Source organism: Bos indicus, chromosome X (genome assembly GCF_029378745.1).
Source record: "Bos indicus isolate NIAB-ARS_2022 breed Sahiwal x Tharparkar chromosome X, NIAB-ARS_B.indTharparkar_mat_pri_1.0, whole genome shotgun sequence".
NCBI lineage: Eukaryota > Metazoa > Chordata > Mammalia > Artiodactyla > Bovidae > Bos > Bos indicus.
In genome coordinates, this window is record NC_091789.1 from 16,958,446 (window position 1) to 17,102,624 (window position 144,179).

At 41.5% G+C, this 144,179-nt stretch overlaps 1 protein-coding gene across 2 annotated transcripts; it reads right to left on the minus strand.

The window, feature by feature from the left end:
• Nucleotides 1-39,669: 39,669 nt before the first annotated feature.
• On the minus strand, nt 39,670-86,459 carry USP26 (ubiquitin specific peptidase 26). 2 transcript variants are annotated; one of them, XM_070783917.1, is made up of 6 exons: nt 86,398-86,459; nt 83,454-83,501; nt 81,883-81,958; nt 81,248-81,293; nt 79,777-79,837; nt 39,670-44,603 (listed from the first exon to the last, which is right to left on the minus strand). In XM_070783917.1, the coding sequence occupies exon 6, from the start codon at nt 44,337-44,339 to the stop codon at nt 41,649-41,651; it is 2,691 nt and encodes an 896-aa protein (XP_070640018.1). In that variant the 5' UTR covers nt 44,340-44,603; nt 79,777-79,837; nt 81,248-81,293; nt 81,883-81,958; nt 83,454-83,501; nt 86,398-86,459; the 3' UTR covers nt 39,670-41,648. The 2 variants fall into 2 exon arrangements, with proteins under 2 accessions (XP_070640018.1, XP_070640019.1); XM_070783918.1 differs by having other exon boundaries at nt 81,883-81,962; nt 86,398-86,456.
• Between the last annotated feature and the right edge of the window lie 57,720 nt (nt 86,460-144,179).

Consider the following 144,179-nt stretch of genomic DNA (forward strand, 5'->3'; position numbering starts at 1 on the left):
TATTCGGATCTCCTTAGTTTTTCCACAAGTGTCTCTTTTTTATTCTAGGATCCAATTCAGGATACCATATTGCATTCAGTCACTATGTCATTTTAATACATATTCCATTGATATTGCATAAAGTCAGATAATTACTCTCAAAAGGTTCTGTGCCCTAGAACAGTATAAAAAACCTGGGAGAGTCAATGTAGGGTGGAGAAAACTGATGAAAATGGAATTTAGGCCCATCATCCAAATAAGCAAAATTAGTTGGAAAAAAATTTTCTCAGATAGTGCCAAAGTGAAAGGTTAAACGTTTGGTTTCTTCCTTCTCCTCCCAGCCCAGAACTTTCTCTAGTTTTGCCTCCCCTGGGAGGTTGAGCTCTGGTTGCGTTGCAGGAAGGAAGCCAATTCTGACTCCATGTTGGAACTGTTTCTTTGATTTGCTTTTCATTGCTTTTGTTATTATAATCATACAGAATGGTTTGCCTTAGGGAATCATGCCCCTCGGCCTGACTGGTAAACTAAAGTTCCTTTGTTCAGAACCCCACCCACCTGTGGATGGCAGGAAGGAAGAAATTAACACATCCTCTGCCTGAGGCTTGCCATTCTAGGAGATATTTGCAAGATTAATAGCCCTTTTTCTTTGCTTCCTCACCTCCCCCATCTTTGATCTATACAAGAACCTGGCATCCAGACCCCAATAAGATGGTTATTTTGAGGCGCTAGCCCGCCATCTTCTCAGTCTCCTGGCTCCCCAGTTAAAGTCTTTTCCTTGTCTCAACATCTTGTCTCTCAGATTCATTGGTCTATCGTGTGGCGAGCAGAGCGAGCTTGGACTTGGTAACAGTTGCACCTCCACGTTTCAGTTTTGACTTAAGCAGTTACCTGATTCACCTTCAAATTGGGAGAAACAAAGAGTCGTGTTCATCTTTTCTGGAAATTCAGCTGTGTGACCTTGAGCAAGTCCATTTAGCCTTTCTTGGCCTCAGTCTCCCAGCTGCACAAGCTGAGGTTTGTCAGTGGTTGACGAGGGCTGGTCTGTGGATCTGTCATATCAGAATCAGCTGGAAAGTTTGTTGCAGTGCTGATTTGCAGATCCTGCCCAACTTATGAATATCTAGGCAGTTGGACCTGAGGCTCTCTATTTTCACACACACACACACACACACACACACACATACAGTTACCATGGGTGATGTGGGTACACAGCAGACTCTGGGGCGCATGGGGTTAAACAAACTGCATGCTTGCATGGGTTTGTTAGGTAGTTAGAGCAGGAAAAGGAGTCCAAAATGGTGGTGGCTAAAAGACAAAGAAAGGGAAAAGCCTGCGAAAATGGAATAAAAGAAAATCCATGGACTGGAGTGAGAATTTCAGGTAAAACAAACACGCCCCCTTCTTGGCCAGCCCGATTTGCATAAGGCAGGCTCAAGTAAGGGAGGAGACAAATATATAAGAAGAGGAAGCCAAGACAGATTGAGGCCTCTCCTTTGGGGTCTGCCCACCCTCATGCCTCAAGGGTCTACTATCCTTTGCTTGCCAAATAAAACTGAGCTGTAACAGAGCTGTAACATTGGTCAGCCATTTCAAATCTTTCCTGTCTCAAGACAGAACTGAGGAAATTACACACTCCCCTGACATATCTGGTGCCATGACTCGGATTTAACCTGGCTGAAACAACCTCAGCTCAGCCCCAGCAAGGCGGAAACCAAGCACAGCAGAAGCCCAACTTGGCGAAAGCTCATGCGGTGGAAGCTGAACACAAAGGAAATCCAGTGCAGTGGAAATGACAAGAAGCCCAGCATGCTGGAAACTGGGACAGCAAAAACAAACTCGGCAGAAAGCTCATATGGCTCAATCTCAGATTCCAGAAGACCTCCAGTTAAGGTAGGAGGTCCTCACTCCTATGGCTGGAAGGACATATGGCTAACAAAATCTTAATTCCTTTACAGTCTCTCATTTCTTATTTCCTTGAACCCTTTGTGAACAGGCGAGTGGCATACAATTGAGTGACTCCAGCAGGGGCTACTCCCCAGTGTGTCTCGAAGGCTCCACTATCTGCTGTGCCCTAGTAGCTGCTGCCCAAGTGTGTGAAGGTTCTTCTGTCCTTAACCTCCTTTGTGCCAAGGATCAGGCCAATGAAAATTGTGGGTGCAGGTCAGGCATTTAGCAGTTTTTCTGGAAAGTTATGAAAGGGGTTCCTCAGCACATTTTTCCCACTGCTTTTCCCTCCCATCCTTCAGCTCCTCTCTCCACTGTTTGATTGGTCAGGTCATCATCTTTCCATTTCTGAAAATTGTATTTGAAACCATTTACCTAAGATTGGGACTCAAACCCATATGGCAGGGACTTTGTGCTATGCTTAGTCACTCAGTCGTGTCCAACCAGGACTTGAGCATGGCCAAAGCCCATGGTGCCTGGTTTCAGGACCTAGTGAAGCTCAGGTTCTTGATGTCTCATTGCAAAAAGAATTCAGTGAGACACAGTGATAGGTAAGAGGTAGATTTGTTTGGATTCAGAGAGAAGCACAGTCCACAGAGTGTGTGCCATCACAGAGGGTGTATGTGGTGGCCATGAAATGCATGGTTAGTTTTTGCGAGCTGGGTGAATTCATATGTTAATGAGTGGGAGGATCTTTCCAACAATTGGGGAACCACCCACTTCTTGGTCTTTTGATAGTGCCTTGAAACTGTCATGGCACCTCTGGGTCTGTCATTTAGCTTGCAGATTGAGGATCAAGGCTTAGTTGAATTTGACTTGTCTGCCATCTTGGACCCACTTGATTTTAATGGGTTTGTGTTATGACCTTGGGCCATGTCATTCTTTCAAAAGTAATGCCCTGCCCCCTTCCCTCCTGTTTCATGCTCTTTTCCTGAGCCCCATCTGGACCTACAATGTTGCCTCTACAATCTTCTGGCAGGACAATCAGGAAATAGCTGACCCTTAGGAGGGAAATCCAATCCCTTCATCTTCCATGTTTCCCACAACATGTATAACAACATCTCTCAGTGAACCCGCTAGGGCAGGTGACAGGCACACAATGCCTGCCAGAAGTCCATCTGTTGGTGACATCCATTCAAGGGCAATTGGTCTTCCAGGGACAATGTTTGCCACTTTGGGAGTTAGCTCTGAAGGCTATTTGGGGCCAAACCCTTACCACCCTTCTCCTAAAGTTACAAATATATTGCCAGATCAAATCTCCATTCCACTTTTATGGAACATCTGGTCTGTTGCCTCTTATCAATTTGTTCTTAAGCCACTTACTAACTCCTACAACCAGGACCCTGCCCCCTTGTAGGCAACATCACTCCACCCAGCTTATTACTAAAATACTCTTAATGTCCCTAACAGTACCAGATAACCCACTCCTTTGTCATTACTTCTATTATGCTATGACAATGAAATGTTTACCATGCGAAACACCCTAAATTGCTCTTATGGAGGACTAAGGGAAGAAATCAGTGAGTTACATTCCTTCAGAGCAATAAGAGGATAAGGCTTATGGCTGTTTCACCAGGTTCCCAGTCTCAGGGCACAGGCTTGGATTGCTTTACATCATGGTATCTATTCCCATCTGCAGTGGACAAACTGGCAATGAGTTAAGATTTCAACCCCTTAATCCTACCCAGCGCTATTCACACTGGAGATCTTGGGGATGCCCAACTCCAGCCTGGGGTCCCAGGAGGTTGGCCTGCCTTGACCTGCTTAGGAATTTGGTCCCTGGGAGGTTGTCATGCCTCAGCTTGCCCAGGGATCCGCCAGCCCAGGGTCCCAGGAGGTTGACCTGCCTCTACCTTCCTAGGGATCTGGTCCCTGGGAGGTTGTCATGTCTCAGCTTGCTCAGGGATCCACCAGCCCAGGGTCCCAGGAGGTCAACCTGCCTTGACCTTCCTAGGGATCTGGTCTCTGGGAGGTTGTCATGCCTCAACCTCAGGGATCTGACAGTCCAGGGGTGCCAGGAGGTTGACATGCTTCAACCTGCCTAGGGATCTGGTCCTCAGGAGGTTGTCACACCTCAACCTGCTCGGGGATCCACCAGTCCAGGGGTCCCAGGAGGTCGACACACCTTGACCTGCAGAGGGACCCAATTCTTGGGAGGTTGACATGCCTTTGCCTGCCCGGGTATTCGATCTCCAGGAGGTTGTCATGCCTCAACCTGCCTGGGGATCTGCACCCTGACCCAGGGACGCCCAGCTCTCAGGTTGCAACAATACTGAGTAGAATAAGCTTCAGAAAGACTCATCCCTAAGGAAGTCCACCCATGGAAATAGAAGGAAACCTATGATTTGTGGGACTGTGCCCAGTCTTAGCAATAACTCAGGAGTCCAAGGAGAACCCCATTGCCTTTCTGGAAAGTCTAAAAGAGACCCTCCAAAAGTTTACCAATTTGGACTTAAACTCTTATGAGGGACAGGTGATTTTAAAGGGCAAACTCCTGTCCCAGGATGTATCGAAGATCAGGATAAAGTTACAACAGCTACAGCAGCAAGACCCTGCTGCCTCTTTAGATGAAATGGTCCAGATAGCCATCAATACCTTTTATAACAGAGAACAGGAGAGGGAGGCCAAGGCCCAGGAATGGGAGAGAAGGAAAGAGACAAGACATGCCCAGATGCTGGCTGCCCCTTCAGGGAAGCCCTATGGCAAACCCCGAGTTCTTGAAGGACAAGGCACAAGGCAAATGCCTAATCTGTAGACAGACAGGACACTAGGCCAAACAGTATACAAACTGTGGCAAGTCTCCTAAAATGGCTTGCTACAAATGCCATCAGTTGGGACATTGGGTGGCCCTCTGCCCTGGGGACCCAACAGCCTCAAGGTCAAGTGCCAAGCCTTCCCTCAGGATGGTTCAACAGGACTGAAGTGGTTCCCTCCAGCCAGCCTGCCTGTCACAGATAACCACCATGGGACTGAAGCCAAGGGTGAAACTGAATGTGGCAGGTAGGTCCCAGAATTTCTTGGTTGATACAGGGGCTACCTACTCTGTTCTGACCTCCTACTGTGGAGTCTTCTCCTCTCAAAACTGTACCATTTTGAGTGCTACAGGAAAAACAATTATGAAAAGATTCACCCAAGCACTTCTTTGTTGTTGGGATGGACAAATATTTTTCCACCAGTTTCTGATGGTCCCTGAGTGTCCTACTCCCTTTTTGAGGAGAGATCTTTCCCTGCCTTTGAAACCTTGCAACTATTGCAGTCCTGATAGAAGATGCTTTAAAACTTGAGGACAAACTATTTTTACCAGTCACCAAGTGAAACAACTCCTGAATGGGAGAGGCCATTTATGGATGTCTGATCAAAGGTTCCTCAGATAGTAAGTAGTGTTGATAGAAAATCCAGGCCTGACTATATCTCCTTGTGAGGTTCTTAACCCAGCTACCCTCCTGCCTACCCCCGAGGGCTCTTTCCCCTTTCACTCTTGCCTAGAAACTTTGGACCAAAAGACCAAGCCCTGAGAGGGATTGTCAGAAGATCCTCTGACCAATCTTGAGGAAATCTGGTACACTGGTGGAAGCAGCTTTGTCTTGGATGGGAAAAGAAGAGCTGGATATGCAGTAGTCATCAATTTTGAGACCATAGAGGCTAAACCTTTGCCACCAGGTACTTCGGCCCAATTGTCTGAGCTCGTAGCCCTGACTTGAGCTTTAGAGCTGGGAAAAGAAAAAAGAGTAGCCATTTACACTGACTCCAAGTATGCCTTTCTGGTGTTACATGCACATGCTGCTATTTGGAAAGGAAGAGGCTACTTGACCACCCGAGGGTCCCCAATCAAATATGATGATCAAATCCTTAGGCTCTTGGAGGCAGTCCATCTGCCCACTGAGGTTTCAGTTTCACCTTGTAAAGGACACCAAAAAGGGAGCACAGAAGTGGCATGAGGGAACCAAGCAGCCAATCAGGCAGCTAAGAGAGCAGCATTGCAGAACAATGACCTAATATGGATTGCCACCTTAGCTCCACAGACTAATTTGCCAGAAACTCCTTCATATACTGAAGGTGAGACGCTTAAAGCTTAAAGTGAGGGCTTTCAAGAAGATCATATGGGGTGGTTCCAAAAGGAGGGACTCCTTTTTCTGCCTGGGAACGCCCAATGGAAGTCGGTTAACTCTTTACATGCCATCACTCATTTAGGGGAGAAGGCCCTCCAAAGATTACTAGAAAGATCCTTGAAAGGAACGGGCCTCCAAACAACTATAGGCAAGTGGTCTCCTCTTGTCCCACTTGCCAGTTAAACAACTCCCAAGGAGCTCAAAGACCCCAGCTGGCCCAACTCATCCCATGGCGTGGGACCTACTGAGAAGAGGACTGGCAGATGGACTTCACCCAGTTGCCAGTTTCTCAAGGGTATAAATACCCACTAATCATGATAGATACATTCACAGGATGGATTGAAGGCTTTCCCACCTGAATTGAAAAGGCTGAGGAGGTAGTAAAAAAACTGCTCCATGAAATCATTCCAAGATTTGGTCTGCCAAGGTAATTACAAAGTGACAATGGGACATCATTTACTTCTAAGGTCACCCAAGGGGTCTCTAAAGCATTGGGCATTACTTATTATCTCCATTGTACCTGGAGGCCTCAGTCTTCAGGAAAAGTAGAAAGAGCCAACCAATTCTTAAAATCAGCAATAAAAAAGATAACCTAGGAGAACTCCCTGGGATGGAAGGAGGCTTTACCAATAGCTCTCCTCTGCACCTGTATTGCCCTTAAGGAACAGGTTGGTCTTAATCGTTATGAGATACTATATGGGAGACCTTTCATTTATGTCAATGATTTCTTCCTAGATCCAGAGGCTCAGATCCTCTGGTCTTATACCATGACCATTGGGCAATTCCAAAAAGATATATGCTTGTGGGGTGTTAACTAGGACCCAAAAGTTTCTAAAGAGTCACCACTATATGCTCCAGGGACTCAAGTCCTAGTTAAAGTCTGGAAATATGGGTCCCCAAAGGCTCAACTCCAGCCCACATGGAAGGGCCCCTACCCTGTAATACTTTCTACCACCCCAGGAGTCAAGGTACAAGGACATGATTCCTGGATTCACTACTCACAAGTCAAGCCATGAAAGAAAACAGAAGAGGACACTCAATACACCTGTGAGCCCATGGGAGATCTCAGATACCTATTCAGGACTACAAATGAGTGCCATTCTAATGAACACTCCCAAAATTAAGTTCCTGGGGATAAGATTTCTCAGGATAGCTCTAAAGAGCCAACACAGCTTGGAAGGGGTTGTATTCCAAATAGACAGGAGATAGATCCCCTGATCCCTGAACAAGGAGGGACTTGAGCCATCTTGAATGAGACATGTTGTTTTGGGGTAAACACCTCCAACCAAGTTAAAGAAAGTCTCACAGTCCTCAAGAAAAACATTCAGATCCTTCAGGATCTCAAAGAATGAGCTGGAGAGTTCTTGGAGTGGTTACAATCTCTCTTGGGGGATCCTTCTCCTGGAGAGGGGGAATTGGAGTTAGCTAATACCCCTACTAATCCCTGTTATTACCATATTGATGCTGCTTATGATCGCTCCATATATTATCAATTGTATAACCCATTTTGTCTCTACCCAGGTCAACAAGCTACAACATGTAGTACCAGTTCAACAAGGATATATAAAACTACACCCGACACCCGACCCCGGAAAATATCACTCACCCTTAGATGGACACTGCCATAAGTACCCTGAGGCTTGAGACTAGCAGGAGGGGGAGGCCCAATGCCCCTCGCCATCCCAGCTCAGCAGGAAGTAGCCAGAGAGACCTCGATGCCCCTACTCCCAAAGAATTGGGCCTCCCATCTCTTGAGGAGGGAATGTTAGGTAGTTAAAATAGGAAAAAGAAGTCCAAAATAGCAGTGGCTAAAAGACAAAGAAAGGGAAAAGCCCATGAAAATGGAACAAAAGAAAATCTGAGGACAGAGTGAGAACCTCAGGTGAAACAAACAGCCCTCTTGGCTAGTCCAATTTACATAGGGCAGGTTCAGGGGGAGGAGACAAACAGATAAGAGGAGGAAGCCAAGACCCTTGAGGCCTCTCTTTTTGGGTCAGCCCGCCCTCACACCTTGAAGGTGTACTATCCTTTGCTTGCCAAATAAAACTGAGCTGTAACCAAGCTGTAACACTGGTCCACCATTTCAAATCTTTGCTGTGGTGAGACAGAACTGAGGGAATTACACACTCCCCCAACATATCCAGAGGCAAAAGAGCTTTAGGAAGTGACATTTAACAGGTCAAGGAAAGGGATCAGCCTCCTTGTGGGAGCAGGTCTAGTGCTTCCTGGGACTTGCAAAGCTATCTTGTTAAAAGACAGCTCCCCACTGCCAAAGCTCCTATTGCATTCTACCTAGGCATTTGGTGGGTAATGCATATTTAACCTACATAGTCAGAGTTCTGATTCTCTACATTCTATTAAAATCGATTTGGGGGAAATTACCTAAAGACACGAAAGAACTGTACAAAAAAGAGCTTCACGACCCAGAAAATCACAATGGTGTGATCACTCACCTACAGCCAGACATCCTGGAATGCGAAGTCAAGTGGGCCTTAGGAAGCATCACTAGGAACAAAGCTAGTGGAGGTGATGGAATTCCAGTTCAGCTATTTCAAATCCTAAAAGATAATACTGTGAAAGTGCTGCACTCAATATGCCAGCACATTTGGAAAACTCAGCAGTGGCCACAGGACTGGAAAAGGTCAGTTTTCATTCCAATCCCAAAGAAAGGCAATGCCAAAAAATGCTCAAACTACCGCACAATTGCACTCATATCACACGCTAGTAATGTAATGCTCAAAATTCTCCAAGACAGGTTTCAACAATACATGAACCGTGAACTTCCAGATGTTCAAGCTGGTTTTAGAAAAGGCAGAGGAACCAGAGATCAAATTGCCAACATCCGCTGGATCATCAAAAAAGCAAGAGAGTTCCAGAAAAACATCTATTTCTGCTTTATTGACTATGCCAAAGCCTTTGACTGTGTGGATCACAATAAACTGTGGAAAATTCTGAAAGCGATGGGAATACCAGACCACCTGACCTGCCACTTGAGAAATCTGTATGCAGGTAAGGAAGCAACAGTTAGAACTGGACATGGAACAACAGACTGATTCCAAATTGGGAAAGGAGTATGTCAAGGCTGTATATTGTAACCCTGCTTATTTAACTTATATGCAGAGTACATCATGAGAAACGCTGGACTGGATGAAGCACAAGCTGGAATCAAGATTGCCGGGAGAAACATCAATAACCTCAGATATGCAGATGACACCACCCTTATGGCAGAAAGTGAAGAAGAACTAAAGAGCCTCTTGATGAAAGTGAAAGAGGACAGTGAAAAAGTTGGCTTAAAGCTCAACATTCAGAAAACTAAGATCATGGCAGCCGTTCCCATCACTTCATGGGAAATAGATGGGGAAACAGTGGAAACAGTGGCTGACTTTATTTTTTGGGGCTCCAAAATCACTGCAGATGGTGATTGCAGCCATGAAATTAAAAGACGCTTACTCCTTGGAAGGAAAGTTATGATCAACGTAGATAGCATATTCAAAAGCAGAGACATTACTTTGCCAACAAAGGTCTGTCTAGTCAAGGCTATGGTTTTTCCAGTAGTCATGTATGGATGTGAGAGTTGGACTGTGAAGAAAGCTGAGCACCGAAGAATTGATGCTTTTGAACTGTGATGTTGGAGAAGACTCTTGAGAGTCCATTGGACTGCAAGGAAATCCAACCAAGGAAATCCATCCTAAAGGAAATCAGTCCTGAATATTCATTGGAAGGACTGATGTTGAAGCTGAAATCCCAATACTTTGGCCACCTGATGCAAAGAGCTGACTCATTTGAAAAGACCCTGATGCTGGGAAAGATTGAAGGTGGGAGAAGAAGGGGATGACAGAGGATGAGATGATTGGATGGCATCACAGACTCAATGGACGTGAGTTTGAGTAAACTCCAGGAGTTGGTGATGGACAGGGAGGTCTGGCGTGCTGCAGTCCATGGGGTCGCAAAGAGTCAGACAAGACTGAGCAACTGAACTGAACTGAACTGAATCTAAAGACGGGGGCTTCCCTGGTAACTCAGACAATAAAGAACCTGCCTGCTAATGCAGGAGATGCAAGAGATGCTGGTTTGATCCCTTGGTCAGGAAGATCCTCTGGAAAAGAGAATGGCAACCCACTCCAGTATTCCTGCCTGGAGAATCCCTGGACAGAGGAGCATGGCAGGTTACAGTCCATGGGGCCTCAGAAAATCGGACATGACTAAGTGAATAACACACACACACACACACACACACAGAGCTAAAGACAAGATAGAGAAAAGTTTTACAAAAACATTGGAATTTTAGTAAATGACAACTTGTTGCTAAGTTGTGTCTGACTCTTTTGTGACCCAATAGACTGTAGCCTGCCAGGGTCCTCTGTCCATGGGCTTTCCAAGCAAGATATACTGGAGTGGGTTGTATTTCCTTCTCTAGAGGTTCTTCCAGACCTAGGGATCAAACCTATGTCTCCTGTTTGGAAGACAGATTCCTTACCACTGAGCTAACTGGCACTAAATGACAACTTAGATAGTTATATTTGAAGCTTCTGCGTTGATTACTTTTCATTCCTTATTTGGGAGTGCAGAAAAAAGAAAATGAACTCATTTTGCATGATACATGATAGCAAGTTAATCTACTTATTTCACCTGTACTCTGCCTTTTAACAAATCCTCTTATATGCATTCTGATAGCCAAACATGATAAGGATATATTAGTAAGTGGATTTTGTCTGTGATTGCTGCAAATTTCTCCATTTTAGTTCATAGAACCTCAGAGCTGAAAAAGCTCAGTGATCATATAATCAAAACAGATTATAGATCAAATAATTTTATTAAATGGGGGAACTGAAAAATTCAGAATGCAGACAAAGGGCAATGACATATTTGTTTTGACTGAACTATTAGTCAATTCACATCACAGCCTTTTGAGGCCCCGTTATTTCTATATTCTGCAGAGGAAGAAACTGAGGCTCCAATGTGCAAGGTCTACTGGTTAAGTGAAAGAGGAATTCAACCCAGGTCTGGCGCCTTAATACCCTGGTCTGGAGATGTTCATGGCAGCCTTATTTGTAATAAGAATGGATCAAAAATAGTAAACTGTACAGTAATTAAAATGGACAGACATTTTATCTTGCAGATGAGAGAATAAATTGATACAACCATTCATGAAAACAATTGACAATATGAATAGAGTGCTTCTGTAAAGTTTATACTCTTTTAACAGCAATTCATTGACTAGGATCTTATCCTAAGGTATTAATCAGAAATTTTGAAATGGCTATTTGAAGAAATACTTATTGCGATAGCATCTAAAAATTATTTTTAACTGGAAAGACATGAAAGATTCACAATTAGATAATGAATTTAATAAATCAACAGTGCTTTATGTGCTATACTGTCACACAAGCATTTTAAATGGTGCTTTAATGACATATGAAACTGTTCATAATATTTTAAGTGAAAAAAAGCATGATCAAATTATTGCATGCATATTGTGATCCCAGTTTTTTGAAAGAAAAGTATGTGGATATGTTTAAAAAAGGCAAGACTGAAAGGAAATAAACCCAAATATTTAATTGTCTTAAAAATGAAAAATAAAGCATTAAAATGGTTCTTTCTGCATGGTGAAATTATAGCTCATTCTTTATTGTCTCCTTTGTGCCTTTCTGAATTTTGAATTCTCTTTAGTGAGGAACAAGCCACTTTTATAAGCAGAAAGAATACAATGCTATTATTTAAAGAAAAAAATCAGATGACAAAAATAAATACCATAGAGAACACTATGATGCATTGAGTACAAATATAGAAAACTGTGTACACAGTAGAGTGAATTAAAATATATACATAAATAATTATAACTGCAAATAAAGGACTGTACAAACATACTGTGTGCATGTGTTAGTCGCTCAGTCGTATCCAACTATTTTGCAACTGCATGGACTATAGCCCACCAGTCTCCTCAGTCCATGGAATTCTCCAGGCAAGAATACTGGAGTGGGTTGCCTTTCCCTTCTCCATTGGATTTTACTACCCAGGGATGGAACCCAGGTCTCCTGCATTGCAGGAAGATTCTTTACCGTCTGAGCCACCGGGGAAACCTACAGGAACATACTACAAAATACTACAAGTTTAGGGGTTTAGATGGCAAAAATAAAGTGAATTTCTTCTATCCCTTTTTATTTTCTACAATCTCATTAATTAACATGATTTTTAAAATAATGTTTTAAAACTCTTCCACTCCACCCCCAAAGTCCCGTGACTATGTAGGTGTTATGTAGGTAAGAGCACACGAGCTGTATAAACACATGCTGTCAAATCTCAACTCTGAAATTATGAGCCGTGTGTGTCCCTAGGCCATTAGCTTAACTTCTCTGTGAAATAACATAGCACCTAGCTCTTCAGATTACCAGGAATGTGAAAGAAGATGATGGATACTAACTGCTTATCATAGAGACTATCAGAGTCACTAAAAGGGTTTTCGGGCCATTGGAGAAGGTAACGTGATGAGTTTCTGGTTTTCACTAGTGTGTCTTCAGTTTCATTGTTGGTCTCACTTCACCAGGCCTCAGAAAGGTGGAGGTAAAGTTGATCGGTCTAGACCCTGTGTGCAGCATGAGGAAAATACTCAACAGTGTGAATGAGAGCAGCCTGAAGGAAATGTGTTTTTCCCCATCCTTCTGATGATCTGATCCACACTGGAGGTCTCTGTAGTTGGTATCTCTCCTGCCAGGGAATTCTCACTTTGGCTCAACCTCAGTTATTATACTTGAACTCCAAGTTGTGTTTGTTTATTATCAATGTCTGCCCCTCTTCTGTGTAAACATGCCTTTAAGGAATACTGAGGGCTACGCAGGCAGGTTGTGGAGTGGCACACACACAGACACACAACAGGGACGCACGCCAGTATCTTCCTGTCAGTCCTCTCTGCTCCTGTAGATCCATCATTAAATTCAGTCCTTCAGATCAATTTCACAGTTTCCTGAACTGGAGTATTTATTCTGACACTCAATCACATGTCAATGTCATTAATTTGGTAGGGACTTCCTCTAATCTTCCCTTGTGGTTCAGCTGATAAAGAATCTGCCTATAATGTGGGAGACCTGGGTTTGATCCCTGGGTTGGGAAGATCCCCTGGAGAAGGAAACAGCAACCCACTCCAGTACTCTTGCCTGGAGAATTCCATGGACAGAGGAGCCGGACAGGCTGCAGTCCATAGAATCGCAGAGTCCGACACGACTGTGTGACTAACTTTCACTTTCCTTTACTTTCCTCTAATCAAATACCTTGGAAGAAGGTCTAGGGTAAAGTGAAATTTGAAGACAAAAGATAATTTCTAAATTAGTGACACTTGGCCCTGGGGGCTCAGATGGTTAAGAATCTGCCTATGATGTGGGAGACTTGGGTTCGATCCCTGGATTAGGAAGATCCACTGGAGGAGGGCATGGCAACCAACTCCAGTATTCTTGCCTGGACAATTCCCCATGAACAGAGGAGCCCGGCGGACTACAGTCCAGGGGTCGCAAAGAGTCGGACACGACTGAGGACTGAGCGAGTGAGAAGGCTGAGTGTAGCCTAAGTACAGAGTCAAAGGTAGGGAGGTGAGGCATTCAAGGAGACTGCCCAGCTCAGTGGTGGTGCAGAGCAGCGGACCTTGGCATTCATTACCTTCACTTGTAAAAGGGCCCAGAGGACCAGGCCTTCTCTACCTTCTGAAACATTTATCTCATTTTTAAAATCAGCAGAAACTAGTGGTTCAGGGCATGGGGCCTGGGTAAGACACATAGATTCCCAGTCAGAATTCACATCTTAACCTGTAAATATTACTTGAGATGATGATATCTTCTACCAACAGGGCATGTAATGAATACTACATGAGATGCTACAGAGAGTGAGTGACACAGAACTTGGCACCAAAATAAAATAAAGTAAAGCCCTCAATAAATGAGAACAAGAGATCACTCATATTCCTAAAGACTTCCCCAGTCTCAAATTTCCTTGCTCTCATGGAAACAAAGACACAAACTTCTCCTTGATCTGTGGCAGTTAACCGTGTATAGAAATACAAGAGCAGCAATCCCCTCCTTGATGTGTCCCAGGCTTTCTCAGGCCAGGGTTACCTTAACTCACAAAACTGTCAGAGTGAGGCCAAGGGCAGACACCAAATGCTTGGGTAGCTTCCTCCCACCTCTGGCCGACACTCCCTCATCACTGGCGTCCAGCGGATATGGACAATGCAAGCTGTATCTGAATGGGACAAAATTCATTACTGGACTCTCACTATAAGCTCTGCAAGCTCAAGAAGGTGTTCTGAAATGGAGTCAGGTTAATAGCAATACCCCAAATGTCACCAGCCATCTGCTCACCTAACCCTTCGGTCCCTTACAAAATTCCCCCTCAGAACAACATTTCAGAGACTTTCTGGGGAGAGGGGCACACATTATGGGGATGCCATGCTAATGGACGGCCCACTCCTTAACATTGATTGGGTAATAAATAATAAGGAGATAAGTCCCAGCTGCTCTGAAAGACCAGGGGATGCTCTGCTTGGGGCCTCTAGACTAAATAGCTGGAATGGAGTTGCTGACACCTGCAACTCCAAATCATCAGGAAATCCTAGGAAGTGACCCATGCCCACCCACCCAGCAGGCACAGCTGCAGCCAAGACAGAATGGCACAGTCTTGCTCTCCTGTCCCGTGGGGAAAGAGTTTCCTGACCACAGTGATAAAGCTATTTGATGAATGTTGAAACCATGGCAAGCTGTACAGAGGACATACAGTTTTAGTTAACAGGAAATTTTACACAAGCAGTAGAAAGAGTATTAAATTTTAGGAACAAACAACGCCAAAAACAACCTCTTACTAACTTACCTCTTTGGATTCTGTACCCTTACTATGACTTTATAAGACCAGGTAGTGTGGTGTAATGATAAACACTCCAGACTCTAGGGACCAGAGTTTGACTGCAGGCTTGACCAGGGGTTAACTTTGCACCCCTTTCTTCCAGTCCATGCTCTCCTGACTTCTGGGCTGGTCATCTACAGGGCTCTGGGAGTCTGCCATTCCTCTTGCAGGGGTAGAAGATGTCCCTTCCACCCCCACAACGCCCAAATACTTATTTGTGGCCTTCAAGAAGTGGCCAAAGGGACCACTTCTAATAGGAAGCTATTAGATTGCCTACTAACTTTTTTACCTTCATAAAGGAGATAATTTCAATCCTGACCTGGAAAGTCCACACCTTGCCACCAAATCTTTCAATGCATTAGGTTCTATAACTCAGAGCTCTGCCTTGAAACATTGGATAATGTACTTGGCAGACCACAAGCTTTTTTATCATGTTTATAGCCATTGTGAATAATAAAAATCTACAAGTGGGAGCTTACAACAACAACATATCACAGGGAAAACATAAGCATTTTATAAAATCCAAAAAAAAAAAAAAAAAGCACAGAAAACCGCTTCACAGGCACAGAAACAAGGAGAGCTCAGGAAAAATCAACAATAAGTCTTCAAAATAGTGTTCTCTGTAATAAAAAAGCATTAATGAGATTTAGCAGGCTATCATTCAGTCTTGTGGACTAGTCCCAAATTCCAAATTTGATAGGAAAAATGTTGAGATTGGTTCAACGAGGGAAAGCTGACAATCAAACAAGGTAGCTATGTCCAGGGACTTAGTGACACAGAAAACGAAGGTTGCAGGAAGTTATCACAAAAATGTCCTGCTGGGGAGACCAATCAGCCTGAGACACTGCCTTGCACTGTGTGGGATACAAATACAGTATATACATACTCTGATATCTCCCCATACTTAAGATTGCAAGATTGTTTGCATAAGCACAAGTGCACACCTTATAAGCAATGAAAACAACCCCATGCTCAAACCAAGTCCAAAGTCTGGGACCCCAGGTCATGGGACTTCTTTGGGTTGAAGTCGTCATGGAGAAGTTCATGACTTCTGCAGAGCTGCTGTGATTCTTTGAGATTCAGAAATCTACAGACTTAAGGTTAACCTTAAACACCACCAAGGCAAAATACGACATACAAATTAAAGAATCAAGGTAAAACAATTATACAGAAGCTGTAGATGGTACTTCCCATTTCCTGTAGTAGAAATGTGCTTCCCCTTGAGTTCTGTAATCTACAAACATCTGGGGTAACCACTCATCTGCAATCACGCGAGATTTCATTTTTACCTCTAACTCCAGGTTCCCACAGAGAAGGCGATGGCACCCCACTCCAGTACTCTTGCCTGGAAAATCCCATGGATGGAGGAGCCTGGTAGCCTGCAGTCCATTGGGTCACGAAGAGTCAGACACAACTGAGCGACTTCACTTTGACTTTTCACTTTCATCCATTGGAGAAGGAAATGGCAATCCACTCCAGTGTTCTTGCCTGGAGAATCCCAAGGATGGGGAAGTCTGGAGGGCTGCCGTCTATGGGGTCACACAGAGTCGGACACAACTGAAGTGACTTAGCAGCAGCAGTAGCAGCCATGTTCCCAAAGCCATCTATTCTGGGTCCTAGGGGAGAAAAGCACAATCTGGTTCCTGCCTAAAAGCCTGCTTCCTGGTTAAAACTGTATTCTACATCCTTGCAGCTTGGCACCCTGAGTGCACAACCTATAGTCCCCAAGCTGATACTAGAACAGAGTCTACAATGGGCCTTTTCATCATCCTGTAAGGCTGCTGTGTTTGACTGATGGGAGAGACTGAGAAAAATCAGTGAATCCTATGGGCTTCAGTCCACTTCTAGTCTTCGGTCAAGTTGATTAAAGCACTATAGGTTTCATCAACATTTGAAGTTGAATAAGAAGCAGCTAGTTGACAAGAAGTGAACACAAATATGAAGAAAGAAGTAACAGAAGCTCAGAAATACAACCCAAATCCAAACTATTCCATGGCCTGCCTGGTAGCAGTCAGTAATTTCCAACTGTGATATTGGAGTTAGCACAGTGGATTGAGAAGACCAAACCCAAATCGAAAGGCTTCAAAGGTGATTATTCAAATTGCCATTACAGGTCACATACATGTGTATAGATCACATAAAAGAAAAGCAATTAGATTACCTCCACATCAATCATGCTACGGTTGACTAAGGGCTTCAGTGATGTTTGAATTAGTTCATAAGCCAATAAAATGCACAAATACAACAAATCCTTCTAGTAATCTCACCCATGAGTTTAACCCAAAGTCATCTCATCAGCCAACTCAGGGCTCAAGGTAAAATTGAAGTAGTTCATGAGTTGATAAGAGTGCATGGAAATAAACAAATAAATCAGAATCATGGGGGATCTCACTTATAATTTCTTTTTAACTACTGACACGAGCAAAACTCAATGTTCAAAAAACTAAGATCATGACATCTGGTCCCATCACTTCATGGCAAATGGGGAAACAATGGAAATAGTGACAGACTTTATTTTCTTGGGCTCCAAACTCACTACAGCCATGAAATTAAAAGACGCTTTCTCCTTGGAAGAAAAGGTATGACAAATCTAGACAGCATATTAAAAAGAAGAGATATTACTTTACTGACAAAGGTCTGCATAGTCAAAGCTATGGTTTTTCCAGTAGTCATGTACATATCTGAGAGTTGGACCATAAAGAAAGCTGAGTGCCAAAGAACTGATGTTTTTGAACTGTGGTGTTGGAGAAGACTCTTGAGAGTCCCTTGGACAGCAAGATTAAACCAGTCAATCCTAAAGAAAATCAATCCTGAATATTCATTGGAAGGACTGATGCTGAAGCTGAAGCTCCAATACTTTGGCCACCTGATCAAAGAGCCGATGCTGGGAAAGATTGAGGGCAGGAGGAGAAGGGGATGACAGAGGATGAGATGGTTGGATGGCATCACTGACTTGATGGATGTGAGTTTGAGCAAGCTCCAGGAGTTGGTGATGGAGAGGGAAGCCTGGCGTGCTGCAGTCCTTGGGGTCACAAAGAGTTGGACACAACTGAGCAACTGAACCGACTGATGAGCACCTTGAATTGGCTTAGGAATGTAGAGATATCCGGGTTTTCCCCACTGGTACCCCAACTGCACAGGTGGTCCTACAAAGAAAATTGCCTCCTCTAAGAGGAGTCATCAAAGCAGAAAACCAACACACAACACTGTAACAGTCACGCTGCCCATTTTAGATGTTCATGCATTTAAGAGGCAAAAGAGCTCCCATGGCTGCTACTTGACCTTCTTACCATGATAGTGTTTGTTCATGGATCAGAAAGTTAGGATAAATTTTAATGCTTCATATGCAGTCATATTTTTTGTTTCTATTATGTTTTAGACTATATCAATGAACAATAGAGTACAACAGATATGAAAAAGATTTGGAGGAACTTCAAACTCCCTCCAGGTAAGTGATTCTATATGTGCTTTGGGTCTTGAATTTTGTGACAGCCAGATATTTGTGAAAAGAACTTGAACCCAGAAAACTCTACAAATATAAACAACTGCATATATTGTATAAAATTCCAGAATAAAAGCCCAAGGTCTAGAGATTTCTATATCCTTCAATACCATAAATTCTAGGAACTATGTGTAATGTCCTCATCCTTGCCAAAAAAAAGAGAGAAAGAACTAAAACACAAAAAATAAGTGACTATTTTTAAAACTCTTTCAATAAGGTTGTATGCATGTTGTCCAAATTCTTTGCATGGATTAAATATTGTATACCAACTTTCCAAATTTTGCATTCCATGTTCCTGCAAACTCTCACCACAGAGAAGAAGAAAATCTTCCTAGTTGCTGATAAAAAGTAAAGCCCTTGGTCTAAATCAAAGTGACCAACATAAATTTTTTCACATATAAATTGAGATCATCAAAAACATATATGCACAATTTAAGAAATGTGGGCTTCCCTGGTGGCGCTAGTGGTAAAGAACCTGCCTACCAATGGAGAAGATGTGGGTTCAATACCTGAGCCAGGAAGATCTCCTGGAGGAGGGCATGGCAGCCCACTAAAGTATTCTTGCCTGGAGACCCCCATGGACAGAGGTGTCTGGTGGGCTATGGTCCATAGGGTCACACAGAGTTGGACATGACTGAAGTGACTTAGCACACACACACACGTCTTTGAACAGTTTATGCCTTACATTTCATATTCCCTCTCACAAAATGATTCTTTACTTAGACTAGATCGTAAAAACTTAAGCTGAGGACTTCCCTGGTGGCCCAGGGTTAAAACTCTCCCCTTCCAATGCAAGGGATGTGGGTTTGATCCCTGGTCAGGGAACTAAGATCCCACATGCCATGTGGTGGAGCCAAAAAACGAAAGACAACTTCAGTCAAGTTAAAAAAAAGAAATAAAGAAAATGAACTATTGTATAGCTCCTGTTCAAGATTTTAAACCTTTTTTAATTTGGAGGTTTTTTGATACTTTTAAATATTCAGTTCAGTTCAGTTCAGTCGCTCAGTCATGTCCGACTCTTTGCGACCCTGTGAAGTGCAGCACGCCAGTCCTCCCTGTCCATCACCAACTCTCGGAGTTCACTCAAACTCACGTCCATCCAGTCGGTGATACCATCCAGCCATCTCATCCTTTGTTGTCCTCTTCTCCTCCTTCTCCCAATCCCTCCCAGCATGAGGGTCTTTTCCAATGAGTCAACTCTTCGCATGAGGTGGCCAAAGTATTGGAGTTTCAGCTTTAACATCAGTCCTTCCAATGAACACCCAGGAATGATCTCCTTTAGGATGGACTGGTTGGATTTCCTTGCAGTCCAAGGGACTCTCAAGAGTCTTCTCCAACATCACAGTTCAAAAGCATCAATTCTTCAGCACTCAGCTTTCTTCACAGTCCAACTCGCACATCCATACATGACCACTGGAAAAACCATAGCCTTGACTAGACGGACCTTTGTTGGCAAAGTAATGTCTCTGCTTTTGAATATGCTATCTAGGTTGGTCATAACCTTCCTTCCAAGGAGTAAACATCTTTTAATTTCATGGCTGCAATCACCATCTGCAGTGATTTTGGAGCCCCCCAAAATAAAGTCTGACACTGTTTCCACTGTTTCCCCATCTATTTCCCATGAAGTGATGGGACCAGATGCCATGATCTTAGTTTTCTGAATGTTGAGCTTTAAGCCAACTTTTTCACTCTCCTCTTTCACTTTCATCAAGAGGCTTTTTAGTTCCTCTTCACTTTCTGCCATAAGGGTGGTGTCATCTGCATATCTAAGGTTATTGATATTTCTCCCGGCAATCTTGATTCCAGCTTGTGCTTCATCCAGCCCAGCATTTCTCATGATGTAATCTGCGTATGAGTTAAATAAGCAGGGTGACAATATACAGCCTTGACGTACTCCTTTTCCTATTTGGAACCAGTCTGTAGTTCCATGTCCAGTTCTAACTGTTGCTTCCTGACCTGCATACAGGTTTCTCAAGAGGCAGGTCAGGTGGTCTGGTATTCCCATCTCTTTCAGAACTTTCCACAGTTTATTGTGATCCACACAGTCAAAGGCTTTGGCATAGGCAATAAAGCAGAAATAGATGTTTTCTGGAACTCTCTTGCTTTTTCCATGATCCAGCGGATGTTGGCAATTTGATATCTGGTTCCTCTGCCTTTTCTAAAACCAACTTGAACATCTGGAAGTTCACGGTTCACATATTGTTGAAGCCTGGCTTGGAGATTTTTGAGCATTACTTTACTAGCGTGTGGTATGAGTGCAATTGTGTGGTAGTTTGAGCATTCTCTGGCATTGCCTTTCTTTGGGATTGGAATGAAAACTTCAATATAGCCAAATTGATGTCCAAATATACTAATATGATTTAATAATGTTTAATAAAGTCATCAGAGAAGGCAATGGCACCCCACTCCAGTACTCTTGCCTGGAAAATCCCATGGATGGAGGAGCCTGGTAGGCTGCAGTCCATGGGGTTGCTAAGAGTCAGACACGACTGAGTGACCTCACTTTCACTTTTCACTTTCATGCATTGGAGGAGGAAATGGCAACCCACTCCAGTGTTCTTGCCTGGAGAATCCCAGGGATGGCAGGGCCTGGTGGGCTGCTGTCTCTGGGGTCACACAGAGTCGGACATGACTGAAGCAACTTAGCAGCAGCAGCAGCAATAAAGTCATGTTATCCCAAAATGAAGAAAGCTGAAAGTAAAAGTCTCCCAGAAATGACTATAGTTTTTATGTTGCTGTATTATTTCCAGATTATTCTCTATACATTTACCGGCTTTTTATTAAAATAGAATCAGACTATGCTAGCTGTTCTACAACTTCCTGTCTTCATTTGATATTTTGTAAACATTTTTCAGGAACTTTAGATGCAGATTTGTCCCAAACTTAACTGCAAAGTACTTTTCCATTTTCTGGCCATACTGAAAGTTATTTAGAAAGGGTGGCTGAATGCAGCTAGAGGCTGAGAAGTGCCAATGTCTACTCTTCATAATCCAACAAGTTTGTTATTTCAGAAGCTAAGTCATTTATGATGTTGAAGGCAATCAAAGCATTTTTGAAATATCTTTTGAAATATCTTTCAAATATCCACTCTTTGAAAATATCTTCAAACTCTCTCCAGTCCCTGGCCACCACCTTCTCTTTCCTGCCTTTCAGATATTTTTGCAACCTTAATTATTATGTTCCTATCATCTACTCCTCCACTCCCCTTTTTTCGATAAATCTCAATTATTCTCTTACTCTAAAGTGCTTTTACTGTACATGCCAAACACTCTGGATTGAATGGGACATGGCCAATTTATTCTAAAAGAGCATCAGAATTGCTTTTTTAAAATTTCTTCTCCTTCTAAACTGTTAGGAGGGAGGATGTTTCTTAACCCTAGTGCTTCTATATACATCATCCTGGTTTCCCCCATCTCTCCAGAAAGAGAGGTTGGAAAATACTTAAATGTATTGATGGTTGCAAAAAAGCCACCAAGTGCACACTTTTAACACAATTAGACCCAGTACTCCATTTACCTTATCTATTCAAAGCAATCCGACTTTTTTTTTTTTTTGGCTGCTTGGCATGTGGGATCCTAGTTCTCTGACCAGGGATAGAACCTGCACCCCCTGGAGTGAGAGCTTAGCTTCTTAACCACTGGACCACCAGGGAAGCTCTGACAGATATTTCACAATAGACGCCTGAGCCAGCCAAGGGCCTCTAAAACATGCTGCTCCACCCACAGATCAAACTGATTCTTGTTGCAATGATTTGGCTATCGATTCAAGATTTTAATTACCTGAATTCTGTACCTAGGACAGGTCCCTTCATGTTTCTATTATGGATGCAATATCTATCTGCCTGGCTTCAGATTTGAGTTTGTGGTTGAGGCAGTGCCAATGGGCTTACTCTCCTCTCTACACATGGAACAGATGGGCTTCAGTGCCTCATCTCAGGTACCAACACTAAGCCTTCAAACCCCAACCTAGAGCAGTGTGGACCTGAAAGACTGGCATTCTCTCAAGGACAACTAGTATGCCATTTACTATGTATAAAAACTATTCTAGTCCCATCTGATAATCCATTCAGTCTCTGCTTTGAAGAGTCGACAATTGAATGAAATCAAACTGTAAAGTGTATTACAGCTCTAATCATAATACAGATAAGAATGCATTTAGGATTTTCTCTATTGTCATAGATATATCTATGCAATCCTTGTCACGGTCATTAATAATGGTCAAAAGACATTATTAAGCTCCTCTCTTGACTGGACTTTTCTAGTTTTATCAATTATCTCTGAGAAAGGTAGTGACTATTCCTCATACTCCTAGAGAGGAAAGATCCGCAGGTGGTTTTGTTTTCAGTGAATACACGCCCTTTTCTTTTCTTCACTTGCTTCAATAAAGTGGTACTGCCAATGAAATAACGTTTGTGAACAGCTTGCAAAGCCATAGACAGCCAATCCCTGGTAACCCAGGCGGCCACCTAATCAGCTTTCAACTGGAAAGTTGGAGTAAGACAAACTAATACAATTATGTAAAGTTTAAAAATAAAATAAAATTAAAAAAATAAATAAATTGGACCTGGGTAAGAGCTCCAGTAGCCAGGTTATTAGATGAAAAATAGGGGAGAGCTGTAAAACATGGAGAAGATCTCAATACATCTGTTGTTAAGGCACTTGGATCTAAGTTTGGCATGTACACGTCTTGAGCAAATATCAGATACACAAAGGGGAACAATTTTCTGGGAGAGAAAATGAGAGAAAAAAAGGAAGAAATAGGTTCCAGTGCCACTCTCTGGGATAAGATCCTCTGCCTGCATTTTGGCAATAAACCATGTTTGTCACTAGCTGGTATGTTAAGATCTATTTCCTCTTAGAATAGAGCTGAAAATATTGCAAAGAAACATTTGTGTCAATCTAGCTCATCACACTTGCTTGACACAGGAAGAAACAAGTCCCAAGGGGTCAAGTGGCTTGGCAAAGGAACCACTTGTGGGCTAGTCAGTATCAGATCTGGATCTGAGTACAGTTCAGTCTCTTGACATCTAATTCAGTGCACTTTCTCTTAAAATTCACCTCTCAAAATATCATATGGCTCATAATCTATAGTATCATTTGAAAGTGAAAGTGAAAGTGACTCAGTTGTGTCCGACTGTGACCCCATGGACTATACAGTCCATGGAATTCTCCAGGCCAGAATATTGGAGTGGGTAGCCGTTCCCTTCTCCAGGGGATCTTCCCAACCCAGGGATCAAACCCAGGTCTCCCGTGTTGCAGGTGGATTCTTTACCAGCTGAGCTACCAGGGAATCCCAGTATCATTAGAAAAAAATTTCAGTTCAAAGATTTTTTTCTTTTGAGACTCTACTAGCAGCAAATCTTGTACCTCTTGAAACTAACTAGTCTAACTACATTTAACTGAGGCCAAATCACCAGAGAATTCATCTTTGCATATGCATATTATATTTACAATGGAAATAGATTTCCGTCTTCCTTTCCTTGTTCCAGTTTAATGTTTCAGTTTGGCTATACTTATCGATAAGTAGCCAGGTAGCAGGAGGCACTGGACTGATAGCATAAGCCATGCACGACAAGCAGTCTGGAGCCATGGCAACCTAAGTCTTGTGGATACAGCATGTAATGGTACCAAGCAAAAAGAGGCTCTGAATAAAACTCTATTTCCCATTCATGATCACCTTGGCAGCCACAGCAGACAGAAGCTGTCCTTTCTTACTTAGGTCACCAAATCACTTCAAGGCTGTTCTGTTCTAGAGACTTCTCTGGAAGAGAATGTGATGAAGTATCAGCATAAGTAGCTCAACACAAAGGAAAACGGAGCTACTCCAAAACATAACCATCATAAGCACGCATGTGGGCAGTCTCTATGTGTAAAGGAATTCAAGATTCATTTAATAATCCAAATCACAGAAGCCATGATAGACCTTAACTGAAGTGTGAACAACATGGCATCAGGTGAACTTATCTGAGTGCAGAAGCCCCAGGTAAACAATGTTGTGGAAATAGAAATTCTCTGTTGAACAGCAGTAAGAGTATAATCACTCGCCCTTGCTGCCCTCATTTTTAACTCTCATACCTGCAGTCCCAGGGACCTCTGTACACACAGGAAAATGGAATTATTTCCCACTGGGGGAGCTGCCTCCCCCCTTCCCAAGGGCTGTGTAGGCTGGCCATTTTGAATGCGGGGTGTTTGTATGTCAGCAAGTACCTGTATTCATTTCAGCTTCCTGAAGCATTTATGAACATAGGTTAGTCATATTTCAGCCACAATATGGGAGATAAGACAGCCAGGAGATCTCATAGGTAGGTTGTGAGGAATAAATAATGAAAAAGCACTTTGCAAAATATGAAGTATGATCCTAATGCTCAATAGCATAAGACACTTTACTTGACCATTAGCCTACTTCATCACCAGCTGCCTGGAAGGAAGGCAAATGCCAGGCTTCATCAGCACAGCCTCCAGTTATGGATTGGGTCATAGAGAACAAAGTAACTTAGATGGGAGCTGTTTCATCTCAAATGAAACCGGGTCATTAAATTTTTCCAGAAGATGCCCAGTTCTTGGGATCTTATGACCCCCATTAACTATTCAAAAATAAACTTTGTAATAAGGTAAAAGCTGATTTAATCTGTTCATTTCATCTGGAAAAACACCACTAACAATGTATTGATTTTTTTTCTTCATAAAGAAGGCAACTTATTACCAGATACTCGAGCCTAAGATGGTCTAATAAAGTGGCAGAACACAGAGGTAGAATTGTATTAAATAAGGGCCCCATCAGTTCAGTTCAGTTCAGTTCAGTTGCTCAGTCATGTCCGACTCTTTGCAACCCCATGAATCGCAGCACACCAGACCTCCCTGTCCATCACCAACTCCCAGAGTCCACTCAGACTCATGTCCATCGAGTCAGTGATGCCATCTAGCCATCTCATCCTCTGTCGTCCCCTTCTCCTCCTGCCCCCAATCCCTCCCAGCATCAGAGTCTTTTCCAATGAGTCAACTCTCCGCATGAGGTGGCCAAAGTACTGGAGTTTCAGCTTTAGCATCAGTCCTTCCAAAGAAATCCCAGGGCTGATCTCCTTCAGAATGGACTGGTTGGATCTCCTTGCAGTCCATGGGACACTCGAGAGTCTTCTCCAACACCACAGTTCAAAAGCATCAGTTCTTTGGCGCTCAGCCTTCTTCACAGTCCAACTCTCACATCCATACATGACCACAGGAAAAACCATAGCCTTGACTAGACGAACCTTTGTTGGCAAAGTAATGTCTCTGCTTTTGAATATGCTATCTAGGTTGGTCATAACTTTCCTTCCAAGGAGTAAGTGTCTTTTATTTTTATTTTTTTTTGGGCATTTGAACAGTTCTTGAAAAGTCTGTACAGAAGGGCAATTCATTTTTGTTTCTAGGACTGGCTGGGAGCCTAGAAGAACTGCTTTCATACCCATTCACCTCTGGAATTTTTTTTTTATAACCTTGCAATATCTTTTTACTTGAAAAGTAAATTGCTTCTACCTTGAAAGCAAGTGATTTAAAGGAGATGAAGTTAAAAGATCCCCTCAGTACTGCAAATTCTAGAAAATGACAATCCAGACATGGTATTATTTAGCATGTGTCTTTTAATTTCATGGCTGCAGTCACCATCTGCAGTGATTTTGGAGCCCCCAAAAATAAAGTCTGACACTGTTTCCACTGTTTCCCCATCTATCTGCCATGAAGTGATGGGACCAGATGCCTTGATCTTCGTTTTCTGAATGTTGAGCTTTAAGCCAACTTTTTCACTCTCCTCTTTCACCTTCATCAAGAGGCTTTTTAGTTCCTCTTCACTTTCTGCCATAAGGGTGGTGTCATCTGCATATCTGAGGTTATTGATATTTCTCCTGGCAATCTTGATTCCAGCTTGTGCTTCTTCCAGCCCAGCGTTTCTCATGATGTACTCTGCATAGAAGTTAAATAAGCAGGGTGACAATATACATACCAGCAATTTATTTTCTAATGCTGGAGCCCAGGACCTAACACCATTTTGAGACACTGATATGTAACAGATGATTGAGACTAAACTATGCAGATGAGGCTGACACCATAGAAAAACTGAATAAACACAAATGACACAGGTCTGGAATTTCTGAAAAACAACCAAACCTTGCAAAGCTGATGGTACAATGTGAATAAGATAAGCAATCTCTCCTTAGCTAATTTATAACCAAGATGAGATGACAAATATGTATGATGTAAAGAAAGGACAAGGAAATGGAGAAGGAAAATGAAGGAGAAGGAAATGATAACCCACTCCAGTATTCTTGCCTGGAGAATCCCATGGATGGAGAAGCCTGCTAGGCTACAGTCCATGGGGTCGCAAAGAGTCGGACACGACTGACTTCATTTACTTACCTACTTACTTAAAGAAGGGACAAAGCTTTCTATAAAATATTAGAGGAAGGACTTTACACCATTCTTTCTGTACCTCCACTTACCCTACGCCTAAAAGGAAGGAAAATCTCTCTGTTTTAGGCAGCTACTCACTATAAATTGCATCTTTAATAGAAGTCATTCATAAAGGTTTCTGTTCCTTCTTTTATAAAGCAAGGTCCTGTACATATGCACCCATGTTCAAGTGAAATATTATGATGTCTGGAATTTTCTTCAAAATAATCCCATGGTGATAGGAAGGGAGAAGGGGCAGAGATCAAACTTGATTGACCATCAGTTGATAATTATGGATCGATGATGGGAACACAAAGTTTCTCTGCACTACTTTTCAACTTTTCAAATGTTCAATGTTTGAACATTTCCATAAGTTTATAAATCACCATCTACCTTGGAGAGCAAGCTCAAACACTGGTCATCATTAACAGTAAGTATTTTCTCATAATAACTTTCCTCTGGAGAGTGGGAAACCAAATCAACACTGCATTGGAAGTGGACTCAGAGAATAGGGGTCAGAGGCTCTGGAGATGTGGCTTACCAAACTCATCAGCATCTGGCCAGGACTGCAGATACCAGCATCTAAGGATATTTGATTCCTGACAGGGGACTTCAGACCAAGGATCCCACAAAAGATTATGAATAAAAGCACTGAGTGGCTCTGTGATGATCTCTATAAAGACTCATAACTCCAGTCACAAATGTGAAACAAAGTCATCACGTGTAAGTAATGCCATACAACCGAGGATGGTATTATAGGAAAGCAAGGTATGTTCCATGGAATCAATTTGGACCACAGCTGTTTCTAGAAGAAACAAAGTAAAAGCGTCTGCTGGCTTTAACTTATTCTCTGTACTGACTCTGAATCTTGTTAATATCAGGGGACCAATAAACATGAGTGGATTGGCGCCGATTTCTACCCTGAAAATCCAATCCCTTTCATCTTTTTTAAAAAACTTTTTATTTTGTATTGGGGTATAGCTGATTAACAAACAATGTTGTGAGAGTTTTGGGTGTGCAGCAAAGGGATTCAGTCATACATATACATGTACCCATTCTCTTCTTTTTCTCTACTGTAGAGGTTGAAAAGCTAAACACACACACTTGCCTGGACTTGAACTTACTGGTAGCCATATGCAAAACGTATTGTCTGGAGGCTGCAATAACTGGATGAAAAGGAGCCACCAGGCCAACGTGTTAAGGAAGGCAAAGCTGGACGACCCTCAACAATGCCTGCTAGAAACAAGTGTATTACACTACTGTTCAGTTGGGGTTTTGGTTTCATGCAGCCAAATACACTCTTATCTGCTTCAGGAAGAGAACCAATGTCTCCCTAAGCAAATGAGAACCCAAAAGAGATATGTGTGCTCCTAAATGTTTAACAACCAACTTTCTGAAAGACAAAAAGAAAAGGCCTAATTTGTAAAGTTTGCCGGTTTTTATGGTGTGAAAATTCCCACCATGGCCAAGTTCAAGGTACCAATGGATATCAGTGGTGAAGCTGGGAAGGAATGTGCATACACATTTGGCAGCAATACAAACTGGGTCCAACACGCCACTGATTGGGACCTATCTAGAATTCCCAGGAAGCCAGACTCAAACAAATTGCTTAGAAACTGCCTCTAACCCCATAGAGAAATGGTATTGAGGTGCAAGAGATGACATGGAGAAGATGGATGGGAAGGAGGAGGAAAATGGAAAGAGCATGGGTTATTTTAGAATTAGTAAATACTTACCAACCTGGAAAACATTACTTTAATGCCTAGATTTCCTTGGGAGGCAAGAGCTTTAGAACAGAGATCTCCAACCCCCGGGCCATGTATTGGTACTAGGCCATACGGCAGGAGAGGTGAGCAGTGGGTGAGTGAGGGAAGGTTCATCTGTATTTACAGCTGTTCCTCATCACTCCCATTATCACCTGAGCTCCACCTCCTGTCACAGCAGTGGTGGCATAATAAATATAATGAACTCAAATCATCCTGAAGCCATCCCCCTCTCCCAGTCTGTGGAAAAATTGTCTTCCATGAAACTGGTCCCTGGTGCCAAAAAGGTTGGGGACCACTGCTTTAGAATTCTAAGATATCAACAACTTGGGAAGGAAAGGTTTTGTGCTATTTGGTTATCTCACCTGACTCAGATTTGGTTTTGTAACCATTAGGCAAACCTAAAGTGCAGGTTGCTGCTGCTGCTGCTAAGTCACCTCAGTTATGTCTGACTCTGTGTGACCCCAGAGACGGCAGCCTACCAGGCTCCTCCATCCATGGGATTCTCCAGGCAAGAGTACTGGATTGGGGTGCCATTGCAGGTACCTCTGTGTTTACTAATTTAACCCTTAAGCCTATACATGGTATTTTCACACAAGATATTTCTTTTCATCCCCACAATCATTCATAGATAAAGAAATTAATTTTTGTGCTTTTTACAGATTAGGAAACTGAGGCACGGTTCAGCTTAGTCACTCAGTTGTGTCCGACTCTTTGCAACCCCCTGGACTGCAGCACGCCAGGCCTCCCTGTCCATCACCAACTCCTGGAGTTTACTCAAACTCATGTCCATCAAGTTGGTGATGCCATCCAACCACCTCATCCTTGGTCTTCCCCTTCTCCTCCTTCAATCTTTCCCAGCATCAGGATCTTTTCAAATGAGTCAGCTCTTCCCATGAGGTGGCCAAAGTACTGGAATTTCAGCTTCAGCATCAGTCCTTCCAATGAATATTCAGGACTGACTTCCTTTAGGATGGACTGGTTGGATCTCCTTGCAGTCCAAGGGACTCTCAAGAGTCTTCTCCAGCACCACAGTTCAAACTTCTCCAACAGGCACAGTCATTAATGTATTCAAGGTAAGGCAGCTTCACAGTTTACACCTTATGAAAGTAAACATTTGTGATAACACTTCTGACTACAACCCCAGCCAGTGTGGGGCAGAGTTGCAGACACAGGGAAGGTTTCTTTTAGTGCCATTGGATTCCAACTTACAAAGAGAGTGCTTAGTATGGTGGCTTATAATGAATACAAACACAGTAGCTTGTTTTCCTTCTTTACAGAAATTGTGCCTCTAACACAAGAACAAAACCCACAGAGACTGTGCATAAAAGGTATTATCAATTTTAACATTTATTCCTCAGACTGCATAGTTTTCAGTTTTAGTAACAGTTCAGATCGTTGGCACTTCAGTTGCATTTATAGATAATTGCTCATAAAATGAAAAGGGTAAAAAGAAAATCAGAAGCTTCTAGAAGAGGAAACTGAAAATCCTATAGAGAAGATAATTATTGCAATAATAGATATAATTATTGCTAAAGGATAGTTTCTGCTCAGCAAAGCTTTCATTTACTACTTGTACTTCTCTTTGCTGAACTCCAACTTCTCCCTCAGAATTGTGAATGTGATCGCAGATGGGAAAAAAAATACAGCCATTAGAACAAAATCCAAATATGGCTAAATGAAATATGCCTTATACCTACCAGATTTAGGAGTGATTTCAGAATCCAGTTCTTGTCTCTTCATCACAAGACCCCAAATGCCACCAGTGAGAGGGGAGTATTGCTTCAGTAAATAAAGATTCACCTTGACAGTACAATTACTATCAAGTGTTGGGGAGACCAGCCTACTGAGAAAAGGAAAGTTTTAACGGGCTCTAAAGAAAGGTTATGAGAGGGAGAGAGAAGCAAGAGTAAGAGGTGAGTAGAATGTAAAGCGATGGGGAAAGGCAGTCTTGGGGGAATACTGAATGGAGGTTGCTAATATTAATAAATGCAGAGGATTCAGAGACTGAACGTGGTGAAAGCTGACATAAAGGTGGGCTATGAAAGATGGAAGGAATTTATCCAAAGCAAAGTGGTCTAAGGTAACAGTACCCGTGAACTAAGCTGCTGCATCCAGAGAGGCTGAGGGTTTGCATGTTTGATGTAGCAAAGTGGAAAACTATCTCCCTCAAAATCAGACAGAGGCTTGTGCGAATTGGGGACAATCCTATGGACAGTTCGTTGCCACCCTCGGCCCTCTGGGTAGACCCTGATAAAAGGACACTCATCATGCACAAGAATGTACACTCTGTACTAGAGGACACTGCTGAGTCCCACAATGCCCGAGACCCTGTAGCAGGTATAGAAAATAATTGCTGCATCAGGCCAGCTTCTGGGACTTGTATTACCACCTAGTCTTTCATAATGCAAATCAGTCAACGTTCTCTGCACCAGAACAACTGGAAGCAAAGTGGACTGGTGTGTTAGTGTAAAACCTCCCAAAGTCTTCCTTGCTTCAGTAGACACTTAAAGCCACAAGTTTGCAGATGAGTTACTCCAATTGCCTTTCTGGGGGTATCCAGGACTGTAGAACGAATGTATGACTTGTTTTACAATTTTTAAGTGAAGCAAGGGTTCTGTGGGGTACAAAAAGGAAGGATCAAGGATTTTAGGCAAGATTCCAAACGGACATAATTACTTTCAAGTATTTAGGAAATATGTTGCTGAAAACATAAAGCATTAAGCCCTGAACATTGAGCTATGTTTCAAGGGTCAGAAAACTGAGGCTCAGAAATTTACTACCTCAACAGTCACACAGGATTCTAATCCAAATAAATCAGAGGCCTGATGGCCCTGAAGTGGAGAATCTATGCCAGTTATCAATGTGTTGTATCTTAGCTCCAAAGTCCCAGGTCCATACCGCTATGCGATAGTGGACAGAATTCACTTAACATCCCTAGTTTACAATGAGCACGATGCTGGGCTTTGCCAGTAGAGGGCGTCGGAGGGACATTGCAAGAGAAAAGGAGTTAGTTCGCGGCTGCTTCCGGCAGCTGTCAGGAATGTGGTGTACCGTGGGTCAGCGGTCAGCGGTGTAGACGCGAGGATGTTTAGGGGAGAGGCATGTGGATCTGTGACCCCGAATGGACACGGGATGTGAAGATAGCAGGTGGACAGAAAGATGCCGTGGTGGCAGTGATGGAGGCTGTGCGTGGGCAGGACAACACAGACTTGCCCTCAGGAAGGCTGACCCGGCTACAGCTACTGCTGAGTGTGTAACCTGCTGAGGGCAAAGATCCATGCTGAGCCCCGGATATGGCACCATTCCTTGGCAGGACAAGCCACCTGCCTGTGGGCATATGGATTACCCTGGACCTCTTCTCCCACTGTTGTTTTAATTGCTAAGTCGTGTCTGACTCTTTGTGACCTCATGGACTGTAACCCACCAGGCTACTCTGTCAATGGGATTCTCCAAGCAAGAATACTGGAGTGGGTGGCCATTTCCTCCTCCAGGGGATTTTCCCAACCCAGGGATTGAATGAGCGTCTCCTGCATTGGCAGGTAGATTCTTTACCACAGAACCACCTGGAAAACCCTTTTTTTCCTATAGAGGGAATAAATATTTGTCCACACTGAAGTAGACATATATTCTGGAAATGGGTTTGTCATCCTGCCAGCACCACCATCCCTGGATTCACAGAAAGTCTTATCTGACATATGGCAATCCAACCTTGCATCTCATCAGGGAACTCATCTCCCAGCAAGGAAGTGCAGCCATGACCTTGTATCCATGGAAATAACTGGTCTTATGACACCCTCCATTACCCCACAAGCACCTGGCATGATTGAGAGGTGAAATGGCTTACTGAAGACTCACAGTGTCAACTGGGAGAAAACACCTTGCTAGGATGCGATTCAACCTCCCAGGATGCAGTTTATGTTTGAAATCACAGATTGTCCTGTGTCTGCCATACCCAGAACACATAAGTCCAGGAATTAAGGAGTGGGAGAGGCAGTGGGAACAGCCCCTGTTACTATTACACCCAGTACCACACTTCCCGCATTTTTGTTTTCCATGCTAGGAATTTTGAGCTCTACTGTCTTGGAGATATTAGTTCCCAAGGAAAGGATGCTTCCTCCTGGGGCCACACAAATGGCTTCAGGGAACTGGAGGTGGGAAGTGCCAACTGACCATTTTGATCTTGTGTCACTGAACAAACTGGTGTAAAGAGAGGTTCATCTACTAACTGGGGTGGTTGATCTTCATTACAAAGGAGAAATCAGTTTGCTGCTACATCATGAAGGAAAGGACGACTGTGTCAAATAATAAAAAAACACCTGACTGAGGTCAGAAGAGATGGAGGTAAGGAGGAGGCTACTGCAATAGGAACAGGAGATATGCAAGTACCTCAAAGGGCAGGCAGAAAGTGTTTTTCTTTTATAGGAAAAAGGAACTCTGGCTAGAAAAAAATGATGTGGGGGAGTAGGATGAGCCTGTGGCATAATCAGGCAGTTAATCAAGGAATATCTTTCTTGCTGGTCAGCCGATTCTCAGGAGGGGTTGTTAAGGAGGGGCCGTTCCACATTCTGAGGCTGAAAGCAAGTCAAAGTTCAGGGATCTGTGTGGAGGAGATAAGCTTGACTAATGTCTGGTCAAGCCAAACTAGCCAATATTATGTCCAGATTGGCTAATGGAAATAAATGTGCATGTGTGTGTGTGTGTGTGTGTGTGTGCACGCCCATGCATGTGCGTGCGTGCTAAGTTGCTTCAGTGGTGTCCGACTCTGTGTGACCCTATGGACTGTAGCCTGCCAGGCTTCTCTGTCCATGGGATTCTTCAGGCATGAATACTGGAGTGGGTTGCCATGGCCTCTTCTAGGGCATCTTCCTGACCCAAGGATAGAACCCACATCTGTTACATATGCATTTGCAGGTGGGTTCTTTACCACTAGCGCCACCTGGGAAGCCCATGGAAACAAATCAAATCAGATCAGATCAGTCGCTCAGTCGTGTCCGACTCTTTGGGACCCCATGAATCGCAGTACGCCAGGCCTCCCTGTCCATCACCAACTCCCGGAGTTCACTCAGACTCATGTCCATTGAGTCAGTGATGCCATCCAGCCATCTCATCCTCTGTCGTCCCCTTCTCCTCTTGCCCCCAATCCCTCCCAGCATCAGAGTCTTTTCCAATGAGTCAACTCTTCGCATGAGGTGGCCAAAGTACTGGAGTTTCAGCTTCAGCATCATTCCTTCCAAAGAAATCCCAGGGCTGATCTCCTTCAGAATGGACTGGTTGGATCTCCTTGCAGTCCAAGGGACTCTCAAGAGTCTTCTCCAACACCACACTTCAAAAGCATCAATTCTTCGGTGCTCAGCCTTCTTCACAGTCCAACTCTCACATCCATACATGACCACAGGAAAAATCATAGCCTTGACTAGACGGACCTTTGTTGGCAAAGTAATGTCTCTGCTTTTGAATATGCTATCTAGGTTGGTCGTAACTGTCCTTCCAAGGAGTAAGCGTCTTTTAATTTCATGGCTGCAGTCACCATCTGCAGTGATTTTGGAACCCCCCAAAATAAAGTCTGACACTGTTTCCACTGTTTCCCCATCTATTTCCCATGAAGTGATGGGACCAGATGCCATGATCTTCGTTTTCTGAATGTTGAGCTTTAAGCCAACTTTTTCACTCTCCACTTTCATCTTCATCAAGAGGATTTTTAGTTCCTCTTCACTTTCTGCCATAAGGGTGGTGTCATCTGCATATCTAGTTCAGTTGAATTGATGAGACAGAGAACGGGCATTGGGAGGGTCTGTGTCTGGCCTTGTCATAGGTAAAGAAGGGGGCCAGCCCAGGTCTTACCTACATCCTATGGGAATAGACATTCTTTACAATAAGCCATTTCCTGGAACACAAAAGGTTTGGGGGGGGTTTCTTTCTCTTTTTTTCTAGCTTTATTGAAATATAATTGACATATACATAAACATTGAATAAGTTTATAAAGTGTACAACATTTGGATTTGGTACACCTATATATTGCAAAATGATGACACCACAGCTTTAGCCAACTCCTCTATCCTGTCACATAATTACCAATTCTTTTTTTTTAAGATTTATTTATTTATTTGGCTGTGGTGGGTCTCCATTGGTACATGCAGGCTTTCTCTAGTTTCAGTGAACAGGGGCTACTCTTCATTGTGGTGCACAGGCTTCTCATTGCAGTTACTTCTCTTGTTGCAGAGCACAGGCTCTAGGTACATGGGCTTTAGTACTTGCAGTGAATGGGCTCAGTAGTTTCGGCTCCTGAGCTTTGTTACTCCAAGGCATGTGGGATCTTCGCAGACCAGGGATCTAACCAGTGTCTCCCGTGTTGCAAGGTGGATTCTTAACCACTAAACCACTGAGGAAGCCCCTACCATTTCTTTTTTATGGTGAGAACATTTAAGATCTGCTCTCAGCACCTTTCAAGTCGATACAGTATTATGCTAACACAGTTCTATCGGCATTATTAGCTATAATCACCATGTTGTATGTTAAATCCCAGAACTCATTGTTCTTAAAACTGGAAGTGTATATACTTGGTGGGACCATTGTATGATGTGTGGCATGTTATAAGGAATGGAGTATTAACCGCTGAACCACCAGGGAAGTCCCTGTAAAATCTTTTGATACAGTCTCAATATGGCCATGGATGTCACCTTCATTTCTTTATGTTTTGTTTCAGTCGAGTGCCATTTTGCAAGGTGTGTGTATGGGAGTCACTTACTTCCCTCCTCCCCATTACTGTGTTATCTTTAGCATAAGGAAGAGTCTCTCTGGATACAAGAGACCATTAATCAGCTTACCCAGCTGTTTAGTGGTCACATAGCTCGGGTAAGGCTCTGGTCGCTGCTCTTCATGACCCGCCTCATCCTTAGGGAGCAGAGTTTTAGACCCTTTTCTAGGGCCGCTGTGTGTCGTCATATAAGAATGAGGCAATCCATATGCTATGCCATTGCTACGCCCATTTCTTCCCTTGAGATGCCCCTTTCTCCACATAATTGAATTCTGTGCAACGTTCAAGGCTCAGCTCAACTGCCATGTATGTCTTTAAATTTTCTCTAATCAGCCCAGACAATAGGAATCCAGCTTCTCTGAAATTCTTTCCCTCTCAAAGTCTAGTTGTTCTTTTTTGTGCTGTGGGTTTTATCAATTACATGTTCGTATATACATCCCAGACTCAAAGGATTATGAGTTGACTGAGTTGGTTGATTAGTCTGCTCTAGATTGATATCACTGGGAATGAATGAAGAGGAAGAGACAGAGGATTGGTTGAATATGTGGTGGTTGAGGGAGAAGGTTGATGCTACTACTTCAAGGTTGGTAGGCTCACTGACAGAAATAAATCAAGTCCTCTCTTCTGAGGTAGATTATCTACCTTTTGTTGGCTGGTATAGAAGAAGTACTCAGTTAATCCTCGTTGAGGTTAACTGAATTCACTTCAGTTGGCACCTTTTCTGTATCCTTTGGTATTTGTTCAAAGTCTCAGTGTGGTGCTCTCCATGCCATTCTTCTATGTTTGGGCTTGTCCTTGACAGATATTGCAAGGAATGGGATCCATACAAGTCTGTCATGCCGTGGTCCCCATTCTCTATCTGTATCCTCTGTGGATAAACTGTGTTCACATTCACACCCTGTCCTGCAGCACCTCTCCATACCCCAGCTTCCTCTCTCCCCCTGCTATCCCTGTGTTCATTTCTGCCCTAGGCTAAAATTTGGGAGAGAAAGGTATCTGGCCTCATGAACAGTGGAGTATTGCATCCACTGTTCCAATAGCAATAGAAACATCCCCAAATGATGCCTTCCTAATGGGGGATTTCAAGCAGCATCAGAGTGGAAGCCTAAAGGAAGGGCATTTTTTGAAGGGCATTTTTTAAAGGGCAAGATAGTAAATATTTCAGGCTTTACAGTCCATTTCACAACTACTGCACTGGGCTGCTCTAGTTAGAAATATGTAAATGAATCATCAGGACTTGTATCCCAATAATGTTTTATTTACAAAAATAGATAGCAAGCCATGTTTAGCCCACAGACTATGGTCTACTGAACTCTGGTCTATAGTCTTACTTTATGACATTCCACTCTTCCTGAAATCTAACACAAAATCAGTGGCCATTTCATCTATCTATCCATCTACTTATCTATCAACCCATCTATCCATCTATCTTGCATTTCTATGACAGGAAATTTTGTGATGTGCAAGGAAAATTGCAAGGAAGAAGCAAGGAAGTATGCCTTTCTACTGAGAATCCTGGTTGTGAATGTTCTAAGTGCTACCATGGCAGAGATGCCTTCCAGAAGCTTCAGTGGTTGGTGACCTCTAGACGTAGAATTAGAACAGGGAAATAGGAGTAGCTGTCAGATTCCATTCTTGGAAACTGCTCATTTTATGCAGTAAATTTTATGCTGCAAAAGCAATTTAACAATTATGGGTACCAAAAGGGAAATGTGGTGGGGGGAGGGGAGGGATAAATCAGGACCTTGGGATGAACATACACACACTACTACCTAGAAGATAGATAAACCAACAGGGACCTATTGTATAGCACAGGGTACTATACTCCATATTCTGTGGTAACTCACATGAGAGAAGAATCGAAAAAGGATGAACATATATAAGTGCATCACTTTGCTGTACATGTGAAACTAAAGTGAAAGTGTTAGTCGCTCAGAAGGAGGGCTAATGCCACTGGCCAGCAACTCAGCCCTGCAGAGGGACAGAGGCTGCTGGAGAAGCAGGAGGCCTGCAGTGTGTGGCCTTGTGGGCATCAGGCCTGTGGAATCCAAACCTGGGAAAAGCACATGATCAAAGGGAGTCAGGGCACATGGTGTCCAGGTGGGGACAGCAGCTAGTCATCTCCAGGGTGGGCCAGGCCAGAACTGGGAAGTCTCAAGGGCCTTACATTCTGGTTCCATGGCTGGGTTTGTGAACCTCCTAGATTCTCACATCACAGCTCACAGTGCCAACCCCCCTCGACAACTGGAAATGGCAAGAGAACCCCTTTCACTTGCTGTGTACCTCATGCACCCTCTACTGAGAAAGCTCAACCTGTGTTTACTGTAAAGGAGAAAGGCCTAAAGGAATTCTGCCCGCTGTCACAGATCATGTACTGAAGGGTGAATGGGGCCGAGGCAGTGCGTTGTTAACCGGCACTGCCCGTCTTCGGTTATTCAGCTTCCCTTTGTACCCCTACGTACATTTGAACTTTTTACAGCAGCAGAATGATCCCATGTTTCTACCTAAGAGACACATCAATCCTTTTGTGTGTTCACCATTCCCCCCAGATTAGATGACTCAGTCCCAAGTCACTGCATCCATCATGGGATCTGTTAATTATCCCTCCAATTCAGTCAGGCAGTCATTGAATATTCTGTTGTTACCTTCAAAAACTAAGCTGTAAAATTAACTTCCAATAACTTGTATATAAAATTAAAAATAGGAAGCAGGACAGAGAAAAAGACAATGGTTGAGTATGTACAAACAGACACACTCATATGATAGACATAGAGAAAATACGCAAAGCTACTATAGACCTTGTTTCTGTAACTGGTCTCAAGATTTTTGCTTAATTACTGATTACAGTTTTACTTCATCCTTGGTTAAAACATCAGATGCTTTGGGTTCTTCACCTGGTGGTGGTACTAAAATGATCTCCCAGGGGTCCGTGTCCTGAATCACTCTACTCTTTGTTGCTGTGTTTCCCATTACCTTCTACTATTGTGTGGTGGCAAGAGTAAGGGTCCCCCAAAGATGTCCACACCCTAACGCTTAGAAGCTGTGACAATACTGTTAGGAGACAAATGGGAATTAAGGGTGCTAATCAGCTGACCTTCAGGTAGGGAGATTATCTTGAATTATCTTGGCTTAGTCTCACCATGGTTCTTAAAAGTGGCAAAGGAATGCAGGCGAACCAGAGATGGCAGTGTGAGGACTCAGTACAGCATTGTGGGGTGTGAAGGTGGAGGAATGAAGCCATGAGCCAAGAAATGTGGGTAGCCTCCAGGAGCTGAGAAAGAAAGACTGTCGTCCCCTTAGAGGATCTGGAAAGACTGTAGACCTGCCAACATCTTGATTTTAGCCCAGTGATGACTCTTCGACTCCTGACTGCCAGAATTCTAAGACAATAAATTTGTGTTGCTTTAAGCCATTTAATTTTGTAGTAATTAAAAAAATTTTTAATTTATTTTTAGCTGTGCTGGGTCTTCGTTGCTACACTTTTCTCTAGTTGTGGGGAGCAGGAGCTACTCTTCTGTTGTTGTGGATCATGGGTTCTAGAACACAGGCTCAATAATCGTGGCACACAGGCTTAGTTGCTCCACAGCACGTGGGATCTTCCCGGACCAGGGATCAAACTCAAGTCCCTTGCTGGCAAGCAGATTCCTTACCACTGCACTACCAGGGAAGCCTTGTGGTTAATTTTTTAAAGAACCAGTAGAAAACTCATACAGAGTGTCAACGAAAGGTTTTATATCCACAGATTACCCAGAAACCTGATCTGCAAAATAGAGAACCAATTAAAATCCATAATAAGTAGTCACTGAGTCACTTAAGAATTTTTAACTTTTATTTGAAATAACAATGTAATAGGTAAACAGTATACAGCCACTCATTGTGCACCAAGAATTTTTTCTCACAGAACAGTGATGGATTCCACCCAAACTATCTGTCCCAGAGGACAGAGCCTTCCTCTCATGGATACCAGAACCTTCTTCGCCTTTTCATTTGCCCTGCATTTGGAAGTGCAACAAGCTGAAGAGCAGCATATGCAGAATGTATAACACTCTATACTCCATACCAAAAAAATTTAATCTCTTAAAACTACTAGCATGGCAAGAGCAATACAATATTGTAAAGTAAAAAAAATAAATAAACTTAAAAGTCATTCAAAATATAAATAAATAAATATAAATATAAAAATATAAAATAAAAATATAAATAAAATATGAAATAAAAATATAAATAAAATATAAAATAAAAATAAATAAATAAAAATAAAATAAACTTAAAAGTCATTCAAAAGGAAAAAAAATAATAAAAGGGAAGACAATAAAGAAATGGAAAGTAAATGTAGCAGATTAAGCTTTAAAAAAAAAAAACTAGCATCTTCATTCTCCTTTAAAAAGGAAATGACTTTCCCTCACTCTTTCCAAAACTCTTGCTTTGATGCCAACGAAAATAGGTTCAGATTTAACTATTCTATTAGAAGCAAAAAATCTGAAATTGGAAAACAGAGTGTCACTCTCTTCCTCTAAATCTAATTCCAAACTCCAGCTGCTGAGGTGCTACACAAGTTGAACAAATCTCATTATTGTGTCTTCAACACCTTCCACAGAGATAATTCAACCTAGGAAACATTCCCCCGCCAAACTCAGCAATCTTTAGCTTCCATTCAGACCTCTTTTTAGACACACTGTGTTCTGAACAAACTTATTTTCCCAAACTTTAGAATCTGGTTTTTCTCTCAGAGGGCAGTTTTAAACTTTCTCACACCAATGAATTCTCATCCACTTCTTTTAAGGACCTCCAGAATGAACAGCATCAACATGCCCTTGGATTAATATAGCCATAGTAGAACCATATCCCATCCATAAGGGGGACTCACCCATGCTGGAAAAGGTGGGACTGAAAAGTTCAATCCTTTTATATGATGTAAGAAAGTCTCTTAGTACAAATCATTTGTTAATAGCAAAGGTACAAGGCATTACAAATTCACTGCCTCAAAGACAGCAAGAAGCTAAGTTACAGAGATGGCATGAACTTAATATCAGAATTACTAAATCCCTGAATTACATGGCACTTCAACAGAATATGACCACCTCAGGATCCACAAGGCTTTTACCCAGAAGCAGATCATATCCAGGCACAGGTTTTTTGACACTGTATCAAATCAGTAACAAGACTTTGAAATCCTACAAGTACACTTTAAAGCATGTATGGTTTACTCATTGAAGGAATAAGGCCACCATACTATAAGGTTTAAGTAAGTAAAAGAAATCTGGAATTAAGTCTTATAAAGTTGAGTGAAGCTTCGTCAAGCCTTCAGGTAAAGTTCTGGTCATCAATATTCCTTTTAGGCAGTGCAAGTGTCCCTCTGAAGAAAATGGCATGGCGCTCTTAGATAACCACGAACACTTTGCCAGCAGACAAACAGGAAAACGTGTTGAATTTCTTGAGGGCAAATCAACTTCTCCGTTCTCAGGGTTTAAGCTTGATGGTATACAGCCCTTTTGGCATTAAGGAAAAGTTAAGCAAACAATCTGTAGACTTGATATGGTGTTCAGTCTCATCTATGTACGCCCAAAAGGATGCATAAACGACGGGCTTCATTTAGTGTTTATTGTCAGGACCCTAGCAACTATTGTTTTATTGCCAGGACTTCAGCAACTAGTTTTTTCATTTGTTTTGCTAGAACTTCAGAAACTGCTTTTTCCCATCAAACTGCTGAATCTGATCAGCAGAAGAGTAATTTTGTGTCTTTTGATGTTAATATTAATACACTTACAAAGGAAAGGTATGAATGAATATAAGAAAAAATGTGATCAAACTCCTTTACAAAATATAAACAATTCAAATATACAACAGGAAAATACACCAAGATACTCTACACACTATGGAAATGATTCTCCAACTTTCTGGAAGCTCGCCATCAAACTGCTGCCTCTCTCCTCAGTTTCAGAATTAGTGGGTCCATGGTGCAATCAAGAAACTGCATTTCTCACAAGTCCTTCCATGTTTCTTATAGTACTGGCTTGAGGACCACACTCAAAATTCACTGCATTAGTAGAATATGGAACGCACAGTTCTAGTCTAGTAGGGGAGATGAATGTTTATCACAGGACTGTGGGTTAAGGTGTCTCGATCAGGGTTAGAACAAAGATTTATTTTCAAGTCAGTGTTTCTGCTTAAACTTTGGTCCTGGATGCTAGTTGCTCCTTTGTGCTTGGCTAGAGTTGAAAGTTTTCCTTCCATGGAGAAAGTGATAGCCAGAGAGGCAGTCAAGCAGATTTGTGAAATTTAAGTCTGTCTTTATTCCTGCTCTTGAGAGGTCTTCCCTGCCTCTGTGCTTGAAGGTGGGGAGCTCTCCCTTTCCAACAGCTCTTCAAAGATCTCATTATGCATGTAAAAGAAAACATACCCAGAGGAAAGTCTAGCTTTTTGCATTGTGGCCTCTTCGATATTTGACACCTGCAAATCATTGTAAGTGAACCACTCTTGCCTTACAAAGTCATAGGCATCACAGATATAATGGCCTGAATTTAGGCTCTTCCCAAGATGGCTGAGAACACCAATGAGCCGGTAGGCCTGACGGTCTTCCATCTCAGCTTCTCCTTTTGGTTCATTGGATGCAGCTTCTGTCTTCTCTGTACGTAAAGAGCCCTTTTTTCCAGGCTTTTTATTGCGACCCGATGCACCTGGGGACTTCACCTTGGTTCCCCGGACGCCTGATTCCTTTGGTCTTTTGAGTTTCTCTGTGCACTTTTTCTTTTGAGTCTTTGTCTTTGGAATGCTTTGAAGCAGTGCCAGCCAAAGGGCTTGTTCATAGGTTTTCATCCTTTCTTTATCTGGGGTCTGTTCAGCCACTGAGGAAACTTCTGAAATGTTGGCGTTTTCATCTTTATCTTCGGTGGTCTTAGCCACAGCATCAAAATCTGCAAACATACTCATTCTCTCGTCGTCCTTTAGTTTTGGATTTTCAAACACTCTCTGACATACATCTGGGTCGCTGACGGTTATCTCTCTCAGAGAAAATGAGCCGTCTTCCATATTCATCATTAAGGCCACTGCTAACAGCTCTCTTGCAACGATTATTCCATCTTGTGAGTTTGCCAATGCAGAGTCTAGTATCTCTAGTACAGAGCATTTTCCGAGGTCTTTTTGTTTCTCTTCTTCTCTTGAATCTTCATGATGAACATGATCTTTTTGTGGTTCGGGCTCTTCGTCTGGTACAATGTGTGAAGGCAAAGAATTCATGAATTCCAAGGCCATCTTTGCTGACGGTGTCAACTTACTGATAGCTTCAGAATTTATGTTTCGAAAGATTTTTAAAACTTTGAGATTCATAAGATGTGCTTTCTTGTTTAAAGGAAATGGTGGTCTGGTATTTTCATTGCAATAGGAAGATATCTTTAAATTTTTGGAAATAATGACTTCTTGGTCATCCTTCTTTAAGGACCGAAACTGAATAAAGTTATAGCGCTTCAGATGAACAATAAGGACCCTAGGTAGCCTACTGAATGTATACTTTATATGAGATTTCTTGTGTTTACACTGCTCACATGTATACTCTAGATTTTCTGTTCCAAAGAAAAGATCAAGACTAGATTGAATAGAAAAGGGAAGTGCTTGCTGTCCTTGGGGAGGATTGATGGAGAGGTAATTATTCACTTCTGTCTTAAGAACAGTGTGCCCACAGCCTTTACAAGTAATAGAGCACAGCAACTCAAACTCGAAATTAGTGATGACAGGACAAAGGAGTGCTTGCTTGGCTGCACTGCCAGCAAAAAATGGTTGAGGTGACCTTTCTTCCTTAGATTCAATTTTAGTCTTCCCAAGTGTGTTTAATTTTTCCATGTTTTCTTTCATCTGACTTAAATAATGACCCAAAAACTCATGGGCATCATTCTGCCTGTTGTTAGCGAATATCTCTGCAACTGCTGAAATGGTTTTTTTAATATTCACAAGTAACCTCTTCTTAATATTAATGTTATAAATGTCTTTCAAGACAAACATCTGTGCCAAGCACATGCTAAGTGCATCAGGGGGAATTTTACACCATGGGTAACTCCGATTGAGTAAATCATCACCAAATGATGGAATCAAAAATAAAGACTGTAGAACTGCATTCATGTAACAGGTGTTTCCCAAATTGGGGAAGCCTTGCCATAGTTTCTCCGGGTAGTAGTCAAGAGTCAGCTTGAGTCTGTCCCAATATGGGTCATCCTTATCATACGCTGCTTCTGACAGAAATGTGAAATATATATTCTCAGACAGTTTTGGGACAAGATTAGTGCCATGTAGGTAAGGACTGATCTTAAATAAAAAATCTAAATCTAATTTACTCTGTTTTAACCCTTTTATCCTCAATTCCTTCTTCTCACTGTGGCTTACAATTCTTAATAGGTGTCTCTTGGATTTCCTCTTTTTCACGGAGCTACTCTCATTTTGGAAATCCCATGAGAGCTTCTTATTCCTCTTCCCATACTCATCTTCTAATAACTGTTCATAGGTAGATGTTAGTGATTCTGATGCAGATGAAGGTGTCCCGTTTTTTTCTTCTTTCTCAGAAGATTGACTATTTGACTTCTTACCCACTTTTTGAAATGAAGTTTCATCAACGATCTTCTGTACTGTTGTGCTGGCAGAGGCACTGCTATCCACATCAGGTCTTATGGATGGTGGAAGATGATTTTGACAGACTCCATCCAGGAATGCCTTCAATGTTTTGACATCTTTAGAGGATATTTTTTCCATAAAAAAGAAGCTGTTGTTTTGGAAAGTTAAATGCAGGTGATTCACTTTTTCTCCATAGGATCTAACGATCACGTTTTTAATATTATTATGTAGTTCAAAAGTTCTGCTTTCTCCATTACAGAAATGGATCACCAGTTTAGTTTTCTTCTTTTTTCCCGATAGTTCAACGATTGCTTCCTTCGACTTAGACGTCCCATTCTTCTTGTTCCATAATTGGACAAAACCATGTGCTGCTACAGGATCCATGGTTTCTTTACAAATAAAATACACCTATCTTGAATTATTGACAATCTTAAAGTTCCAGTATGTTGGCAAGTTCACCTCTGGAGACAACACCAAAGAAATAGTTCTTTAGTTCTCTATATAGAATGATCCTGTTTCAAGTGCTAGTTTTATCCTAGAGCCTCTTTGGGCTCTGGATAATCCAGCTTTCTAGTGATAAAACCAGTATGCTTCAAGAGCTATCCACAGTTGCATGAGGGCAGAGTCTTGATTTCCAAAGCAAGGCCTCTATGGAAAAAAAAATCAAGAAAAATTATTTAAGTTATCAGAGAAATGCTCGGATAGAATTCAAACCTCACTCTCTCACGCTAAATCTCTTTTCCACTGCAATACTAGATTCTATCCTGATTAATTTCCACACTTCAACTGAAATCATTAAACACTTGGAAGACTTTCAGTACATAGCTGAAGGGCATAATGAATAGTGTCTCAAATGTATGTATATAATATGCTAATCCCCCTGTCACAGAATGACCCCACAGGCCAAGCACAATAAGTGAATAAGAAAGTGAGAGGCCCTATGCAACCCTCAACCCAATAACAGACGGACAGTTGAATCTACTTCCTTCCAAATCCTGTTATGTTCTTTTCTTTCATGTAGCACCAGAGTAAGTCCATACATTCTACCCCGTGTAGGGTGGGGGCCTAACTACCACTGCTTAAAGCAGGTATCAAAGAATTGGCTAACTTCAGCTCTGGCCACAGGGTCCATATAACCTTCGCTAGCTCCCTGTACTCAAAACCAGCCAGGAAGGATTGGATGTACTTAATTACTCAAAATTTTAAATTTCTGAATAACTGTAGTGAACCAATCTGAATTAATGAATAGCTCAGCACTTAGCACTACAAATGTTTTTTATCAGAAAGCATATGTCCAAGAATTGATTGGAAACTATGTTTTCTCCCTACATAGTTAATATTATTCCTGAATCTTGTCTATGTTATTAACTTGCTCAACAAACCCTATCTTTATGAATAATAGTAAATGAAACTTCTGCTTGATTCCTATCCAAATTATCAAAAACTCAAAGTTGGTGAAGCAAACATTAATGAGATTTTTGTTTTATCAAGTATTTTATCTATCAACCTATGTTTAGTAAAGTAGGGATTGCACTCATCCATATAAAAAAGTGCATATGAATCCAAGTGAGAATGATTATGTTTATCATGATGGAAATGGGGCCATAAAAACTTTGAAGCACAACTGCAAATTCAACTGCTTGGATTATTTATAGTTCACTGTCCTACTATTGGTGCTAAGTAGGAGTTTAAACTATTCCTCTCCACAAAAAGTCTTAATTGCTCCTATTTCAACCACTTGAGAGGAACTACAACCCCAGAACTGTTAGGGGAAGCACACTGATTGAAACTGCCCACCCTGGCCAGGCACCATAGTAACCATTTGCATGAGTTGTTTTATGACAGGAGGTCCTGGTAAGGAACACGGAACTAATAAGCCACCACCAACCAGAAGAGGTCGAAAGGAGACACCGCCTGACCGTCCACTTCCCAGAATCCCTCTCGCTAGCATCCATCTTGGCTGAGCCATGCGTGCACCACCAGGAAAGACTCTGAATTAGAATGATTGGCCAAAGACCACCCGGAAACTAATCCTATCACCATAAAACCCGACATTGCAAGCCACGCGGCAGAGCAGTTCTCCTGGGTTCCCTTACCCTACTGCTCTCCACCCAGGTGCCCTTTCCCAATAAAATCTCTTGCTTTGTCAGCACGTGTCTCCTCTGTCAATTCTTTTCCGAGTGTTAGACAAGAGCCCGCTCTTGGGGCCCTGTAAGGGGGCCTCCCCCTTCCTACAACAGAACCACTTCTAGTTTGCATTTTAAAATGCTGTGATCCCAGTTAATCTGTATTTATCAAAAATGGTTATCCATTCTTTGAAATGATAGCCAAGATAATCTAGACTCCCACGGCATTTCCACTCTCTGCTTTCAGAAACAGTGTAGAGACATGTTTCCAAAACGATGGCTCTACTTGTCATACCTTCTTCCCAGTTCAACTTAAAGGAGACTTCTTTGAGCCCACCGAGTACTGGAAGTGAAGATTAAGGACTGTGTTGCTGATACACAGTTTAATGGTCACTGCTCACTTCCTAGCACATCTTTAGCTTAAATCTCCTTTCTTGATTCTGCCTCATCACTCAAAGGCTTTTAGGGTTTCCTTTGATTGGTAGGTTTGGGGGAAGATTTTAAACTAAAATGTATCAGTTCTTTTTTTTTTTTTTTTTTTTTTTTTCAATTTAAAAAATCACATTTATTTACTATAAGACATTTAAATCAGTATGATAAAGATGGCTTGTTTTTATGTTAACAGTCAACTCAATTTTCAAAAGAGAACCAAAAAATTGCCAATTGACAAAGCACTGTTACTTTTCCAAATAGGTTTAAATTTTATCTCATTTCTTACCTTATCTTTTATTTTATTAGATATATTTTCTATTAGATAGTTTGTATTCTTATATTATATTTTTTTTTCTGCCAAGCATTATTTAATTAAACCCATTCAACAACCCATAAAGTATAATTATCTCTATTTTACAGATAAGAAAATTAAGGCACAAGAGAGATTTGTAGGTTCTTGGCAAGAGCCTGCTGGTGCATCCTCCCAAGCCAGAAGGTGAGGATTGAGAAATGTATTCAGACCAAAATGTGCACTTGCGAATTTTGTCTGTGATCATTACTTTGTCATAAAGTATAAATGGTGCAATCTGGTACTCAAAGGGGCAGCTGAGATTGTCATATTTCATAGAAGGAAGGTAAAACCTAGCAATTCAGAATCATGGAATGATGCATGGAATGGTTCATTAAGATAGTGTAACTTTATTTTTTTAAGTAGGAAAGCTGAGGCTCAAAAAACTTACATAACTTCTTGAGGTCATAGGGCTATTTTTAAATAACAAATTTGGTTTCAGGGAGATGGGATTATAATATAAGAATACACAGGTAAAGAACACAACACAGGCCCTCACATGGTTCACAGCCTTTACTGTTCTTACACCGCAGCTGCATCTTTAACTCACATGCAGCTCCAACACTGGAGTCATCAGAGAAGGACTGGAAAATGACTGTGTTTCTTAAACTGTTCTTTACCTGTCATTTAATCCTTGTAACGGCCAAGTGAGTCTGACAGGTTAGGTCATTGGTAGGAATACTGTAATAACACTTGTATTCATTCAAATCCAAAATAAGTCCAAAGGTCTGAGCTATACCACATCAGGAGAAGTATATGGAAAAGAACCTACAAAATGTATCAGTTCTTTAAAACTCATCTGGAGAGAACTTTGTGACTATTCTATACAGCCTAAAGTAAACGTATGATACTCTTCCTCCTTTGCCAGACCCTCACCAAATTCAAAACATATGGATGACAGCTACATTTAAAACTTATGAAAGTCAAGGTGCTTTTCTCTCCTTTTTGTCCACAAACTCAGTACACTGTTTGATTAATCACCTACTAGTGCAACACACTGGGCTAGCTGCTGATCTCAAAGTATAGCCAGAAACTCATAAAGTTGCACTACTCCTATCATATTTGGAGACATGGCCTACAGTGTCAAGAACTTGATCCTAAGGTAGAAATACTCCAGGTAGAAATGTCTGCTTTGTTGTTATTCTACTGATTTACTTTACACTCATCTTCTTGGTCACTGAGTATTTGCTAAGCACCTGCCTTATGCTGATTATGAGCTCTTGAGTGTCTGCTTCATGCCAAGTATTGTGGTCAGTGTTCTCAGGGACAAAAGTATGTGAGCACTCACTGTCACTAAACATCTTAGACTCCAAACATCACTGCGTAAACATCACAGTTAAAGGGGCCTTGCTTCCAGTGGGAGAATCTGGGAAAATATCCTTTCACTGCCATTTTCTTGAGCTTAACACATACCACAGGTGGGAGCTGTATTTTGTAAAAGAGAAGATCACCTGGACTGAGATTTCTCAAGCCCTATCCACAACTCTGCAAAATGATGAGGCTTAACCTAAAGTTTTGCAGAGCAAATAGAAATTGGTCCTTGGGAAGAATGCCTGCAAACTTGAGAACCTGGAAACCCAGGTTATCCATTCTATAGTAAGATAATGTAATGAGGACTTGTGAGGCTTTTAGAGTATTTCCCCTCTGTATCCCTTATCCCCACCATTCATGCTGTCATTATTTCAAGAATTTGAAGTGAGAGAGCAAAGGCAAACCTTGCATATGGGGAGAAATCCTGCCCGGTTACTCAAGCAAGCCTTACTGGGTAGAGATGATGCTGAACCCATGAGGTGCTATGCCAGGCACTGAACGCACTAAGTTAGAAAAGATGGGACCGGATATTAGCAGAGATTTCCAGTAATTCCTAGGTATCTCCACAAAGCGCAAACAAGAGCTGGAAAAACCCAACAACTTCAACTCACACTTATTTTAAACTAAACATAGCTTAGTGTCCTAAGATAAGCCAAATACACTATCGGGGCCATTCAGATAACTGAAAAATGATCATCTTTTTCCTTTGAGGACTCTATGCTATAAGACTATGATTCTAGGTAGAATATACTTAATAAGCACATTGAATTTCCCAAGACAGTGCAAAATAAAAGGTTTTTCCCCACCAATTAGGTGACACGTTTTAATCTGGGCTTAGAAACTATGGTCACCATACAAAAAACATGGTTATGAATATGTTGGTATTGGCAAATGGGAAGAGGGGATTTTCAAAACCCAATAGGCATTCATTATTCATTCATTCCTGAAACAAATTTGTATGGCACACTAGCAAGCATTGTATTAAGCACTAGCTATAGAAGAATGAAAAAAAAACCCAAGATTTCATAAAACTTTCATTCTAGTAGAGGGATAATAATATACAAACATAAAATATATAGAATACCAGATGGTGGTAACTGTCAAAGAAAATATAAAGTTAAGAGGACAGGGTGTGCCCCAGGCTTGATGGGGATGTACTTGCTGCCTTCCCTAGAGTGGCCCGAGAAGGCTGGACTGATAAGGATGACATCACATAGCAAGGCCTTGAAGGAAGTGAGGAAGCAAACACTTAGATGCAGGGTGCTCCAGGCAGGAGGAAGAATAAGTAACAAGGCCCTCAGGTGTGCTTAACATGTTATAAACAGAAAGCAGATCAGCATGGCTGGAGATCAGTGAAGAAACTTCAAGACAGAAGAGAAAGAAGGTACGAACGTTTTGTAAACAAGTAAACCAAGAGAGTGAGTGGACTGGTAAACGTGCTGAGCAGCACAAAGGGGCCACTTCAGGCTAGTGGTCATGAATTTACAGCGAAACCAATGGGCGTGTTTGAGTTTTTCTGCAGCTATACCTAGCTGCCCGGCTGCCATGGTGCAGATGTGTAATAGAGCTATGAATATAATTTTGCTCAAGATTTTGCCATTAATAACCAAGTAAGAAGGAAATGACCAACCTAGACAGCATATTAAAAAGCAGAGACATTACTTTGCCAACAAAGGTCCATCTAGTCAAAGCTATGGTTTTTCCAGTAGTCATGTATGGATGTGAGAGTTGGACTATAAAGAAAGATGAGCACTGAAGAATTGATGCTTTTGAACTGTGATGTTGGAGAAGACTCTTGAGAGTCCCTTGGACAGCAAAGAGATCCAACCAGTCTATCCTAAAGGAAATCGGTCCTGAATATTCATTGGAAGGACTGATGCTGAAGCTGAAACTCCAATATTTTGGCCACCTAATGTGAAGAACTGACTCATATGAAAAGATCCTGATGCTGGGAAACACTGAAGGCGGGAGAAGGGGACGACAGAGGATGAGATGGTTGGATGGCATCACTGACTCAATGGACATGAGTTTGAGTAAACTCCAGGAGTTGGTGATGGACAGGGAGGCCTGGCGTGCCATGGGGTCACAGTCAGACACGACTGAGCAACTGAACTGAAGAAGGAAAAGTCAGGTGTCAGAAGGAAGTGATTATAAATATGGACTAGAAAGGGTGAAATGGGAGTGGAGAACAGAAACATGGAGACATAGCCTAAATCTCATGAGATATTGGGGACGGGGCTGGGGGTGGGGTAGAAGCATCAGGGGACCAGGAGTTCAGCTCCCATTTCTGTAGCTGTACTTCTGCCCCGTGCTTCTGAGCAGCTGTCAACTGCCTGTAGACTTCCTTCTCAAATGCTACTGCCTTCTTCCTTTCGGTTCTTTCACTCTTTCTCCCTTGGCCCCAAAGCTGGAAGTAACTAATGGGGATGGGGGTGGAGAGATGAAAGTTAGGAGTATGTGGACAGGGTTAGAGGCAGGCAGGATCAGATGCGGGAGGGGGAAGGGAAAACCATCCCCTCTCTTTTTTCAACTTCCCAAGTCTGGGTTAAAGGTCAACACATCAAGAGGCACACTGCCTCTAGGGCATTAGCAATTAAATCCTGTCATTATGTTTGGCCCCAGCTTCAGTGCACATGGCTTTTCAAAATGATTGGATCAGGGCAAACTGCTTCTTTCTCTGGTTTAAAGGTGCATTTCTGCACTCAGCAAATGTCCAAGTCATTGTATAGCAGAGAAATGCCATTATTTTGCCTCTTGACATACACTGCACATAAATCTCTCCATAGGAGGCCGGGACCAAAATGAGAAGAAATCTCCACTAGCAAATTGTTCCCATGAACTACTCAAGCTTTGAACCTTTTCTCAGAGACAGGTTTGGCAGAGCTTTTTTGTTGTTGTTTTTCATTCTTTTAAAATGATTATGTTAGTGCTATTAATAAGACATAGTTGATTAGGAAAACAGAATGTAGATTATTTTCCAGAAATTAAATACGATTTCATTAAGAAAGTGCTCTTTCATGAGAAAGTGCACTTGTTACATTGAAACCAGAATATTTGTTGGTACCTAGTCGAATATGGACATCAACTATGTACAAGATGTGAAGATGAAGCAATAAAGCACTCCCGACCTCAGACAAGTTGTAAGACAAATATACTGGAAAATGGCAGCTCAAGGAAAATGTATCAAGTAAAATTCAGTTAGTGTTGGGGCTTCCTTGGTGGCTCACAAGGTAAAGAATCTGCCTGGAACGTGGGAGACTTAGGTTTGATTTCTGGGTCAGAAAGATCCCCTGGAGGAGGGCATGGCACCCCACTCCAATATTCTTGCCTGGAGAATCCTCATGGGCAGAGAAGCCTGGTGAGCTACAGTCCACGGGGTCGCAAAGAGTCGGACATGATTGAAGTGACTAACACACACACACTTTCGGCTATTGTTACGTAAGAGTTCATGGGTTTTCTGCCATTTCAACTTCTTATGGCATTTCTTCTCTGTCTGAAGTTTGTGCATAATCTCCCTATTTTCGTCTTAGTTCTACTCTTCCTTTTAAGATTGAGTCCAAGTCTCAGTTCATTCAGAATGAGTGCTAGGGCTGAGTTTTCATGCCTCAGAAACTCAGAGCATTCACTTTTTTAAGACTGTCATTTAGCCATGCTACCTTGCATGGCTGCTTCTCATGAACTGACCACAAAGTTAAGGAGTGCCAGAGAATGACGAGTGGGCGTACTCATCATTCTGTACTCGTCAACTGTACTCCAATTTATTTTCAGTCAGCATGGAGTGAAACTGTCTTTCCCAAGGGAAATCATAAAGCTGGACAAGTAGGAGTCCTTTAAGGATTGGGATCAAAGAACTCTAACTTTCCTTAAGAAAACAGTGTCCAAAGTTTTAAGATGAGGGCCAGCAGGACAGGAAGGGGGTAAAATTAAATGGGCTGGAACTGTTACTGGAACATCAAGCTATCACATGAAGAGACCAGGTTAAATGAGACGGGAGACTGAACAAGTGAAAACTACCGTCTATAGAATTTCAAAGGCACACACACTTAAATGAAGCAATTCTATTATGGTTTTGTCCTCAAGATATAATTGCAAAACTGTTAATCTTTGAAACAATCAGTATATTTAACTTAAATAACTTTTAAATGACCTATAAAATGAGAGTTTCCCTCTTCTTGCAGTATTGGCAAAGATGCAAAATCAGTAAATAAAAAAAAAAACACATTATATAAGAATTGCTACACTTATGTAGAATATCAATTAGTTATCAAATATAAATTAAAGTAAGGAAAGTCATTAATAAGGAGCACTGTGGCATTTCCCCTACTCCCACATGGAAGTCAAGTGTGGCATAGGAACTAAGATTGGGGAATCACTTCCAAAAGAGATGTGTGGCTGCATCTCACACTCTGGTTGCACACTTATTAAGCAGCTAAAATGTTTAATTCCAAACTCATGTGCTAGAATGTGAGAGACTTGGGAACACTTGACATGTTTACTCTGGAGATGGAAGGGCAAAGAAACCAGTGACTGCTCAAGCTGAAAAGTCAGGATACAGAATGAAGTGACCCCGATCATAGGGCAAGAGGGGGCCACAGTGAAAGCAAGCTCCACTTGCTCTATTTGGACATGAAACTGTAGAAGATTTGATGGACTACGTGGCAGATAAGTGGACTACAACCTCATGAGGAAAATCATCCCAAACTGCCAGAAAAAGGTGATCCTCCAGGTAAGAGGCCCTTGGGAACACTGCAGAAAAGTAGGAAGTGAGATGAGAAATCACAGATTAGCTGGGTGCCCTGGTTCTTTCCTGTGTACAGCAAATAGCAAAGTCCCATCCCCAAAAAGCTTTGAGGAAATACTTTTAGGATAATTAGTGGAGTGGATTCTGCTGACGTGGATCAAGCAGGATGTTTTTGGTCTCACATAACACAAGAGGGAGCTACAGCATTTTCCTTTCTAAGGTAAGAAAGTGAAATTGTTAGACACTCAGTCGTGTCTGACTCTGTGACCCCAAGGACTGTAGCCTGCCAGGCTCCTCTGTCCATGGTATTCTCCAGGCAAGAATACTGGAGTGGGTTGCCATTTCCTCCTCCAGGGGATCTTCCCGACCCCAGGATTGAACCTGGGTCTCCCACATTGCAGGCAGACTCCTTACCGACTGAGCCACTAGGGAAGATCCTTTTCTAAAGTAAGGAGAAGGAGGGCAGCAATTCCAACACATCTGCAGCTTGGTTATGGATAAATGTGACACTGTTAGGCCTAGGAAGAGCTATGAGGGAACTTTACAAAGCCACTTTTGGGGGAAACACTCAAAAATGTATTAGATGCCACAAGTGCTGGAATTAAAATCTCTTCTCATACCTTTAAAACACCCATCTGTCTTATCTGAAAGATCAGTTAGTTACCTGAACAGGAGAAATGCAAAGTTGCCTTAACTTGTCCATTGCTTTATTTTAACTTGTCTGTAAATAGTCTTAGGAATGGAGTCCCAAAACCTAAGTCATACCTCCAATCCTTCTAAAACAGCAATTCTCATTCATCTCCCTACTTAAGCAGTCCCTCATTCTGCATACCAGTTTTTCCCTCTTTGCTGCCATTAACAAAAATGCCTGTGTGTACACATGTATGAGAGAGAAAACACTTCAAAAAAATCAAAGTAAGTGCTCCTGCTTCCAGTGACTAACTCATTGTTTGAAAAAACAGAGCTCCTCTCAGCTTAGTCATCTTGGAACGAAAAGGAACTCACAAAGCTGAAATGAGAAAATGAGCAGCTGCTCTGGACTTGCATCCTTGCACAGCATCCCTAGAGTCCAACAAAGCGCCTCATTCCTTCTTTCTCTGCTGATATTTTAGTGATGTTTATGTGGTGCTAATGGAAGCACTCCTCAAGTGAAAAAGGCAGAGCTAAGAAGCTCTGCTCCAAAAGATGAGCTCATTTATAAAAAAGCAGTCAAGAAAACATACCACCTTGCTTCAGAGGGCCTACAATCCTTCAAAATGTAATACTGAATCAGTGTGCTATACACCTGAAACTAACACATTATAAATCAACTGTACTCCAATTTAGAAAGGAGGGGGTGCTGAACTTGCTTTCATTTTCCACCCATAGGACTATGACTTTACTAGCCCTGAATGAACTCTTAAAGAAGAAAGGAAGACATGACTAACCAAGTAGTAGTAGCCTTTAGCATGAAACACTAGGTTACCACTCAAATATTTTAAACTTATAACCAATGATCAAGGCATACATAGCTCAAATGTTACCTCTCTCATGAATCCCTTCTCCAGCTGATCTTCCTGATCCAGATATTAAACCGGGGTCTCCTGCATTGCAGGCGGATTTTTTACTAACTGAGCTATCAGGGAAGCCCCTTTCACTCAGTCATGTCCGACTCTTTGCGACCCCCTGGACTATAGCCTACCAGGCTCTTCCGTTCATGGAATTTTCCAGGCAAGAATACTGGAATGGGTTGCCGTGCCCTTCTCGAAAGTAGTAGTAACCTTTAGCCTTTATTTTTTTTTAATTTAATTTTATTTCTAAACTTTACATAATTGAAACACTAGGTTGCCACTCAAATGTTCTAAACTTATAACCAATGATCAAGGCATACATAGCTCAAATGTATACCTCTCTCATGAATCTGTCCACCAGTCTCCCAACTCAGTGCTATCCCTCTTTCCTCAATTATTGCTTCTTATCTCTGTTAACTTTAAAAAACACGTGATGGGAGGCAGGGCACATGTACTCCCCCAGTAGATAAGTGCTGAGAACCAAAGTCATATACCCTATATAGCTTCCTGTCTATATTCGCATGAGTCTTCTATTCCACTATTTTCATCAATATGACCTTCCTACCCAAAATGACTTGGCCCAGAAAGATACAACTGCAAACAGCTTTTCAGTTCATTCCAGCAACTCTTCAAAACAAAGCCTTGACTAACAGTTTATATCCCACAACTTTTTCAACCTCTTGCCTCCAAATCCCTGTTGTGCCATGCCCACCATTCTAATCTAGTTTATCATGATCGTTACCCAATCAGAATCAAGCATCAATCTTTACCCAAGTCAGATTCTCCATGGATTATTACCTGTGTGTCATTTTCCCAAGACACAGTAAGGATTTCCATTTACGTCTTTTGGATAGGTGAAACCCTATTTTTTTAATATATGAAGAAAGCTTTCTTTTTTCCATAAACAAAGCTGAGCACCAAAGAACTGATGCTCTTGAACTGTGGTGTTGGAGAAGACTGGAGAGTCCCTTGGACTGCAAGGAGATTAAACCAGTCAATCCTAAAGGAAATCAGTCCTGAATATTCATTGGAAGGACTGATGCTGAAGCTCCAATATTTTGACCACCTGATGTGAAGAACTGACTCATTGGGAAAGACCCTGATCCTGGGAAAGATTGAAGGCAGGAGGAGAAGGGGATGAGGACAGAGGATGAGATGGTTGGATTGTACCGCTGACTCGATGGACATGAGTTTGAGCAAGCTCCGGGAGTTCATGATGGACAGGGAGGCCTGGCGTGCGGCAATTCACAGGGTCGCAAAGAGTCGGACATGACTGAGTGACTGAACTGAACCATACGGGACAGCATAGATAAGGTGACTGTAGGCATAGCTTAATTCCTTGTCAGTTCTGGAAATTCTACCATTATATTTACTTCCATATGGCTTTCCAATCACCCTTCCAGACTGTTGAGGACATCTGACACAGTTATCAAGACACTAGAGCCCAGACATCTTGGAGTGTGAAGTCAAGTCGGCCTTAGGAAGCATCACTACGAACAAAGCTAGTGAAAGTGATGAAATTACAGCTGAGTTATTTCAAATCCTAAAAGATGATGCTGTTAAAGTGCTTCACTCAACATGCCAGCAAATTTGGAAAACTCAGCAGTAGCCACAGAACTGGAAAAGGTCAGTTTTTATTCCAGTCCCAAAGAAGTGAAAGTCGCTCAGTCATGTCTGACTCTGCGACCCCATGGACTATACAGTCCATGAAATGAATTCTCCAGGCCAGAATACTGGAGTGGGTAGCCTTTCCCTTCTCCAGGGGATCTTCCCAACCCAGATTTTGAACCCAGGTATCCCGCATTGCCGGGGGATTCTTTACCAGTTGAGACACAAGGGAAGCCCAATCCCAAAGAAGGACAACGTCAAAGAATGTTCAAACTACTGCACAATTGCACTCATCTCACACGCTAGCAAAATAATGCTCAAAATCCTCCAAGCCAGGCTTCAACAGTACATGAACCGAGAACTTCCAGATGTTCAAGCTGGATTTAGAAAAGGAAGAGGAACCAGAGATCAAATTGCCAACATCTGTTCAATCATAGAAAAAGCAAGAAAGTTCCAATAAAACACCTACTTCTGCTTCATTGACTACACTAAAAGCCTTTGACTGTGTGGGTCACCACAAACTGGAAAATTTTTAAAGAGATGGGAATACCAGACCACCTTACCTGCCTCCTGATAAATCTGTATGCGGGTCAAGAAGCACAGTTAGAACTGGACATGGAACAACAGACTGGTTCAAAATTGGGAAAAGAGTATGTCAAGGCTGTATATGGTCACCCTGCTTATTTAACTTATATGCAGAGTACATCATGCGAAATGCCGGGCTGGATGAAGCACAAGCTGGAATCAAAATTGCAGAGAGAAATATCAATAACCTCAGACATGCATATGACATCACCCTTATGGCTGAAAATGAAGAGGAACTAAAGAGCCTCTTGATGAAAGTGAAAGAGGAGAGTGAAAAAGCTGGCTTAAAACTCAACATTCATAAAACAAAGATCATGGCATCCATTCCCATCACTTCATAGCAAATAGATGGGGAAACAATGGAAACAGTGACAGACTTTATTTTCTTGGGCTCCAAAATGCTGCAGATGGTGACTGCAGCCATGAAATTAAAGACACTTGGTCCTTGGAAGAAAAGCTATGACAAACCTGCTGCTGTGCTTAATTGCTCAGTCGTGTCTGACTCTTTGCAATACCACGGACTGTAGCCTGCCAGGCTCTGCTCTCAGGATTCTCCAGCCAAGAATACTGGAGTGGGTTGCCATGCCCTCCCTCCAGGGGATCTTCCAAACCCAGGGATCGAACCCAGGTGTCCTGCATTGCCGGCAGATTCTTTACCATCTGAGCCACCTGGGAAACTCGAGACCACCAGAGAGGGTGGCCTATCTCTTCTCCAGGGGATCTTCCTGACCCAGAAATTGAACAGGGGTCTCCTGCATTGCAGGCAGATTCTTTACCCACTAAGACACCAGGGAAGCCCACAAACCTAGACAGCGTATTAAAAAGCAGAGACATTACTTTCCTGACAAAGGTCCATTTAGTCAAGCTATGGTTTTTCCACAGAGTTGGACCATAAAGAAAGCTGAGTGCTGAAGAATTGTTGCTTTTGAACTGTGGAGTTGGAGAAGACTCTTGAGAGTCCCTTGGACTGCAAGGAGATCAAACCAGTCCATCCTAAAGTAAATCAACCCTGAGTATTCACTGGGAGGACAGATGCTGAAGCTGAAGCTCCAATACTTTGGCCACCTGATGCAAAGAGCTGACTCATTAGAAAAGACCCTGATGCTGAGAAAGACTGAAGGCAGGAGGAGAAGGGAACGACAGAGGATGAGATGGCTGGATTGCATCACTGACTCAATGGACATGAGTTTGAGTAAACTCCAGGAGTTGGTGATGGACAGGGAGGCCTGGTGTGCTGCAGTCCATGGGGTCACAAAGAGTCGGAGACGACCGAGCGACTGAACAACAAAGCAGGAGTCTACTGAGTTTGTGTAGCTGATAAAAAAAGATACCTGCAAAGACCCATTTTGCCATTCAACATTCACACTTCCCCTTTTTACCAACTGAACATAAATAGAATAAGGAAGCCTTCTTATCTCATGAAACAACAAGATGAAGATGAATACTGCAATAAAGAAGCCTTATTAATTCCAAGAGACAACCACCAGCAGATAAAAGACAACCAGAATTGAAGACTGAAAATCTTTCTTAAAAACATGGTTCCTTGAAGATGCCACTGAACCACTGCAACAACCATCATATTTATTTAGGCTACTGAAGTTCTGTTTTGTTCCTTGCAGTTAAAAGCTCAGGACCACTGGACATGGAATACCATGAGGTTTAAGTCCAAAGGTTGGGAAAGGAGAAGTCACGCTAGATTAATTGACTTAAAAAGTTAACAAGTTCAGGATGGCAGAGTAATATGAAAGCTCATAAGAGCACTGATCCTTGATGAGCTGGAGCTGTTACACAAGGAGTAAATTTACTACCAACACAGTTTCTGTGATGTGAGCCTGTAGTTTGCATGACATACATTAAAACATTTTGTTACATGCAGTCAAAACTTCCTAAATGATAGTTTTAATCGTTGATTCCATATTCATGTTGAAAAGCCTTAAACAGAAATTTTGACAATGCAAGACATAGCTCTTATGTGAAAAATAATGAAAATAATTAAACTCCTACTTATTTAAGCCAGTAGAATTACTTAAAATGAACAGTTTCCTGATAGTTTAAGTTTCTATTCCACATTCACATTCCCTTCTAGTATGGAATAGATGGGATTTTGGCTGTCAACAAAGGAGCAGTTAAATATAGAGAGAAGAAATTGTAGAAATGAGAGCTCCACATCAAGAAGCAGGCCCTGGGAAAATAACAAAGCAAGAGCAGTTAACAGCCCCTCTGGATGGAGAGTCTGGTGCTAAGAGCCACTAGGATGTGGAACTTAGTGAACCCAAGATGTGGTCCCAGAGATGGAGAATGAAAATATGATTTATGACAGTGGGGTCTGAGTCCAAGAGACACTGAAGTAGACAACTGGTTATCCATTTAAGGAGCTAAGACAGCACCCCTGGGTGGGAATGAAATAATATGCAGATTGCAAATGGCACCTGATGCCATATGTATGACCAACTGAATGAACACAGTGGGTCTGAATATTTACAAGGCTTCAGAATGATTTAACTTTTGCATTGCAAGGTGGATTCCTAGCCACTGGACCACCAGGGAAGCCCCAAGAATTACCTGACTTTGAAATGTAGAAAAGGGAGTGAATGTGTCTGTGACTACCAAAAAGGTGGAAAAAAGTAAAATTTGATTTTTATTCCTGTTAAAGACTTCACAAAATGAATTTCACAACTGCAGAAAGAAGTCCCTCCACAGGTATCACTGGAAACATCAGCTTGATTATATTTCATCTCACCGAGGGCGTGTGAGTGCTGAGTAGACTAGGAATAGTGTAGTGAAGGGCTGTTGATTTTTTTGTCTGCTAGCCGGCAATCAGAGCACTGCCTGCCCATCATGGTGACCCAAGATCCCTGTCCACCAAGATCGGTACATGTGACGCACATGAGCCATGCAGAGACAATCGGATGCCACAGAGCTTAAACATCTTGTCTTACAATGTAGACAAGGGGGAGCCCTGGCAGTTGTGTCCTCTTACCATACGGATAGGGCCTTTTTGTGTCAGGTAAGAGCCAAGACTTACAGGACAAGAGAAAGCAGCACTGAGAAACAGAATGAAAGTCAATGCTGTATGTGAACTAAAGTGCCTCCATCAGATTTCTCAGTAATATGTCATTCATTCCCTCTCTTGCTTAGAAGCTACTTTGAATTGCTTTTCTTTCTGACACTTTCATTTAAAGTGACTCCACTAATATACTATGTGTACATTACTTGGTTCAAGATATATGGTCACTGTTAAGAAGCCCATGAGATGGATATATTAAGAAAGGAGGATATGAACCCTGAATACAGTATAAACTCATGTCTTAACAAAAATATGACTAGAGAAAAAATACAGTGTTAATATTTTCTACTACTGATATAAAACAGATTCATACTTAAGACAAGCACAGTAAGTAGGATTAATCTTTTAATGTGAAAATTCAGGGGCCAGGTCAATGTTATTTCCTAGATGTAAGTAAATCCCACATCCCTCTACATGCCAATGGGCCACAGAGCAGGAACCTCTCTGAGGCTGGTAAATGCTCAGACTTAAGAACTGTTGGCACTGATGAGATAAAAGATCCTTACCCTCACAATGAAGTATGTCAGGTAAGGACATTCAGGTCAGAGAGGTTTTAAGTGTCTGAGCCGAGACTAGAACTTAAATTTCCTACCTAAGTACTTACCTAAGTGCAGGGTCTCATTTCCTAAGTACAGTCTCTCCCCTTCCAGTCTACTCATTACATGAAAGGAAAGGGGACACATTCTGGGGATGAGGAGCAATACAAAGATCTAAAGTACAAGGAATCGTGATAGGTTGAAGGAGAGAGTTGGAGTAATGAGGATATTATTTCGGTAATGGCACCCCACTCCAGTACTCTTGCCTGGAAAATCCCATGGATGGAGGAGCCTGGTGCACTACAGTCCATGGGGTCGCTAAGAGTTGGACACGACTGAGCGACTTCACTTTCACTTTTCACTTTCATGCATTGGAGAAAGAAATGGCAACCCACTCCAGTGTTCTTGCCTGGAGAATCCCAGGGACGGGGGAGCCTGGTGGGCTGCCGTCTATGGGGTCGCACAGAGTCGGACACGACTGAAGTGACTTAGCAGCAGCAACTAAACTGTCCTAGATAAACTCCAACAACTTCTGCCTTATTTTGATTTCTATTTTCTAGTGCCCGGAGTCTGTTCCAGGGGCTATGCTTCCTATATGTGGGCAAGAGATTAACAGCCTTCCAGAGATTCAAAAGAAGCGACTGAGTCCTCTAGACAGCATTTACTTCTTTAACTTTAGATGAAGCTGACCAGGTGGGCATGTCCTTGGTCTCAAAGCTCCAATTAATTTTTTCTACCTTCCTCTTTTCCACTCACTTTACATTTTTCCCTCCTGAGTTGTAATGATGCAAACAGCACTGAGGCACCATCATCTTCCATATGTAAACTGAACACGATTCACATAATAGTTTTACAGCACTGAGCATTCAAGTCACAACTGCTGTCTGGTTTGTGTTGCTCTGTCTTAATGGCCAACAGAAAATACTCTCAGAGACCTTTATAGGAAAGCAGAGAACTTCTTAACATAATAGCATCCTAACAATTCACTGGAATGCATCATGGGCTTAGCTGGTTTTGAGAGTCTGTTCTTTTCCAAGCTTCTGATGCACTTTTTTCCCCTCTCACCGCCCATAATGAACCTCATTCTCTTAATTTATCAGTCACTCAAAATCTGAGTGACTTGAAAATTGAAGACCATCCACTTGGATAAATTATTTGGTGTAATGCCTAATGATACAACCTAAACAATCATATCAAATCTCACCCTTGAAATCCTAGTCCTGCATTCTATTACTCCATTTAACGTAGCCCACAGAATAACTGGTGCTTAGGTACTGTCACCGAACTGCAAACTTGACAATAAAATTATGGGTGTTTATTTATCAGCTAAAGCATCTGTTACAGTCCTAGAAGACAGTCACAGAGATGGCTGCTGCTTACATACAGGTGGCTGAAACTCCAGTTTCAAAGATCTTCCTGAAGTATAGTAGCCAGTTAGAGAGCTCATTCTAAAAGAATACATTTCTTAAAAGAATACATTTAAAATCTGCAGCAGAGATATGCTCATGAATATTTGAAATTAAAAAAAAAAAACAGCCTAAAGTTTCCAGATTGATTGCACAACCATGTCTGCATTTACTGAAAAGATGGGGATGGAGGGTATGGGAAAAAATATTGCTTTGACTGAGTTTTTAAGAGAAGTGATGTGTTGCAGTTGGTGGGGCTGGGGGTAAAGGATGTAATTAATTATACTCAGTCTAGTTTCATGATTGAATGGAGGGTACCCCAGCTCTCAGAACGTTGCCAGTGACAGATTGGAGCTGCACAGATGCAGCAATGGCCCTTGCAATGGGAGTCATTACATTAGGTGTCAGGCGATGTAAATCACAAGCAAAAAATGCAAAGCCCCACTCAGAGACAGAGATTAGAGTGAACCATGGAGTTGAATTATTATGTGAAATGTCTTTCTGCTATTAAAACACAAAAGAGACAAGCCAAATTGCCCTTTAAACAACTGTAAATGCCATACTTCCACACAGGGAATTTCTTTATCTGTGTTTTATACGCAGGCAATACTTTCCTTATTGTTCCCACTGATCCTCCATGGCTAAAGAAAGAAGAATGGAGGATGCCTTAGTCAGCTTGGGTTGTCATAACAAATACCAGTATTGGTGGTTTAAAAAATAGAAATCTATTTTCTCATAATTTTAGAAGCAAGGCTTGGTTTCTTGGTGAGACTGCTCTTCCTGGCCTGTAGATGGCTACCTTCTCACTGTGGTCTCACATAGCCTTTCCTCAGTGTGTGCGCATGCAAAGAGAGCTCTCTTTCCTTATAAGGCCACTAATCCGATCTGATTAGGATCTCACCCTTTTGACTTTATTTAAACTTAATGACCTTCTAAAAGCCTTATCTCTAAATACAGTCACATTGGTGGTTAGGGCTTCAACATACGAATTTTATATATACAATTCAGCCTAGATCAGAGGTGATGCTCACTGGGGCTGAAAGCATGATTGTTTTGTTACCAGTGAGACCTGTTCTCTCTTCATCGGAATAAGTCACAGCATCTAATAAGCAAAACAGAGTGTAATCAGGGTCCTGCAGCTGTCTGTTAAGGACATTGTCTATGCTGAACAGAAATGAGTGAGTACTTAGTCACATTTGGCAGCCATTTTTTAAAGATGAGACACTCTCTGTCTGACTTACTTCACTTAGTATGATAATCTCTAGGTCCGTCCATGTTGCTGCAAATGGCATTTTTTTCGTTCTTTTTTATGGCTGAGTAGCATTCCATTGTATATATGTAGCATATCTGTATTCATCTGTCGATGGACATTTAGCTTGTTTCCTTGTTTTGGTTTGTAAACAGCTCTATGAACATAGAGGTGCATGTATCTTTTTGAATTATAGTTTTGTCCAGGTATATGCCCAGGAGTGGAATTGCTGGATCATGCGGTAATTCTAGTCTCAGTTTTCTGAGGAACCTCCATTTTGTTTTCCATAGTGGCTGCATCAACTTACATTCCCACCAACAGTGAAGTAAGTTAGAAACACAAATGTCATATGATATCACTTATATGTGGAATCAAATATATGGCACAAATGAACGTGTTTACAGAACAGAAACAGACTCACACAGAGAAGAGACTTGTGGTTGCCAAGGAGGAGAGGTAGTAAAGAAGGGAGAGGGATGGAGCGGGAGTTTGGGGTTAGTAGATGCAAGCTATTATACACAGAATGGATAAACAACAAGGTCCTACTGTATAGCACAGGGGACTGCATCCAGTCTCCTGTGATAAACTACAATGGAACACAATATTTTAAAAAGAATGTATACACATGTGGAACTGAGTCATTTTACTGTACAGCAGAGACTGGCACAACAATGTAAATCAACTATACATCAATTTAAAACAGATGATGACCTGAATGAACAGTAGAGTCCAGGTGCTATCAAACTGTGAACACTTGGGCTATCCTTTCCCAATATCTGAGCACTGCCATTTCCTACCTCTTCCCTTCTGTAATCCCTTGCTACCAATAGGGCAGATGTGGTGGCAGTTCATTGGACCTTTTGTTCCTCCTGCCTGAACCTCTTGACATTCCTTACTCTCACTCCTTTCTGACCCATCTGAATTTTCTGAAAATACAGAGCTAGCGATTCCTAGAAATAGACAACTGAGGGATTTCTCTTTGTCAGGAGCTACACAAACAGCTCAGTGACTCAGAGGCAGAGATTTTGGACACATAACATTTGAAATTGCATATAATCATACCCATCAAAAAGGAAAACATTAATTCAAAAAGATGGATGCACCCCAATGTTCATAGCAGCACTATTTACAATGCCAAGATATGGGAACAATCTACATGTCCATCAATGGATGAATGGATAAAGATGTGGTGTATATATACATAATAGAATCCTACGCAGCCTTTTACCAAGTGAAATTTTGCCATTTACAGTAGCATGGATGGACTTGGAGGGTATCATGCTTAGTGAAATGTCAGACAAATACTATATGATATCACTTATACGATATAACTTATGGTATCAAGAAAACTAACTAGTGAATATAACAAACAAAAAAAAAGAAACAGACTCATAGAGAACATGCTAGTGGTTACCAGTGGGAAGAGGGAAGGGTGAAGGGGAAAGAAGGGTAGGCTTCCCAGGGATCTCTGGAAGCCTACTGATCCCTAAACGCAACAAGACCTTTTGTGAGCTCAGCCTTTTTATACACTCTATAATCTGCAGAGAATCCATATCCTTTAGTAAACCCTTAATAATAATTCATTTTAAAATGTTTATTTTAAATAGATAGTTATTTTAGAAAGTTTTAGATTTAATGCCCATCATTATCAACAGTCATACATCTCTTGCATTTCTGGTATTAGTAGTTTGTGTCTTCCCTTTTTTAACCTTCACTACCCTGGCTAAACTTTACTCTCTTTTCAAAGATCCAGATTTAATTTCCTTGATTTTTTCTATTATTTCCCCAATTTTAATTTCACTGATTTTTCCTCTAATTTTTATTGAATCTATTTCTTTTCTTTCATTTGCTTTAGGCTCATATTGCTTTTCTTTCTCTACTTTCCTAACATGTGAGCTGAATCATTTTTAAATCTTTCTTCTTTTCTAAATTTAATGCTATAAATTTTCCTTCAAGCACTGTTTTTGCTGCAACCTTACACAGTTTGATAAGTTTTATTTCCCTTCTTTGTTTAGTTCAAAATATTTTAAAATTTATCTTAAAACTTCTTCTTTGATCCATATGTTATTTAGAAATGTGTTGATTAATCTCCAAATATTTGTGGAATTTCTATTTCTTATTGATTTTAAATTGAATCTTATTGTGGTTCAACTACATCCTTTACATGACTTCTATTCTTTCAAATTTGTTTAGGTGTTTCTCATCACCCAGAATGTGATCTATGTTGGTGAATGTTTTATGTGAGTTTGAGAATATGTATTCTGCTGTTGTTGGATGGAGTACTCTTTAAGTGTCAATTAGATCAAATTGACTGATGATGTTTTTCTGGTCAACTATGCCATTACTGATTTTTTGCCTGCTTCATCTATCAATGAATGAAAGGAGGGCACTGAAACTGCCAACTGTAATAGAGGATTTGTCTATTTCTTCTTGAAGTTTTACTTGTTTTGCCTTAGGTATTTTGACAAACTGTTGTGAGATATAAATGCATTAAGAATTTTGTTATGTTTTCTGGGAGAGCTTTCTCCTTTTTCTCATTATGTAATGCTCCCTCTTATTCCTGATAATTTCCCTTGTTACAAAATCTATTTTGTCGAAAAATAATACAACTACTCATCTTCCTCCATCTCTTTACGTACAAACTAAAGAATATTTACATCTAAAATGGGTCTCTCATAGACAACATATAGTTTCATTCACTCTGAAAATATGTTAATTGACACTTTTAGATCATTTGCCTCTAAAGTGACTACTGATATAGATATATTAATATCTACTACGGTAGTAACCATTTTTATTCCCTGCTCTTTTCTTTTCTTCTTCTCTATCCCTGCCTTTTCTGGTTTTAATCAAGTGCTTTATGAGTACATTTTACTTCTTCTCGTGGAATATCAACAATAGTTTAGAAGAAAATTTAGTGATTCTCCTAGTGTTTGCAATATGTATTTACAACTAGTCTGACTTTCTAATAACACCATACTTCTTCACAAGTCACGCTCATATCTTGTAACAGAGTATTCCCAATTCCAAATGCCTATCCTTAATAATATTGCCATCAATAGCCTCACTTTATCCAGATGCTGCTGCTGCTGCTGCTACTGCTGCTAAGTCGTTTCAGTCGTGTCCGACTCTGTGCAACCCCATAGACAGCAGCCCGCCAGGCTCCCCCATCCCTGGGATTCTCCAGGCAAGAACACTGGAGTGGGTTGCCATTTCCTTCTCCAATGCATGAAAGTGAAAAGTGAAAGTGAAGTCGCTCAGTCGTGTCTGACTCCTAGCGACCCCATGGACTGCAGCCTACCAGGCTCCTCCATCCATGGGATCCTCTAGGCAAGAGTACTGGAGCGGGGTGCTGTTGCCTTCTCCTTAGAAGTATAGAAGTCCTGATAATTCCTAAAACTCCTATCATTCTACTCTGGTAAAATGCATCCTGTTTAACAGATTAGTGTTATGAACACCCAAGAATGACAACAGGCCATCGCCAATTCCTTCTCTGTGACCCAGCATTTCCCAGGTCCAAGGTGTTGAATGCTGAATGACAGAAAGGGGTGTTAATCAAAATTGAATTCAGTATTACAGTAAAACTGAGATTTGGTGTATGAGAGGTTTAGGGTTTTAGGCAATCATTTCTCTAAGATGTTGAAGCACTCTTCTGCTGCAGCAAGAGACAGTATGACACACAGAAGTCCTAATAATTCCTAATAGTACCATTCTGCTCTGTTGAAATGCATTCTGTTCAGCAGATTGGTGGAAGAGCACAGAAAACTGACAATAAGAACAGATCTTGATTTTGCCTTGAAATTACACACAATTTAAAAAAACACTACTTACCATAATGTGCTGTGCTTAGTCGCTCAGTCATGTCTGACTCTGTGATCCCATGAACTGTAGCCCGCCAGGCTCCTCTGTCCATGGGATTCTCCAGGCAAGGATACTGGAGTGGCTTGCCATGCCCTCCTCCAGGGGATTTTCCAAACCCAGGGGTCGAACCCAGGTCTCCCGCATTGCAGTCGGATTCTTTACTATCTGAGCCACCAGGGCAGCCCAAGAATACTGGAATGGGTGGCCTATCCCTTCTCCAGGAGATCTTCCTGACCCAGGAATCAAACCGGGGTCTCCTGCATTGCAGGTGGATTCTTTACCAGCTGAGCTACCAGGGAAGCCCGCTTACCACAATATGAACATTTAAAATGCCCTTTTCCCCTAATACTAATGAAATACTAAAAATTTACATTTTTCTTCCCAGATTGTAAAAATCTTTCTTCTCACAGTTGCTTTGAGTGCTTAAAAACACTATGTAGATTATTATACTGCATTTAGAATCAGAGTAAAAATTAATAATGTTTTTAAAGTTGTATCAATTCATGTAAAAGATTCATTAACAAATGTACTAGGGTAATCTTAAAGGCAAACCATATCCAAATCTTAACATCTCTAGGATAATTTAATGTTCAGCCTCAGGGTATAGTAAAAATACACAATTATGCTGTTTTTTCTAAATATTAACCACAAACAAAAGTTTGCTCTAGGAAAATCCTTGACACATGTTAAAAGGAGACTATAGAAACAATTAATTAATTGAAGTTGGTGGTTTCTCAATTGCTAACATACTGTCTTCTAGAATGCCCTCTTTGCTTAGTAAATCCAGATATAGAGAGACACATAATGAATGCTCCAATGAAGCAGAATGGACAGCAAAGTATGTTGCAGGTCTTATTTCTTTTAGTCACTTCTAAGTATGAAAGACTTGTCCCCCCACAACCAGTCACTTCCAAAAAGATAATCTGTGTATGCTTTCACAGGCTGTGAAGTGAGGAATAGCATATGAAACTTTGGCCCTAATAAGAGAAGCTTAAGTGAACAATGAATGGAAAAGAAAATACAATAGTTCTTCAAAGAAACAGAGCCTTCTAGCTCCAAATTGTAAGATCAAGCTCTAAAATCAGAAGCCTGTCCCTTATTTCACAATCTTGCTTTGGGCACCATGAGATAGTTTAAATATTGAGAAAAACCTATTTCATTTACCTATTTCTTGTACCCAGTGACAATATAGACCCTCAGTTCAAGATGAAGGATTTGGTTAATTACCAGGCAGGAGAAACTGGTAGGGCTAAGTGTGCCAGGAGTTTTGCAGCAAGTAGGAGGCTGGATGAGCCCGTCATCTGGGAAGTTTCCATTTAGCACAAAACAACATTACTGCAGGAAAAGTCTCAAGAGTTTCTGTGACAGAAGGGATGCTATATATTTCAAGGAGCAAAGTGCAGTGTAGAGCTTAAATTAAGTGACTTGTTGACACCAAGGTGGTATTTTGGGGGCATTCTGCCAATTAGGGCTTCCCTGATAGCTCAGTTGCTAAAGAATCTGCCTGAAGTGCAGGCGGGTCCCTGGTCCGATTCCTGGGCAGGAAGATTCCCCACTCCAGTATTCTGGCCTGGAGAATTCCGTGGACTATATAGTCCATGGGGTCGACAGAGTGAGTTTCACTTTCACTTTCTTTCTGCCAAATAAGAATGAGTTAATTTGCAGCTCAAAGGAATAGTGCTTACTGTAGATTTTTTAAATTTGTAATTATCTGCATAGGCAGACTCCTACACAAGTAACCTCCTCCCTTTTTCTATTTGTTACTTGAGATATTTTGAAATGGCTCATTTAATGCATGATCTTGTACTATTTTTATTTACCCAGATTCAAGAGGAAAGGGTATAGAAATCAGACGTGGAACAAGTTCACAAAATAAATTCTATTCAAATCCCAGGCATTAACAGCATGAAAGGCAACCCTCATGATGTGTTGGCAAATAGAAAAGTTTATAGTTGATGCCTATATTGCATAATGATATTCTAAGGGAAGAAGAAACTATATTTTCATGAGAAATTAAGGGGAAGACAGAGAGGAAAGGAGGTTTATATTATATTTCTCAGAGAACACAACTAAGATTAGAAATAATGACATTTGTGTCTAGTATCACCATAGTCGGAGTCATAATTATGAGTGAGAAACTTCAGAGAGCCTAATAAGAGTATGTCCCATCAAAGACCCAGGTAACAGAGTAGGGAGTTCACTGGGGCCTAGAAAAGGGTGTCTGATGAATCATAAGTTTCTTAAGATTGAGAATATGCTCCCAGAATACAGAGCAAAAGTATAAGATAGAAGTAAGGAGAAATACAAACATAACAGATGATTGGTCCAGGAGACCCAATATCTATCTAATAGAAGATCCAAAAAAGAAGAAAGAAAAATTTAAAAAGAAAACCCTGGGCCCATGGTTTTGAACACAGAATTCTATACAAGTACCAATCAAGTGTGAGGTCTAAAGAAAAATATTTTCAAATAATTAATAGTTCATAAACTCCGCCTTATGCATACCTTTCTTAGGAATTTACTTAATGATTTATCCCACAAAATTAGGTGATTATAAAAAATAAGAGTGCTTTTAACAACCTTGATAATGTAAAAGAAAAGGTATGTTTGACAGAGTGCAGAATGTAAAAGGGAAAGAAATGAAGTGAAGGACAGACGGGCAATATACATGTCCTTGTTAAGTATGGACTCTTGATGTAACAAGAGATGAATGTTAAAGTCCAGTGGCTAAAATAGTAGAGAAATGATGATGTGATTTGGGAGGAAAGAAGCTAAAGATGAGAGTGGGTTAAATGAGCCATTAGAGAAGAATACAATATGCAATCTCCTAAGATAAAAATTTAAACAATGAGTATTAAGAGAGTATATGTAGACAGGGAAATAGCCAAAACGAAAAACAAATATTAAAAAAATAAAAACAGGTATTAGAGAAAGGGTAGAGAACATGGCAGAGAAGGCTCCTGATCATCATCACAAATGCAACTATGTTTAAAAGCATTTTTCTTTTTTACTCCAAAATATTTTAAATTTAAATTAAAGGGAGTAAAGTCAACATTTATAGTATCTGTGCTCTTCTCCAGTGTGCTGGCATATTCTAGCTTCGCCAGCTACTTGTTATGAATCTAATTGCCTTGGGCGCTCCCTGTTTACTCCTAAGAACAGGAAACCTGTGCCTTCGTTACACCTTCTGCCCTCACCTGTCTGCATTTTCTCACTGCTCTTAGAGTTGGACTGTGAAGAAAGCTGAGCGCCGAACAATTGATGCTTTTGAACTGTGGTGTTGGAGAAGACTCCTGAGAGTCCCTTGGACTGCAAGGAGATCTAACCAGTCCATCCTAAAGGAGACCATTCCTGGGTGTTCATTGGAAGGACTGATGCTGAAGCTAAAACTCCAATATTTTGGTCACCTCATGCCAAGAGCTGACTCATTGGAAAAGACCCTGATGCTGGGAGGGATTGGGGGCAGGAGAAGAAGAGGGCAACAGAGGATGAGATGGCTGGATGGCATCACAGACTCGATGGACGTGAGTCTGAGTGAACTCCGGGAGTCAGTGATGGACAGGGGGGCCTGGCGTGCTGTGATTCATGGGGTCGCAAAGAGTTGGACACGACTGAGCGACTGAACTGAACTAGCAGCATGAGTGTCTTTGTTACTCTTCTTATAAAATTCTTTCCCCTATAACGTTTAATTACTCCAATTTTCCAGTTGATCTGATTTGTTTAATGTGAGTTATATAAATTTCTCATATGAATGATAAAACATTGATAGTCTGATTTATCTTTCAGACATATTGAAACCAACTAATTTTGTCTTCTCAGAAAATTATGAGTGTTTGGGTGGCATTTGATTATTATTGACTGACATATTTAAGCTCCAGAGTGAGCATAAAGATATTTTCAATTTAATAACTTTAATATGTCATTATTTATGTTGATGAATTTCTACTTATTAGGAGAAAATCTCCCAGAATTAATGAACTTATTTGGACATCCTGATACAAACTTGAAGTCTCAGTTAAATTAAATCATGTTGAAAAAAATAAAACAAACACATGCCTGAAATGAGCAAATGAATTATTTGAAGGCTGAATAAATACAGACACAAGCAGCCTAGGGACAAGTTTACTAAGAGCTTTAGAAATGCTTTCAGTAGAGACTGTAATAACATAAACATCTTAAATATAGTTTACTTGGAAGAGTTTGTGTGAAACTCCGCTCTTCCTTACACAGGGTATCATCTCCCTGACTTCCTGCAGTCCAGTAACAGTAACTTGACCCATTAAGTACTTGGTTGAAAAGGAGTGAGTTTTTAAAAAATTTAAAAGCAACTCATCGATAAAATAAAAAAATTATGCAATAGCCCAAACGGATTAATGATGTGAGCATTCATTATTATACAGAGGCCACATGTAGAGACAAACTCAGTGCTGTAGTTCTCACACAGCAGCAAAACAGTTTCTTTGCCTAAGTGTCTGTTTCAAAGGACTAAACAGGAGCCGCCATCCCTTTTCCCTTTGCTTCTTGCTTTTGCCTGCTCCTGGTCACTGTTCTGCTTTATTAGATGCTTGGACTGTGCATTCCTATCTGTACTTAGAACAAGGCTGAGTATATAAAACACTATAAGAGACTTTAGAGATCATTCCATTAAAACACGCTAATCTTATACACAAAACTTAGAGTTGGGGAGGTGACCCCAAGGTCACAGGGTTACTTAGCAAGGAACTGGCACAGGGCCCAGAGTACATGGCAGGCAATCAAATGTCTTATGATCAGATAAAGAAATAAGTGCTTATAACATGAAGAGGAATTCTTACCGTCAGTAATATGTTGGACTCCTGAGGTTGGCCCCTGATCTCCTAAAAACTCTATGTCTATGGATATGTGCAAAAGCCTTTTGTTTCTCCAAGAGATGGTATACAATGTCAACAGATTATGAAACTGACCTGTGCCCCACCCCAAAAAGTTAAAGCAATACAACACATCTTTACAAATAGAACTCTTGGCCTTACAGGTGACACAGGCTGTCATATGGTTGCCCTGCTGTGTATGTCTAAGTGTGCGGCACACATAGTGGGCGGGGGAGAGCATTCCCCACAAACAGGCACACTATCTATCACTGCTCCTTTCGCTCTCCACGCAGTCACTTCAAATACATATGTTAATGTATGGAGGACCTCTGGGAAGAGAGGAAAGGTGCACGACAGAATGAAGATGACAACACAAAGCAGGAGACAAGGTGGTAGTGTCAGCTTAATCACAGTCTCTGTGGTCACTATCTCACTGCACTGACATTTCTTCACTTATACAGTGGACAGTGATCTCCAAGGGCCCACCTGTCTATGACAGTTTGAGAGTATGGACCAAGTACTAGGGAAGAAGACTGAGAATGTGGCTTAACTGATCTCATCAGGAACTCAATATAAATAAGAATATAAATGGTCCTGTGTGCTAATTTCCTGGTACACACACAGATCACCAAGAAAACCTCTGTGAGAAGCTTGGATGAAGTAGCCTGTTTTATTTCTATACTCAGGAAAGCAACTAGGATGTGGCACAAAACAGCCACTCCTTTTCTGACCTTGCAAAATAATCAGTGTTACAACTGTATGTGCATATATGTGCAAGCATTTGTTTGATAGCCTTGAACAACACTGAAATGCTCTGATCAGGTATTTTTCTCACCAGTTCCTCTGGGGAGGAGTGCAATACTTACTGTAAAACTCAGCCTAAACTGTTAACACAAAATGTTTCTCAACAACTCTGGAGATTTATAGACTGAATGTAGAATTATTCCCTATTCTTTTACTTCTAGTCCAAATGCAAAGAAATTAATTTTCTGGTCATAATTTCAGTACTTCTGGGGCATTTTGGGGACAGAAGTAAAAATAGAACATCATTATATTGTCAGGTCCTATGGCTGAGTATGATTAATAGCTGCAGTGTCACAGACATAATAATCCAATAAAGCATCTGTATACTCAGGGCCAAGCTGCACTACAGCCGAGAAAGATGTAAATCTGGTGGCAGCAGCAGATTTCCATCAGCAATTCAACTTTAAAGATCACAGGTCTGTCTGTGCCCTCCCACTTTTGTCCCCTTACCTCACACCTTTCTCTTCAGTACTTTCCCTCTCCTTTATGGGTTCTGTGTGTGTGTTGGAGTGTGTGTGTGTGCTCAGTTGTGTCCAACTCTTCTGTGACCCCATGGATTGCCAGACTTCTCTGTCCACGGGATTCTCCGGGCAAGAATACTGGAGTGGGTTGCCATTCCCTTCTCCAGGGGATCTTCCAATCGAGGGAGAGAACCCATGTCTCCTGCAGTGTCAGGTGATTCTTTACCACTGGGTCACCTGGGAAGCCCCTGTGATTCTGACTTTTCCTCTATCCTTGCGAATCGAGAGCAAGAAGCACCCCACCATTGACCTTTTCTAAGACTTCTCTATTGAAATTGCAATGTTTCCTTCCTCTTAACTCATTATACAGATGAAATGAATTTAAGTTAGTTTTGTCTCTAACTAGATTGTAAGATCCTTGAGAAAAGGATCATTCCTTGCCATGTTTTTAAATTCTCTCTTCCATGTCTGGCATTGTCATGAGTTTATTTCAAGTATGTCATGCACTCTGAATCCTAAAGCAAATCTATTTTCTTTGTTGCTTTTACTTGAGATAAAAAAGTACTATGAGATAGGAAAAGTACTATGTATTCTGAAAACTTACAGTTTTTCTATTTCATGATGGTCCACATTTGTACAACAATGGTCAAATACCTCAGTGCTCTTTCCTCTGTGTCCACTTATTTTCTATGACAGTGTCAGACATATTAAAAATAATTCACACCTGACTATCAAAGTAAAAGAGAACTAATCAATAGTGTTGATATGATATTTATGTTGCCTAGAGATAACAGACCTGCAATAACTCTCTTGGGAGAACTATATTTTAACTGCTAGTCCAATGTTAAATATAATATTCCTATGATATTTTACCTACATTAGTCTATCTTAAAGGTTATGCCCAATGAGCTTTTAAAAACAGTCTATATACCATGTACCTGGAGTTAACTAGTGAGCCAGTGTTAGGCCAAAATGGAAGTTATAAAGGAAAGAACTATCCAAGATTTTATTTTCAGATAAGGAAGGCAAAAGGCTGACTCTTGATTGGCCAAGTGAGGAGTTTTGCTTCACTCACCATGTTGGCATATATTTTCCCCCTAAATGTTTTATCTTACTTTGAAGGTTTAACCTGAATTAAAACTCCCTGACTTTGCCTTCATTATCTCTTGTGATTAGTTGCTTTAAAGAGTTGAGGAAAATTTTGTAGAGGTTTCACACGACTTTTTCAAGGCTGGTCCCAGGCATCAAAGAGCTAAATAACATATCAGAAGTTTAGTCATTCTGAATACAGATTCCCCTTTCTACTGAGTTTCAGCAGAAAAAGACTGCATTTAGATAAAAAGGCATAAGAATCAAAAACAAGTGAAACACTTGCCTCATGAATATGACCACCATTTATACAGTACTTATCATTTACAAAGTGCTTTTGTATACCAAGCACTAAAAGCTTCAACCTCCTCACAGCTCACTGCCTACATTAACATGATTTTACTCTTCAGCTGTCTTACCAAACAATTTAACTATTCTACTGTATTCATCAACATGACTTTACAATTCCAGGTAACTCTTGCTCGTGAAGAAAGAAATTGCAAATAATTCTGTGGCTCATTCCAGAGATGTCCCAAAGATACTCACATGAATGTCGAACAGACTTTCAGCAGATAGGATTGAGATCAATACCCTTGTCTCAAAAACCTTGCCTTGTTGTGTCCACCAATCCAAAGTATAATATTATGTCATGAACTTTACCTAATCCTAATCAATCACCCATACTCCAATAGCCACCTGTAATCAGATTCCCAAACCGCATAATTATCCCCATTTAGCTTTCAAGATAGTACTCTTCCTTACCACAGTAAGGATAAACTCAACTTGTCCTTATCAACAAGTTATTCTGGTGATATTTCTGAGGACCCAGTATTCAACAATGCTTTAACTTCTGCTCTCATAACAGCCGCTTTAAGAAGCTGGGGCAGATCTCATCGTCTCCATTTTATACTTAGAGTAATTAAAGTTCACAGAAGTTAAGTAATCAGCCACATCAAAGAACATCAGCAGTGGAAGAATGAAAACAGGTTAAGTTCAAAGTAAGAGTTCTTAATATTAACTATGAGATCTTTATAAGTCAGCCTGTACAGATAGGGAAATTCCAGATCTTTAAGACCAGAAGGGACAAACAAAGGAAATACATGTGGAGTCTACATTCTCCGTAAGAGTGTGTTGTACAAACAAGGATGTTTAAGTTGTTACAAGATCACAAAGGGTGACCAAGATCGTGGAGAACCTAAGAAATAATGATATATAAGAACTCAGTAATCAGAGAGGGTTGACTCCACTCCCACTCACTGAAGGAGCCATGAGCAGGAAGTGATTAAGAAGCACAAAAGGTCAGAAAAGATGCTTGGAATGATTTCTATTTTTTTGAATTTACCAAGGCTAGCTTTATGGCCCAGGATCATTCCAAGCATCTTTTCTGACCACAATGCAGTAAGATTAGATCTCAATTACAGGAGAAAAACTATTAAAAATTCCAACATATGGAGGATGAACAACACCCTGCTGAATAACCAACAAATCACAGAAGAAATCAAAAAAGAAATCAAAATTTGCATAGAAACGAATGAAAATGAAAACACAACAACCCAAAACCTGTGGGACACAGTAAAAGCAGTCCTAAGGGGAAAGTTCATAGCAATACAGGCACACCTCAAGAAACAAGAAAAAAGTCAAATAAATAACCTAACTCTACACCTAAAGCAACTAGAAAAGGAAGAAATGAAGAACCCCAGGGTTAGTAGAAGGAAAGAAATCTTAAAAATTAGAGCAGAAATAAATGCAAAAGAAACAAAAGAGACCATAGCAAAAATCAACAAAGCCAAAAGCTGGTTCTTTGAAAGGATAAATAAAATTGATAAACCATTAGCCAGACTCATCAAGAAACAAAGGGAGAAAAATCAAATCAATAAAATTTGAAACAAAAATGGAGAGATCACAACAGACAACACAGAAATACAAAGGATCATAAGAGACTATTATCAACAATTATATGCCAATACAATGGACAACGAGGAAGAAATGGACAAATTCTTAGAAAAGTACAACTTTCCAAAACTCGACCAGGAAGAAATAGAAAACCTTAACAGACCCATCACAAGCACGGAAATTGAAACTGTAATCAAAAATCTTCCAGCAAACAAAAGCCCAGGTCCAGACGGCTTCACAGCTGAATTCTACCAAAAATTTAGAGAAGAGCTAACACCTATCCTGCTCAAACTCTTCCAGAAAATTGCAGAGGAAGGTAAAATTCCAAACTCATTCTATGAGGCCACCATCACCCTAATACCAAAACCTGACAAAGATCCCACAAAAAAAGAAAACTACAGGCCAATATCACTGATGAATATAGATGCAAAAATCCTAAACAAAATTCTAGCAATCAGAATCCAACAACACATTAAAAAGATCATACACCATGACCAAGTGGGCTTTATCCCAGGGATGCAAGGATTCTTCAATATCCGCAAATCAATCAATGTAATACACCACATTAACAAACTGAAAAACAAAAACCATATGATTATCTCAATAGATGCAAAAAAAAAAAAAAGAAGCACAAAGGGTATGGAAATACCAAGTAGGAAAATACCTCTTGAAAATTAAGACAAAAAATAAAAACTAGACAGATTACAACAAAAGTCCAGGAGTACCAGTATAAAAGAGTTAACAGACTAACTGGATGATTTTCTAGGGACAGCTCTTGTAGGTGGATTGGCATATAGGAATTGTATGCTTCTTAAGCGCACAGAGCAGAATTTGTGGAATTAGGAACCATATATCAAAGATGAAACATGATAAAGTCTAGCCAAGCAGGGAAGGGATAGAGAAAACCAAAGCTTAGAGCAGATTCTAGATGGCCTGCTGGTCTTCATAGAAGACAGACAGGATTTAGCTGAATAGATGCTTTCTGGCAGACACAAACCATATCACCTTCACAAGTGTCATTGCCATGAAACCTCACAAAGAATATACTAAGAAAACAAAGATCTGGGCTAGAAAACAAAAAAGTAGAGGAAGAAAAGGCACTGAATCTCAGCACATAGAACTAACTCAAAATAAGAAAAAGAAATTGATCAATGTATGGAATTAAAACTTGGAAACTTAGCTGAGTCCTCCTGAAAAAAAAAAATCAATGAAAGATCACAAGAGGGAGATGAAATATTACAGGTACCAACCATGACTTCAGATTAAAGTCCAGAAGAAAGATACGGAATATGGGAATATTGAAGGAAAACAGTGTCTTGAGGAATATATTGGAACAATCTCACCCTTAAAATAGCTCATGTGCAAAAAGTCTGTACCAGAAATTCGACTCTAAACAAATGAGAAGCTGAGAGGCCACTTATTCCCAGGGTCATTTTTCAGAGGCCCAATAAAAATCCACAAGAAACAGGAGCAGCAAAGCCTACATCAACAAAGAAATAAAGAATTCAGAGAAAAATGGTAAAGAGTCATCTCCATCACCAGTTTCTCAACTTTGCCTAAAGGGCAATTCTCTCTCCTATACTCACAATGGGCACTGGTATCTTCTTCTTCCTTATACATACTTGGAGCATTGTACTGCTGCTGCTGCTGCTAAGTCACGTCAGTCGTGTCCGACTCTGTGCGACCCCATAGATGGCAGCCCACCAGGCTCCCCGGTCCCTGGGATTCTCCAGGCAAGAACACTGGAGTGGGTTGCCATTTCCTTCTCCAATGCATGAAAGTGAAAAGTGAGAGTGAAGTCGCTCAGTCGTGTCCAACTCTTAGCGACCCCATGGACTGCAGCCTACCAGGCTCCTCCGTCCATGGGATTTTCCAGGCAAGAGTACTGGAGTGGGTTGACATTGCCTTCTCTGAAATAGACCATAGATGGCATATATATCTAAATGAAGCGTTTAAAGCAATTAATTGATGCATCTCAAACTGAGATTGCCTTCAATTTTCATCTACATTGATATCTTTGCCCACCTTTAAATATTACTTTGATTAGTTGAATCAAACCCCAAGGTAGAAGGTGGGAAGACGCATGAAAGTTTAAAAAATCAAGTGGCCACAGCACTAGACATTTCCTTTGAATACCTATATTCTGAAGCTAAAATGTGTAGGGAAAAGTAGTATTTGCAATAAGTCATGGTTTTGCCTCCTGATATATACATCTCCTTCCATATTTGCTAGCTACATCTCAGACCACAGTAATAAAACTTCCAGATCTGTGATATCCTTTATGTTACTTGTTTAGTTGAGGAGATGCTGAAGCACAGGGAGGATTGAGAAGAGGAAAGGGGGTAGGAGACACCCCCTGAACCCACAATGCCCATGACACCTTTCATACCAAAAGCCCTATCCTTCTAACTGTCTGCTTTGTCCTCATCCTCGGGAGCACAGCACTACTGTTTCAAGCCTTCTCCCCATCTTTGGGCCGGGCTGAAGGTAAGAGACCATTTCCTACTTGTCATTCCCTCTCTGATTCATTTTCTGAGGATTTATCTGCTGCAATTCTTCTCCCCTCAGAAAAACAGACAATAAGTGGCCAAAGAACTACATCTAAAATCCTTTTAGTGCTCTCATGATTTTCTGAGCAGTTTTCAGCACCAGCTACTTCTACAATTGCAAAATCACGTGTCACTTCTGGATAAACATGGTGAGCAGGAAATGGAATGGTGGTAGGCTGGGGGAGGTATTATTTTGATGAGTAAACCTCATGGAATTATTTTATTCTTTAAATTTCATACTTGTATAAATTTGATACAAATTTTTTTAAAAACACAAACTTTTATTTTTGGACTGGTTTGTGCACCCACTTTGTGCACAGACAGATTGCAGGGAATGCATGCCAGGCCCACAGCTGGACAGTCATTGACCAAAGGACAGTCTTTTCTGGATCACTTTTGACTCATTAGAACTCCATGAAAAATATGAATTCCCACAAATGCCTACAAATGACGAGTAGAGTTTACCATGAAATGAGACAGTAGGGTCATGGTACTGCTAAGAGAACCTCTCATTTTAATAAAATTATCATTATATCCCTTTATTCTGCTGAGAAATCACAAAACAAAATAACAGGAAGGAAGAATAAAAGCTTTCAAGATAAGGGTAGTATTTATGTCATTAAGATGCACCAAGCTACTTCCATTCTGGGTGTGGGTGTGTGTGTGTGTGTGTGTGTGTGTGTGTGTATGTGTAATGAATCCAGCCAAACCACCGACAAGTAACATTTGGAAATTAGACAAAATTGATTCCTAGATTCAAGCAAAAGTTCAAGGTGAGAGGGAGGAGGCGAGGAGCAGACTCCGATGGAAAAGAAGTCATTACCAGCTAGCTCCTCTGGAATACCAATAAACCTCAGTCTTGTGAAAGCATATTTTTATGGAATTTCATAAACATTCCCCTGTGGTCCCTTGACATTTCCAACCTAACTACATACATAAATGGAGAAAACAGGTCTATAGAACAGCCAAAAATGAGACATGCTGAAATAGGTAGCTGGAAAGATTTTTGCTTAAATGAGGAATCAAAATTCCCACTGTGTTGAAGTACCCAAATGATCTACACTTATACTAACTAGGTGTGTGTGGGGTGACCGTTTTGGTCAAAAGTCCAAGGAACAGATGGGTTTTGGGGTTTCCTTATGGCTGGATGCCAGCTATGACTAACTGAGTAAGGACCAGTTTCTCTGCAAAGATATTTAAATTAAACAAGTGACACTCACATCCAAGGCTTCTAGTTGTTTCTAATTAACACTCATGCAAGCTGTGAAAATCTCTACCTGCCGCCATTTTGCTTATTCTGTGAATCAAAATGATGTATTAATAAAAACACTTTTCTGTGACTGTCAAATGTCCTTACCTCCACAAAGATCCTGAGAGGCACGTCCTTATCAGCCCAGGTGGAAACAGTGAAACTGGATCTGTTGAGAAAAGATCATGTTTAGAAAAATTATTCCCTGACCAGCAAGCTACCCATGTACCTTTGTGCACTAGGAACAATCATTCTCCTCTACTCTCTTCCCACCATGCTTTTATTTTTTTTAATATTTTTATTTATTTATTTGGCTATACCGGGTCTCTAGTGGCAACACGTGAGTTCTTCCATCTCCGTTGAGGCATGAGGGATCTTTAGTTGAAGCATGTGAAGTTTTAGGTGCAGCATGTAGGATCATAGTTCCCTGACCAGGGATTGAACCCCAGTCCCCTGCATTGGGAGCCATTGGGCCACCAGGGAAGTTCACTGCACTGTGCTTTTAGCTGACATCTCTTGCCTTGCCTCCTCTAGGGAAGTCCTTCTCTAGACAGTAAAGACTGCATCATCAGCTACAGAAAGACCCAAGTAGGGACAGCAGAACCTCCACTCTTGACCCTGGAAGAACTCTAGCAGAAGCTCACAGGTTTGCTTTTTGGGGATCTAGCAGTTTCCAGACTCTCCTGAGGCACTCGTGGCTATCCAGAGTCCTAATGCAGTATTCCACTAGAGTTCTCTGCAGATTCTGCCTGATCCAACCACCTCATCAGCTCCTCCTGGACTTTGGATAGAACTTCTTAAAAGTGTGGGCTTCCTTGGTGGCTCAGATGGAAAAGAATCTGCCTGCAGTGCAGGAGACACGGGTTCGATCTTTGGGTCGGAGAGGGAAATGGCTACCCACTCTAGTATTTATGTCTACACACAGTTACTGGTGGAATCAGATTGGAACTGTGATCTGACTGACTCCAAAGCAATCCAAGTGGCAAGTTATAAAGTACCAAGCATAGGGCTACATGAAGTGAAGTGAAGTTGCTCAGTCGTATCCGACTGTTTGCAACCCCATGGACTGTAGCCTACCAGGCTCCTCCGTCCATGGAATTTTCCAGGCAAGAGTACTGGAGTGGGTTGCCATTCCCTTCTCCAGGAGATCTTCCCGACCCAGGGATTGAACCCGGGTCTCCCTCATTGTACACAGACGCTTGCTTTACCGTCTGAGCCACCAATAATGCAGGAATTTACACATGATTCTAGTTTATAAGGCTTATTGTTAGATGACTGCAGGGGAAGACTGCATTCCTAAACGTACGCCAGAGTGAGCAACAACTCCAAATGTAAAAACTGTGGTTAGAAGATGTCCCATGCTGCGATTTGGTATTCCAATATTCTGAAAGCTTCAACCCCAAATTCATATGAAATCTCATCACTCACCAGAAAAGAATCCAGATCTAGCTACTACTTACCTTGTCAGAAAATTGCCTGCAAAGGTGAGATCAGGTTCACACACAAGACCTTTACATGTTTTACAGAAACATCAGAGAGCAATCTGGGAAAAACAGCACCAAACATGGGGAATTCTTACCAATCAAGCCTTGTGGTTTGGCCACTGTACTGACAGAGACGATGACCTTGACATAGACAACAGACAGCATTTGTTATACAGGAGCTTAAATGTAACCCAATAACATTAGCACTTTTTGTCATGATCACCTCACCCAAACCCATTCATCCCATGGTGTAACTAACAGGAAACACAGGGGTCAGGGAGACTTAAGCATGAAAATCTCAAATCTTATTCCCAGCTTCCAATACCTGAATCAGTTGAAACATTTTAACAGTGACACCAAGTATTGAATACGTTAGAAGTCAGCTGAACTACCAGACCTGTCTTAGAGTGAAAATGAGCTGAGTGTCTCTCAAGCTTAGAGACTGAAGGCTTACTATGTATGAAACATGATATGTGGTCCCAGCAATGTCTGTAGAGCAGGAAAATGCCCAAAATGCATGGGAAGGTAAAGATTTGGAGGAGTACGACCTACATATTACCTTAATTGCTGGCCTTTGCCTTCAGGACTCCTACCAAATGTCACAATTAGGGTAGGTAGGCTGGCAGACTACCATTCCCTGCTCCCCGCTTGGTCCATGAATCTCATCCCTCCCCCTTTTCCATAGATAGAACTGGGCTCTAAAATTACATTCAGATCCACGTTCTCGTACCTGTTGAAACAGAGGAATTTAAGCAGCACCCTGCACTCTTGACTCCCGAAGTTTGTTTTCTACAATCTAGTCCATTCTGGCTTTCCAAAAAGAATAAAAAGAAAAGTCAAAATTCTGGTTTTAAAAAGTCAAAGTGAGGTTTCTTTGAAATTCAACCAGTCTGATTCTGCCAATGTCTCTGTAACAGTAGCACTCACAGGGTACAGAGGAATACAAATAAGTATGGGTAAAAACATGCACCTGCTTAATTAAAACAATGGGTTGTAGAAACACGGTCTCTACCATCGAGTTAGTCGGCAGTGTCCAGGAGTGACCCTGCCACTGCTGGTAGTTCCTATCTCTAGAGACACAGGGAAGGCGCCCAACACCTTGTGTAGTGACCCAGGAGACAGCAGAGTTGCCCTCTGGCCAACACCCCTCACCTCTCACTACACAGCAATGCACTGAATCATCTGGCGGGTTCTGGTTCCTTTTTCTTCATGTTACAAGTCCACAGATTTATCAGTACTGGACTTTTCCACAGCAGGTCCCGAAAAAGGTGGTAACTTAGCAAATCTGCAAGAAGACTTGCCTGAGGGTGGGCAGCTTAGCACCACAGAGGGAAAGTTACTTCACTTGGAAACTTATTTAGGTGAGTGGCTGGAACAAACATCCTTTTTTTCCCCTTATCCAGAGGAACTTTTGGAAATGGTTGGTGGGTACCCAATCATTCAGAGTGAAATATAACGTAAGGGACAACACTCATTTTGTGGCTACAAGATCAGATGAGATTGCTACTTCAGAGGTCTGACTGCCCCTTCAAAATCAACCTTCATCCTGCTTTAATCAAACATCACAGGGAAAGTATGAAATATTAGGCTAAAAGGCAATGTCCCTTAATTTCTATGGGGGACGGTGCATCTCAAACCAATCTGTTTATTTTCAATACCATAGCTAAAGGCTTAAACCTTTGAAATGGGAGGCTGAACTGTTCACCATACTCTACAACAATTTCATGAGGTATTAGTTTAAGTAATCAGTAACACAGTTAGAAAGTCACAGACAGCAGAAAGCAGCTAATATCATTAGGGGTACTTTTATGAATAATCCAAACCATTAAATAACATTGCTGCTGTCTGAAACTGAGCACAGATCCTTCAAGGTAGTAGCAATGAGAGAAATATAACCATTGCTAATATTGGCTTTTGTAGATGTGTTCTTTGGAAAATATGCCCTCTAGGATTCCTATGAGCAAAGTAGATGCAATAAAGATGCCTTCAAGCCTGACCCTTGGACCTAAATCCCACAGTCAAAAACGAGGTTTAGAGCTTGAAACGGTAGTATTTGTGATGCTTTAATGCCCCAATGCCTAAAACCTCGGTATGTCACATAACAGAGGCAGAAGTAGCTTTCAATCCTACCAACAATCCAACTTTCTGATTTCTAAACATAATCCAGGAAGAGAATAGTCGGAAATCACTAGTGTTCTACCAAAAAAGGTGTCCAGCAGTCACCGACATATTGAACAATGCGCATTATTCAGGTAGAAATCAAGAACAAACCAGACAAATTCAATAATAGCATCATTTTACCTCAAAGCAAGAATTGGGCTCCTCTCAGTGAGTTTGGTCTTTGGGTTTCTGAAAGACAAGGGTTTTCCTTTCATTAAATTCTCCTCATGAATACATGTCAGGTAACAGAGGCACAAGCAACCATTACCATTTAGATTTCAGAAGCCTCCCCTCGCTCTACGGTTAAGCGCAAAAACCTCCGCTGGGTGTGGCCAATAGGGAGGGGAAGGCAGCACATTGGGGCGGGACTTGGAATTCCCGCCGTTTTCGGTCCTGACTACCCTGGTACCCAACACTGCTGTCCTCCTTGCTTATGAACAGAAACTGTACAAATCATTTCCCCCCTGTGGAATAACAGGGGGAAAAGGACCTGGGAAAGAGGACCCGGACCAAAATTTTAAAATTACTGTTATGTTAAATGCACACTGAGCCTGTAAAATAAAACTCAAAACTGAACACACAACACGACTTCGCAGCCTGGAAACACAAAGCCCTCCATCTCCCCGTTACTTTCCTGATTTTTATCTTTAAATGACTCACATCTTTCAAAGCAAATATATGCCAAAGGCTAGGGACAGAATCGGAGAAGGCGATGGCACCCCACTCCAGTGTTCTTGCCTGGAGAATCTGAGGGACGGGGGAGCCTGGTGGGCTGCCATCTATGGGGTCGCACAGAGTCAGACACAACTGAAATGACTTAGCAGCAGCTGCAGGGACAGAATATTTTATGGAATAACGTCATATTCAACATGTGATTTTACAGGAGACGAAATCCAAAACATGACTCAACTCTGGCCAGTACCAGGCATTTTTGAGCATCCGGTGTCCTAAAACAAGCTCGTGGCCACTCAGGTTGTCCAGGTATGTATTTTTACACTGAAAATACCATAAATCTATCGATTAGAAAACTTGTTTCCTTATTTGTGAATTGAAGACAACATACGGTGTTTTGTGTTTTTTTTTTTTTAAACACAAAGCTTGTGAAAAGGACCAAGATCTACATTTAATGGATTCAAATGATACCAAACACACAATTCCTCTGTAAAACTGCCAAACTGCACTACAAGGCAGCCTATGACGGACACTTAAGTGCATTCACTATCGTAAAACATTAAAGACTCTGCCTGATGATTAAATCCTGCATTTGTAAATCCCGAGTACCCTAAAATGTTTATTTTTAAAGAAATTTATGGAATGGGCTATAAAATCACAATTTAAACAAATAAAACTATACCAAATACACAATTACCAAATAAAAGACACGCAATCTGACTTAATTTTCTCCCCCTGTAAATCTAAATTTTCACAAAACCTTTCATAAGAAAACTATGAAATCCCAATCAAGAAAACTTAACTGAAATGCAAAGAGAATGAACAAACAATTGTTACATAAAATTTAAAGCCAAACTGCATCCAATATTGGCTGAAGAGAGGCTTTGGGGTATCCACAGTGTTTGTAAAATACCAAGTGCAAATAAGATCAGGCTTTTAAAGGAAAACACATGAAAAACCCCAGGACCACGTTTGGTCAAATATGATATCAAATGCACAAGTACCTTAAACAAAAACATAAAACTGCCCCAACGGTGACTGAAAGCTATTTAAAGTCATTAGTGAACAATTCCTGTGCCAATCAGACCTTTGATTACCTCATTCCAAGCTTAAAATGTCAGAAGCTTTTTTTTTTCTTGTTAATTAAATCAGCGTCTGAGAGGATTGATTCCAAAATTTAATGACACAAATGAGAACTCACACATATGGGCACCCACGTGGGCATGCACGCAGGTGGGCATGCACATGGGCATGCATGCATAGGCACATATGTGGGCATGCAGGCATGCACATGCACGCCAGGGCACACATGAGGGCCCGTACACATGGGCACACATGGAGGCACGCGAGCGGGCACGCAAGCATGAGCAAACATGGAGGCACGCACGTGGGCACGCAAGCATGAGCAAACATGGAGGCACGCACGCGGGCACGCAAGCATGAGCAAACATGGAGGCACGCACGTGGGCACGCAAGCATGAGCAAACATGGAGGCACGCACGCGGGCACGCAAGGATGAGCAAACATGGAGGCACGCACGTGGGCACGCAAGCATGAGCAAACATGGAGGCACGCACGCATGAGCAAACATGGAGGCACGCACGCGGGCACTCAAGCATGAGCAAACATGGAGGCACGCACGCGGGCACTCAAGCATGAGCAAACATGGAGGCACGCAAGCGGGCACTCACACATGGGCACACACGGAGGCACCCAGGCATGGGCACACGCGTGCACAGACACGCCGGCACACAGGCACACACCGGGGCACGGACGCTGGCACATAAGCACAAAGTTATTCTGCTGCTGCTAAGTCGCTTCAGTGGTGTCCGATTCTGTGCGACCCCATAGACGGGAGCCCACGAGGCTCCCCCGTCCCTGGGATTCTCCAGGAAAGAACATGGAGTGGGTTGCCATTGCCTTCTCCAATAAAGTTACTCTAAAGGTAACCAAAAGCGACTAACTGTCCTAATCCCATGCACAACTCCTCTCAGTTTGTTAAGTTTCTCCTTTTCAGGTTGAAAACAACAGAAACAGAGGGACCAAGACCAATAATTAAATACACAGTGACAACAATCATGCAAAGATTTAAAATAAAAAGCCAAAATCAGCTCTCTGGCAGCCCCAAGACTTCCCTCTACCTCCTCAGCTAACCGTACCTTAACAACGATTACAAAAGGGAACCAAGACCAATATTTAAAACAAGTAAAATATTAAAGTTATCATGCTGTACTATAAAGCACAACACTGTGTCCAAGTTCGGCTAAAAGACCCACACAGCCAAAACTCCAAAGCCCTCCAGACTATTAAAGTATATTATTAATTACATTATTAAAGTATATTCCTCTATAAAAAGCACATTGTAAATAGTCAACTAGCAATGACAAATAAAAATTAAATTAACCTAACTCACCTAGGAGCAGCCGCTGTGTTCCCTCACCGCTGAAAGGACCAACTCACTACGCACCCACCAAGAGACCCAGGAAAAAACGGCGGGCAAGAAGCAAGTGCACTCCTTTTATAGCCTACTGATGGTCTCGCCTATAAAGATCCTGATTGGCTGAGGCAAGAATGATTGACAAGTACAGTATCCACTCACTCTTTCTCTGTATGTGGAACTCGTGCCTGTAATCCAAGCGTCGCTCTTACTGGTGGAAAGAATTCCCGCTTCAAGTGTTTTCATTTGAACTGGGGTTGCAGGAATTGTGGGAAGCACGGGACAAACCGCGCACAGAGAGTCACAAACCAGACTCTGTGATTGGTTCAAGCAGTGAATTCAAACTATTTCAACGGTCCTATTCAGCTTTCCATTGCCTTTGCCTCCTTCTACAAAGTTCTTTGCTGCCATTTCTGTTAGGGGGTAAAACTAAAGTGCAATAGGGTAAAATTAAAGTGAGATATCAAATCTCTCAGCAGCGAATTTAATTCCCCACAGCAACTATATTCGAGAGCGCTTGCTTAGGAAACCGGAGAAGGCAATGGCACCCCACTCCAGTACTGTTGCCTGGAAAATCCCATGGGCAGAGGAGCCCCGTGGGCTGCAGTCCATGGGGTCACTCAGAGTCGGACACTACTGAGCGACTTCACTTTTATTTTCATTTTCACGCATTGGAGAAGGGAATGGCAACCCACTCCAGTGTTATTGCCTGGAGAATCCCAGGGACGGGGGAGCCTGGTGGGCTGCCGTCTATGGGGTCGCACAGGGTGGACACGACTGAAGCGACGCAGCAGCAGCAGCAGCTTAGGAAACACATATACTAAAATTGGAAAAAAAGAAATGGAGATGACACCGGGATAGGAATCCATCTGAGAGGGAAAGTGAGCCTAAAGAGCTGCCCACCTGACAACTGCACAAACAAATGTACTAGGGACATGAAGTGGGGTGGGGTCCAACCACTAAAGCCCAGATACACATAATGGAGACTACCTCACTGAGCGTGAGCAGTTAGGGGCACATTCACGCCACAGGAAGGATGGGCATGGGCTGTGAGAGAACTAGGGGATGGTATCATGAAGACTAGGAAATGGTCAGAATCGTTTTAACTCATGGCCCTCTAGCCACAGTTTTACCTATTACTAGAGTCACTGTCGGGTAGCTCCTCCCGGCCGCCGCCCCTGACCTCAGGCGAGGGGTAGCTCCTCCCGGCCACTGCCACCAACCTTGGGCATGGGGTAGCTCAATTCGGCCACCGCCTCCGACCTCGGGCGTGGGGTAGCTCAATTCGGCCGCTGCCCCCAACCTCGGTCATGGGGTAGCTCGTCTCGGTCGCCACCCCTGACCTCGGGCGTGGGGTAGCTCAATTCAGCCACCGCCCCCGACCTCGGACGTAGGTTATCTCCTCTCGGCAGATTTGGAGCCCCCCAAAATAAACTCTGTCACTGTTTCCACATTTCCCCATCCATTTGCCATGAAGTGATGGGACCAGATGCCATGATCTTAGTTTTCTAAATGTTGAGTTATAAATCAACTTTTTCACTCTCCTCTTTCAATTTTCATCAAGAGGCTCTTTAGTTCTTCTTCACTTTCTGCCATAAGGGTAGTGTCATCTGCATATCTGAGGTTATTGACATCTCTCCCAGCAATCTTGATTCCAGCTTGTGTTTCTTCCAGTCCAGCGTTTCTCATGATGTACTCTGCGTATAAGTTAAATAAGCAGTGTGACAATATACAGCCTTGATGTACTCCTTTTCCTATTTGGAACCAGTCTGTTGTTCCATGTCCAGTTCTAACTGTTACTTCCTGACTTGCATACAGATTTCTCAGGAGGCAGATCAGGTGGTCTGGTATTCCCAATTCTTTAAGAATTTTCCAAAAAAAAAAAGAATTTTCCACAGTTTGTGGTGATCCACACAAAGGCTTTGGCATAATCAATAAAGCAGAAATCGATGTTTTTCTGGAACTCTCTTGCTTTTTTGATGATCCAACGGATGTTGCTAATTTGATCTCTGGTTCCTCTGCCTTTTCTAAAACCAGCTTGAACATCTGGAAGTTTGTGGTTCACGTATTGCTGAAGCCTGGCTTGGAGAATTTTGAGCATTACTTTATTAGCATGTGAGACGAGTGCAGTTGTGCAGTAGTTTCAGCATTCTTTGGCATTGCCTTTCTTTGGGACTGGAATGAAAACTGACCTTTTCCAGTCCTGTGGCCACTGCTGAGTTTTCCAGATTTGCTGGCATATTGAGTACAGCGCTTTCAGAGCATCATTGTTTAGAATTTGAAATAGCTCAACTGGAATTCCATCACCTCCACTAGCTTTGTTTATACTGATGCTTCTTAAGGCCCACTTGACTTTGCATTCCAGGATGTCTGGCTCTAGGTGAGTGATCATACCATCGTGATTATCTGGGTCGTGAAGATCTTTTTTGTACAGTTCTTCTGTGTATTCTTGCCACCTCTTCTTCATATCTTCTGCTTCTGTTAGGTCCATACCATTTTTGTCCTTTATTGAGCCCATGTTTGCATGAAATATTCCCTTGGTATATCTAATTTTCTTGAAGAGATCTCTAGTCTTTCCTATTCCATTGTTTTCCTCTATTTCTTTGCACTGATCACTGAGGAAGGCTTTCTTATCTCTCCTTACTATTCTTTGGAATTCTGCATTCAAATGAGTATATGTTTCCTTTTCTCCTTTGCTTTTCACTTCTCTTCTTTTCTCAGCTATTTGTAAGATCTCCTGAGACAGGCATTTTGCTTTGTTGCATTTCTTTTTCTTGGGGATGGTCTTGATTTCTGTCTCCTGTACAATGTCAGAACCTCTGTCCATGGTTCATCAGGTACTCTGTCTATCAGATCTAATCCCTTGAATCTATTTCTCACTTCCTCTGTATAATTGTAAGGTATTTGATTTAGGTCATACCTGAATGGTCTAGTGGTTTTCCCTACTTTCATCAATTTAAGTCTGATTTTGGCAATAAGGAGTTTATGATATGAGCCACAGTCAGCTCCCGGTCTTGTTTTTGCTGACTGTATAGAGCTTCTCCATCTTTGGCTGCAAAGAATATAATCGATCTGATTTTGGTGTTGACCATCTGGTGATGCCCATGTGTAGAGTCTCCTCTTGTGTTGTTGGAAGAGGGTGTTTGCTATGACCAAACTCTATTGGCAAAACTGTATTAGCTTTTGTCCTGCTTCATTCTGTACCCCATGGCCAAATTTGCCTATTACTCCAGATGTTTCTTGACTTCTTACTTTTGTATTCCAATATCCTATAATGATAAGGACGTCTTTTTTTTACATGTTAGTTCTAGAAGGTTTTATAGGTCTTCATAGAACCGTTCAACTTCAGCTTCTTCAGCATTACTGGTCGGGGCATATACTTGAATTACTGTGATATGGAATAATGCCTTGGAAATGAACAGAGATCATTCTGTCATTTTTGAAATTGCATCCAAATATTTTTGTTGTAGTAAACTAAAAATAACATGCATTTACCACTTTAGCCATTTAAAAGTATACAATTCAGTAGCATTAAGTACGTTCATAATGTTGTGCAACAATCCCCACTGTTGAGTTCAAAACTTTAAAAAAATTCATCCCCAAAAGATACCCTATACCTATTAAGCAGTCACTCCTCATCATTAATACAAAAAGTGGCAGTAATGGAGGAATAGAAGAACAAAAAGTCTATAAGACATACAAAGTAGATATTAAAATGACAAACATATACCTTAAATTATGAATAATTAAATTAATTGCACATGAATTACACTCTAAATGAAACACTGCAATGAAAAGGCAAAGGTCAGTAGAGTGGATTTTAAAAATGATCGACTATATATTATCTACAGTGTACACACTTTGCATTCAGACAGAAATAAGTTGAGAAGTAAAAAAAATGAAAAAGATATACCATGCAAATAATAATCAAAGAGAGCTGGAACAGCTATTTTAATACCAGACAAAATAGACTTAAAGACAAAAATTATTACTAGAGACAAAGAACTTTTTATAATGAAAAAAGGTGAAATCACTCCAGAATTTATTAGCATTTATAAATGTGAATATAACTAACAACAGAATCCCAAAGTACATGAAACAGAAAGTAACAAAACTGAAAGGAGAAATTAACAATTTAAAATTAATAGTTGAAAACTTTAATGTTTTCAGTAATGGATTGAATAAACAGAAGAACAAAAATCAACAGGGAAAAAGAAGACTTGATTGATATTATAAACCAATTAGACAACAAACTACAGAACACTCCACCCCAAAACAGCAGAAAACACATTATTCTGAAATTCACAGGGAACTAACTACAAGATAGACCATACACAGGCCATAAATCAAATCTTATTATATTAAAAGGGAATGAAATTAGACAAAGTATCTTCACAAAACAACAATGGGATGTAGTTACAAGTTCATAAAATAAATAAATTTGATAAATTCACAAATATGTGAAAATGAATACCCACCTTAATAACCAATGGGCCAATGGAAACTAAAATACACATAACAAAACTTGTGTGATGCAGGAAAAGCAGTACTTTTAGAGATAACTTTGTACATGTAAACACCTATATTAAAAAAGAAATAAATCAATAGCCTAAACTTTCACCATAGGAAGTAAAGTATGAAGAACCAACTAAAATGAATGTAAACAAAGGAAAAATATAATCAAGATTAAAGGAAAAACCAATGAATGGAAATTGCAAAATAATAGTGACTATCAACAAAGTAGAAAGTTGGTTATTTGAAAGATTAGCAAAACTGACAAACTTTTAGCTAAACTGACCAAGAAAAAAAAGAATACTAAATATACAAAAATCAACTAGAGGACTTTGCTACTGACACTACAGAAATAAATGAAATTATAAGGGAATACTATGAAAAATTGTATGCCACCAAATTAGATAATCTAGATGAAAGGGATAAATTCATAGCAGTGTACTGTAAGACATATAGTATATGATGTTGTAGAAAGTGTTGGAGTTCAGTCAGAAAGTTCTAAGTTTGTCCATCAGCCTAACTATATACTGTAAGCTTGGGAAAATTACTTAATCTCTCTGGATTTTACTTTCTTCAGCTATTAAAAATGGATAATAATACCTACTTTGTGTATCTTTTTAGAATTATAAATTAAATATGTATGATACTAGGTTATATATTGATATTAAATATAGGGAAATGTATATTATACATATGTTTATTTATACTTATGTATTAAACATCCATATATTTATTTATACTTCAGCAACTAGCTGTTCCTTTTCAGGGCTTCTTTCTGGTTCTTTCTCCCTTCTAAATAATTAAGTGCCCAGGGCTCAGGCCTTGAGACTCTTCTCTATCTGTCCTTATCCTTGTATTGATTTCAGAGTTTAAATACTACATAAAAATATATTTGTATGTATACTTGTGTATGAATATTCTCCATGGGATCTTTCTGACCAAGAGGTCGAACCCAGGTCTCCTGCATTGCAGACAGATTCTTTATGGTCTGAGCCACCAAGGAAACCCATATAAGATTCGCTCAGTCGTGTCCGACTCTGCAACCCCATGGACTGTAGCCTACCAGGCTCCTACCTCCATGGGATTCTCCAGGCAAGAGTACTGGAGTGGGTTGCCATTTCTTTCTCCAGGGGATCTTCTTGACCCAGGGATCAAACCCAGGTCTCCCGCATTCCAGGCAGATGCTTTAACCTCTGAGCCATCAGGGAAGCCCAAGATATAACCAGTAGTGCCCTATTCTTTGTGACCCAATGAACTAGCTCTCCAGGCTCCTCTGTTCATGGAATTGTCCAAGGAATAATACTGGATGGGTAGCCATTCTCTTCTCGAGGGGATCTTCCCAACCCAGGAATCAAACCCACATCTGTGTCTCCTACATTGCAGGAGATTCTTTACCACTGAGCCACCAAGGAAGCTCACATGTATGTATATACACGTGTGTAACCAGAACAAGACCCAGTTTTCCTCACACTCAGTCTCTCCCATCAGGAAGCTTTCACAAGCATCTTATCCTCATCTATCAGGGCGCAGACAGAAGAAGCAAAAACTACAATCCCATGGCTTCCAGAATGAAAACCACAATCACAGAAAACCAAAATGATCACATGGATCACAGCCTTGTGTAACTCAATGAAGCTATGAGCCATGCCAGTAGGGCCACCCAAGACAGATGGATCATGTTGGAGAGTTCTGACAAAATGTGGTCCAGTGGAGAGGAGAATGGCTAACTCTTTCAGTATTCTTACCTTGAGAACCCCATAAACAGTATGAAAAGGCAAAAAGATATGACAACAGAAGATGAGACCCCTAGTCCGTAGGTGTCGGATATGCCACTGGGGAAGAATGGAGAAATAGCTCCAGAAAGAATAAAGAGACTGAGTCAAAGCAAAAACAGCACCCATTTGTGGATGTGACCAGTGATGGCAGTAAAGTCTGATGCTATAAAGAACAATATTGCATAGGAACCTGGAATGTTAGGTCCATGAATCAGGGTAAATTGGATGTGGTCAAGCAGGACATGGCATGAGTGAACATTGACATCTTAGGAATCAGTGAACTAAAATGGATGGGAATAGGCAAATTTAATTCAGATGACCATTATATCTACTACTGTGGGCAATAATCCCTTAGAAGAAATGGAGTAGCCCTCATAGTCAACAAGAGTCTGAAATGCAGTACTTGGGTGCAACTTAAGAAACAACAGAATGATCTTGGTTCGTTTACAAGGCAAATCATTCAGCATCACAGTAATCCAAGTCTACAGCCCAACCACCAATGCCAAAGAAGCTGAATATGAATGGTTCTATAAGGACCTACAAGACCTTCTAGAACTAACACCAAAAAAAGATCCCCGTTTTATCATAAGGGATTGGAATGCAAAAGTAGGAAATCAAGAGATACCTGGAGTAACAAGCAAATTGGCCTTGGAGTACAAAATGAAGCAGAGCAAATATTAACAGTTTTGCCAAGAGAATGCACTGGTCATAGCAAACACCCTCTACCAACAACACAAGAGATGACTCTACACATGGACATCACTAGATGGTTAATACCAAAATCAGATTGATTATATTCTTTGCAGCCAAAGATGGAGAAACTCTATATAGTCAACAAAAACAAGACCAGGAGCTGACTGTGGCTCATATCATAAACTCCTTATTGCCAAAATCCGACTTAAATTGACGAAAGTAGGGAAAATCATTAGACCATTCAAGTATGACCTAAATCAAATCCTATATGATTATACAGTGGAAGTGAGAAATAGGTTCAAGGGATTCGAGCTGATAGAGTGCTTGAAGAACTGTGAATGGAAGTTCGCAACATTGTACAGGAGGCAATGACCAAAACTATACCAAAGAAAAAAAACACAACAAAGCCAAATGGTTGTCTGAGGAAGCCTTACAAATAGCTGTGAAAAGAAGAGAAGCCAAGGCAAAGGAGAAAGAGAAAGATATACCCAACTGAATGCAGAGTTCCAGAGAAGGGCAAAGAGAGATAAGAAAACATTCTTATGTGAACAAAGCAAAGAAATAGAGGAAAACAATAGAATGGGAAAGACTAGAAATCTCTTCAAGAAAATTGAAGACACCAAGGGAACATTTCAAGCAAAGACGAGCACAAAAAAAGACAGAAATGGTATGGACTTAACAGAAGCAGAAGATATTAAGAAGAGGTGGCAAGAATACACAGAACTATACAAAAAAGATCTTCACGACCCAGATAACCACGATGGTGTGATCACTCACCAAGAGCCAGACATCCTGGAATGTGAAGTCAAGTGGGCCTTAGGAAGCATCACTACAAACAAAGCTAGTGGAGGTGATAAAATTCCAACAAAATCCTAAAAGATGATGCTGTGAAAGTGCTGCACTCAATACGCCAGCAAATTTGGAAAACTCAGCAGTGCCCACAGGACTGGAAAAGATCAGTTTTCATTCCAATCCCAAAGAAAGGCAATGCCAAAGAATGCTCAAACTACCGCACAATTGCGCTCATCTCACACGCTAGCAAAGTAATGCTCAAAATTCTCCAAGCCAGGCTTCAACAGTATGTGAACTAAGAACTTTCAGATTTTTGAAAAACAATGGAACAAGTGATCAAATTGCCAACATCTGTTTGAATAGAAAAAGCAAGAGAATTCCAGAAAAACGTCTACTTGTGCTTCATTGACTATGCTAAAGCCTTTGACTGTGTGGATCACCACAAACTGTGGAAAATTCTGAAAGAGATGGGAATACCAGACCACCTGACCTGCCTCTTGAGAAATCTGTATGCAGGTCAAGAAGTAACAGAACTGGACATGGAACAACAGACTGGTTCCAAATAGGAAAAGGAGTACGTCAAGGCTGTATATTGTCACCCTGCTTATTTAACTTCTATGCAGAGTATGTGTGCGTGAAACTCTATCAGTCACATCTGCCTCTTTGCAACCCCATGGACTGTAGCCCGCAAGGCTTTTCTGTCTATGGAATTCTCCAGGCAAGAATATTGGAGTGAGTTGCCATTCCCTTCTCCAGGGGTCTTCCTGACCCAGGGGTCAAAGCCAGGTCTCTCACATTGCAGGCAGATTCTTTACCATCTGAGCTACCAGGGAAGCATCATGTGAAATGCTGGACTGTGTGAATCACAAGCTGGAATCACAATTGCCAGGAGAAATATGCAGATGATACCACCCTAATGGCAGAAAACGAAGAGGAACAGAAGAGCCTCTTGATTAAGGTGAATGAGGCGAGTGAAAGAGCTGACTTAGAACACAACATTAAAAAAAACTAAGATCATGGTATCTGGTCCCAACACTTCATGGCCAGTATATGGGGAAAAAAATGAAACAGTGGCAGGTTTTATTTTCTGGGGTTCCAAAATCACTGGAGATGGTGACTGCAGCCGTGAAATTAAAAGATGCTTGCTCACTGTATGGAAAGCTATGAAAAACCTAGACAGTGTATTAAAAAGGAGAGACATCACTTTGCTGACAAACATCCATATGGTCAAAGCTGTTGTTTTTCTGGGAAGATCCCCTGGAGAAGGGCATGGCAACCCACTCTAGTATTCCTGCCTGGAGAATCCCGTGGACAGAGGAGCCTGGCAGGCTACAGTCCATAGGGTTGCAAAGAGTTGAACACACTGAAGTGACTTAGAACTCACACTGTTTTTCCAGTAGTCATGTACATATGTGAGAGTTGTACCATAAAGAAGGCTGAGCGCCAAGGAACTGATGCTTTCGAACTGTAGTGCTAGAGAAGACTCTTGAGAGTCCCTTGGAAGTCTCCTTCAAGGAGATCAAACCAGTCAATCTTAAAAGAAATCAACCCTGACTATTCATTGGAAGGACTGATGCTGAAGCTCCAGTACTGTGGCCACCTGATAGGAAGAGCCAACTCATTGCTGCTGCTGCTGCTGCTGCTGCTGCTGCTGCTGCTAAGTCACTTCAGTCATGTCCAACTCTGTGCGACCCCATAGACAGCAGCCCACCAGGCTCCTCCGTCCCTGGGATTCTCCAGGTAAGAATACTTGGGTGGGTTGCCATTTCCTTATTGGAAAAGACCCTAATGCTGGGAAAGATTGAAGGCAAAAAGAGAAGGGGGCAGGAGTGGATAAGATGGTTAGATAGCGTCACTGACTCAATGAACATGAGTTTGAGCAAACTCCGGGAGATAGCGAAGGACAAGGAAGCCTGGCATGCTGCAGTCCATGGGGTCGCAGAGTCAGACATGACTTAGTGACTAAATAACAACAATAAACATTTAGCAGCTTAGCATAGTATCTAAGAGATAATAACTAATAGGTGGTATTCGTTTTTACCTAAATAGTAGTTATTATTCCAGGTAAAGTATTTGTGCTTTTAAAAAAAAATAGGGGCCAAAAATTTCCTTCCCTGGTCTTAGCTTGGCTCCCATGCACGAATAATTTCCTTACCTGCTTGTGCTTCTGAGTTGCCCTCATTTCTCTCTGGAACATCCTCCACTCTCTCCCAGCCTCATATCATCCTTGCAACCTTGGCTTTCTTAATAAAGATGTGGCATCAGGCATGCACCTCTTTGCATCTGCCTTCTGGGCTAATTATTTGACACCGGACAGGAATCCTGCTCCATGATCAGCCCTTTGCTGCCCTCACCTGGCCTGTTGCAGTGTTTGTTAAAGTTGAATAGATGACCATTGGCCAGCAGAGGCTCAGACTGGCCTAGTTCTGACAAGGAGGTTACAGAAATAATTCCCTCGGCAATTCAGACTACTTGTGTCCTTTTCTCTGGGAGATAGGAATGAAGAGGCCATGGCCAGCTCAATCTGATACCACCAAAAGGGAAAATTGAGTGGTTTCACAACAGTCTGTCTCAGAATTGTTCAGGGATACTTGTGGTTATGTCAGCATCCACAGGGAGAAGGCGAAAATCATCCCAGGCCTCATACGACTGCCTTTCTGAGCTCAGTTCAGCTCTGAACTTCTAAACGCTAGGACCAGACTTCCCTGGCAGTCCTGTGGTTGAGACCCCATGCTTCCACTGCAGGGGGTGGGTTCGATCCCTTGTTGGGGAACTAACATCCCACATGCTCACAGAGCTCAGCCAAAAAAATAATAAAGAAAGAAATGCTAAGATCTACCTAAGCCATAACTCTATTTTTATTTTTTTTTAATTTTATTTTATTTTTAAACTTTACATAATTGTATTAGTTTTGCCAAATATCAAAATGAATCCGCCACATACATAACTCTATTTTTAAAACTCAACGCTGTCTTCATAGTCTAGCATCACATGCTACTCTAAGGAGAGGATGAGCAGGGAGAGCACCATCTTGTTTTCTGTGTGTTACGTAAGATGCCAGCTTGGACTTGCCAAGAGAAATGCATCTTCTTGAAGGCAGATAGCCTGAACCACCTCCCACAACAACTATCAAAAGAACAAATACAAATTAGGGTGGGGGTGGGAGACATTGGGTGAAGGAGATCAAAAGGTAAAAAGACCAAAAAAAAACACAAACAAACAAACAACTTTTAACACTGTAAGACTCTCAGAAACTTGGACCACAGTTTCCCAAGGGAGCAAACAATCCTTTTTACCATCATATGTTCATTAAACAAATATTTTATAGGTTAAAAAAATTGGGAAAGATGGTTGTTTTGGGGAAAAAATAGATCATCCATTAGCTATCTACTTTTAAAAAGTGTATGTGTGTTTCTGTGTGTTGAGTGGGGGAGAGGTTAATGGAAAAAGATAATACCAATACCAAAACCAGAAAATTCAGACAAAATAGAAAAATGCAGATATATCCTATCTTGGAATATTAATATAAACCCCTTAATTATTAGCAAATAGAATCCATCTTCACATGTATTAATACAGTACATGTAATACATATAACCAGTTATAATACATATAATCAGTGATGTTTTTCCCTAGAAAGGAAAGAACTACTCAAGATTAAGTATTAATATTATTTGATGTATTAATAAACCAAAAGAAAAAACGACTCAGCATGCGATTATCTTAATAAATGCCAAAACAGATAAATGATAAAATTTTTCTATAGCTGATTTGATACTTAATAAAATATGAAACAGATGGATATTTTCTTAACTGTATCATACAAAAGGTTGTTAATTTTGAAACAACAGAAGATTTTCATTAAAATCAGAAACAAAGCAATGAAAACTATTATTGACTATTATTTAACATTGTTCTAGAAGTATTAGCCATTGCATTTAGAGAGAGAAAAAATAAAATATATAAAATAGGAAAGATGGAAAACACTGTAATACATAAAATGACTACATATCATTACAAACTCAGAAATGATAAATTATTAGAAGATAATTTATAAGGTAATTGGTTAGCATTGTTAATAAAAATTCAGTAACATTTATAATTATAATATATTAATATAAATTTAATGTATAAACTTCATATTTATAAAAGTAGTAGTAAAGGTTAAATTCCTTGACCTGGTTAATAAGATATGTACAAGGCCGATATGAGAAAAAAAGTTAAAAAACTCTACTGATAACTGTAAAAGACAACTTTGGTAAATGAAAAAGACATACATATTCTTGTATAGGGGGCTTCCCAGGTGGCACTAGTGGTAAAGAACCCGTCTGCCAATGCAGGAGACATGGGTTCAATCCCTGGATCGGGAAGATCCCCTGGAGAAAGGCATGGCAACCCACTTCAGTATTCTTAACCAGAGAATCCCATAGACAGAAGAGCCTGTTGCCATGAGCCCGACCCCATGGTAGTCCATGGAGTTGCAGAGTCAGACACGATTGAAGCTATTTAGCATACATGCATTCTTGTATAAGAATGTGTAAATAGATTTAAAAAATCAATTAATCTAAATACTCAATATAATCCCCAAAATATACTAATATAATATTGTACTTTAAAATTTGAATATATAACTCCAAAATTTATTTAGAATTCATCTAGAAAATAATCATGAAGAAATTTCCAAAACCATTTTGAACAAGAAAAGAAGTGAGAGGTGACAGTTCTACCAGATATTAAAATGCTTTCCAAGAATACAGTAAGAAAAACTGTGTTACTGTAGTAAGACTAGACTAACAAATTAATGGGATATGATAAAAATCTTAAAAATAAGCCCAAATATACACTGAACAAATGGATTATTATAGGGTTTTGAATGTAAGGGAGAAAGGCGATTTATTGAATAAGTTTCCTTCTACCACAGGCTGGCAATTTGGTGTGAGTAGAGGACTGAAAGTTAATGCTTATTTTTATTTTCACACTAAAAAAAAAAAAAAAGAACAAGCTTGAATTGACACTGTCATTCACCGATTGGCTATTTATTAGCATACAATGACACGTGATCTTGTGACCTAGAAAACACTCAACATCAGAACATCTTGATGAATAAGTGATTACGAAGTTTCTGAGGGAAATAGTAGCTCACTGTAGCACTGAAATGCAGGTTCTGACCTTTTCTAACAATTAAGCCTGTCAATGCGGGAGACCTGGGTTCGATTCCTGGGTCAGGAAGATCCCCTGGAGAAGGAAATGGCAACCCACTCCAGTATTCTTGCCTGGAGAATCACATGGGCGGAGGAGCCAGGTGGGCTACAGTCCACGGGGTAGCAAAGAGTCAGACACGACTAAGCGACTTCACTTTCACTTTCTTTCACTTTACATACTAATATGTGATATCTAGAGAGCAAAACATATGTCTTTTTAATTGACTAGAAACAGGTTTATAAAAAAGAAATGGAAACACTAACTGGCAATATTCCTCTCTGATATCATAATTCTTTTATGTATCTCAACTCTTGACGCTGAGGGGAAATCTTGATTTGGTGCCTCTCAAAGTTTGCATCTTTTGGAATATTCTCATCCACAGTACCCTAGTTTCCCCAGGGACTTGGACAGTTCCCAAGCAACTTCAACATGAGTTCTAGCCGGATATCTAACAGCCCTGTGACCCTTACCTCAGTTTCCACCTGTGCACATTGAAAGAGTTAAACTAGATGATCTCTAAGGTGCCTTAGAGTCAAAAAATCTGTGATTCTAGTGTTTTAAATGCAAAGAATTATTTCCTTTACTTATTTCCCTTCCATTAGAGAGTCTTTTTTAGTGCATCAGTTAGAGTGACCAAGATTCTAGACATATACTCTTTTGTCCATTTCCAGGTGGCAACATTCAAACAGCTGCAACTAACTGCACTGTTTTAGGAACTCTTCCTGGTTCCTGATTCCCCTTCATCTGGAATGCATGGGCTCAGGCTTTGAGTCTCTTTTCTATCCATCTTGACCCCTGGAGTGATCTCATTTGCTCTCATATCTTAAATGCCATCTTGAACGATGACTCAATAATATGACTCCCGAGACCAGATCTCACCCCTCTACTCATATATAATCAATTGCCTACTAGACACCTCTTCTTGAAGGTCTAATAGGTGCCTTTGTTATGATGTGATTTGTGTTATGATTCCTATTCATCTGTGTGAAACTCATATTATTTAAATGACCCTAAGTAGTTCAGAATAGTCACAGTGGCCATTGTGAACTTCCACAGTAGTTTTGAACCATTCACTGTAGAACCCTGAGTGTCTTAAAGTGATAAACAAGGAGTACTACTTTAGATAAGAACTTTGTTGGACAATGCCCTGGAATAGAAGGAGAAATTGGTAAAAGCCAAGACCCTCTCCCCTGAGAAATATTTGCAAATGCTGAGATTGACAAGAGGTTAATATCCAAAATATACAAACAGCTCATACAATTTAATACCAAAAAAACAAACACCTCAGTCAAAACATGGGAAGATCTAAGTAGACATTTCTCCAAAGAATACTAATGGCCAACAGGCACATGAAAAGATACTCAGCATCACTAATTATTAGAGAAATGTAAATGAGTTATCATCTGGTGGAATGGCCATCATCAGAAAGTCTATAAATATCATTAATAAATGCTAGACAGGGTGTGGAGAAAAGGGAACCCTTCTACACTGTTGGTGGGAGTGTAAATTAGTGCAGTCACCATGGAGAATAGTGTGGAGGTTCCTTAAAAAGCTAAAAATAAAACTACCATTTAACACAGCAATCCCACTCCTGGGTATATATCCAGAGAAAACCACAATTTGAAAAGATACATGCATCCCAATGTTCATTGCAGCATTATTTACAATAGCCATCACATGGAAGCTACCTACATGTCCATGAACAGAGGAATGGAAAAAGAAGATGTGGTACATATATACAAGGCAGTACTACTCAGTCATAAAAAAAGAAGGAAATTCTAACATTCACAACAACATGGATGGACTTGCTTAGTGAGCTAAGTCAGACAAAGACAAATGCTCTATGATATCACTTGTATGTGGAATGTAAAAAAGAAAACTAGTGAATATAACAATACAGAAAGAGACTCACAGATACAGAGAAAAAACTTATGCTTACAGAATGAGAAAGGGAAGAGAGATAAATTAGGAGTATGGGATTAAGAGACACAAAATACTATACATAAAATAGATAAGCAACAAGCAATTATATAACACAAGGAATTGTATTCAATATCTTATAATAACCTATAATGGAAAATAATCTGAAAAATATATATAACTAACAGAATCACTTTGCTGTATGCCTGAAACCACACAATATTATAACTCAACTATACTTCAGTTTCAGGTCTTCCCTGATAGCTCAGTTGGTCAAGAATCTGCCTGCGGTGAAGGAGACCATGGTTCAATTCCTGGGTTGGGAAGATCCACTGGAGAAGGGATAGGCTACCCACTCCAGTATTCTTGGGCTTCCCTTGTGGCTCAGCTGGTAAAGAATCTGCCTTCAATGCAGGAGACCTGGCTTCAATCCCTGGGTTTGGAAGATGCCCTGGAGGAGGGAAAGGCTACCCATTCCAGTATTCTGGCCTGGAGAATTCCATGGACTGTATAGTCCATGGGGTCGCAAAGAGTCAGACACAACTGAGTGACTTTCAGTATTTAAATTTAAAAAAAGACAGAAAATAAAAATAAAGAAAAAATGAAAAAATAGACCACCACCCCATGCCATCCTGAAGTAAGTCTTACTCTTAACATGGGACCACTGTGATGAGGGACTTGGAGGCTCCTTCCTGGAGGACCACTGTTCAGAGCCTTGCTTCCAGAGGCCTTCTCAAGCTGTTGTATAGCCCAAGACTCCTGCTCCCGCAGAGCCATCTCCTCCCTGGACTTCTCCCCAGAGTGGTTCCTTATTCCCTCCCCTTTTCTATTTTCCCTACTCTGACTAACCTCTATTGTGTGCTGCCGCTGCTGCTGCTAAGTCGCTTCAGTCGCGTCCAACTCTGTGCGACCCCATAGATGGCTGCCCAGTAGGCTCCTCTGTCCCTGGGATTCTCCAGGCAAGAACACTGGAGTGGGTTGCCATTTCCTTCTCCAATGCATGAACGTGAAAAGTGAAAGTGAAGTCGCTCAGTCGTGCCCAACTCTTAGCAATCACATGGACTGGAGCCTACCAGGCTCCTCCATCCATGGGATTTTCCAGGCAAGAGTACTGGAGTGGGGTGCCATTGCCTTCTCCATATTGTGTGCTAATTAGGTGCAATAAACTGAGAGATACGTGAATTGAATATTGGCTATGTTTGGTAGATCTCCAATCCTGTGGTTCTTACCTGGCCTCGCTGCTGGGCCTTCCAACAAACAACCTCACTCTTAACAGGTCCAAAATGAACTTCCTTATTTTTACAGTACAACTAGCACCTCCATCAGTCTTTCTGTCTTAGTAAACAGCAACTCAGTACTTAACAGCAGCTCAGGCTAAAATCTTGGAGTCCTTGCCTTCTCTTTCTCTCACACCCCCCATACAATCTGATAGCAAATCCTGCAGTTCCTACCTACAAAATATCTACAGAATGCCATCACTTCTCACTGCTATCCACTGCTACCACCTTGGTCCAAGCTATCATCATATCTCACCTAGATTACTCCAGTAGCTTCCTAATTCCTCTTCTTCTGCTACTGCTCTGTAGTCAGTTCTCAAGACAGCAAACAGTGATTCTGTTAAAATGTAAGATTATAACCAGCTTTAGAATTTATTCCTCATCTAAAGGGCAAAGCACTCCTGAACAATATCCTTCTCCTTCTCCATTATCTTATTTCCTACCCTTCTTTATCACTTCATTCCATACAAAGGATTTCTTTATTTATCCTCAAGCACATCTAAGCTTCTTCCTGCCTCAGGGCCTTTGCATTTGTTATTCTCTTTGCCTGGAAAGCTTTTTGTCAAGTTTCCACATAGTTTATCGCCTCCCTCACATCCTTCTTGTCTTTGTTATAGCACTTTTTAACTCTCCTAGACACCATGTATTTTACGTATTTATTTACTTCTTGTTTCTTCTCCTCTCTAGCTTGTAAGTCCCAAGAGGATGAGGATTCTTGCCTGTTGTTCCAGTACCTGGCACATAATAGGTACCCAATAAATATTTCTCAAATAAATAAATTCAGGTGCTTTAGAGATTCCCCTCCTTGTTAGAGAATGATAAAATGGCTTTACAGAGTGAATTTAACTGTGAACAATAAGTGTAACATACTGTATAGATGCACAAATGATTATTTCATCATTTGGCCAATGTACAAGGGACAGATACAAATTGTTCTAATCACAGAAAGATGAAAGAATACTGAACAATGAGTTCTTGAATGAGTGTAGGAAAAAATAATGAATTATAGTTTAAATGAAATTGGGATGCAGTGGCCTGCAACACAGGCTTGCTTTATCTATGAATATTCTTTGAACACTCTCATTTGGGGTAAATATCTTTTTGACAAAAAAAAAAAAGTAGGTTAGAGGGGCCAAGTGAAGAAATAGCTGGGCCCAGTGCTTGCAGTGAGTAGAGTCAGTTTTCAAATGGCTTTTCACTGAGGACCCTTTACTTTCTAGTCCAATTTTCTAATTATTTATTTGCAACAATGGATCAACTAAACATTTGCGCCTTTGCCTTGAAAACCAATTTTTTCTTATTCAGAATTTGTTAACAGCAATTGAAAATTCTGGCTACCTCTGATCAGATACTTTCCCTATCTAAATACAATGAACTGAACAATAATTGGTGATTAAGATTGTTTTCCAAGAGAAGGTTGTCATTTAGGGTCGGTCTACAAAATAGTTACCATTTCCCTTCATGCATCTTAGTGACTAGATACAGAATAAGAGCATTTGCCAAGTAAATGCTGCTGCTAAGGAGAGGGCCATTCATCTAGGTCATTACAGGGTTCAGTGCCAAATGATGATTTCTAATTGAGCATATTGCAGAAGGCCTTACTTAACTGTACAAGATGCTGGATTACATTTGTACAATCATAGATTCAAACCAATGAAACCAGGAGCTGAGACCTCCCATAATGGTGAAACAAGAAAGTAATCTCTAGTCTTACTATGGTAGATTAAAGTTTTAGCATTTTCACACCAATAAGGCACTTGAGCTTTGAGGGAGGAAGAACCTGTTTGGCATGTGAAAGCAGTGCCTAGCACCAGTTGGAAACAATGACTTTTGAATGAATAAATGAAGAATTATGTTTCACACATGCCACTTATATTAGGATTTTTGTATGTATGCTTCTTTGATAGGCCTCAGATTCCCGTCTGTACCCAAAACAGAACAAGAAATAACATTTTGATGCAAAGATAAGGAAAATCAATCGCAGCATCCAAAGTCATGGCACAAAAAGACATACATTGTCCTCCAGAAGGTCTCTGTCCCTTTGTGTGAATGTCTCATATGAAACTCAATGATTCCCACCTCTGTTACCAGGAAGATTTTTTTTATCAATGATGAACAATCCAAAAGGGCTTCCCAAGTGGCTCAGTGGTAAAGAATCCGCCTGCCAATACAATAGATGTGGGTTTGATCCCTGTGTAGGGAAGATCCCCTGGAGAACGAAGTGGTAACCCACTCCAGTATTCTTGCCTGGAGAATCCCCGTGGACAGAGGAGCCTGGCCAGCTACAGTCCATGAGGTAGCAAAGAGTTGAACATGATTTGGTGACTAAACAACAACAACAGCAATCCAAAACACAATTAGAAACCAGATATATGTTCTTCACACTGACCTCTGTAGGGAAGATCCCCTGGAGAAAGAAATGGCAACCCACTCCAGTATTCTTGCCTGGAGAATCCCCATGGACAGAAGAGCCTGGCGGGCTACAGTCCATGGGGTCGTAAAGAGCTGACTGAGCAACTAAGCACAGCCCAGCAAACAAAGTACAAGGACACAATATGATTACTAAATGTTTCAGTGTCAGATGCTTTATTGCTGTATAACAAACAACTCTAAAACATCAGAGCTTAAAACAACATCCATGTGTTATTTCTTGTGTGGACTGATCGATGGTTCTACTTCACGTGGTATTGGCTGGGCCTCTGGAATGGCTGGAGATTCCAAAATTACCTTCTTTACAAGGCTGGCAATTCGTGCTCACTCCTGGCTGGGAGCTCAGGTGAGGTTGTTGGTTGAGGGCCTTGGTTTTCCTTCATGTCAGCCTCTCTATGAGCCTTTGTGGGCTTTCTCACAGATGATGGCTGGGTTCCAAGAAGTATTCAATACAAGAAGACAGAAACTGAAGATCACTCAAGATGCAACCATCACGTCCACCATATTCTATTGGTCAAGACAGGTCACCAGGCTAGTCAAAATTCACCTGTCAATAGGAGGAATGGAAAGACCACACTGCAAAAGGGCATGTGGGATGGGAGAAAACGTAACAGCAAGCTTTGGAAACATCTACCACAGTCAAGAAAATGTGTTTTTTACTTTCCCCTTTGCCTCATATTGAAAAGCAAGACATTACTTTGCCAACAAAGGTCCATCTAGTCAAGGCTATGGTTTTTCCAGTTGTCATGTATGGGTGTGAGTTGGACTGTGAAGAAAGCTGAGCACTGAACAATTGATGCTTTTGAACTGTGGTGTTGGAGAAGACTCTTGAGAGTCCCTTGGACTGCAAGGAGATCCAACCAGTACATTCTGAAGGAGATCAGCCCTGGGATTTCTTTGGAAGGAATGGTGCTAAGGCTGAAACTCCAGTACTTTGGCCACCTCATGTGAAGAGTTGACTCATTGGAAAAGACTCTGATGCTGGGAGGGATTGGGGGCAGGAGGAGAAGGGGACGACAGAGGATGAGATGGCTGGATGGCATCACTGACTCGATGGACGTGAGTCTGAGTGAACTCCGGGAGTTGGTGATGGACAGGGAGGCCTGGCGTGCTGCGATTCATGGGGTCGCAAAGAGTCAGACACGACTGAGCGACTGAACTGAACTGAACTTGCTGCTTTCCTTCTCCTTTCCCCCATATATTGGATTTTGAATCAGATCACATAGATGTACCAGATTAGAAACATGGTAAGTGCATAAGATATTCTGATCCTAATTTACAAACTATATCAATGTAGATCAGTCAAGAGGAATGGGACCAGGCAATATCCATCCAAGGATTTTAAGGAACTCCAGGGAGAAATTATAATGATGTTCATTAAAATGTGTAGTTTGTGATTCTCGAAACTTAGAACAAATAGGAGTTCAAATTTCCCTAAGGGTCTAGGTGCCAGGTACCATTCTGAATATTTTATATTCATCACCTCATTTAATTTTTGCAACACTTTGAGGTCAGTTTTATTGTCTCCATTCTCTATATGAGGAAACTGAGGTTCAGAAAGATTAGATGAAATTGCCCAAATATCCACAGCTATTAAACAAGTCAACTTGGTCTTAAAATTCAGGTATGTCCGACTCCAAAATCCCTGTTATGTCCACTATGTTCTTGCTACCCAAAGAGTGGCCGCACAGCACTATTATGCCATTAGGAGAAGTGGAGGCCCTAGAAATTTTCCATAAAGGTCAGGGCCCAGAGTGGGGATCCCAATTGGTAACATCTAAGGGAACTAAGGTCTTGTAGGTCTTCATAGAATTGTTCAACTTCAGCTTCTTCAGCATTACTGGTTGGAGCATAGGCTTGGATTACCATGATATTGAATGGTTTGCCTTGGAAACGAACAGAGATCATTCTGTTGTTTTTGAGACTGCATTCAAGTACTGCATCTAGGACTCTTTTGTTGACCATGATGGCTACTCCATTTCTTCTGAGGGATTCCTGCCCACAGTAGTAGATATAATGGTCATCTGAGTTAAATCCACCCATTCCAGTCCATTTTAGTTCACTGATTCCTAGAATGTCGACATTCACTCTTGCCATCTCCTGTTTGACCACTTCCAATTTACCTTGATTCATGGACCTGACGTCCCAGGTTCCTATGCAATATTGCTCTTTACAGCATTGGACCTTGCTTCTACCACCAGTCACATCTGCAGCTGGGTATTGTTTTTGCTTTGGCTCTAGCCCTTCATTCTTTCTGGAGTTATTTCTCCACTGATCTCCAGTAGCATATTGGGCACCTACTGACCCGTGGAGTTCCCCTTTCAGTATCCTATCATTTTGCCTTTTCATACTGTTCATGGGGTTCTCAAGGCAAGAATACTGAAGTGGTTTGCCATTCCCTTCTCCAGTGGACCACATTCTGTCAGACCTCTCCACCATGAGCCTCCTGTCTTGGGTGGCCCCACATGGCATGGCTTAGTTTCATTGAATTAGACAAGGCTGTGGTCCATGTGATCAGATTGGCTAGTTTTCTCTGATTATGGTTTCAGTGTGTCTGACCTCTGATGCCCTCTCCCAACACCTACCATCTTACATGGGTTTCTCTTACCTTGGGCATGGGGTATCTCTTCATGACTGCTCCAGCAAAGCACAGCCACTGCTCCTTACCTTGGATGAGGGGTATCTCCTCACAGCCACAACTCCTGACCTTGAAAGTGGAGTAGCTCCTCTCAGCCCTCCTCACCCGTGCAACCGCCACTCCTTGGACGTGGGGTTGCTCCTGTCAGCCGCCCTCCCTAACCTCAGGTATGTGGTAGCTCCTCTCAGCTGCCGCCCCTGACCTCGGACGTGGGGTAGCTCCTCTTGGCCGCTCCTGTGCCAAGACTCTACACACAAACATCACCAGATGGTCAACACCGAAATCAGATTGATTATATTCTTTGCAGCCAAAGATGGAAAACCTCTATACTGTCAGCAAAAACAAGACTGGGAGCTGACTGTGGCTCAGACCATGAACTCCTTATTGCCAAATTCAGACCTAAATTGAAGAAAGTGGGGAAAACCACTAGACCATTCAGGTATGACCTAAATCAAATCCCTTATGATTATACAGTGGAAGTGAGAAATAGATTTAAGGGACTAGATCTGATAGACAGAGTGCTTGAAGAACTATGGACGGAGGTTCATGACATTGTACAGGAGACAGGGATCTAGACCAACCCCATGGAAAAGAAAAACAAAAAACCAAAATGGCTGTCTGGGGAGGCCTAACAAATAGCTGTGAAAAGAAGAGAAGGGAAAAGCAAAGGAGAAAAGGAAAGATATAAGCATCTGAATGCAGAGAAGAGCAAGGAGAGATAAGAAAGCCTTCCTCAGTCATCAATGCAAAGAAATAGAAGAAAACAACAGAATGGGAAAGACTAGAGATCTCTTCAAGAAAATTAGAGATACCAAGGGAACATTTCATGCAAGGATGGGCCCGATAAAGGACAGAAATGGTATGGACCTAACAGAAGCAGAAGATATTAAAAAGAGGTGCCAAGAATCCACGGAAGAACTGTACAAAAAAGATCTTCACGACCCAGATAATCATGATGGTGTGATCACTCACCTAGAGCCAGACATCCTGGAATGTGAAGTCAAGTGGGCCTTAGAAAGCATCACTACGAACAAAGCTAGTGGAGGTGATGGAATTCCAGTTGAGCTATTTCAAATCCTGAAAGATGATGCTGTGAAAGTGCTGCACTCAATACGCCAGCAAATTTGGAAAACTCAGCAGTGGCCACAGGACTGGAAAAGGTCAGTTTTCATTCCAATTCCAAAGAAAGGCAATGCCAAGGAATGCTCAAACTACTGCACAATTGCACTCATCTCACACGTTAGTAAATTAATGCTCAAAGTTCTCCAAGCCAGGCTTCAGCAATACGTGAACCATGAACTTCCAGATGTTCAAGCTGGTTTTAGAAAAGGCAGAGGAACCAGAGATCAAATTGCCAACATACACTGGATCATGGAAAAAGCAAGAGAGTTCCAGAAAACATCTATTTCTGCTTTATTGACTATGCCAAAGCCTTTGACTGTGTGGATCACAATAAACTGTGGAAAGTTCTGAAAGAGATGGGAATACCAGACCACCTGACCTGCGTCTTGAGAAACCTGTATGCAGGTCAGAAAGCAACAGTTAGAACTGGACATGGAACAACAGACTGGTTCCAAATAGGAAAAGGAGTACATCAAGCCTGTATATTGTCACCCTGCTTATTTCACTTATACGCAGAGTATATCATGAGAAACGCTGGGCTGGAAGAAGCACAAGCTGGAATCAAGATTGCCAGGAGAAATATCAATAACCTCAGATATGCAGATGACACCACCCTTATGGCAGAAAGTGAAGAGGAACTAAAAAGCCTCTTGATGAAAGTGATGAGGAGAGTAAAAAAGTTGGCTTAAAGCTCAACATTCAGAAAACTAAGATCATGGCATCTGGTCCCATCATTTCATGGCAAATAGATGGGGGAAACAGTGGAAACAGTGTCAGACTTTATTTTTTTGGGCTCCAAAATCACTGCACATGGTGACTGCAGCCATGAAATTAAAAGACACTTACTCCTTGGAAGGAAAGTTATGACCAACCTAGATAGCATATTGAAAAGCAGAGATATTACTTTACCAACAAGGTCCGTCTAGTTAAGGCTATGGTTTTTCCAGTGGTCATGTATGGATGTGAGAGTTGGACTGTGAAGAAAGCTGACTGCTGAAGAATTGATGCTTTTGAAGTGTGGTGTTGGAGAAGACTCTTGAGAGTCCCTTGGACTGCAAGGAGGACCAACCAGTCCATCCTAAAGGAGATCAGTCCTGGGTGTTCATTGGAAGGACTGATGCTGAAGCTGAAACTCCAATATTTTGGCCACCTCATGCGAAAAGTTGACTCATTGGAAAAGACTCTGATGCTGGGAGGGATTGGCGGCAGGAGGAGAAGGGGACGACAGAGGATGAGATGGCTGGATGACATCACCGACTCGATGGCTGGATGACATCACCGACTCGATGGACATGAGTTTGAGTGAACTCTGAGAGTTGGTGATGGACAGGGAGGCCTGTTGTGCTGTGATTCATGGGGTCAAAAAGAGTCGGACACGACTGAGTGACTGAACTGAACTGAAGGGAAGTAAATATTCATAGGTCTAGTTGGATAGTTGGGAGTGAGGAGCAGCACCTAGGATTATATAGGTTGCTGAATATCAAGCTGGCTAACAAAGTTTGTAAAGTCTACAACGAGGCTGTAATTAAACATAATATGCTTGAGGAAGGGACTTCCCTGGTGGCTCAGATGGTAAAGAATTTGCCTGCAATGCAGGAGACCTGGGTTCGGTCCCTGGGTTGGGAAGATCCCCTGGAGGAGAGCATGGCAACCCACTCCAGTATTCTTGCCTGGAGAATCCCTGTGGACAGAGGAGCCTGGTAGGCTACAGTTCATGGGGTCACAAAGAGTCAGACACAGCCAGGCAACTAAGCACAGCAAAGCCTGCTTGAAGAAGACAATGTGGTTTCTCTGGGAGAAACTCAGAACAGATTCAGCCGCCCAAGTTCTTTTATAGGATGAATGAGGATATGGTCGATTCATTCATGTGTGCCTACTATGGTAACTTACAGCTTTCCAGAAGCATTCTTAAAATGAGAAGTGACAAAACCAGAGACTACTTTATACTGAGCTATGTGGTGTTGGAGGCCCCTGCAGCCACTGCTCTAGGGAAGATGCAAAGGCTGGTATCAGAAGTTTGTTCAAGGTCTACATCCTCCAAGGAAGTGGGGAGCAGAGTCCCATGGGGCTGCAAAGAGAAAACTATTGGGGAGTAATGGAAGAGGTCTTCATTTGAGTATAGTTGCTTTACAATGCTGTGTTAGTTTCTACTGTACAGCAAAATGAATCATATGTATATATATATATATATATATATATATATATATATATTTATTTATTTATTTATATCCCCTCCCTTTTGGACTTCTTTCTCAGCATCACTAACTGTTAGAGATCTTCACTTTTGCATGAAGCATATTTGATTATTTTTAAAAAGGAATATAAAGCTATTTATTGCCCACTGTTCACCAGTATTTACAATAAAGTAAAAACATACAGTTGAATAACATTCTGATTACTACAAAGTTATTGCTTTTCTTGGCTTCTGCTGAACTAGTAACCCAAAATACTGAGAAAATTGAGCCTTCGTGTAAGGAATAGGTTGGGGTGAAGTCTGAAAAAACATGCAGGTCAAGCATAGGTTAGAAAAGTTTGTTCACTCATTTATTCCTATAGATCACAAATAGCCAATATCTTAAAATTATCTGATTAGGTTTCCATAAATAAATCTGAGACATCCCGTATATTACAACCTTTCCTAAATATAGCACGGGAACTTTAATTTCTTGTAAAACAATGGTTCACCAAAAAGAACCATCAAGTGTCCATTTAACTAAGTTTTGCTTTGCTAATTAAAACATACCAGAATTTTTCTATTTTTTTCATTTGGTTGGGGAGGTTATTATTAGTGATATAAATTTTCCTTCCGAGGCTTCTGCATATAAAACTGCATTTATGCTGATATGGATGCAGATTCTGATCGGGATGCTTTAAAAAATTACCCAATTTAAATTGCTTAATTTGTCTAATTAATTACAAAATTATTTAATTTGAAAGTTTAAGACTTAAGTATTCAATTTAAGTTGAAGGGATTTCTTGTATTGCTCAAAATGATGGAATTCCAGAAACATGAGCTTATCCATGGTTATGAAAGGCTGTTGTTTATATTTAGCAAAACAAAAACCATCACAACAAAAAAAAAAACTCCCAAACCATTTACATTTGTATTTTATACAAATACAAGAAACTTAGAACGATCATTAGTCATATATGAGTTAAATGCAAATTCTAAATTCTAATTGAATAATGACTATGGAGATTTCCCCCAACATTTAGAAAAGTTGTTCTCTAACTCTGAGAAAATAATATATCCTGGTATCAAATTCTTTTCTGCCAAAAGAAGCAACTACAGAAAGCTTTTATTTGTTCTAATTAACCAGTGCTGCAGATGGAAAAAAAAAAAAGTAACTTCCCCAATACTACTTCAAAATGAACATATCAAACTTGATTTTCATTAGAATGTAGTTATTTCTTCACACTAATAAATCAAAAAACCAAGGCCTACATTTTATATACATATATAAATATATACAAGAAACGATGCAAACAATTATTGAGCCTCATCTTCTGGACAAGAATGCCAAGTTGGTCTCTCTTTATAAAAAGCAATTATAATTTGAGGACAGCTCATGTTTGCCTCTTTGGCAGCGCCAAGTCCACCTCATCGGAACCTTTCTGTTTCATGAGGAACAGTAATTCTGCACTGCGGTCTGTGGCACCAATTATCTGTTCTGCATCAAGACCTCTGGCAAAACCTCTTGGTTTAGCAGCAGCATCTCTTTTCTTCTTTGATTAGCTATCATCAGATTCACTGTCAGACAAAGATTTTCTATTTGTTTCATCTTTTTATTTACCAGCTTTTTGACAATTAAGAAATACTTCCATTAACTCTGGACAATCTAAATTTTCTTCAGGTTCCCAAGTATCGTCTGCATCTGTAAATGCCTTCCACTTCAGGAAATACTCCACCTTCCCATTCACTACACGGTTGTCCATTACTTTTTCTACCACAAATTCTTCAGGTTCTGCCTCTTCAACTATTTTACTCTTTCCTTTTTGTTTCTTTTGCACTTTTTGCAATGTAGTTTTATTGGAGCCATTTTTTGTTGCAGACTTGAAGAGCTATTGGTCACAGCCTCTGAGTTGCCCTGGGTCCCAGGTCTGCAGAGTCTCCTCTGGCCCTGCACACCTCAAGCTCCATTCACATCCGAGGGGGAGGGCATATATTTGATTTTTTAAATGATCTGAAACATACTCCTGTAACCTGTCTGAGTTTCAGTTTCCATAACAATAATTGGAATAACAATACTTACATTTCAGTGTAGTTGTGTGATGCAAAAAACCAAATCCACCTCATAAGACCTAGCAGTGAGGGAACAAATACTGGTTTACTCATCAATACTTAAATATTGATCACTATCTGCCAGGCACAATTCTAAACACAACAAATTTTCACTCACTTAATCTTTATAAAAACCCTGTGAATACAGATACCATTATTATCTTCATAGTACAGATGAGAAAACAGAAGAACAAAGAGGTTGAGTGACTTGCCAACAGTTGCACAGCTAGCAAACAGGAGCTTCCAGGCTTAAACCCAGACAGTCTAGCTTGAGAGTCCACATCCTTATAATGTTACTTAACTATTAGACTAGGTTGGACTTTCTGAATTCTCTATCATTAAAACTTTCTAACGACTCATCCAAACAGAAGGAATTTCTACTGTATTTTATTTTCCCCCATTAAATTGAGAAAATGAGTTTGAGCAAACTCGGGGAGATAGTGAAGGACAGGGAAGCCTGGTGTGTTGCAGTCCATGGGCTCACAAAGAGTCAGCCACGACTTAGCAACTGAATGACAACATTAAATTGAAATCTCTGCAAGCTATTCTGATGTGAGAAGAAAAAGCAGGCAGCATGACTGGAAGCACTGCAGCAAGTTACCTTGCATCTCTGGAATTATTTGCCCAGGCACAATTGCTAACTCAAAGGAGGTGGGGCCCCAGAGTCCCAGAGCCCACTCCATACCCAGGGGGTCTTGTAAAGGAGCTTTTCGTCACACATCCCCTTTTGTGTCTGCATGCTGGGTCAAGGAGGTTGACAGAGCTTTCATTTTCTCCAAGGTGATCATTAAAGACATAAATTTTTATTTCTCTCCATTAAATTGTTGATTCTGTTCCATAAAAGCTAAAATGTAGTCTCCAAGGGTAGAACAAAGTAGGCAACTTGCCATGCTTCTGACTTTCTGTTTAATTTAGATAGAAAGGGGTTGAGAGATCACAATGCATGATTTAGCCCTAGATATTCCCTGGCACCAGAAACCACCACTTCACAGGAAAGTAATAAAAAGGCAGAATACACCTTGCTCTTTGATACAGGATTATACTTGGTAGAGAAATAGAATGATTTATAGAGCAAAGTGTCAGGACTAAGCCAGTCCAGTTCAGGCCTAAGAAGGATTTACTTCAACTCAGTCTGTTCTGTCAGGGAGTTGATAATTTAATGAATAAGAACTGTCACTCTTGGGTATGTTCTGCTTCACCGCCTTTCTTACCCAGCTCCCTCCCACCATCCACACCAGCCTGACCCCTACCTACTTGTCTTTCTACTTGGAAATTCCAAACATGGATGGGGCATTGTCCAGCCCAAGCAGATAAAGAATGGCAATAGGGATCCGGTGCCCGCCAGTCACTGACTGGGGCAAGAGATGGGGGAGGGGTTCCGCATTGAGTTTTCTAATTCCCTGTTGGAGCTTTTCAGTCTTCTCCCTCCCACTGCTTCTGGCTGGCTGAGCTGAGCTTTGGCTCTACCAATACGCCTTTCATGCTCTGGGGAGATGCCAGGTAGAAGAAAGAGCTGCCACAATTGTCTAGTCTTCCTTTCCCTAGACTTGTGGTGTTGAAACCTCAGATTTGAAACTCAAAAGAAAAGGAAATCTTAAATACAAGCAGCCAAGCCCTGAAAATGAGTTTCCTCTCCTTTACTCTCCAATCTGTCTCTGTCTTTTAGAAAGATGGTACTGCTTAGGGGTCACTGCATAGATTCTAGGGCCAGACTGATGTTACTTAACTCTCTGATGTTAGCTGCCTCATCTGTTTAATGGGGAACCTAAAAGGACCTACCCCAAAGTGGTGTTCTGAGAGTGTGGAACACAAATCATTTAGAACAATACCTAGCACAAGTCAATTCTATATTAGCTATTATTATGTCATGCAGAAATTAGAGATAAATAAAGAGAGAAGAAAACAGATGTTCTAGACTTTTGGAATTTTAAAGATAAAAAAGACCTCAGAGATCAGCTGGGGTTTGCCACACATTTTTGTTGTTGCTGTTCAATTGCTAAAGAAAGTGAAAATGAAGTCGCTCAGTCGTTTCCGACTCTTTGCGACCCCATGGACTGTAGCCTACCAGGCTCCTCCCTCCATGGGATTTTCCAGGCAAGAGTACTGGAGTGGGTTGCTATTTCCTTCTCCAGGGGATCTTCCCGACCCAGGGATCGAACCCAGGTCTCCTGAATTCCAGGCAGATGCTTTAACCTCTGAGCCACTAGGAAGCTGTGTTCAATTCTTTCTGACCTCGTGCACTGCAGCACACCAGGCTCCTCTGTCCTCCACTATCTCCTGTGTCCTCCACTATATCCCAGAGTTTGCTCAATCTCATGTCAATTGAGTTGGTGATGCCATCCAACCATCTCAACCTCTGCTGTCCCCTTCTTCTCTTGCCCTCTCAGGGTCTTTTCTAATGAGTCAGCTCTTTGCATCAGGTGGCCAAAGTATTGGAGCTTCAGCTTTGCATCAGTCCTTCAAATGAACATTCAGGGTTGATTTCCTTCAGGATTGACTGGTTTGATCTCCTTACAGTCCAAGGGACTCTCAAGAGTCTTCTCCAGCACCACAATTCAAAAGCATCAATTCTCCAATGCTCAGCCTTCTTTATAGTCCAGCTCTCACATCTGTACAAGACTACTGGAAAAATCAGTAGTGAAAGAGGAGAGTGAAAAAGCCACCCATTTAACAGATGAAGAAACTGAGATCCAGATTCATGACACTCTGGATTCCCATGTTGAAACTCTTTCTATAACGTTACATTCAATTAATTTTGTTCCAGAAATTGTCTAATTTTTCCTTATTTGTGCTTTCAGGCAGCAAATAGTTACTGAGCACTTAATAAAGGATTGTCAAAAGAAGCGTGGCCAAGAGGGACTACCCGTCGCCCAAGGTTGGGGCGGCCACCGAGAGCACCAGGCTGCATCAGCACAGGAGCTGCCGAGATGAGCTACCCCACGCCCGAGGTCAGGGCCCGCTGCCAAGAGGAACAACCCCACGTCCAAGGAGTGGCGGCAGCGCAGGAACAGAACTGCCGAGAGGAACTACTCTACCTTCAAGGTCAGGAGGGGCGGCCTTGAGGAGATACCCCTCCTCCAAGGTAAGGAGCAGCAGCTGTGCTTTGCTGGAGCAGTCGTGAAGAGATACCGTACGTCCAAGGTAAGAGAAACCCAAGCAAGACGGTAGATGTTGCGAGGGCATCAGAGGGCAGACACACTGAAACCATAATCACAGAAAACTAGCCAATCTGATCACATGGACCACAGCCTTGTCTAACTCAATGAAACTAAGCTATGCCGTGTGGGGCCACCCAAGATGGGAGGGTCATGGTGGAGAGGGCTGACAGAATGTGGTCCACTGGAGAAGGGAATGGCACACCACTTCAGTATTCTTGCCTTGAGAACCCCATGAACAGTATGAAAAGGCAAAAAGATAGGATACTGAAAGGGGAACTCCCCTGATCGATAGGTACCCAATATGCTACTGGAGATCAGTGGAGTAATAACTCCAGAAAGAATGAAGGGATGGAGCCAAAGCAAAAACAATACCCAGTTGTGGATGTGACTGGTGATAGAAGCAAGGTCTGATGCCATAAAGAGCAATATTACATAGGAACCTGGGATGTCAGGTCCATGAATCAAGGCAAATTGGAAGTAGTCAAACAGGAAATGGCAAAGAGTGAATGTCGACATTCTAGGAATCAGCAAACTGAAATGGACTGGAATGGGTGGATTTAACTCAGATGACCATTATATCTACTACTGTGGGCAGGAATCCCTTAGAAGAAATGGAGTAGCCATCATGGTCAACAAAAGAGTCCAAAATGCGGTACTTGGATGCAGTCTCAAAAACAACAGAATGATCTCTGTTCATTTCCAAGGTAAACCATTCAATATCATGGTAATCCAAGCCTATGCCCCAACCAGTAACGCTGAAGAAGCTGAAGTTGAACAATTCTATGAAGACCTACAAGACCTTTTAGAACTAACACCCCAAAATGATGTCCTTTTCATTATAAGGGACTGGAATACAAAAGTAGAAAGTCAAGAAACATCTGGAGTTAACAGGCAAATTTAGCCTTGGAGTACAGAATGAAGCAGGGCAAAGGGTAATAGAGTTTTGCGAAGAGAATGCACTGGTCATAGCAAACACCCTCTTCCAACAACACAAGAGAAGACTCTACATATGGACATCACCAGATGGTCAACACCAAAATTGTATTGATTATATTCTTTGCAGCCAAAGATGGAGAACCTCTATACAGTCAGCAAAAACAAGACCGGGAGCTGAGTGTGGCTCAGATCGTGAACTCCTTATTGCCAAATTCAGACTTAAATTGAAGAAAGTGGGGAAAACCACTAGACCATTCAGGTATGACCTAAATCAAATCCCTTATGATTATACAGTGGAAGTGAGAAAAAGATTTAAGGGACTACATCTAATAGACTGCCTGATGAACTATGGACAGAGGTTCGTGACATTGTACAGGAGACAGGGATCAAGACCATCCCCATGGAAAAGAAATGCAAAAAAGCAAAATGGCTGTCTGGGGAGGTCTTACAAATAGCTGTGAAAAGAAGAGAAGCCAAAAGCAAAGGATAAAAGGAAAGATATAAGCATCTGAATGCAGAGTTCCAAAGAATAGCAAAAAGAGATAAGAAAGCCTTCCTCAGTCATCAATGCAAAGAAATAGAGGAAAACAACAGAATGGGAAAGACTAGAGATCTCTTCAAGAAAATTAGAGATACCAAGGGAACACTTCATGCAAGGATGGGCTCGATAAAGGACAGAAATGGTATGGACCTAACAGAAGCAGAAGATATGAAGAAGAGGTGGCAAGAATCCACAGAAGAACTGTACAAAAAATATTTTCATGACCCAGATAATCATGATGGTGTGATCACTCACCTAGAGCCAGACATCCTGGAATGTGAAGTCAAGTGGGCCTTAGAAAGCATCACTACGAACAAAGCTAGTGGAAGTGATGGAATTCCAGTTGAGCTATTTCAAATCCTGAAAGATGATGCTGTGAAAGTGCTGCACTCAATATGCTAGCAAATTTGGAAAACTCAGCAGTGGCCACAAGACTGGAAAAGGTCAGTTTTCATTCCAATTCCAAAGAATGCTCAAACTACTGCACAATTACACTCATCTCACATGCTAGTAAAGTAATGCTCAAAATTCTCCAAGCCAGGCTTCAGCACTACATGAATGGCGAACTTCCAGATGTTCAAGCTGGTTTTAGAAAAGGCAGAGGAACCAGAGATCAAATTAGCAACATCCTCTGGATCATCGAAAAAGCAAGAGAATTCCAGGAAATCATCTATTTCTGCTTTATTGACTATGCCAAAGCCTTTGACTGTGTGGATCACAATAAACTGTGGAAAATTCTGAAAGAGATGGGAATACCAGACCACCTGACCTGCCTCTTGAGAAACCTATATTCAGGTCAGGAAGCAACAGTTAGAACTGGACATGGAACAACAGACTGCTTCCAAATAGGAAAAGGAGTACATCACCCTGCTTATTTAACTTATATGCAGAGTACATCATGATAAACACTGAGCTGGATGAAGCACAAGCTGGAATCAAGATTGCTGGGAGAAATATCAATAACCTCAGATATGCAGATGACACCACCCTTATGGCAGAAAGTGAAGAGGAACTAAAAAGCCTCTTGATGAAAGTGAAAGAGGAGAGTGAAAAAGTTGGCTTAAAGCTCAACATTCAGAAAACTAAGATCATGGCATCTGGTCCCATCACTTCATGGCCAAATAGATGGGGGAAACAGTCGAAATAGTGTCAGACTTTATTTTTTGGGGGGGCTCCAAAATCACTGCAGATAGTGATTGCAGCCATGAAATTAAAAGACGCTTACTCCTTTGATGGAGAAGGCAATGGCACCCCACTCCAGTACTCTTGCCTGGAAAATCCCATGGACGGAGGGGCCTGGAAGCCTGCAGTCCATGGGGTACTTAGGTTCGGACATGACTGAGCGACTTCACTTTCACTTCTCACTTTCATGCATTGGAGAAGGAAATCACAACCCACTCCAGTGTTCTTGCCTGGAGAATCCCAGGGACGAGGGAACATGGTGGGCTGCCGTCTATGGGGTCTCACAGAGTTGGACACGACTGAAGTGACTTAGCATTACTCCTTGGAAGGAAAGTTATGACCAACCTAGATAGCATATTGAAAAGCAGAGACATTACTTTGCAAGCAAAGGTCCATCTAGACAAGGCTATGGTTTTTCCTGTGGTCATGTATGGATGTGAGAGTTGGACTGTGAAGAAAGCTGATTGCTGAAGAATTGATGCTTTTGAAGTGTGGTGTTGGAGAAGACTCTTGAGAGTCCCTTGGACTGCAAGGAGGACCAACCAGTCCATCCTAAAGGAGATCAGTCCTGGGTGTTCATTGGAAGGACTGATGCTGAAGCTGAAATTCCAGTACTTTGGCCACCTCATGTGAAGAGTTGACTCATTGGAAAAGACCCTGATGCTGGGAGGGATTGGGGGCAGGAGGAGAAGGGAATGACAGAGGATGAGATGGCTGGATGGCATCACTGACTCGATGCACAAGAGTTTGGTTGAACTCTGGGAGTTGATGATGGACAGGGAGGCCTGGCATGCTGCAATTCATGGGGTTGCAAAGAGTCGGACACGACTGAGCAACTGAACTGAACTGTCATAATGCACAACACCAGGAAATTGTGTGATGTGTCAGCTCTAAATCTAGATGGTGAGATACTGTGGCTATCATGAACCCCAGCTCCTGGTGTTCACACCATTGTTTGACTCCCTCCTCTCAATGTTGGCAGGACCTGTGCCTGCTTCTAGCCAATAGGATACAGCAAAGGTGACAGAATGTGTGATTTATGGATACATGATTACTGATTATCAGTAATCAAGATCCTAATGCCTGCCTTGCCAAAACTGATGCTCCCCTCTGCTGACTCCGAAAAAGAAAGCTGCCATCTTCTGAGCTGCCTTACGGAGAAGGAGCTGAGGATCATCTCCTTGCTGACAATCTACAATAAACTGAAAAGAGAAGCTACAAGCCAAAGGAGCAGGGAAGGAGAGCTGAAGGAGTATATATTATTGAATGTTCCACTCCCATTTACAGACCCCTTATGAGGTTTGAGGCTGGTTTTTTAGGTTATTAATCCAGCCAGTGCTGTGGTGAGCCATACTAGAGCATGACTCAAAAGCAAAAATCTGTATTACATAATGTATATAAATATACATGTGGTTTTATGTATTTTAAAACTGTCTAATGGCTTTAATGAAAATATTATCAATGAGTTTGCTTCCGTTCAGGCCAGGAAAGTAAAACAACAAATTCTGGTATTGGCATAAATAAACTATTTTAAGTTAAAATAATGCTTTTCATTTTGTAAATATTTCTTAACTACTCTGATGTTATGGAAAAATCATATGTGTAGGAGGTATTCTTCCATACCCTTGATTGTAATTAAACACTAAACAGACATGAAAACATGAATATTGGGGTGCACATTTTTCCTTTTGCCTTAGCCTCCAATATGGCTTAGCATAGTACTCTGAGATCTTGTTTTTACTGAAAATTTTCTTATTTTGTTCACCATGAATTTTTGGCATTAATTGAAATTCTTTAATCATATTGAAATATTGGTGACCTTGAAAACAGAACAAAACAAAACCAAAAAAAACAACAAACTGAGATGCTTAGTCTGGCAGCCTACAAAGGTCCGAAATCTCTCAACCACCATATGAGCTTGGAAGCGAATCCTTTCCCAGTCACACCTAAGGTAAAACAGAAAGCCCAGCTGACACCTTGATTCCAGTCCTATGAGACTTCAAGCAGAAGATCCAGCCCAGCTGTACCTAGAATCCTGGTCCACAGAAACTTTGCGATAATACATGTGTGTGTTCCTTTAAGCTGCTATGTTTGTGATAATGTTGTTATGTGACCACAAATGACTAATATAAATCTAAAGGTGTGTAAGACAATGGTTTCTGATTGAAAAAATTTTACAATCAAGTGGGAAGACAAAAAGCTACCTATATGACTGTGGGCAGGGACATAAGGCATTAGGGTATAAGAAAAAACAAGGCAGTTTGGTGTTATGAAAGTGTTAGTCACTCAGGTGTGTCCAACTCTCTGCGACCCCATGGACTTTAGCCCACCAGGCTTCTCTGTCCATAGAAATATCCAGGCAAGAATATAGGAGTGGGTTGGTATTTCCTTCTCCAAGAGTGAAGAGGGGGCAGATACAGCAGGAAGTGAAGCACCAGGAAATATAGATGTGTGGGTTGTGGCCATGAGCTTTGGCATCTGGAAGATCTGGGTTCAATTTCCAACTCTACCAAGGTCTTGTGACATTGGACAAGAAAGTTAAGGATTCTATGGCTCAGTCTTCCCATCTGTAAAATTACAGTATAATCATACTTCTTAGGGCTTGAAATTGAAACCAAGTGAAGCCTAAAATTAAATGATGCTCATAAAGCATATAGTACACTACTGTCACATATGTGCTCAATAAATATGTGAGCTATTGGGAGGGGTCAAAACGTGGTGATCCTGGTAAGACATGGCAAGAAACTTCATCCTATAGGCAATCAGGATTTAAGGATGTGTGTTGGCAAGTTTGTGATATAGAAACATTTATCTGGGGCAGTTTCAAGGAAAGATTCAAAGGGGATGAGACTGATGACAGGTAGATCAGTTAGGAAACTGTTGTAGTGGTCTGGGAGAATGCTGAAAAATAGCTGGAGCTGGTAGGACAGACATCATAAATGGTTAAGTGGGTGCATATGCTCTTCTTGATTGGCACAACAATGACGACAATAAACCGTGACATAAACATAACCTTTCTGCTCCCTGCATGTGCTGTGCTTAGTCGTTCAGTCCTGTCTGACTCTGTGACCCCATGGACTGTAGCCCACCAGGCTCCTCTGTCCACAGGGATTCACCAGGCAAGAATACTGGAGTGGGTTGCCATGCCCTCCTTCAGGGGATCTTCCCAACCCAGGGACTGAACCCAGGTCTCCCACATCGCAGGCAGATTCTTTACCATCTGAGTCACCAGGAAAGCCCAAGAATACTGGAGTGGGTAGCCCATCCCTTCTCCAGGGGATCTTCCTGACCCAAGAATTGAACTGGGGTCTCCTGCATTGCAGGCAGATCCTTTACCAGCTGAGCTACCAGGGAAGCCCCTGTATATAGACAGTAAGGCCACTTGGTCACTTCATGCCAGTCTCCCAGTCCTTTCTGTAATCTAGTGAGAGACATATCACTTGGCTGTTTCCTGATGTGCAATTTCAAAAAAGTATTTCAAGGTACTCACTTGTCCATAAGAGGACTCAAACTTGCTTTCTTCAGAGTTCTAGAGCAATTATTCATTTATGAAAATGAAAAAAAAATGCAACCCGAGGTAAATGACTCGTTATGGCTCTAGAGTCAGGGATAAGTTACTGTACTCACAACTTGCTCAGATCTTCAGGCCAAGAATCCTAGTAGTGAAGGTACAAGTCCCCTTGTCCTAGATTGTTCAGTAAACAAAGCTTCATCTCCCACAGGGCCCCTGACAGAGCTGCAGATTGGTGTTTCTTCACCCATCAAGGCTGGAGCTTTGTGACAGCCTCTCTCGTTAGCACACAGCTGCAGATGGAGTCTAACACTGCAACAGGACAAAAAATTGCCAAGCTTGTCAAGTTTTTCTTCTGTAGACTTTCTGTCCACTGTCGTCTCTATTGCCTCCTCTTTCCTTATCGCCATCCTTGCTCTGAGCATCCCTTCTATCAATCTTCAATTCAACATTTTCATGCTATTCTCAATCTTGGTACTAGGGGGAAAGATGCTATAGTTAAATCAACTCACATTAAGCTTCTCCCCATGTGAAAAGCAGCTAAATATCAGGCCCCAAATATAATTATAAGAGTAGCAGGGACTTCCCTGACTGTCCAGGGGCTATAGACTCCACACTTCCACTGCAGGGGACTCTGGTTCCATCCCTGATCGGGGAACTAAAAGCCCAAGTGTCTCCAGGCCAAAAAGAAAAAAGAGCAGCAGACCTCCAGAGAAGGTTGAATCTCATTCCCAACAGGTTTGAGGTGCTGAGGTTGGGGCTGTGAATGAGAAGTGGGACCCTAAAACTTGGACTGATGAATCTGGGATCATGCATACAAAAATCTTGGCTCCTCAGATTCTTCTGAACCCTCTAGGCTTGCAAAATAGCCCACTCCTCCCTGTGAAAAGCTAGTGCTTGCCTCTTGCTTGCAGACAATTAAGAGACTTCTGTCTTATAAGGCAGCATGCATTACTGAAACTGCCTTCTAGTACTCAAATTAAAATTAAATCAAAATTCTCGGGATGAATGGCAGAGATCAGTGATACCTAAATGATATAGGAGTGGCTGTTCCATCAAACCCCTATTTAATTCAGCAGACTGGACACTGCAAAAACTAGACAGAGCCTTAAGAATGACAGTAGACTCCTGCACACCCAATCAACTAATACTTGCTGTGCTGTGCCAGACATAGTATCCTTTCTTCTTCTTCTTCTTCTTCTTTTTTTTTTTTTTTTTTTTTTTGCCATTCTGTGCAGGATCTTAGTTCTCCTACCAGGGATGGAACCTGTGCCCCCTTCATTGGGAGCACAGAGTCATAACCACTGGACCTCCAGGGAAGTCCCCATAGTATCTTTTCTAGAATAACTTAACACAGCTGCATGTTCATGGGCTTCCTTGCTGGCTCAGACTGTAAAGAATCTACCTGCAGTGCAGGAGACCCAAGTTTGATCCCTTGGTGGGGAAGATCCCCTGGAGAAGGGGATGGAAACCCACTTCAGTATTTTTGTTTGGAGAATCTCATGGACAGAGGAGCTTGGTGGGCTATAGTCCATGGGGTTGCAAAGAGTCAGACACGACTGAGCAACTAATACTTTCATGTTCATGGTATGTGGTTACTGAAATCTGGACAATATGTATTTTTCCATCCTGTAAGGAAAGATTACCAGACACAGATCATGTTTAAATGAAACTGACAAGACAATAGAATGCATTTATGATTTCGCCCCAAGGCGAAACTTATAAAGTTTCCAGTCCTCTGTCTTAATAGGGTCCAAAGGGATGTGGACATTTCTTAGAACATCACATTGGTTTGCAGTAATTATGACATCATATTAATTGAAACTGATAAGGAAGAAGTAGCAAGTGCATTGGGAGCCTTGGTAAGATACCTGTACACAGAGCATAAGAGAAAAACCCAATGAAGACTCAGAGAACATGCCACTTCAGCAAAGTTTTTAGATGTTTAGTGGATTGTGGCAGACCAAGGTATATCCTCTAAAATAAAGGATGAATTATGCCTGCCTCTAAAAAGGAAGCACAACACTTGGGTAGTCTATCTCCCTTCAGAGGATACAATGGTGTTAGTTCAGTGGTAATTTACTTCCTTTCCAAGGTTCCTTTAAGCTTCCTAAGTTTAAGGGAGAGAAAAGGAAAGAGGATAAGACTGGTAAAGGAAAAGGGAGAAAGAAAGTGGGGAAGGGAGAGGATGCAAGCTCAGTGGAGATGGTAGAGGGAAAGAGAAAGGAGAGAAAAGGAGAGATGAGGGGGAAAAGAAAGAGAAAGAATGAAAGGAGATAAACCAAAATAAACAATAAAAATGGAGGAAGAAAAATTACATGGGGAGAGAAAAAGAAAAGAGAAAAATTTTTAAAGGAGAAGGGGAAAACATTGAAGGAAAGTTGGGGAAGCACAGAGAAGCTATTTGTGGTGTCCTAAATTGAGGGGCAAGATACGTTGGAGTAAAGGAATATAATTATTTCCAATCATTTTAAGGAACTAATATCGTGGTGAGAAAAAACACGAGGACTTTATCTGCACTTAACAATTTTTGTTTGTTTTGGTCGTGCTACATGGCTTGTAGGATCTTAGTTTCCAGACCAGGAATTAAACCCATGGCCTCTAAAGAGGAAGCTTGGAGTCCTAACCACTGGACCACCAGGGAAGACCCTAACAATTATTTTTTTAACCACATTTTCCCTGAGATGTGGGTCCAAACCACTTTCAGGCAAATAATTGAAAAGCAGGAACATGACAAACCTCTAGAACAAAACAAAGAATCAAAAGGTGTGGAGAGTGATATGCAGAGCTGCTTCAGTGCACACTAGCAGAGAAGAGTGAAACGAAACCCCAGTTTTGTAATCCCTGATGCTGTTCATGGTGTCTGGCTTCCCTGGTGACTCAGTGCTAAAGAATCCGCCTGTCAATGGAGGAGAAGCAGATTCAATCCCGGGGTCGGGCAGATCCCCAGGAGAAGGAAATGGCTACCCACTCCAGTGTTCTTGCCTGGGAAATTCCATGGACAGAGGAGCCTGGGGGGCTACAGTCCACAGAGTCATGAAGAGTTGGACACAACTTACTGACTGAACAACAACATTCATGGTGTCATGTGTCACCATTGGAAATCAGAACAATTTGGTCAGATTTGGAATATTTCTATGCACATCTTTTGCTTGAATTTTCTGAAAGCCAGGTCTTCAGAAGGCACAAGGAGGAGTTATCAGTCCAGCCACACCTGACCCAGGGACAGGGGGACAGAGTGCAAACTCCTCAAGGGGCTACCCCCACCATCCACAGGATCAGACACATTGGGAAGAGCCATAATCTGCGGTTTCTGCTAACACACTGTGGGAGCTTTTGAAATAAAATGGGCACTACAACTCACATAAAAACAAACTTCATAATGCAGCTCTATTTTTATTCTTCATAGTTTTAAAAATTGTAATTGTAGCAATAACCATGTAACAGAAAATTTACCATCTTAACCATTTGAAGAGTACAATTGGGTGGTGGTAAATATATTCACGATGCTGTACAACACATCTCTGGAACTTTTCATCTTGGAAAACTGAAAATCAATACCCATTACCCAGCTCCCCATTTCCCTTTTCCTTCAGCCCCTGGAAACCACTATTCTGCAATCTGTCTCTAAGAGCTTAGTACAATATTTGCGTCTTTTTTTTTTTTTTTTGGTGACTGGCTTATTTCACTTAGCACATTGTCCTTAAGTTTATATTGTAATGTGTGACAGGATGTCCTCCTTTTTAAGGCTAATATTTCATTTTATGCAAATACCACATTTTCTTTATCCATTCATCCACTGGTGGACGTTTGAATCGCTTTACCTCTTGGCTATCGTGAATAATACTGCAATGAACATGGGTGTGCAAATATCTCTTTGAAATCCTACTTCCTTTGGGACATATACCCAAAAGTGGCATTGCTGGATCAGATGTTGTTGTTCTTATTCAGTCATGTCTGACGCTTTGCGACCCCATGGACTGCAGCACACCAGGCTCACCAGTCCTTCAGTATCTCCCAGAGTTTGCTCAAATTCAAGTCCATTGAGTTGGTGATGCATCTAATCCTCTGCTGCCCCTTTCTCCTTTTGCCTCCGATCTTTCACAGCATAAGGGTCTTTTCCAGTGAGTTGGCTGTCACAACAGGTGGCCAAAGTACTGGAGCTTCAACTTCAGCATCAGTCCTTCCAATGAATATTCAGGGTTGATTTCCTTTAGGATTGACTGGTTTGATCTCCTTGATGTCCAAGAGACTCTCAAGAGTCTTCTCTAGCACTAGAATTCAAACATCAGCTCTTTGGTGCTCAGTCTTCTTTATAGTCCAACTCTGACATCCATATATGACTATTTGAAAAACCATAGCTTTGACTACCCAGACCTTTGTTGGCAAAGTGATGCCTGTTTTTTTTTTTTTTTTTTTAATATTGTCTTGGATTGTCGTAGCCTTCCTTCCAAAGAGCAAGCATCTTTCAATTTCATGGCTGTCATTATCGTCCGCAGTGTTTTTGAAGCCCAAGAAAATAAAATCTGTCGTTGCTTCCACTTTTTTCCCTTGTGTTTTTCCAAGAAATGATGGGACCGGATGCTAACATTGTAGTTTTTTGAATGTTGGGTTTTAAGCCCACTTTTTCAGTCTCCTCTTTCACCCTCATTAAGAGTCTCTTTAGTTCCTCTTCATTTTCTGATCCACTTTAGAGTAGGATCATATGAAAATTCTAATTCTAATTTTTTGAGGAAACTTCCTACTCTTTTCCATAGTAGCTACAACATTTTACATTCCCACCAACAGTCATAGCGTGACTCTAGTAAACCCAAACAACCACTGGGGAAAGCTGCGGAGATAGCCAGAGATAATTATGGCCTCAATTCATATAGAGAGTTTCTCTGAAAGGTTACTCTGTTAAAAGTCACTGGGAGGGGAACAGTCACTCACCAAATCAACAACATACAAAATAACAAGCAAGAGGTCACCTGGAAGTTATACAACCATTAGTACTTTTGATTGCTTCCGTTTCTGTGGGCACGGACACTGAGAATGGAAAGAGCCACAAAAAAACAAGACATTTTAATAAAAGCCCATTACAGGGGCCTTCTGCTGAATGGAAATTCTCATTTAGGCGATGCTCTGTATGCTTTGGAGAACAAGAAATCCAAATCTGCTTTAGAAACCATTGGCATATTTTACATGCATTTCTCGACTGCCTGCCAGCCAGGTATGTTGTTCACAGTATTTCTACCCCATTGCTGTCAGAGACAGATTCCAGACAGAACTGGTACTCTGGCTATATCGCTACTGCTGCTTCAGATCCTTAAATATTAAGAGTCATGGATTTGGCCTCACATCTTGGTATTTTCTCTGCAGGCTTCCAAAACCCACAGAGAATGGCAAACGACTCTCGGAAGCCAACCCTCTGCTATTTTGCAGGGTGTCACACACTGAAAACTCAACATTTCCAGCAGTCAACTGAAGCCACATGGACAGCTGCGATAAACTATAAGTAAAATCTCTCTCAGCCAACTCCCTGCCCCAAGTGACTTCCCTCTCCTAAAGGGAGGAGGAATAAATCAGCTTGGATAACATCGTAAGACTGCCTACAAGGTGGGGACTCGCTGGAAATTCAGGCTCAGGCAGCAGTATAGCCCTGAAGGAAGACAGGGAGACAGAGGAGACAGAGACAGATGGTCAGGAACAGAGAGAAAAAGAACACCTCTGATTTGGAAAGTCTTTGAGAAGAAAGCCATCCAATCCTTCAAAGACTCTTGGAAGTCAGGTAAGGATATGCTGGTCCTGCTTGGGGACCAGTGCACACTGCCCATTGTCCCTCTTTTCTTCAGCGTTTGTCATTATTGTGACTCTTTACCTGGTTTCTATGAATAAATTACTGGAGTAATTTGTATCAAGAACATACAAAATGCCAAGGAGGAACTCACCTGATATTAGCATTTTGCTTCCATTCCATTTCTTTCTATTCCTTCCCCAGCACAGGTATTGCCTGAATACAATGAATCTCATTAAGGCCTGCTGGGACCAAGTGACACCACGGTCCACTGGTCCCACATTGTCACATCACCCTCTATTAAAATGAAATAGTGACTGTCATAACAAATTTGAAGGGCAGGCATGCGCTATATTAGCAGTTTATGGGTTCCATACCTATAGATGTCAGTGATTATTTCCACCAGGTTTGCTGGGTTCCAATAACCCCAGAAAGTAGTGCCAAAGGCAACTTTGGTTTCCCTTTCTTTTCCAACTGGTAATTCTCTACTATGGCTGCACTATTTTCCTGTTGGGAACTTTTTTTTTAGCATGTATTTATTTAACTTTTTATTTTATATTGGAATACAGTTGATTAACAATGTGTTAATTTCAGGTGTACAACAAAGTGATTCAGTTAGACATATAGATGTATCTGTACTTTTTCTGTTAAGAAATCTTGGCTTGGGAATCCCCACCCAGCGAAATGCAAAACTCCTTTAAGAAGGTGTTTTCCCATGTAATATTTTGTTTTGTTTAAAGGAAGAATATTTAGAAAGGGCAGATATTTATTATTTCAAATACTTGGCTTCTACTTGTCATCTTCTTTAATGAAGAAATATCATATACATGCGTAACTTGTTTGCCTTATAGAAGAAGAGGTCTTCCTAGAGATTGTTTCTTTCTATTTATTTATTTGGCTATGCTGGGTCTTAGTTGTGGCATAAGGCACACAGCACACAGGATATTTAGTTGTGGTATGTAAACTCTTAGTTTGGGCATTTGGGATCCAGTTCCCCCACCAGGGATGAAACGTGGGCCCCTGCACTGGAAGCGCAGAGACTTAGCCACTGGACCACTAGAGAAGTCCCTAGATATTGTTTCCAGATCCTCATTTTACAGACAAGGAAACCAAAGCCCAAAAGGTATTGGACACTTATTTTACACTAAGCTGGAATAGCAACTCAGGGCTTCTCATTTCCAGGTCAGCAGCTATACTGACCTAGAACAGAAAGGGAGGGGAGACAGACTGAGAGAGAGACAGAGAGGTTGACTGTCAGTGTCTCAGGCCTTACTATTGGAGGTAAAGGGAGAAGGGTGAAATGTCAAGTTCAAGAGTGAAAATCACTTCTCTAAATCTTTTCATGGAGAAAAGCCTGTGGCTCTGGCAGCCCCAGTCCTCTTGTACTGGGAGTGTCTAGAACACAGAGGAGTGTACACTGGTGGAGGGAAGGGACGTGGGTAAGGACATGAGGAAAGGGAAAGTGAGAGAGAGAAATTTGAAAGAGCAATGTTTTGGTTCTTTTTATTAAAATAGTCTGTGTAGGAGTGGAAAATGGTTGTTCCAGCAGTGGGAGCTTGGAAGCAGAACAGCCATGGCTTGGGGAGGGAGGCTGGCAGTCTCAATGTGCCAGGGAGCTTCTGGCGGGGAGGGAGTTGAAAGGATGCTTTTCCGTGGCTGATTCATGTCAATGTATGGCAAAACCCTCCACAATATTGTAAAGTAATTAGCCTCCAATTAAAATAAATTAATTAATTTTTTTAAAAAAAGAAAAGTTGGTTTTGTAGACTACTGACTCTCATCCAATCCTCAGGGTCCTCTGAATAGCCCCCTGGCAGGCAAAGAGACATAGCCTGGCTCCAAACAGCCCCACAATTATGTTCACCACGGTTCTATTTTATTGTGCCAGTGTCATATTCATGGCACTGTACGTGCACTAACTCATTTTATCCTCACAACCACCCCATTAAGTAAGTTTTATTATTACTGCATTTAAAAAATGCAAAAACAGAAGCTCAGAGACTTGAAGAAAGCTTTCCGAGGGCACACAGCTAGTCATGGCCAAAGCCAGGAGACAACCCAAATCTATTTCATCCTGAGGCCAGTGGATTTTGACTACCTCAATTTACTATTTCTCAAACATTAAAATGTAACTTCAGTGATTGTTTCCCAAGTTTTTCCCCTCTTTTTGGCCATGCCGCCTGGCATGTAGGAATCTTAGTTCCCCTACCAGAGACTGAACTCGTACTCCCTGCAATGGAAGCAAGGAGTCCTAATCACTGGACCACCAAGGAAATCCTCTCATGCTTTTTTTTTTTAATTAAGAAGTGTATTAATAGGTTTTAGAAAGATGTTCAATGAAACAGAGGCAGGTCAGTATAGAGGTTGACCTGGAAATGAGAAGAGCTGGGGTTTTGTTCCAGCTTAGTGTAAGGAAATAAGTGCCCTTGGGTTTCCTTGTCTGTAAAATGAGGGGCTGAAGGCCACATCTTTAGAAAGCCCTCTGAGGCAAATGGGTTACAATTATTTTAGTGGTGGGAGAACAGAAACAACTAAAAAGAAAAAACCCAAACACCAAGTATTAGTATTAGCTGAGTGTGAACACCAATCTTAATCCATTGACAAGGTTCATTATGGCGATACATCTTTCACCATCTTTCAAATTATCATACATTGTAATTTTCCTGTCTCCAATTGTCTTCTTGCATTGCTGACACTGAATTTTTGTTGCCGGATACACATAAACATTTTTCTGAATCTGAGGGAAATCTGCTCATTTGGTTTTTTCCACTCTGCGATCTGTGTTAGACTTTGGACCCAAACTGTCAATGGCTAATTTACTGTAGTAATGTTGTAGTCTATGTTAAATGTCTTCCAACTTTCTGTTGGGAATGCAATGATGTCAGTTCTGGATTCTGAATTGTAGCTTTTTTCCTAATTTTTTAAAAACAGTATTGTCTATCACTGCTTTTTTACAGCCATTATTGAGATCAAGTGAATATCCCACAAAATTCATCCATTTAAACAAACAATCTCTTTAACAAGTGGTGCTGGGAAAACTGGTCAACCACTTGTAAAAGAATGAAACTAGAACACTTTCTAACACCATACACAAAAACAAACTCAAAATGGATTAAAGATCTCAACGTAAGACCAGAAACTATAAAACTTCTAGAGGAGAACATAGGCAAAACACTCTCCGACATACATCATAGCAGGATCCTCTATGACCCACCTCCCAGAATATTGGAAATAAAAGCAAAAATAAACAAATGGGACCTAATTAAACTTAAAAGCTTCTGCACAACAAAGGAAACTATTAGCAAGGTGAAAAGGCAGCCTTCAGAATGGGAGAAAATAATAGCAAATGAAGCAACGGACAACTAATCTCAAAAATATACAAGCAACTCCTACAGCTCAACTCCAGAAAAATAAATGACCCAATCAAAAAATGGGCCAAAGAACTAAATAGACATTTCTCCAAAGAAGACATACAGATGGCTAACAAACACATGAAAAGATGCTCAACATCACTCATTATCAGAGAAATGCAAATCAAAACCACTATGAGGTACCATTTCACGCCAGTCAGAATGGCTGCGATCCATAAGTCTACAAGCAATAAATGCTGGAGAGGGTGTGGAGAAAAGGGAACTCTCTTACACTGTTGGTGGGAATGCAAACTAGTACAGCCACTATGGAGAACAGTGTGGAAATTCCTTAAAAAACTGGAAATAGAACTGCCTTATGATCCAGCAATCCCACTGCTGGGCATACACACTGAGGAAACCAGAAGGGAAAGAGACACGTGTACCCCAATGTTCATCACAGCACTGTTTATAATAGCCAGGCATGGAAGCAACCTAGATGCCCATCAGCAGATGAATGGATAAGAAAGCTGTGGTACATATACACAATGGAGTATTATTCAGCCATTAAAAAGAATACATTTGAGTCAGTTCTAATGAGATGGATGAAACTGGAACCTATTATACAGAGTGAAGTAAGCCAGAAAGAAAAACACCAATACAGTATACTAACGCATATATATGGAATTTAGAAAGATGGTAACAATAACCCTGTGTATGAGACAGCAAAAGAGACACTGATGTAGAGATCAGTCTTGTGGACTCTGTGGGAGAGGGAGAGGGTGGGGAGATTTGGGAGAATAGCAGTGAAACAGGTATAATATCATGTATGAAACGAGTCGCCAGTCCAGGTTCGATGCACGATACTGGATGCTTGGGGCTGGTGCACTGGGACGACCCAGAGAGAGGGTATGGGGAGGGGGGGTTCAGGATGGGGAGCTCGGGTTTGCCTGTGGTGGATTCATCTCGGTGTTTGGCAAAGCTAGTACAATATTGTGGAGTTTAAAAATAAAATAAAATTTAAAAAATAAATAAATAAATAGAGTATTTCAGTGTTTTCTTTAGCATATTACCAAATTGTGAAACAATCCTCACTAATGTTAGGACCGGAGAGGGCAATGGCACCCTACTCCAGTACTCTTGCCTGGAAAATCCCATGGATGGAGGAGCCTGGTAGGCTGCAGTCCATGCGGTCGCTAAGAGTTGAACACGAATGAGCGACTTCACTTTCACTTTTCACTCCATGCATTGGAGAAGGAAATGGCAACCCACTCCAGTGTTCTTGCCTGGAGAATCCCAGGGACGGGGGAGCCTGGTGGGCTGCCGTCTTTGGGGTCACACAGAGTTGGACACGACTGAAGTGACTTAGCAGCAGCAGCAGCAATGTTAGGACCTATCCATCACCCTCAAAACAAAACTTTTGCCTATTAACAATCACTCCCCATTTCTCTCTCCACCCAGGCCCTGGCACCACTAGTCTGCTTTTACAATTCTAATATTTGTCTACACTGGAAATTTCACATAATGTAACCATACAAAATATGTTCTTTTCTGACTGGCTTCCTTCACTAGGCAACATATGTCAGTATTTAATTCTTTTTTATGGCCAAATAATAATCCACTGTGGCATATACCACATTTTGATTATCCATCCATCAGCTGATGGACATTTAGGTTACTTCCACTTGTCTGGCTATTAGGAATAGTGCTGTTGTAAAATCTTTGTATACAAATTGTGTGCTTTATTTTCAGATCGCTTCTTCTCCAACACCACACTTCAAAAGCATCAATTCTTCGGCAATCAGCTTTCTTCACAGTCCAACTCTCACATCCATACATGACCATTGGAAAAACCATAGCCTTGACTAGATGGACCTTAGTTGGCAAAGTAATGTCTCTGCTTTTTAATATGCTATCTAGTTTGGTCATAACTTTCCTTCCAAGGAGTAAGTGTCTTTTAATTTCATGGCTGCAATCACCATCTGCAAGTCAAGGGCAATGACCGAGAGTACCAGGCTGCATTGGCACAGGAGCGGCTGAGAGGAGCTACCCCACAACCAAGGTCAGTGGCTGTGGCCGAGATCAGCTACTGCACGCCGGAGGTCAGGGCGGTGGCTGAGAGGAGCTACTCCACGTTCAAGGTCAGGAGGGGTGGCCGTGAGGAGATACCCCTCATCCAAGGCAAAGAGCAGCGGCTGCACTTTCCTGGAGCAGCCGTGAAGAGATACCCCACGTCCAAGATAAGAGAAACCCAAGTAAGACAGTAGGTGTTGTGAGAGGGCATCAGAGGGCAGACACACTGAAATCATAATCACAGAAAACTAGTCAATCTAATCACACTAGGACCACAGCCTTGTCTAACTCAATGAAACTAAGCCATGCCTTGTGGGGCCAACCAAGACGGGAGGGTCATGGTGGAGAGGTCTGACAGAATGTGGTCCACTGGAGAAGGGAATGGCAAACCACTTCAGTATTCTTGCCTTGAGAACCCCATGAACAGTATGAAAAGGCAAAATGATAGGATACTAAAAGGGGAACTCCATGGGTCGGTAGGTGTCCAATATGTTACTGGAGATCAATGGAGAAATAACTCCAGAAAGCATGAAGGGCTGGAGCCAAAGCAAAAACAATACCCAGTTGTGGATGTGACTGGTGATAGAAGCAAGGTCCAATGCTGTAAAGAGCAATATTGCATAGGAACCTGGGATGTCAAGGTCCATGAATCAAGGCAAATTGGAAGTGGTCAAACAGGAGATGGCAAGAGTGAACGTCGACATTCTAGGAATCAGAGAACTAAAATGGACTGGAATGGGTTAATTTTAACTCAGATGACCATTATATCTACTACTGTGGGCAGGAATCCCTCAGAAGAAATGGAGTAGCCATCATGGTCAACAAGAGTCCAAAATGCAGTACTTGGATGCAGTCTCAAAAACGACAGAATGATCTCTGTTCATTGCCAAGGCAAACCATTCAATATCACGGTAATCCAAGCCTATGCCCCAACCAGTAACACTGAAGAAGCTGAAGTTGAACGGTTCTATGAAGACCTACAAGACCTTTTAGAACTAACACCCAAAAATGATGTCCTTTTCATTCTAATGGACTGGAATTCAAAAGTAGGAAGTCAAGAAACATCTGAAGTAACAGGCAAATTTGGCTTTGGAGTACAGAATGAAGCAGGGCAAAAGCTAATAGAGTTTTGCCAAGAGAATGCAATGGTCATAGCAAACACCCTCTTCCAACAACACAAGAGAATACTCTACACATGGACATCACCAGATGGTCAACACTGACATTGTGTTGATTATATTCTTTTCAGCCACAGATGGAGAAGCTCTATACAGTAAGCAAAAACAAGACCGGGAGCTGACTGTGGCTCAGATTGTGAACTCCTTATTGCCAAATTCAGACTTAAATTGAAGAAAGTGGGGAAAACCACTAGACCATTCAGGTATGACATAAATCAAATCCCTTATGATTATACAGTGGAAGTGAGAAATAGATTTAAGGGACTAGATCTGATAGACAGAGTGCTTGAAGAACTATGGACGGAGGTTCGTGACATTGTACAGGAGACAGGGATCAAGACCATCCCCATGGAAAAGAAATGCAAAAAAGCAAAATGGCTGTCTGGGGAAGCTTTACAAATAGCTGTGAAAAGAAGAGAAGCGAAAAGCAAAGGAGAAAAGGAAAGATACAAGCATCTGATTGCAGAGTTCCAAAGAATAGCAAGGAGAGATAAGAAAGCCTTCCTCAGCGATCAATGCAAAGAAATAGAGGAAAACAACAGAATGGGAAAGACTAGAGATCTCTTCAAGAAAATTAGAGATACCAAGGGAACATTTCATGCAAATATGGGCTCGATAAAGGACAGAAATGGTATGGACCGAACAGAAGCAGAAGATATTAAGAAGAGGTGGCAAGAATACACAGAAGAACTGTACAAAAAAAGAGCTTCACGACTAAGATAATCACGATGGTGTGATCACTCACCTAGAGCCAGACATCCTGGAATGTGAAGTCAAGTGGGCCTTAGAAAGCATCACTACGAACAAAGCTCGTGAAGGTGATGGAATTCCAGTTGAGCTATTTCAAATCCTGAAAGATGATGCTGTGAAAGTGCTGCACTCAATATGCCAGCAAATTTGGAAAACTCAGCAGTGGCCACAGGACTGGAAAAGGTCAGTTTTCATTCCAATCCCAAAGAAAGTCAATGCCAAAGAATGCTCAAACTACCGCACAATTGCACTCATCTCACACGCTAGGAAAGAAATGCTGAACATTCTCCAAGCCAGGTTTCAGCAATACATGAACCATGAACTTCCAGATGTTCAAGGTGGTTTTAGAAAAGGCAGAGGAACCAAAGATCAAATTGCCAACATCTGCTGGATCATCAAAAAAGCAAGAGAGTTCCAGAAAAACATCTATTTCTGCTTTATTGACTATGCCAAAGCCTTTGACTGTGTGGATCACAATAAACTGTGGAAAATTCTGAAAGAGATGGGAATACCAGACCACCTGGCCTGCCTCTTGAGAAACCTATATGCACGTCAGGAAGCAACAGTTAGAACTGGACATGGAACAACAGACTGGCTCCAAATAGGGAAAAGAGTACATCAAGGCCATATGTTGTCACCCTACTTATTTAACTTATATGCAGAGTACATCATGTGAAATGCTGGACTGGACGAAGCACAAGCTGGAATCAAGAATGCCAGGAGAAATATCAATAACCTCAGATATGCAGATGACACCACCCTTATGGCAGAAAGTGAAGAGGATCTAAATAGCCTCTTGATGAAAGTGAAAGAAGAGAGGGAAAAAGTTGGCTTAAAACTCAACATTCAGAAAGCTAAGATCATGGCGTCTGGTCCCATCACTTCATGGCAAATAGATGGGGAAAGTGTCCGACTTCATTTTTTGGGGCTCCAAAATCACTGCAGATGGTGACTGCAGCCGTGAAATTAAAAGATGCTTACTCCTTGGAGAAAAGTTATGAGCAACTTACACAGCATATTAAAAAGCAAAGGTCCATATAGTCAAGGCTATGGTTTTTCCAGTATTCATGTATGAATGTGAGAGTTGAACCTTAAAGAAAGCTGAGCATCAAAGAATTGATGCTTTTGAACTGTGGTATTGGAGAAGACTCTTGAGAGTCCCTTGGACTGCAAGGAGATCCAACCAGTCAGTCCATCCTAAGGAAATCAGTCCTGAATATTCATTGGAAGGACTGATGCTGAAGCTGAAACTCCAATATTTGGCCACCTAATGTGAAGAGCTGACTCATTTGAAAAGACCCTGATACTGGGAAAGACTGAAGGCGGCAGGAGAAGGGGACAACAGAGGATGAGATGATTCGATGGCATCACCGACTCAATGGACATGAGTTTGGGTGAACTCTGGGAGTTGGTGACGGACAGGGAGGCCTGGTGTGCTGCAGTCCATGGGGTCGCAAAGAGTTGCACATGACTAAGCGACTGAACTGAACTAGTTTATTTCCACGGGTTGGCTATTTGCAAACAATGGTGCAATAGAGGGGCCGGCACTTCTTGCAGCTGATGTCCTACAAGACATCACCTTGTCCCCGGTGTGTAGTATAGGATTATAGCTGTACTTCTGGTCTCTACCTTGCTATATGTTAATAGCATTCCCCCAACTGTAAAAAACAAAACTGTGTTGCTGTTGTTTAGTCACTAGGCTGTGTCTGACTCTTTTGCTTCCCCATGGACTGTAACCTGCCAGGCTCCTCTGTCCATGGGATTTCCCAGGCAAGTATATTGGTTTGGATTGCAATTTCCTTCTCCAGTGGATCTTCCCAACTCTGGGATCAAACCACATCTTCTGCCTTGGCAAGTGAGTGTTGTTTTTTTTTTTTTTTTTATCACTGAGCCACCAGGGAAGCCCAAAAATGTGTGTTTGTTCAGTTGCTAAGTCTTTGTGACCCCATGAACTGCAGCACACCAGGCTTCCCTGTGCTTCACCATCTCCTGGAGTTTGTTCAAATTCATATCCATTGACTTGGTGATGCCATCCAACCATCTCATCTCCCTTCTTCTCCCACTTTCAATGTTTCCCAGCATAACGGTCTTTTCCAATGAGTCGGCTCTCTGTGTCAGGTGGCCAAAGTATTAAAGCTTCAGCTTCAGCATCAGTCCTTCCAGTGAATATTCAGGATTCATTTCCTTTTGGATTAGATATTGTCAAAATCCTTGGGGAGAAAAATTGGCCTAGGTAAGAAGCATTCCCCTAGAGTCCAGCAAGGCAGGGCTGAGAACAGGACTGGTACTCAGGAAAATTGTAGATTTACAGTGGCTTGAATGTCGAAAGCCTCCAGACTTAAAGGATTGATACTGTTAACTACAAATTGGTGCTTGCCAAGGGCATTTGCCATCTGCCTCTGTGGAGATGTGCTGCTGCTGCTGTTGACCTTCAACATGCCCTGAAGGGAGTCCAGGCTGGAGAGTGAGGCACTCTGTGCTCCAGGGAAACTGGTAGGACAGGTCTTTAGACAGATATTTTCAGGATCTGATTTCATGATCCCAATCCTTGCATCTCCTCATATCTAGAAAAGCACTAAAGCCCTTCATGTTGACATCTGCTTCTCGTGACTAGCAGAAAACCTTTTGTAAAGTAAGTGCTTGATTGCATTGAAATCCCCCTTTACCAAAATCTTATATATTGACGTTCCCCCACTACCTCTGTGGAGCAGTCTCTCAGAGTTATCTGAGGTGCTGTCTCCTGGGCTGCATTCCTCATTTCGCCCCTGATAAAACTTAACTCACATCTCTCACATTGTGCATCTTTTTAGTCAACAATACTCTGATGCTGAAAGACCATGCTCCTGGTGGCCTTGAAGTATGACAAATATATATGTCCTGTTTCCCAAGAGTCCTCATTTCTTATTATTTTATTCCTCTGGTGATAGTGATTTGTTAAATAAAAAAATTCTATTTCCATTGTATGTCTAGTGCTCTTATTTTTAACACAATCATGAATCAGAAAAATGATCTTTTGGCAAACCACATGCTCTGATTCTTGGTTGGAAATAAGTCTTCTTAGGCTTCGAGGTCCTTTCAAGTCTCTGAATGCTTTCCCCTCAGGTATGAAGGACCTTCCAGGGAGAGAGCACTTCATTAGGACTCTGTAAGGACATAATGCAGGTTGTCAGAGCTCAATGGGCCTTTTTACTGATCTCCTTTGATTTTTTTCTATGTTCTGCTTATCACAATGGCCAGGCCAACCCTTCTACCCACCTCTGAAATGCTCAATCTTTTCCTCAGTTGGATAAATTATATCACTTTCCTCTTTTATTCAGTTCATTCACTGGACATGTATTTACTGAAGGCTTACTATGGGTTTCCCAGGTGGCACTAGTGGTAAAGAACCCATCTGCTAGTGCAGGAGACGTAAGAGAGGGGGGTGTGATCCCTGGATTGGGAAGATCCCCTGGAGGAGGGCATGGCAATCCACTTCAGCATTCTTACCTGGAGAACTCTATGGACAGAGGAGCCTAGTAGGCTAGAGTCCATAGGGTCTCAAAGAGATGGACAGGACTGAAGTGACTTAGCATGCACTATGGGCCAGTCACTAGGCTAAATACTTTTGACACAATGGTAAAAAAAGCTAACTTACTCCCTGACTTTATGGAATTCTTGTCCTAGCAGTGTAATTGAGAAAAATCAATAAACACATAAATAATACTATTACAAAGTGATATAAGCACTTGAAAGGAAAAAAAAATTTTTTTAGATAATAGCAGGACAGGCTAGAAGAAAGACAGCCCAGAAAAGGTAATAATTAATCCATGATCTGAAAGACGAGAAAGATCAGCCATGGATAGATTGAAGAAAAGAGAGTTACAGGAAAAGAGACCAGCATGTTCAAGGGCCCTGAGGTAGCTCTTTAGGAGTTAGCTACAAAAATGGCCACAATCCTTTCTTCCCTCTCTCAACACTGTTTGTAATATGACTTTAGCTCCTCCCATCAAGAGGTGGAGTTAATTTTTACACCCCTAGAATCTGGGCTGGGCTTGTACCTTACTTTGACCAATAGTATATTGCAGAAGGCAGAGTGTATCTGTTCAGAGCCTAGGCCTTAAGAGATCCTGCACACTTCTCTTAGAGGCTGCCAGTTGCCTTGTGATCAAGCCCAGTTTAGTTTACTAGAGGACGAGAGACCACAAACAGACATGCCATTCCAACTGAAGCAAATCATCTCAGACCAGCCAGCCAGAAGCCCACCCACCAGCTGACCAAAATTCTAAGAGAAAACCCAACCAAGACCAGGTGAACCACTAGCTGAGGTCTGCCCAAACTGCCAAGGCAGGGAATTTTGAGCTTATCTTTTTACTTCCTGCTCTTCCAACTTGATCATTTCCAGTTGCAAGTCGGAGAAGCTGAAAAACCCGTGGTGCAATTCAGTCTGAACCTGAAGGACTAAGAACTGGGGAGCCAATGGTCAAAGGCCCAGCCTGAGTCCAAAAGTCTGAGAACCAGGAGTACCAGTGTCTGAAGGCAAGAGAAGATGGATCCTAGGACATCCCTGGTGGTCCAGTGGCTAAGAATCTTCCTTGCAGTGCAGGTGACCTGGGTTTGATCCCTGGTTGGGGAACTAGGATCCCACATGCCACGGAGCAACTAGGCCCCTGGGCTGCAACTACCAAGCCAAATCACCACGACTAGAGAGAGTCCATGCACTGCAACCAAAGATTCCACATACAGCAACTAAGACCACACGCAACCAAATAAATAAATAAACACAAAGAAAGAGAAGGTGGATGCCTCAATACAAGTAGAGAGGGAATGTACGCTTCCTTTGCCTTTTTGTTCTATTCAGGCCCTCAATGAATTGGATAATGCCCAGCCACACTGGTGAGGGCAGTCTTTTTTCCAGTCTACTGAGTCAGGTGCTAATCTTTTCCAGAGACACTCACACAGACACATCCATAAATCATATTTTACCAGCTACCTGGGCATCTCTTAGCCCAGTCAAGTTGACATGTAAAATTACCTGTCACACTATCTATTAGGCATTGTATTAAGTGCTGGCAATACAGAAGTGATCTAATATGGAATAACCCTGCCCTCACAGAACTCTCAGTCCTTTTAATTTGTCTTAATTTCCCTTTATAACATGCGCAATGAAGACTTCTTTTTCTTTAATTTCAGTAGTTATGAACTTCAGAATAAAGAACAGTAAACCCACTAATATTGCTTCCTGATGTCATCTTTCAATATGGGGATTTGGATTTCAGATAATTTGGAAAGGCCATTAGAAAACTAAATACCAGACCAAATATCCCAAGGCATTTATTTACTTTTATTTATTTTTTAATTGGGGTATAATTGCTTTACAATGTTGTGTTAGTTTCTGCTGTACAATCCCATGGAATTTAGATTTACTCTTTCTCTCTCTCCAAAGAAATAAAGATGGGGTGATTGGAAATATCTCACATGCTAGTAAAGTAATGCTCAAAATTCTCCAAGCCAGGCTTCAGCAATACGTGAACCGCAAACTTCCAGATGTTCAAGCTGGTTTTAGAAAAGGCAGAGGAACCAGAGATCAAATTGCCAACATACGCTGGATCATTGAAAAAGCAAGAGAGTTCCAGAAAAACATCTATTTCTGCTTTATTGACTATGCCAAAGCCTTTGACTGTGTGGATCACAATAAACTGTGGAAAATTCTGAAAGAGATGGGAATATCAGACCACCTGACCTGCCTCTTGAGAAATCTGTATGCAGGTCAGGAAGCAACAGTTACAACTGGACAACATGCTGATTCCAAATAGGAAAAGGAGTACATAAAGGCTGTATATTGTCACCCTGCTTATTTCACTTATACGCAGAGTACATCATGAGAAACTCTGGGCTGGACGAAGCACAAGCTGGAATCAAGATTGCCAGGAGAAATATCAATAACCTCAGATATGCAGATGACACCACCCTTATGGCAGAAAGTGAAGAGGAACTAAAAAGCCTCTTGATGAAAGTGAAAGAAGAGACTGAAAAAGTTGGCTTAAAGCTCAACATTCAGAAAACTAAGATCATGGCATCTGGTCCCATCACTTCATGGGAAATAGATGGGGGAAACAGTGGAAACAGTGTCAGACTTTATTTTGGGGGGCTCCAAAATCACTGCAGATAGTGATTGCAGCCATGAAATTAAAAGACACTTACTCCTTGGAAGGAAAGTTATGACCAACCTAGATAGCATATTCAAAAGCGGAGACATTACTTTGCCAACAAAGGTCCATCTAGTCATGTATGGATGTGAGAGTTGGACTGTGAAGAAAGCTGAGCACTGAAGAATTGATGCTTTTGAACTGTGGTATTGGAGAAGACTCTTGAAAGTCCGTTGGACTGCAAGGAGATCCAACCAGTCCGTTCTAAAGGAGATCAGTCCTGGGTGTTCATTTGAAGGACTGATGTTGAAGCTGAAACTCCAATACTTTCGCCACCTGATGCAAAGAGATGACTCATTTGGAAAGACCCTGATGCTGGGAAAGTTTGAGGGCAGGAGGAGAAGGGGACAACAGTGGATGAGATGGTTGGATGGAATCACCGACTCAATGGATATAGGTTTGGGTAAACTCCCGGAGTTGGTGATGGACAGGGAGGCTTGGCGTGCTGTTCATGGGGTCGCAAAGAGTCGGACACAACTGAGCGACTGAACTGAACTGTACTGAAAGAAATCTGATAATGTCCAGACTTTAGTTCATAATACTCTTTCACTGTGGGTTCACTAATTTGAACAAATGTTCAATACTAATGTACAATGGTAAACAAGAGAATTGGTTGTGGAGTATATGAAAACACTCTTCACAATTATCGTGCAAATCTAAAACCTCTAAAGTAAACTGTTTTAAAAAAAACACACACCAAATACTAGGTAATGAGATCCGGAAGATGACAGAATTAAACACTGAATGGGGGTGGCCATGAGAAATGGTTTGCAAGGAACACTGGCTCCCTAACTTCTACACCACAAGAACTGAACTGGACAAGATGAGGAAATGTTTTCCGGAAAGTCAAATTGGGAAGGCTCTTTAATGGTTGTTGCGAAAGCACTTCTTTTCTCAAACCAGAGCACTTGGACTCCTTTGCACCCTCCCCGCCCCCATGGATGTTCCCAAGTGGCGCTTTGTGATGTCAGCAGTGTCAGGGCTACCATTGGCTGGAGAAATTTCTTGCTGACCAATCAAACGGACAGTTGTGGCTCATCATTGTCCTGCGACGGTATATATAGAGACGCCGGGCGCCTTGGTGGAGGCCACCGTTGCTACAACATGGCAGACCTAATTAAGGAAGTGAAGGAGGAGGAAACAGAAATCGAGATAGACGCTTTCAATCTGCAGCAACAAGCTTCAAGTGCTAACGAAAGGAAGAGAAAGAACACTGATCAGTCCGATGGCTTGGACAGTCAGAAGGTCAGATTACCCTACTCATGTTCTTCCTCTTCAGCCCCCACCCAAGACTCGCCCTGCCGCAGCTTGCCTGGCACAAACCCCTCCTCAATGCACACCCGTTCTCTCAAAGTTCTTCCCATCCTCCTCCACTAATGTCTTTCTGGATGACTCTGTTTTCTTACCAGATACGAAAGCCCACGAGGAAGGTAAAATCAACCCTTCAGCGGAATCCGGGCCGGAAAAAGAAAGGGAAGAAGTCGGCGAATCCAGTCTTCTACCACCACCCGCAGAATAAAAAGAAGACTGAAAGTGGGCCAATGGCGGATGAAGAAACCCCAGAGGATTCTTCCAACACTTCTGACGATTCTGCAAGTAAGCCCCTGTGCCCACCTGGAGCCCAAGATGCTGAGCCATCTGCTGTAACTCCAGGAAAAGCAAAGGCAGAATAGTCGTTTGTGCAGACATCAAACATACAACGATGGTCCCCTCTGGACAGATCAAAGTATTCAGATGTTGATGATTAAAGTATCAACAAGCAGTAAAAAGATGTGTGTGCGTGTTTTTTTTGATGATGGAGAGGGGAGAAAGGGAAGGGTCCGGTGTGTGAGGAGGGAGGGAGGAGGCGTCCTTTCAGTTTAGGGCCCAGACCAGCCAGTCCATACTTACCCAGACACTGGGACTGAGGACTGGGTGAAGACTGAGAACTGCAGACTGAAGATTGCTTCCTGAACTCTTCATCCCACTGGTGAGAAGGAAAAGGACTTGGTGTTTCTGTGTGTTTCAGAGGTCCCATCTAGGGAGAGGGGTGATGTAGGGGTGGTGGCTCTGTGCAATAATCAGATCCCACTTTTCAGGTGTGACAATTGAGTTTTTGCCCCTCATCGATTTCTGTTCCTCTTCTGGCCCACATTTGGGCAAGCTACTACAAACAACCAGGGAGTAAAGGAACGTGACATAGAAACAGATATGCCTAACCTTAACCACTGGAATTACTGCCTTGCCTACATTTCCCAGTGCCAAAACCTCCATTACCCCAAATAGCCTCTAGTGCACGTGGAGAATCTAACTCAATGAGTAATAAAATTAAGCCCTTGCCCCTATACTCACCTTTAAAATATGAGACCCTATGGCCCTTTTCCCTTAGATGCAATCACACTTTTCACCTCAGTTGTTTTTTAAAAGATTCAATCTCAATGAAAGCAGGGTCTTCACAAATTGAAACCTGTTATAGGAAACCTACTGAGCAAGGTGTGA

Bases quoted from the DNA above. Each gene is read 5' to 3' on its own strand.
- USP26 (XM_070783917.1), bottom strand. From the start codon at position 44,339: ATGGATCCTGTAGCAGCACATGGTTTTGTCCAATTATGGAACAAGAAG.